This window comes from Cinclus cinclus, chromosome 6, assembly GCF_963662255.1.
Source record: "Cinclus cinclus chromosome 6, bCinCin1.1, whole genome shotgun sequence".
Classification (NCBI taxonomy): domain Eukaryota; kingdom Metazoa; phylum Chordata; class Aves; order Passeriformes; family Cinclidae; genus Cinclus; species Cinclus cinclus.
Genome location: NC_085051.1, coordinates 29,358,729 through 29,502,907, shown reverse-complemented (window position 1 = coordinate 29,502,907; position 144,179 = coordinate 29,358,729). Strand labels below are relative to the sequence as shown.

Sequence of the window (144,179 nt, the reverse complement as noted above, 5' to 3'; positions counted from 1 at the left end):
CAGAACCAGGATCTTGGAAAATTTCAGGGTTCATTCTAAATGGTATTTTTTGTCACTTGCAATCTGGCACACCATATCTATCTACAAGTGATACTAAACAAAGATCAGCCAAAACCAGACAGTTAAGCTCCCAAATGCCTTTAAAAACAAACCATCAGCGACAACAAAGAACCCCTATCTGACTTTTCATCTCTCTCCTATGACGTTCAGGAAATTAGATGCCCCCCCTCCCCCCGCTTCTACAGGCCCTAATTGCGGAACTGAAGGTGTTTTGGCACAAAAGTCACAGCTAGCCCATAGCAAAGAAGTGAGTAGTCAATAGTGTCTGTGGGACACATACAGCTGTTGCAGGAATTAGGAAGGAGGAGACAGGTACCAAGGTGGGATCTGAGCCACCTGGAGCTCTGCAGATCAGCCATCACATTATTCCATACCAAAAGACAACTGGCACAGCCAACCATACAATATGGCTCTAATTTCCAAGATATATTGAGGATGGATAGCACTAGACTCACCTGACTTCAAAGCCAAAAACCATCAAATGCTTGTAGCCCAGAGGTATGGACCAAGTCCATTCTTAGAGGGAGCCCACAGCAAGCACCCATGATGACAACAAAATGTATGCAAAGAGAAGCCAGAGCCACCATAGGTGTCCCCCTGCCCCACAGTAAGAACTGTAAGTGCAACCTGCGAAGTGTACAGAGGCACACTTTGCCATGGCACCTTTACAGGCATCTTGTTCTTGTGGGCACTTTTCTCTGCGCTGCCACAGCAGGCACACCAGCACCAGCTGTGACAATGCACAGGCCTAGCCCTGTTTTATGGCCACTCTGAAAGTCCTGTGCACTAAATCAGTAAGCCAGAGTGAAGGAGTCCTTAAGTCAGAGGAATGTGTGTCAAAACTATCCCGTCAGAATAGGCTATTTATACTTTTCTGAGCCTTGGCTGGGCTATTACAAGCCATGGTAGGTTCACCTAAACAACCACTAGGTGAACTTGCTAACCCTGTGAGAAAGAGCATGGACAACTCATCCATGGTAAACACAAGGAAGGAAAAGTCTCTCTAGAGTATCTGCTGCCACATACCAAAGCTGCAATGAATCCTGATGGTATCAGATCAGGTAAATCCTTTCACTGCTGAAGGTTCTTGCATCCTGTTCTGCTCTTCTCTATCCCCTGCGTGAACCAGCTCAAGGTTAGTTTCAAAAACACAGAGTGAGCAAGCATATATCATTAATAAACTCACAGGAGAAAAACGGTACTGGCTTCCCGGAATCAGCGCACTCGAAGGACAAGGGAAGTACACAAGTACCACGAGCAAAGATCTACTTTTAGTATAGCTTCCTGGTTGGTTGTCATACCAACAGCACTGTGCAACTGATACAGCTATTTTCTTCATCAATTATTAACTGGTCAAAGACTATTTGTTTGAAGAGCTGCACAGAAAGTCCAGAAAGGAAGCAAGCAGTTTCAAGCTCCACGTGTGTGCCCTGCAACAGGCTTGGGATCCCCTCCAGATCAGATAGTCTTACTCTTCTGGGGCCGCCAGCTTGATTGAGAGGAGGCACACCTGGGCACTTGCTGCAGCTGGGCACCAGTCTCCCAGGCAGAACCCATCCCTCACATGGGGCTCATTGCCTTTATGCCCCGGAGCAAAGCTGCAGTCAATGGTACTGCTGAAGGCTAGCAGAGCTGAAGCTGTGCCTGAGGCTCTTCTCCCATGGATCAGCACACAGACCACATCATGCACTAGTTCACATCAGTATCTGCCAAACAAACTCCCCATAGTTTTTGCAGTGTTCAAGGGAAGCAGCTTCCATCAGCAACACTCTTCTTCCTCCATCTTTCCTCCACCCAGTTCACCTTTAGTGCCAGATCACACAAGTGCTTAGAGCTAACAGTAGAGAAGGCTGGTTCACCGGTGTAAGCCTTGAGGCATCCTACAGCTTTTGTTTGGCAGGAACTTTTCCAAAACGAGTTAGGAAATCTGAACATTGAGGCATGTTAAGACAGCTGAAGGACTGGTGGTTTAGCAGCAACATTTCAGCCTCAAGTTTGGGAGCAAAAGGTTGCTTCACAGGAGAGCTCAAAGGCAAAAACACAAGACTTAACACCATGTGTTCCTAACAAAACCAATGGCCTGAGAAGTTTCTGGGATTGCTGATACTTCAAGATGTACAAGGGTTTAAACACGATAGTGGGGCCTTGAGCCTTTGCTGGGGGTTCATGCTCCTCTCCCCCACAAAGCCCCAAACCACCCCTCTGTGCAAGCAGACAAGTACCACTAACAAGCCAGGACTGAGATTTGGACTATCTCTAACTTCAATATCCCACTTCAGCCTCACTCAAAACACACATTTAAGCCCCTCCTTGAGGGGTAAGGAGCTATGCAGGAGCACACAAGCAACAAAAGCCAATCCCAGGTTTAAGCCATGCTCATCAGAAAGAGCTTGTCAGGAACAGACTGATTGACTCAAGGACTCCATAAGAGACTCTGAAGGTTAGAGGCCACCGGGGTAGGTCACATCAGGTACTTGCTGTGACTGATCTGCTCCCAAACACTTGCAGGGCTGACCCACTGAATCACAACAGAAGGATGCCTGGGCACTTCAAGGGTCAAGAGAAGGGAAGCACCTGCATTGTGTGGGGTTGTCCAAAACCAGCCCCTCAATTTTTGCAAGTAAAACCAGCTCCACTGTCAGTTTCTTGAAAAAACTTGGGGTTTATTGATTTAAACTGCAAACAGTCATTACAAAAGAGATTCTCTTTTAAATAAACTCACACAAAGAGGAAGAAAAAGCAGTGTAGAACAGTAACGGGGTAAAAATTACATTCATTATTCTCTTTGTGCCAGTCCCATTCATCTTGGCAAGGAAAACTCCAAACTTGGAATACAGAAATGCAAAGACAAACTGTATTTGGAATGTCTTCAGATAGGCACTTTGAGCCCAAGGCTTTTCTCCTTGAAGAATCTATACAACTAGAGGAAGAAAAAGTCTTCCTTCCACGTTGTCTAGCAACAAAGCTCAGGTATGTACATTCTAAAGCCCAGGTAGGCAAGACCTGGGAGAGAAGAGGAGAAGAGAAAAGGCAAAGATGCACAACAACTCCATTTGCAGTCCAACACAAAAAAAGGGGGAGGGAGTTCTAAAATAAATAATCCAAACACAGCTTTTGCATTTTTTTTAAATTAATTTTTCATTTTTTAAAATAAAATAACCAAAAAAAAAGTGTAAAGTTACAAAAAATGTCATTGTAGTATAATATATTAAACTGTGGGGAAAAAAAGGAAAAAAGACACTTCACAATCTTAAGATTAATATGGAAGATCATAATTTAAACATAAAAGAATATATTCTATGGATTCATCATCCCGATAAATATGAACAAAATTAAAAAGCAAAGGTTTTGGCAATAAATACGTTTTGATAAGTTAAATAAGCTTTTTATATTGTTGTGCAGTGACAAGCAAAATTTGCTCTCCAATTTCTGAAAAGTTATACAAAATTAAAAACCCAGAAAAAATAATAAAAAGCTTGGCGTGAGTGCTCTAAGATAGGTCTAAAGTACTCTAGAGCAAAACCATTAAAGCTATGTCTACTCGAACTTTGTTTACACAAACTTGTGTGTGTGGAATGACTTCTGTTGGCCCCACCCCTCTATTTCTTTATTTGTTTTACGATGTCACATGTATACATGGGGAACTTTTAGCACCAAAATCAAGTCTCTCACAGTCCATCTGTTTTTTGCTTTTGTTTTCTTCCTCCCAGTCGAAGTCCCACTCACGTTACAATCTTTGTCCGTTCTCAGCTTTTCTTCCCGCAGACCTGAGTGGATCCAGGCAAGATTTAGTCTTTAAGGGGAGGAGAGAAAGGACTGGATGTTAACACTTGCCCACATGCCTGCAGCCTAGCAGAAACTGGCCATTTGGGAAGGGACTGGGAGAGGGCAATGCAGTACATGGCCAGTGGAGGGAGCCGGATTCGGACATTTCCTGCACATCTGGAAGTGCACAGAGCTGCTGGTGCCCTCTGCAGCTGGAGAGGTAATACAGTCACAGTGAAAAGTGTTGAAAGGCACTATTTTGTAAACGTTATTGCTTCTCATCGTAATTTTGGCACTTAAGGTTTAAGCCAGTGCATATCAGGCAGGCAGGTGAACATGTTAACATCCAGCTTGGACTACTGGGGACAAGGCTGGGGGGAGTTCAGCTTAACATTGTAATAGAGGTGGGGAGGGGCAAGAGGAAACCCCAGATTAGTCGTCGGAGATTGAGAGTCTGCTGAAGATGGGAAGACGTCTTGAGGTGTCCAGGATAGGGGAATCTGAGCCGCTGTGGCTGCTGCTGGAGCTGCTCAGATAGCCCTCCTGGTCAGAGAGGGAGTCCTGAGGACTGGGTGGCGAGTCAAACATATTGGGGGACTCGGACATGGGCCTGAACAAGAAGGTGGTGGGGGAGCTCCCGCTGGGCACCTGTACCCCCATGCTGGGGGCAAAGAGACTGACCAGCTCCTGGCTGGAGAAGGTGAAAGGGTTGCTGGCGCAGTCAGGCAAGGTGGGGGAGCCCAGCAGGTCGTCGGCGCTCAGCATGGGCGGCGGTGTGATGGAAGTGGGGCTGTCCAGCAGCCCGCTGGCAGCAGTGCTGGGGAAGCCGGCAAAGCTGAAGCTGTGCTGCAGGCGGGGTCTGTCGGTGACGGCGGGCTCCCGGCTCCCCGCCACGGCGCGGCGCTCCTCCGCGTTGTGGATGAAGTGGCAGCGCGGCCCATAAGGGCAGAAGCCGATGGTGTGGAAAGTGCGGCACAGCTCCGTCTTGTACTTGGGGTGACGGGTGAGGCTCCGCAGCTCGTGGATGCCGTGGGCGAACTGGCACTTGTCACCGTATTTGCAGGCGCCGTTCTCCTCGAAGGGGCGGCACAGCTCCGTCTTGTAGCGACTGGAGTTGACCTGTCCCCCGGGCTGCTTCTGCTGCAGTAGGCGCTCGCCGCCCTCGGAGAAGGAGCGGTCCCGGAAGCGGCTTTCCCGGGGTCCCAGCATGGGAGCCGGCTCCCCTTTCAGGCTGCTGAGGAGCTGGTTCTGGTGAAACTTGGAGTTGGGCAGGGTGACAGAGTGCCTTCTAGGGAAACCCCCGCCCGCCGGGGTGCCCACCGCCTTCCTGTCCAGCAGGCACCCGCTGACACCCGAGGGGCTGTAATTCAACATCTTGGTGCTCTGCGGGGACAAAGCAAGGGCCGGTCACGTCACTTCTACCGCCTCCTCCGACATCCCCACGCAGCCCCGAGAGCGGGGCGCGGCACCACGCCACCTCCCGCTGCCGCGGCCCGGGGAGCGGCAGCCGCCCTGCCCTGACAGCTCCCTCGCTCCGTTCCTCGGCAGCCACATCTGCTGCAGGCCCCCCCCCCGCCGCGCCCCTCCCCGTCCTTGGCGCGGAGCGGTCCCGGAGCGAGCCGAGCGCCCGGCGCGGGGGGGCGCCCGAAAACCCCGCGCGGCGGGAGCGCTTCCCCGGGAGCGCCCCTGGGGACGGCGGCGCGCGGGAAGGGCAGCGCGCGGCACGGCGCCCGCCCAACCGCTCCAGCAGCGCGGCCGGGCCCCGCGGGGAGCGAGCCCGCCCGGCCGCCCGCTCTTCTTCCTCCCCCGCCCGGCCCCGCGGCAGCACCGCCGCCCGCCGCGCCGCGCCCGGGCGTGTTGTAGCGCGGCGGCCCCGGGGGCACGGGAAGGATCCGGCCCCTCCGCTCGGTGCCGCGGCTGAGCCCGCCGGGAGCGCGGGCGGCTCCCCCACCCTGCCTCCTCCGGAGCGGCCAAGGCGGGAAAAACGGGCAAAAACCCCGGCGTCCCAAAACGGGGTGGCGGCCCTCGGTTCCCGCCCTGCGCCCTCCGGTCCCAGCGCCTAACTTACTCACGACCAGAAAACGAAACGGGGGGGGGCAGGGAAGGGGGGAAGCCCGAACACGAACATTAAGGAAGCTGAAAAGCCCCGAAGCTGGCGGCGGAACCCCCGCTAGCGCCTTTACCTTGCATAAAACTTCGCTCAAGTCGAAGATGGTGGGCGACACCAGAGCTGTGGACATCTTCGGCGAGCGAGGGGGGAAGCGAGTGGGGCAGCGGCACTCGGACACGAGGAGTCACGGCGTGGGTAAGGCACAGCCTCCAGCGCCCCTGCTCGCAGCCTCCCCCCGCCGCCGATGCCGCCACCAGCCCTCCCGGCCGCCGCGCCCGCTCGCCGCTTCCAGGGGGCTCGGGGAAAGCTCAACTTATAAAGTTTGCGACTTGCCCCGGGAGGAGGAGCCGGCGGCGGGAGAGAGGAGGAGGAGGAGGGCAGGGTGATTGACACCGCAACTGAATCACCCGGGCGGGCAGGCCCAAAAAAACTTTCGGGAGGAAGGAGGGGGGGAGGGACCAGAGGAAGGGGGGAGGGGGAAGAGAACGCCCGAGCGGCCTGTCGGAGGGCGGGGTGGTGGGTGGCTGTGCTGTGCCTGCCGGGCCGGCCCCGCCCCGCCCCGCCCCGCGCCGCGCTGCGCTCAGCTCCGCTCCGCTCCGCTCCGCCGGAGGGGGCGGTTGTGCGGCCGCACCGAGTGACTCCGCGCGCTTGTGCGCGCGCGTCCGTTTGTGCTCGCGTCTCCGCGCGCGCCCGCGCGCTTGTCCTCGTGCGTCCACGTTGTGCGCGCGTGTCCGCGTGCGCGCGGGCGTTTAACTCGGCACGCGCGCGAGCGCCCCTCCGCCGGGCGCGCGCGGCTGTCCCGTCCCCTTCCGCGGCGGGCGCGCGCCCAACGGCCGCGCTGGGCGGCGGCTCCGCGGCTCGCGCGCTTCTTCCCGCGGAAAGGCAGCGGGGACTGCCCGCTTGGATTTAAACGGATCGGACCCGGACCCGGACCCGCGCTGGGCCGCGTCTGGTGCGCCCTGCAGGGCTTTGTGCTGATCGCCCCCCGCCGCCTCCCTCCCCTCTCTCGGAACCTTATTCCTTCTTTCACATTTTTCTGTAACCTGGCAGGCTCTGCAAAGGGAAATAGCTCACATCCCCAGTAATTTAAGTTGTTAAAATGCATGTCTGCCCTTTAAAAGGGTGTTTGATAAATCCTGCCTGTTCTCCCAGTCCGCAGGACTCAACACTGCAAAACTGAAAAAAAAAAATCATAGAGAAACTAAGGTCTCTAAGCAAGTAATTTGTTCGAGGTTTTAGTAAGTAAGGTATGATTCATACTGATAGCGGTATGGCAGAGACGAGGGGGGACAGTGGTGGCCGTTTCTGTATGAAAGAAAAACAAGACCAAGTGTTGAAGGCTTGTCAATACCAGCGCTCAGTCTCTGCCCAGTTATCCCCCCTAGCGCCGGCTGTAACCTCGGTGGGTGTTTCGTCCAAGGCTGAGCACTGCAGGCTCTTCCTCCTTCCTGCACTCCGGCTTGGCTGGGAGAACAGAAACCCCTGCCTTGGGCTGCAGAGCGCTGACCCGAGCGGCCATCGCACCGAAAACTTCAAACAAATGATCCACTTCCTCCTCTGTTTGCTTTGGAGTCGCGGCATCTGGACTTTGCGCTGGCGGCTGATCTTTTTCCCGTCCTTTGGTCTTCAAGAACAACCAAAATAACCAACCGAGAGAAATACCCACAGGCTTGGGCTATTCCAGATTTTTATTTTTTTTTTATGATCATCATTATTATTATTTCCTTAAGGAGAGCAATCAGGTTCCTCGAATTTCCTTCTCTTTATAGTTTTTTTTTTCCCCCTCGTCTTGGCCAGAAGTGAGGAGTAGACCAGGGAGCGAACAGCCTATTATTTTCTGCAGTTGTTTACTCGTTCTGTAGATGGTGCTTGTTCCCAGGGCTCTGAGCCTCTCTATAATTAAACCCATTTTAATTGTTAGTTAGAAACGTCATTTCAGGGACTTTCCAAGAGTTACCGAGAAAGCCAGCCGAGATAACTATTTCACTACCGAGTCGCTCCCAGCCAGGTTTTTGCCCGGTTCCTCCCGTCGTCCAGCCACGGCATGGGGCTGATCCCGGAGTGGGATTGCGGCAAGCCCAGGGCCGGCAGCCCTTCTGCCAGCACAGCTCTCTGCCCTTGCTGCTTATGTGTTATTCGCTTGTGCCGTGTGCATTTGTTTTGGAAACTTGGGGTTTAAGGCTGCACATTTCCGCGGATCAAGTGGCAAAGGCTGAAGCCGAGAAGGATTTTTTTTTTTTCAAGTGATTTAGCTTGGCAAACCCCGACTCCATGGTGGTCTGCCTTGCATTGCCTGCGCACATGCTCAGCTCAGGAATTTAGCTGCTCACCCCACCTCGTGGCTAAAAGTCAGAGCCCTCCGGGCCAGAGTGGGAATTTGTGTGGGCATGAATTCACACCGAGCAGAGGAATGAAAAAATTGGAGCCTTACACCACCCGCCAGAGCCGTGCCAGAACTTTGATAGATGCAAATGAATAAAGATAGGTAAATGGGTAAATGAAAGTCGGTTATTAATGAAGATTACTGAAAAAGTGAATGAATGCAATGCCATGCTCACTAACCTTCTTGTGTGAGTCAGTCCATCCAAGCCCAGCACATTCCAGTTGGGATACTACAGCTGGGCCTGGAAGTAGGAACAAATGTCCAGAACCTCCCAAGCCCTTCTCAAACTTGTCCTCAAAGCCAGAGCCCCTTTTGGAGCCCTGTCCTTCCCTGGGTCAAATGCAAGCAGATGCTAAACTTGTCACAAAATACAGAAGGATAAGATTCTGCTTTAGACCTGTGCAAACATTTAGCAGAGGAATTAAGAACCACTTTCCTGCATGAGAGCTGAAACAGGCCAGAGTGGCCAGAAGGCAGGGAAGAAGGGAGCAGTGAATGAAATTATAAAGGCGAGAGGTTTAAAGGATTACTTTTTCCAATTGTGTGTGTGTATAAAACTGTGGGTTCATTGGCACATGATGCTGTAGAGGTCAAAAGTATAAACTGGGTCAAAAAAGCAATTTGACAAATTTATGGAGGAAAAGTCCCTGGAGGTTTACAAAAGTCAAAGGCAGGCGTCTGCAACATGTTGCTGGACAATGCACAAGAAAAGTATTAATCTCTCATCCCTGTTTTCCCCCATAAGCATTGTCTGCTCTTGGAGGTAAGAGGAAAGCCACAAGAGACCTTTGGTCTGATCCAGTTTGGCACTGGGATGTTCAAATCAGCACTATCTTGTCCCCGAGCCACTGAGCACGGGTTCACATGCTGGCCTCTGCTAAAGGCTGGAGAACAGTCTCATGGGGTGGCTGCATGGGGTGGTGTTCTTTGCCCAGTTTAACTCCCTGCCAGGGTAATAAGAGGTTACTTTGAGCACTGAGTGTAAACTGAATCCAAGTGCCAGCTTTGCCACAAATATATTTGATGATGGTACATCTCCCATGGCAAAAGAACAAGGTTGCTATCTTAAGACACCTGCACTTCCACTCACCTGGAGCCATTTGGCAGTAGGAAGCCTGTAGATCTGCTTGCGTCAGTTACTGAGCAAGAACTTGAGTATGAAAAAGCCTGAATTGTTGAAAACAAGGTGGGGATGGGGTGTTTTGGTTTATTCCCCCTCCTACCACTCAGTTCCCAAAGTTTCAAGGTAGGAAAGGGAAGTGCTTTCGTCACAGGCAACGTTCTCCCCTGTGACTTTCAGATGAATTGGCCATTTCGCTCCCCTGCTCCCATGGGAATGCTCAGGTAAACAGACATGTCTTGTCTGCAGTGGTGCTCTGATGTGCAGAGGCTAGGAACAGAGGAAGGACAAATCTTATTTTGCTGGGGGTGTAAAATGAGCCAAGGCTTTCTGCAGTCACTATTCTATACATATCTTTTGGGTGTGATGCTATTTTTGTTGGCTGTGACCCTGGAGGTGTAGGTGTGGAAGTGCCTTTCTGCTGGTCTCTGCAAGCGGGTGTAGATGTTTCCTCTGTTCCAGGCGCCTCCTCAGACTCTGTGGCCTTTCGGGGGGAGTAGGCGGATGTCAGCGTGGCCTTTCCCCACCTGTCTGTAACTTTTTAATACTTCCTTTTATTTTGGCCTTGTGCTTCTTCCACGGAACATCTCTGGGTAGCCACTGGGAGGTGTAAATGGCTTGAGATGGAAACCACAGCTTGTAGGTGCGCCCTCTGCCAGGCTTTTCTGGCAGCCGAGGAAGTCGGGTCTCCGCCTGCTCCCGAGCAAAAGGGATATTATCAGCTGCTCGGTGAGAAAACAAATTCACAGATATACAGGAAAGTGTCTTAAGGTGGTGGGAAGCAACGGGAGTGAGATTCCTGGCAGCTCGGGTATGTAAACATTCATAAAATAGAGAGTGTGTGCATGTGTGTACTTTGTGGTGGCAGGAAACCCAAGAAGCTAGCTCCATTATTTTTGCTGGAATTGGTAGCAGCTGTACCAGACAAATATTATAAGCCCTTAATCCTCCTGACTTTACACCTGTGAATGACCTAAGGACCATCCAAGGCGATCTAAATTACAGCACATCTTTACTAATTAGTAATGGGGTTTGGGATCTGATTTAGTTGTTCATAAAAAGGGATTTCTGTCTTTCAGTAACTCAGATGCTGGGCTGTCTCTGGGGAAGTGAGGGGCAGACAGGAGGTGGAGGTAATGTGTGGCCTCTTCTGAAGTGTCACATGGATGTGACTAGCCTGCCACAAATTTAGCACCGGTGGCACTGACAAGACACTGCGGTGGAAAAACCAGAGATGTCCTTTTAAGCAGACACAGGGTAAGGAAATTGGCTGAAGCTAATGGATCTAAGTTATAATTTCCAGTGGAAATACTAATGCAATTAATGTATTTCCACACAGCAGGACAGCAAGCCCATGCAAGTGTTTAGCTGTTTGTCATGACTGCTCAGGAGGCTGGCCTAGCCACATCCTGGGGTCTGTCCAGCTACGTCTGGGCAAACGTAGCCTGTGCTGAGGGTGGGAGCAGAGCTGAGACACACACCAGTGTGGCAATAGGTGTGAGGGGCTGGAGGAAAAGACCATCACCAGGACCAGCTGCTGATGGTTGTGGAAAGTGAAGGTGTCTGACAAGGAACATCTTCCTCCCTGCCTGTGACCTGGGTGTGGGGCTGTTACTTTACCCCAGCTCCATAACAGTGCAGTCCCCAGCTGGGGTCTGCACATTCTGTCTGGACACCAGGACAAGCAGGAAAGCCCGGCAGCCCCCTCACACAGCACTGCAGATCTCCCTGCTCCCTACTCGTACCGGCACCCACCACCTCCTGCAGAGAAATCTCCCTCTTCTTAGGGGTGTGCCTGTTCTCAGTGAAGTTACAAACCCTCCGGGGCAAGGCACAAGGCTCGTCTGATCTCCTCCCTGAACATGCCACAAGTGCGTGAAGCTAGAGAAGGGATTTCCATCCTGCAGTGTGGTAATGGGAGCTGAGGAAGTGCCCAGCCTGGCTCCAGCAAGGCGAGGTATGGAGCAATATGTGTTTCTCATCAGTGGTGGAACAGTGCACGAAGCTGCTGTTGGTGGGACTGGTGTTCTATCCCGCTGCAGGTCCCTGGAGAAGCACCCCATCCCCTCCTTGTGGAGAGTCCACATCCATGGGACAGCCTGTGCAGCCAGGTGCCAGCATCCTCTTTCCTGCAGGTCTCAGCCGGACACATGGTGGGCCTGGGGTCCCCAGCATCCCTGCTGGGCCCAGCCTCAGGAGTGGATTATTGTATGGAGCAAGGGCATAGCTTCAAGTAGGTGCCCTCAGCCTGGCCTAATCTGCACAGGGCTCTGTGCCTACCAGGGCAGAGGGAAGTCAAATATATCTCACTTCAGTAATTTGTTCAGGTTAAGGGAAGTGCCAGAAGCTTTACAGAGGATGTTGGCTGATTCCAGAAAAAAAGAAGCAAGAACCTGCTGCACATCAAAACAGCAATTGCCCTTGTATCAATAAGATGGTTAGTCCATGTAACAAGCAGATGGTGACATGGAAAGGCATAGATCTCAGAAACCAGGACAAAATCAGTTTTTTCAATTCCTGCATGAATGGTCCCAAGCTGATACACAGCAAGATGATAATGCAGCAGAGTGGTTTCTGTTGGCCTCTGCCTGTTTCCAGCCACAGCAGCCCTGGCTGCTGATTATTCAGCAGACATTAACCGGTAGAATGTTTCCATTATATTTTTTTTCTCAAAAAAAGTACTTTAAAAAGTACTTTTAATTGCTTTCATATTTTTATTTTCTTTTTTTTTTTTTGAGAAAGTCTAAGACAACTCCGGAGCCTCTCAGATCATGACATTTAAGTGACATGCAGTGCTGGTGTCAGAAGGTGCTGCTTACTGTGCTGGTGGCCACTTACCTCCAACAGGCTCAGTTGCAACCCTCTGAAAAATACCATTTTGTCTTCTCACTGTGGAGCCTGTCATAACCTTATTTCCAAACACATGGGTTGCACTCCACACATCTTACAGCTCCATGAGATATTTGCATCAGGGAGGCAGCTTGCTTTCCCGCCTATCCCATTCCATCAAAACAAACTTTTAGCATCAGGCAGGAAGCCAAGGTCAAGTCTCCTTTTTTTTTTTTTTTTTTTTTGGTTCCTCCTGCCTGCTCTGAATACATTATAGTACAGACTTCAGCTCCATTATTATATCTTTTCCCACAAGACCGTTGCCTCATTCAGACCTCAGCAGGGAACCTGCTTTCATCTCTGCCAGCTGGGCATGGCTGGAGAGCCCTATGCCTGCAGGAGCTCCAAGGGGGAGGGAACAGAGGTGAGGCTTTGCAGATTCTCATGCACAAAGGATAGAGGAGTTTGCTTAGGTCCCAATCTGGTAGGGCATTTCCAGGGAGCCTCTCCCACTGCCTTCCTTGTCAGGCCAGTAATGAAGAGTGTCAATGGCAATGGGATTCCTCTCATCTGTTTTTAAGTGCCTAAAAGTTAGGTGTCTAAACCTAATTAGTTGGATAGGCTTCCTTCATAGTCAATGGAGACAAATAGACACCTCTAGTGTATGATTCATTTCACATATCTTGAAGTTTATCTGGAGAAGGGCTGACTCACCCGACAGCCAAGCACCCGCTTCTCTTCTGTGACTGTAAAGGCAGATCGGCAACTTGCTGAGGATTTGACAGCTGCGTTTTGGGTGTCCCAAGCTGGGCAAGGTGAGTCCTACTCCCAGCCGTGGCAGTGGCTGTGGAAAGCATCATCACTTGGCTGCTCTGGCTTGCCCCTCTCCCACTCTGTTTCCCACAGAAGGTCCATTTCCAATCCTGCCCAAGCCGGGCTGGGTTTTACTCTGTCCAAATCACATTATCAGCTCTTATCACATTATCAGACCAAGTTAAATATTTATGATGCACCTGGGGGCAGGGTCCACATCTTTCTTCAGTTTGTATATTCCCTCGAGGAGCAAATCCCCTGTGCTGGTTTGCAACCCTTTGCAGGCTGGTGCAATACAGCACCATGAGTCTCTGCGCCAATCTGCAGGTCTTGACAAAATGCAGCTGGGAATGCAGAAAGACCTCATGGACATTGGGAAATAGGCAGGAGTGAATCATAAGAGTCAGGAGAAGCAGCTAATGTGTGGGAAAAAGGCAAATGTGCTACCTCGGCACAAACATACAATAAGGAAGTATGTAATAATAATTATTGTTATTGTAATACAGCCTGGGTGAGCATTTGGGAAAAAGATATCTAATAACTGACAAGCGACGTAGCTTGGTTTGTTTTGATCTGAAATTCAAACAATGGTTGTGTTTATAAGGCAATAATACGCAGGGCACTGGCACCACACCAACTATGCACTCCCCAAGTCGGGTTTATATAGGTCATGCCAAACAAATAATAGTGTTCTTCAGTATAATTACCGATTCATTACAGAAAGAGAATGTAATTGAGTCTGTTTGGATTTCAGGGAGGTGTTAGATATGGTAAATTCATACATTTGAACTCAGATTGGAAAAGCTTTGTGTGCTTGTCTAGTTCTGCTCATCCAGGAGTCAGTGATAAAATTCCCACTGCAGCCTGCCCCTGCAGCATGGGAGCCTTCCCTCAGGCTTCAGCAGTTGCTCATGCTGCTGCTGCCCTTTTGCAGACTCTTTCAGTGCCCTTTGAAGCACTTCACAGGAAATCTGGGAAACTAAACTAATGTTAGAGTTAGAGCAAGACTCGGATCCAAATATGCTGGACATGGCTCTTACCTCAGGCAATTGCACCAACCCATTGATCCTGGGGGCATGCTGGCCCCTCCACTTTGGAACCTCCTGGTCCATGACCCACTTCTGGCTGTGTCTCTTGACACACATCATCTCAGCATTACTGCAGAGGAAAGCAGCAAAAGGCAGAGGATGGGATGGGCTGGCAGTGCCCACCAGCTTGCTAGACAAGGACACCCCAGCTTAACTGGCACATTTGGCCACAGGAGAGTTAAACTATGTTTTTCTCATCCTGGGATGAGGGTGGGGTTGGGCAGTGGTGGGGCAAGCATGGCAAGCAGATGCTATCAGCACTCAGGGTTAAAGGACAAGAGCTGGGCTCCGAAGGTGAGGGAGGACCAGGGCTGCTGCTCTGGTGGCTTATGAATGGCTTTGCCACATGCCATTCCCTGGGGCATGGTGGACTGGCATTTCAGCTGCACTATTCTGCTTTCCTCAGGGAGACCTGGGCAGTCCTATACCAGCCCAAGGTGTTTCCTGCTGGTCTGCACACTGTATGGACCCTGCACGGCACACAGGGATGGATGATGGTGCCCAGAGTAGCATCCTCAACACCTGGCACAGCTGCCAGTACCAGTGACAGGGCATTGCTCTGTGCGACACCTGGGCTCAAGGGATTTACCCAGGAAAATAAATATAAGGCATTGTGGCACAGCCTTGGAGTCAGCACCCCTCATGTCCATCACCAGCCCTGCTGCTGCTCTCAACAGAACAAAGGGCAGAACCCCAGTCTCCTTACTCCCTCCTGCTCTGCCCCAGGGAGCAGCTCCCTTTTAAAGAAAGGACAGACATGGCATAATATGGAGGCTTCCAGAAAAATGGGGACCATGCAGGTCATGCTGGTGGACCAGCACCCAGTGGAAGGAGTACTGATTGAGCACTAGACCCACTTCAGCTGACTTCTGTGAGCTTCTGAAGAAGTTCATCAGGAAGAAGTAGGGACCATAGTAATTTATGCTTTCAAAAGGTCTTTTGATAAAAGTCTTTCCAAGAATGAAACTAACTTGGCAGCCAGGGTATGAAAAGTCACATCTTGGATTGAAAATTGGGTCAGAACTGACAGAATGGGGGCAAAAATCCATTAAAAGTAAAAGGTTGGTGTTCCAGCTGGGGAAGAAAAGTTTACTGGGTGGAAGGTGGTGGTGGGACCATGCCTGGCAGAGATGAAAACAGCCCTTTGAATACTATTACAAAAATCAGTGAAGGGGGAAGAAGGATAAAAAGGCAACAGCGTTTGCTGCCAACAGAGAACCGTGCATTATAAATGCAAGCAAGTCTTGGCAGGACTAGGAGGGATTCCAGAAGATTCTAACTAAACTTGGAAACCAAACCACCATGACGGAGAAAGTTCAGAGCACATAAATGCCAAAGCAAGTTGTTTCAGAAGAAATTGAATGAGCCTCTTACTCTGAATTTGAAGTTGTGTTGTGGGGGTCAGCAGCAGACAGGGGCAAATAACAATGTTCAAGCACCACACGTAAGAGACCTGCAGGATGGGTCAGCATGAAAAGCATGTTATCGTATAACCTGGGTACCCATCACAGTCCGTGCGCACCAGCCCACCGTGAAGCAGGACCTAAAGAAATATTGTAAGATGGACCGTGCTGAGTCAAGATGAAAAGTCCATCAAAAGCAGCAAGGAAGAATAGAAATAGGATCAAACACAGAGCTGGATGGGGGAGTTTTTCTGTGAAGGGAGGTTGAATAGTATAATATTATTTCATTTGCCGTAGGGATGAGGAAGGCTACAAAACAATAGCTCCTTTTAGCAACAACTGGCTGATGCTTTCGGTTTATTTGTGCTCTGCAAGTTGAAAAGAGAGATGTAAAGGTGCTTTTAAAAATAGTTGCAAGGAAGTTTGTGCTTTGCCACCGGGCTGCCTCTCAGTACTGTTCCCGGCTGGATGTGATCTTCTGATAAGCCTGTACCTGGCCTGAACTCAGCTACCTCTGCATGCCAAGCCACCCGGAGCAGTGTACCCATTCAGGATATGTTGCTGACACCCACTTTTGCAGAGTCTGGGTGCAACTGCCTTGTGGGCAACCTCCAGCCCTGGGCAGCAGCTGGTGAAGCCCAGCCTGTGCACTAAAAGCCTGCTTACATCAGTGCCTGGCTGCCACAGAGTGGGGACTACACTGCAGGGCCAAATGTGGTCCCTGGCAGGGCGTGGTGACACCAAGACCCATGCAATGAGAAACAGAAGGGGGGGTCTGTGTGTAAATAATTTACTAGTATGACCTAAATGCCATCAGGCCCTTGTTTATTTTTATGAATTTACTAAAGAACCATGCTGATTCTGAAACAAGTTTGGGGAACCAGAGAAGTGACATAGAACAAAGGCATCTGTCCCTGGTGTGTGGCAAGGCAGCAGGGCTGGGAGGGGACAGATGCCTTCTGAGTTTCCAACTTTTCCTGCATACAGAAACCTTTGTGGAGAAACCAGAGAGGGAGAAATGGCACACATTTTACAGGTGGCTGCACCAGAAAGGTGGGAGCTTTGCCACATGCTCTGTGGATGACCAGGGAGGGGAAATAATTTGCCGGATGATGTTTGTTACTATTTCAATCAGGGTTTCTGGGTGCCCAGCTGCCAGTGCTGTGCTGGGGCCATAGATCCACAAAGAGGTAGACTATTGGCTGAGAAACAAAAGCAAAGCTTGGACTTACTGTCATCAAAGAGGAGCTAATCGTGCTCTTGACAAGAGCAGAGACACTGGACCTGGTCTGGGCCACTGTGCAGTGCAGGTAGTGAGCACTGAGGGCATGATGTGATGCCCTGCTCCACAGCACAGTTTCCTCTGTGTTGTGAACCCCAGGCAGCCTTGAAGATCCACAGCAGGATGTTTCCTCCTTACCTCCTTATCTCCTTACATCCTCATCAATCCTTTGCTTTCTGTAAGGAGATAAAAGGTGTTGCAGACACATGAGACATTGATTGCTGGCTACTGAGGCTGAAAAAAGAGGAAGAGTAATCCTCCTACTTTCCTACTCTTTCTTTTTTTTTCTATAAGGCTCTGTTCCATACATCATGTGGTCATAAGAGAATCTAATTTTTCAGCTAAGAAAAGCATGCTGCTCATGTTAGCTAGCACAGAGAAAAACATGAAGACTCTGAAGTGTGAGTCAAAGACTAGATTAAAAAGCAAATGTGCATAATTCATAATTAGCTATGTTCCTTAGGTGTCTGACAGTATTTTGTAACCTGTCTGTCAAGCATTGGGGATTAGTTCTCTTGGAAAGGCAAGGATGTGGGACCTCTAGTGTCACTTGGGAAATGCCAAGATACCAGCCCACAGCTTTGCAGGGAGAAGTGTTACTTGGCAAGTACCAAAAGCTTAATCAGAAATTTGGGAGCACCTCAGATGGTCAAGGAGAAAAGCAGAGGAGCAGTGCTGTGGGCTCAGGCACCCATGTGCATGGGAAGGGAGCAAGACAGGGTGCGTGGCCCTGCACTGCTGGAGGGGAGGTGCAGGAAGGCTTTTCCCAACTGTTTATACAACATGGTTTGACTCAGCAAAGAATTAACATGGTAAAGAAAAATCTAGAAATGCTCTTGCCAGCTCCAAGCAGAGTGATCAGCATACACAGGATGTGGTAAGAGCTAAGGCATCCCGTTATTAACTTCACTTTTATTTCAAGGGGATTCACTTCTCTGTTCTGGTTCCTATTTGGGAAGTGAAACCTAAGGTCATGGTAACATCACAAAAGAAATACTGGTCACAGTTCATTTGTTTTTCTGCTTTATTTTTATCTTTTAAAAGGTTACCTTGCTTTTCCTTGAATGGAATTTTTTGAAATTGCTGGTAACACATGAAGTCCTCACTCTCTGTTTCTCTCATGAGGAATTATCTCATTTGCTTTCAACTGTTGACTCTGAGGGGAGTGTTTACACCTCAGAGTATGGTGCAATCCAGAGCAGAGGAAAAAAACTGCGGGTTCCTCCTAAGCATATCCAGAGCCTATGCATGCTCACAAGGTACTTTGTAAACATTTATTCATTCTTGTACACACGCTCCCTTCCCTCCCCCATCAGGTGAGGAAATATTATTGTCACCATTTCACAGATGGAAGAAGTGAATGCAGATAGATCTGGTGACTCACCCACAACCGCTGAGGCTGATCTAGAGCTGAGGCGTAAGCTCCCAGCCACCTAATTTAACCCAGCAGGTCACGTTCCCACCCAGGCCTGACAATATAGGTAGTGGCAGCTCCATCTACCTGCCACCCACTTGTCCTGTGAAGCAGTAACACTCACCCCACGTTTGCAGAAGGAGATCAGATTGCTGTGGCTTGCTCCATGCGGTGTTGTCATCAGAGCGCGATATATCATTATGATATCATGATGTTATTAGGCCTGAAACTAACGCAAGGCCACGCACAGAACAGAGGTAGGCAGCTGAAAATCAGCGACCATGTGCTCTTCCACCACATCACAGGCACACACCCTGTAGCAGGGTGTTGGTTGACTCCACCGCACTGCAAGGATCTGCAAGCAATCTGTGTGCTGAGCAGGGTCTCCCCACCTTCTCTTTTGGGGCCTGGGTTAATTTCTGCCCATACAGTCCTGGTGCAGATGTGTGAGGGAGGAAAGATGGCTCTGTGAGGAGATGTAAGGAAAATGTTTGCCTGTCAAAGGGGAAATGGCTCTCAAAGCACATGGTCAGGAGATAGAGATCATGGCCCCAGTTCTTTGTGAGTGTAGCTGTTTTACATGCTGAGCACTTACTGGAAACTAAGCCTCCTAAAAGTGGTTCACTACAAGCATTGGGAAACAGAGCCTTCAGTGTCTCATCACAGCTGAACATCCAGGGCCACATGTTGCCTCTTATGTTGGCTTTTGCTTTGCTATTTAAAATCCTCACCTATGTTGTTACCTGTTCCCACACAGAATGAAGAACAACAACAATAATAAAAAACCCCAGCTCCTTATCATCTTCCTTTGCTTTTCACACTGTTTACACAGGGCATGATTTCACTCATGCCCAGCTCATTGCAGATGACTCAGATTAGTCAGTTCCACTTTCTGAGACTGGCTGGTCCAGCTGGCTGGGGCTTGGGCCTCATGACATGCTGCTGCTTACAGATTCGCGCTACTGAAGGGGAGGTCAGCTTTCCCTGCATGAATCTTAAACTTCTGTTTTAAAATAAAACACTTGGTATTTTCATCTTTGGAATATAACCTTTGCAATAGGTAATTTCAGTGAATCCGGTGTTGCTTTTTGCCTTGTCACGTACAAAACTTGTTTCCATTGTCATCGTGAAGTTTCCAGAAAGATCTGTCTTGATTTCTGGGGGTTTGGGACCTGTCTTTCAGGAGCTGGTACTGTACCTGTTCAGAGCCATGGCAAAACATCCACAGATTTCAAGGTGTGAGAGATAAAGGGTCTCAAAAGTACTTCAGGGTGCAAAGGGAATGCATTTGAGAGCCAGGACTGTTCAGAGTGCCCTCTGCATCTCTATCAACCATCATGTGTAGGTTAGAGGTGCACTGGGACTTTGTAGGGAAATGGGTGAGTCCTGAGCATCTAGAAGGCAGATGGGTAGTTCTTCCTCTGGCCCTCCTTTAGCAACTAAGTGCCACTCACACTGTGACAAAGCCATGAGTTGTAGAGAGTCAGGGCAACACCTTTCTGTGTTGTTGTCTCGAGTTGAGGGTTTTTTCCTGTCTGAGGGTTAAATGTGAGCAACCAGTGGCTGAGAGCTTGGGCTGGCATGTGGAAGAGTCTCAAGTCAGCACTGTTCATTCACAGAAACAGAAGATCCATTGTTGTTGAACTGGCAGAAAGTTAATATCTTAGTTAAAATATTACTGGGCATTACTTGCTCTTATCCTTCCACAGTGCAAGGGCCAAGGGGCTCAGTAGGTCAGCTGGCTAGTACCTCTCAGCAACTACAGGGACCTGGTCAAGGCCCAGAGTGTGACCTGTGCCTCCTTGGTTAGATCCTTTTACACAGTTCATGTAGTTCTTTTATAGCCCCTGTTCACGCTTCAGTGTGTTTTGTGCTAAACAGAACAAAGAACCCTGCAGAGAAGAAAGCCCAGGCCAAAGCTAGGTATGGTTAGCACATCAGCTGTCGTGCAGTAACAGAGTGTAAGGTGTGCTTGGCAGGGCAGCCTCAGCACCATTACTGAGAAAGGAAACTCCAGTCCTTAGCATACTGCAAAACACAGTTCCTAAATTTCAGAGGTCTCCAATAGGGAAGGCAGCTGTGCCAGCTGTGAGAGACAAATAAAATTACTAGTTGAGGAGTCAAAAATTCAGGGCAAACACCCAGGTAGTACCCCACCTTCTTCTAAGTGGCATAAGTCAACACCCAGTGGCACAGGTAATCAGAGGTCTGAACAGCACGGGGCTTGTTTGCTGCTGGTGTAGCTGTTCTGCCCACCCCAGTCACAGATCCCTGCTCCCAGACCTATTCCACCAAGAGAGCAAGTTAAAGTTTTGCTGGCCAAAAATTTTCTAAATGGGAACAGGGAGGAATCCTCACTTATCTCTTGCAGGTTCCAGGCCAGCAATGTGTGCTACACCCATTCATCTAAATGCAGAATTAGTTCTGAAACTAATGATAAGGCTTTAAATGCCATCACACAGCTAATTTATTTCCCCGCTGTCCCAAAGTGCTTCCCAGGTGCTGGAAAGCTTAGCTGCCAAAGTATCCATGGCCTTTGTTGTCAACCTCAGCAAGACAGCTCTGAATTGCACCATCTTTCCTATTAATGTTGGGTTTCAACCCTTAATGCGCCAAGCCTCAGAGCACCCAGCAGTGCGGGGGAGCTGTTCTTCTCTCGACACAGCTGAGGAGAAGAAACTTCTCCCTGTTCACAGAGGAAGCGGGTGCTGGAGCACCACCATCAGCTATTGCCTCCTGTCTTTCATGTGTGTCTTCCCTCCTCAGAGCAATGTGTCATACCTTTATGTCAGTGGAGCAGCACAGAAGTGAGCTAGGTGTGATATCACACTACAACACACTGCCTGTGCTCAAAGCACAAGGTCATCCCACCCTTGGGAAGGGGAGGGAGCACACGGGTGTGTTTACACACACATGAGCACACCTCGGTGGCTTTGTGTAAACACGTGTACCCACGGAGTTTCCATTTGGAGACATGCTCCATGCGGCACGTATCTGTTCAGGCAGAAAAACATCACTGCCCCAGTTCCTACAGCAGAACCCTTTTTTGTTTTTTTCTCTCTTGGGTTCTGGAATTACTTCTGGTTTACAAAAATATCACCATGGAGCAGCCTTCCTGATAGGTGGAATAGTTTCCCCTTGAGAAGCTGGTGGAAATCCCCTCTCGAGGCATTTTTAACTTTGCCAGAAAACATATAGTGGGAGTGACTGCTTTAACTAGTGAGCTGACTGGGATGAGCTAATGGGTTTTTCCATATCTGGTGTCTAGTTCCAGGGATTTCCATGAATTGCTGTCAGGACAGAAGAAGGCAACAGATTGCAACTGTGGGATCTGCTGTTTCAGCTCCCCTGACACGTCATTCCCCCAGGACACCCAGTGACCTGGTTAATCTAGTTCTTTGCTTCTGACTTCTGGTAAATGATTTATCAACTGGCGTGGATCCCTGTTTGCTTAAGGAGGCGTGTGACGACCTCTAGCAGACCGGCTGCACTGAGCTACAGCCCACATTTGGCACCCAGCTGCTGGTTCCAGCTCGTGACCCTTGGCACAGGGAGCGGGAGGACAGGGCTCCGGCAGAGCCCAATGGCAAGGACTCCTGCAGGGAACTGTGGGTGGTGTTTACAGGGTTTTGTGGAGAGCCCTGGTGACTAAGCTGTCAGCTCATCAAGGAAGGCGCTTTCAGACCTGCCTCGGCCTGCCCTGACCCCCATGGCGTGTAGGTCCTGGCTGGGAGGCTGGCTGTGTTTGCTGTGTACAGACTGCAGGGTGCAAATCCTGGGAACCATCAGCTGCTGCACCAGCACCAGCCTTCGGGACCATGTACTCTAGAGAAAAAATAGCATGAATGTCTGTCACCTTGTCCATCCTCAGTGATGACACCGGTGTCCGGACCAGTTGCAGCTCTGGAGTTCTTTGTCATGTACCTGCATAAGTCAATAGCCACACACAAAACACTACAGCTGAACAGAAGATTGCACAAATCTAAACTCAAGTGCTCAGGCCAGAGAGATGAGGGATGATCCTACAAGCTTTACATCCTGCCTTTGTAGGTGAGACTAGTGTGGAAAGAGATGAGATACCACAAATCAGGCACCCCCCTAAATACTGCCTATGGACAACTCCCTCCCTGCCTTTCCTCCAGGCCAGTTATTGCTGCTTCCTACTCTGATTGTTTCAAATCTGGTTATCTTGAGTTATGCCTGTTCTGGCAAATATGGTGCAGCAGAGGGGAGGTCCTGTTCTCATCAATGCTGTATGCATGCCACAGATCACAGAGATTAGCATGGGAGGAACAGCTCAGATGAGCTGCTTGAGGCAGGCATTTGGAAGCTTGCAACAGACCTGTGTAATGTTTAGAAATATAAAGGTGCTTAACAAAATCTTAGTTGTAGAAGGTACAGGACCATACTGAATTTCCAGATGGCCGGAGGCTGTTTAACAGGGGCAGCACCCAGCAGAAGGGGAAGTTAGGGAAGCCTACTCCAGCAGCAGCCCGGACAGCCCCGCTCCCAAGAGGCACAGTGTCACACCACCCTAGGGCCACACATCATCAGGGAGGGCTGGCCCAGGCTGCGGTGAGGAACCTGCAGCCACACGTTGGCAAGAGCATGGGGTGTGTTTTCTTCTCACACAATGGTGGATCTGGAGCAGCTTTCAGCTTCCTGGGACCTGAGAAGTGGGGTTTTTCTGTTTATAGCCCAAGAGGATGGAGGGTGCAGCTCCTGTTCCATGTCTTTGTGCCTCAAAAGGAACCTCTGTGTTTACACATGACAGAATCCCAGTCTACACCTTTTAGAGCACCCCAGCATCATAGAAGGACAGACAGCTGTGAGGGCTGTTTCACCTCACCAAGAGCAGTCACAGCTACCCCTGACTGAAGATGCAAAACCACGTCCCCAACAACATATTCAGTCTAGGCTGAGCCTACATGCCCTATGATAATCCCAGTCACAGAGCAGAGAGACAGGACACTGAAAGAAAGGAAGGCTAGCAAATTATCCCAAGTTTTATTTCCAGCCTTTAAATATAGGTGGAGGTAATGTAGGTATAACCTTTGATGTGAATTTCCAAGTGTTGACATATATTTTTATATGGACAAATGTGGGTTCAGTCTTAGTTTCGAGCCCAAACCCACCTCTTCCATACACAGACTTACTCTCCAAACAGCAGAAAATATTCTGATCCACATAGAAATAATGTCCTTACCAGCAGCACAAGTACTCCAGGCTCAAATCTCTTGGCTTTGCAAACTCAAACACATTTGCTGAGGACAGCACAGGTGTAGAGTGATGCAAGTGCAAAACTCCCCAAAAGCATTCCTCTGTCCCTAGGGCAATGAGACAAGAGCTGAGTTTACTCACCGAACTCTTTTGTTGGAGTGCCACATTAAAAACACTACCCAGTCTTTGGTAGAGCTGGGATTGGAACCTGCTTCCTCTCACCTCCAGTCTCCCAGACTGGGGGAAAGATTGCATCCAGGTGCCTGGACTTATTCTAGTCCTGGCAACACAAGGCCATTTTCTGGTCCATTCTCTGTCTATTCCAAAGGGGTCTTATTTTGCCTTTTTTGAGTACAACCAAACCATTTTATTGAGCTGTTCTGGTTTTGCTGTGCTAAAATCACCTACCTGGCAGAGCAGTTCAATGCAAGACAGAGAGGTCATGTACCTCTCAGCTGGGTCTTACCATAAGAGATCCTACCAGGATGCTCCGGCCAAAGTTACAGCTACCTGCCATGTAGTCAGGGCATCCTCCTTTACCACCACTGTCCTGGGAAGACTGGCTCAGAGTTATGAGACAGCTGATCCCAGTGTCTTATCCATGTCCACTGCTGATGAGGCTCACATTAAATCTACTGGCAAGATTTAACAAAAGGGAACAGTTACGGATGAATAGAAGTTAAGGGAATAATAACCTGCTTTTCTTGGACCTGGCCCAGTATTCACTAAAGGGATTTCCATGAGCATTAGTAGGATTCAAATCAGACCATAAATTTCTTGCCAATTTTTTTTTTTTGCGTTATTAAAGCAGAAGAAAACCCTGAATGACCAAACTGAAAAACTGTGTTAAAAGTTGTTTCCCCTTTTTCTTATATATTTATTCTCCTTTACGCTTCTTGGCACTGGGCAAAGTACATCCACTCTGACAAGACCGTGACCTGAGAACTTCCCATAACGTGAGAAACGCATTCCTGAGCCCCCCAGCTCTGTTGGCCCTGCAGAGCAACTGCCTTAGCCCTGCTCCACTTCCAGGCCTGTCACTTTTACCAGGCACCGGCACAAAAGAATTACACACCAAGGACATACTTCCTATCTTATTATCACCTTCCCAAGCTATCAATTAAAAAAGGTCATATTTCTGTACCCTGTGGATGTCATCTGCCTTGTTTGCACACTTTGTTCTTGCAGGGTTTTGACACACACTTCCCATGGATCATCTGAGGAGTCGTGCTGCAGGTATTAAGGCACTTGAAGATGCTGTCATAGTGTCTAATTGGATTTCAAAAGGGCATTGCTCCTGCTGCCTTTTGATGTCAGTGCAGGTTGGGCAACTGTATTCCCAGTCCCCATCTCTAGGTACTGAACACCTTTCAAGACTGGGTAACAGACTCACTCACCTCTTAAAATACAGCATGTAGCTATCAGGGTGTTGTGAGGATGCAAGAAGTGATGATTATGAGTTTTCAGGCAATACAGAAATGGGGTACATGCAAGTAAGTTAACTTTCAAGTAGTTAACTTTTAATTAGAAAGACAATTTATTAATATTTTCTGCAAATAGCCAGCTATGTAGATTCTCATTATTTCCACTGCCAACATCTCTAATATGGGAATATTTATAACCCTTCTCTTTCAAAAGTTTGGGGTTTATCTCATCTAAAATAGAGCATGAAGATACATCTGTCAATGTTAGTGACGTTAACTCTCCCTTTTTGTCCCCATGCTTCAAGAAGAATAGAAGCATTCAAACCTTAAAATGGAATCACAGAAAGTTGCAGCAGCTGTGAGCCATTAAATGTTTGGCTGTAGTTTTTTATTCAAACAATTAAAGCAATTTACTGTACAGGTAGCTTTGGCAAAGTGGGCTTTAGACTCTTGTTAGGTTCACAGCCCTATATCCCCAGAGGTCAAGTACAATGTGCTGAGGAGATTTTGGCTCTTCCCCCAGGAGAGCTGCTAGTGCATCAGGCAGAGCACAAAAAAGCATTTGCAAGTGTGAGGCCGAATGGAGCTGCTACTGCTCTGATTTCCAGAGAGAAAAAAGCCAAAAGAGTTTGTTTGAATGCAGTCTTGACTGCCTGTAGGTTTGGGTCTGAAGTACAGAGCGTGAGGCCTGTGTTTATGCCCCACTTTTGAAAGGAAGGCGTTTCTGTTTTCCTGCATGTTGGGGGGAAGCAATAGGACTGCCATCTAGAGGCCAAAGCGACCTTCCAGCACATTCCCTTGGACAGCAGTGCACTGGCCGTCACCTGCTCAGCTGACTGTCTCCACATAAAGGATTCCCCATTTCTAAATAAAATTGCCACAGTACAAAGCATTTCTCCATCCACATCTCTCATTCAATGAGTGCATATACTGCCTTAATCAATCCAGCTTAAGAATACCCTATATAGATAATTAATGCATCTGCCACAGGGGTGAAAGACAGTATGAAATACGAGATACAGAGCAGAATCTTGCAGAAATACTTGAGAGGCTCTGAGGAGCTATAGGTTTCTGGGAATGGTCTTAAATGTGTGGCATTGAAAGATTATTAGCAGGAAGACTCAAGCATGTTTGCATTGCCTATTAGGCACATCAAGCCCTATAGCCAGAGTAAGCATGATTTTCATCTGCTCATCCCATTGCTAGTCCTCACTATTGCCAGGCTTTGGAAGAGTTTGCTCTGGAAATGCCCCAGAACTGTATGTGGTTTTGCTCAGAATGGGCTTTTCTCCCACCCCTACAGTGATCTCATTACTCTCTGACAATAAGGTGGGGGTGCCAGATTTGCTGTGACCAGGAGCAAGCTCTGGGTGCCTAGGCCTGGACACTGTCCTTCGCAACCTGTTCCTAAACTGAACACTGTAAATCAAACTCATCTGAACCCCTGGCAACTGGAGCCAGCCTGTAACATGTTTTGGTGGTTACAGCCTGTTCAGAAGTCTTAGCTGTTGCTTCTTTACCATGGCTGCTCCTCAACTTTGCTGGCTCATCTTCTCTCTCATCTGTCTTAGGAATGGCCTCTCCCCCATGCATTTCCCTACAGCAGGCGTAGGAGTCATTTAGTACTGACAAATGTTAAAGGGAAACAGGCAGAGGACTCTGACGGCAGCCTGCTGCTCTCCAGAGTGCCCCATGCTAATCTGAGGTGTGTCAAACCCTGCCACCTCCACACACCTTGAGCACATGAGGAGGTTGAAGTGGAGTAGGAAGGTGAGGGTTGCAGGGCAATGATACCCTGGTCTTGTAGCTGAAGAAGTTCAACCAAAGGCCCTCACAAAGCACTTCAGTTTTGCTTCCACACTGCCTGCCCTGCACCCTCCACATTGCAAAATCCCCTACTGATGTGACTAAGAGTCACGTTCCGCAGCCTCAGCATCGGTTTCCATCTCTCGCAGCCCTGAAATGGAGACAAGGATGTGTGATTCGCTTTCTCTTCTCCTTATCTAAGACTCTCTGACCATGGGTGATTTGTGTCCAAGGGGCTGGAGGGACCTTTCTGTCAATACTGTTGTGTGAGTGGCTAAATAACAACAGATCTGAACCTCAACAGTGCTTGCTTACATAAAGGAAAGAGGAAGCAGCCACTGACTCCAGCAAGGTCTAGCAAAGTTCTGCAAGAAGCTGCTAAAAATAGGGCTACCCCTACATTTCCATCCTGCCTTTGACACAGTCACAGCTTTCACATCCCATCAGCCTTGCCATTTCCTTGTGGTGGGCTTGCCTCACGCCCCAGCGTCACCAACAGCCCTTCCTGCCTACGGACAGCCTCAGGAGCTTTGAAGTGCAGGCAGCTCCTTCCCACCCTGCTGCAAGCAAACACTTCCCCTGCCCTCTTTACCTGTCCCTCAAAGGAGAAGTGGGGCAAGCCCCAGTGACAATCTCGCCATAAAAGGATGCTAAAAGTCCCTAGAGATACTGAAGACCAGAAAAGCTTTCCACAGTGGAGGGTTTTCTCAGTAAATGAAATGGTGGAAAGTGTTTGTTTGAATACTCTGGATTAATATTCCCTAACACTACCTTTTGACTGTGGTACTTGTTCTTGGAGGACCTGGAACTGCAAATTACCTCAACCTACTTCTTGGAGTAAAAAAAGAAAACAAGTGAACCCAGGGCAGAGAGGATGGAATGTTAAGAGGAGCTCTTCTGCATGATCTGAGGCTCAGGTGCTCCCATCCCTGGAGCCAGGGAGGTGGCTGTTAGCCAGTCACTGATGCTGTGTGCATGCTGGATGATGGCACATGGAAGATGGAGGTGTATTGACAATGTACTGCAGGAAGAGTGAGAGTGTTGCCAGTTCTGCCGCTGCTGTTCCTGAGAATTGAACTCAGAGTGGATGGCATCACAGTTAAGCTGAGGAGAAAGCAATAAAGTCTGTGAAGGCAGATGAAATGGAGACTGTTGAAAATTACCTGTGTTGTTTGCCCAAGGATTTCCAGATCATGGGGAAGTAATGCCCATGGGAATTTGGGCTAACGGAAAGATCCTTAACATTTCTGTTTTCCCTGCTTTTCAATCCACCAGAAAGGGCAAGGCAGCACATGCTGAACTCCTGAGAGACAAGTACGATCAGGGAAATCCCAGGCCAGAGCTCTGCCTTCCTCTCTGGACCACAAGATGATTAAGTATCTAACCACCTTGTTGCTATGCTACTGGAGCAGGGGTCCAGAATGTCTGGGAGCTGATTCACTCCTCCATGAATTTGGAGTTTGGCTGTTATGGCCTCAAGCTCTCAAGCAGAAGGATTTGGTCTTGAAACTTCACTGACCCTGATTCTGCTTCCAGGTATCGAGGGTGAACCAAGAAAACCAGCTGAGTCCCCTTGAAGTAAAAAGACTTGATGATGAAGAAGACCTGAACTCTTTCTCCAGGTGCAGTGGATGTTGTCTTGGGGTACCCTTTGGAAGAGGACTGGAATGTGAAGAGGCTGCCTTGAGGAGTTGACTTGGTAAGGGCCAGAGGTCTTGGGTGAACCCAGGGAAAGAGTCCCCAGCCAGCCTACAGGACAGCCTGCAGTAGCCCTGCTGTAGGCACTGGATAGCAAAACATAGCAGAAAACCATTCTGCTCAGCAGTCACACCTTGGCAACAGGAAATTTTCTCCAGACCATGTCAGAAGTTATTCCTGAAGTCTCTTTGTCCCCAGACTCCTTTGGAGTCCTTTGGCTCACACTGTCTAGAGACAGGCCATGGCAGAAGGGTGCAGCCCCAGTGCTGGGCAGCTCCCGTGGGTACACCTGAAGGGGGAGGAGGAGGATGGCGGTGGGAGTGGCGGCTTCCTCGGCAGACAGTTTTGTTTCTCAGTTTAGTGCAGAAGCATTTATTAACTCTTGCTACTTCTAAGCCTTTGTAACCACTCTCCTCTCGAGAGTGGCCCCTGTAGGTTTCCAGCGTTCCAGCTGCAGTTTAACACCTGGCTCTTAATTCAGCCTCTCCCTCCCTCACCCTGCCAGAGCTCACAAAGGTGGGCAGCTCTGGCCGTGGTGAAGCTGTCAGCCTGTGTCGCTCCCAAGATGTTGTGGGGATCCGGGGAGCAACCTGGGACCACTGCTGGGCTGGAGAAACAGGTCCACAGCCCTTCAGAGCAGTTCTCACGGCGGCCGTCATGACAAAGAGACTTCCAAAGGCTCGAAGAAGTGCCAGGCAGTCAAAATGATGGGACCCAGATTATCTGCACACACAGACGTGGCTTCCAACAAACGGGTCCTTCAGGAGACCTGCACATGGCTCGCCTCCATGGCTGATTTTTGAGCCTCTGCCCCGCCCCGCTCCTCCACCTTTTCCTTCGGCTCCCCGGCAGGTGAACGTGCTGAAAAGCGCATGGGGGGCGAGGACAGAGCTCCGCGTGTGTGTGCGCGTCGGGGGGTTCCGCAGAGGAAAAGCTCTGGGTCACTAGCGAGATTTGGAGGCGCTTTAGAGGCGATTTGGAGGCGCTTTAGAGGCGATTTGGAGGCGCTTTAGAGGCGCTTTGGAGGCGCTTTAGAGGCGATTTGGAGGCGCTTTAGAGGCGATTTGGAGGCGATTTTGCGCGTTTGTAGCAGAGCGGTTTCCCTGAGGCGGTGCCACAGCGCCACCTGGCGGGCCGGCCGGGGCTCGTCCGGTTCCCGGGATCCGCCCCGTGGGAAGCAGGGATGGCGCTTCCCGCTGGGATGGCTCTGCTGACGTGCCGGGCAAGCCCCGCTGTCACCCGAACAGCTCCGTCACGGTGAAGAAGCGCGTGGGCAGCCCTAGAGCCCAGCCCTGAGCGCTGCGTCACGGCACAGCTCCCCCGTAAGCGCACGCACACCCCGCTCTCGGCACGCTCCTCTTCCACCCACTGCTGCCGCTGCTGGTGTTCTAAGGCGGCAGAGACGCGTGTACGAGGGCAAGACAGTGCACGACACACGTTTGTGATGGCTTAGAAGAGTTAAGTAAATTCGCTCACAGGTTTTGAGGTGTTGGCAGTGAGATTTGGGGTCTCAAAATATACTGAGTGTCATGGATTCTCACTGGGAAGTACAGCGTAGTGCAATAATTTTGGTGCTCACAGATGAGAGAGACAAGCTACTGGACTAAATGAAATTCAAGAGAGAATGTACAATAAGCAGATGTGGATTTTAGACCTTTTAAGTGCCAGATCCGGGGAAAGATAAAGTAAACTGAAACAAACGGAGGGCAAGTGTGGGCAGAAATCTTGCAGCAAGCATTTTGAGCAAACCAGGAAGACCAGTCTACATGATCAGTAATGGTTCTTGCACACTGCTAGAAACAGGCTGTGACAACTGGAATGAAAAGAAGAGGGAAACCTTTTAAACTTGTAAGAAAACCTGGGGGTGAGCACATCACCTTTCAGTTAAGGCATTCACAGGAACTGGCAGTGGTGCAGGGAACACAGCAACGGCTCTAAGTGGCAACAGAGCTGCTTGCCTATACTTCTTAGACAGCCAGTGTGACCCGAAAATTTACTGAAAAAAATACTTAGAAGGGACAAAGCCAAGTGCAACCAATACCAACACTTCAGACTGAAGCACTAGGTGGGGTGTTTAAGTCCAGCTCTGGTAAATTCCATTTTTGGCCAGACGTGTGAAAGGGATAAGCCCTGTCTAGGGAAGGCAGATACTGACTGTGTGACTGTCAGTACCAGCAGGAGAGACTACCCATGCCCTAAGCACAGGCTGCTCTGGAGAGAGAGCTGTCTGGTAGCTTGAATGCTGCTGGCCTGGGCTCCTGATAGCCTGATGCACTTGGAAAATCCCAACCAGAAGTCACAGTGGGGTCTACATCCACAGCCTCATTCACCGAGTTTGAGGACTAATTCCTTCAGCGGTATTTGTGAATACAAAGACTTCATCCAGTCTTTCTTTTTTTGTGTATATTTCCCTAACATCTCCTTCTTTGCCATCGTTATGCCAGTATGTGCTGCACCTCTGCTACTCTGTCTCCTGATTAAAATCTGGCTCAAATTTTAACAACAGTTTAGAATACCTCTGTTTTCAAGGCTCTAGACTGAGAGCCTTTTCAGATTTTAACTTCAGCTATACTAATGGGTGAAATCAGTTGCCCTAGAACCAGAGATCTGACTGTTGGGTAAAACAAGTCCAGAGTGTGTGTAGGACTCTGCTGAACCTGATCTCAGGGTCTCCAGTGATATATCACACCTGTGTATACACATACAGAGAGAAATTCTAAGTGTGAACTGAATTATCTGCTCTGGATCTGTATCTTTCTAGATCCACACAGCACAAGAGATTTCTAGAGTGGAAGAGAATTGGGAAAGACCACATTCATCCCTGGTTATGGGGAAAAAGCCATCACACTACACAAAAGTATCATTCATTACCCATGAAACTCATTTTAAGTCCTTTGTAAGTCTTGAAAAACAAGTTTTGCCATGCATTGTTCGCTCCCTCATCACTCCCTTGTGGTCTTAAACCCAGCAAATCAATAGTAGTGAATGTCCTTTGAACATCTTGAGACTACCCAGACAGAGTTGCCATTAGCTAGTATTTTACTACAGCATATAATTTGGCCTCGTTCTTAACCCAGCCTGTTAACCCTTGCACTTTCCTCTTGGCGCTGACTCTAAGGCCTGAATGGCTCCTTTATGTTTGTGCTGTGTCCCCTCCTTTAAACTGGCTTGAATGGAGCCCTCTGCCAGGTACAATTGTTGGCTAATCAGCGTTATTGTCCTAGTAAATCACCCGGGGTTAAAGGCTAACAGCTCTGCAGCACTGTTTGCATAGAGACGAGGCAGAGGGGGAATGGATTGCAAGGCTCGTAAAATGGGAAACGTGCCCTCAAGGTACTGGATGCACAAAGCATTTAGTCTGCCAGCAAACAATAGCTACGGAGTGGGAATGAAGGAAACAGACGGGAAATAACATACTTCCAACACCTCTGTAGGAAGACTAAGTCCACTTAGGAACTGTACAAGAGTTAGCTCTCAGATCCGGGTGCGGCAGGAGCTGGCAGAGTGGAGAAATTCCACCCGCGGCACTCACCGCCCTCGACCCTTTGCTGGAGCAGGGGCAGAGTGCTGCGGGTACAGATCCTGAGGCACTGCTTCCTGCTCGGAATCACGCTGCTCCTTCACCGCGGTTTGGAAACAAACGTTTTGTCCCCGAACGCGACCCACACCCTTCTCAGCCCGTTCACGGCTCCAGGAGCAGCGGGACAAGGACAGCCGGTAGATGGCACAAGCCGGAGCCAAACCTGCTCGGAGAAGAATCCCGGCCTTCCTGGCGAGAATATTCCTTCCCCTCCTCCTCCTCCTCCCCACTTGTTTGGCAACCACAGGTGAGCCACGCACAACACTTGCTTTCCTTTTCTCATCAATGAAGCAGAGATGTGATGTGGCCAAGTACAATAAAGTTTATCTTCATAAACCACTGGGACATCCTTGGATGAAAAGCCGTGTGTTAAACTGACCAAAATGTAATTAATAATAAAGAAGTGCCATAAACAGCACAGAAAATACACTCGTTTTTGGGGGGTGATGCAGCCAGTTGTTGAAATGCAAGTAATTGCAGTGCTCCACTTCCAGGTGTGCCCCATGCTGCAAGCAGTTGCATGCTGTAGGATAAGGCTTCCTTATCCTACATGTCCTGTGGTAAGAGAACATACTAGCACATTCAGATCCCATCGTGCCAAACGTGTAAAGAATGAAAGAATAGTTTGGGTGGGAAGGGACCCTAAAATTCATCTAGTTCAAACCCCTGCCATGGAAAGGGTCACCAGTAACTTTGCTTTATAAAGGGTGTCAGCCTTGAAGCCTTTTTATATGTACCAAGTTGTGTGGGCAGTGTAAGAATCTCTAGTACCCTACTTCAAAAGTGACAAGTGAATTTATCTATAGCAAGATTCCTGCACCTGTGTCCATTTGGTTGCTGCTTCTTCTGCTGAACTGTCAAGAGCAGAAGGCATCACACACAAACCTGTTTGCAAGGACTGCAGTAAGAATCCTTTTGCCATTTATTCAAACAGCCACTGCTGGCTGTGACCGTAAAATCCTATCCTGTCCTCCAGTTAGCCAGCAGCTGGTCACTTACATAGCATAACTGGTTTCTAGTTTACATTTTCTTGCTTCTATACAGCTATACCTACAAATAAATTTCTTTGTGATCATGTCAGAAAGACTGCTTGAACACCAGCAACAACAATTAAACAAAACTGCAAAATAAGCCAGAAAAAGGTTTGATTTTATTAGGAATGGTACATTTAAATACATGTAAGACTTTGGGATTAATTTACATATTTTTTCCAAAAATGTTTCCCTTCTTTGACAATACAGAAGTTAAAAAAACCCCATCTAATTCCAAATTGTAAGAACAACAGTATTTGCAATGGAAATTGCTATTAATCAAAACAACTGTGCATTCCGGAGATTTTGACTACACTTTTCCTGGGATTTTTTTGCTGCCCTCATTACTAAAATAACCTTCCTTTCCATCAAGACTATTGCTAGTCATACACATGTTATTCAGTATCACACTTTTGGGTATGAAAGCTATGTCACTTTTATAAACATCAAAAACATGGACATGCATATTGACATTTCTGTGCAGTTTTTATGAAGTCACCTGTCAAATAAGGCCTATACATACAATACCACATACTAGTGAATTACTGTAAAATTATTATAATGGATTCCCAATAAACCTGACATCTGGATGGTATGTCTCATTTTAACAGAAAATTCCAGCTTTCATTACTGCTTAACATTGTATTAATTCATTATCCGAGTGAGCAATATTCAACTAACCAATGTGTATTCCTGAAAATCTTTTGCAAATTAAGCATATTGTCAAGGTCATGTAAAGCTGGAACTTAAAACAGCCTGTTAAGCCAAGCAACGGGGAAAAAGGGGAACTCTAAACTAATTTCATCTGGTCCATTCATTCTTGCACAGAAAGTAGCCACAGAACCTTAAAGGAATTAAATCTATACTTCCTGTTCTCGGACTTAATACCAAGGACAAAAGCTAACATAGTATTTTGGAAGTCAAAGGCCTTGGAGGTGGAGGGGAAAGAGGGGCAAGAGAGGGAGAAAGCAGCGTATTGTCTCATCCCATTACCTCAGCATTATGTGTACATAATATATCTATGATAGAAATGTTTACTAATAGCAGGGAAAAAATAAAAAAGACTTCCCACTCCAGACTTCACTGAAAGAAGAAAGCTGACAGCCAGCCCCTCCTCACAGAGATGGCCTATTTGATGACAGGCACTTTGGCAATGTAAGAGGAGGTCACCCTTTCATCATGTTAACTCTTCCCCTCCCAGTTCTCATATATAACTCGTCTCAAGTCTTCGAGAAACTTGAATCAAATTAATTAACACATGTCTCAGAGCAGGTTAACTACGGCTATGAGCAGAGCTCGACCTAGAACGAGATTTTCTTTTAGAAGAAGAGGGAGAGGGGGAAGAAGCTATCAAGCTGGAGCGGTGGCTTTTGTGGGAGTAACTCTTTTTAGGAGTACGACTGCGAGAACGAGAGCGGGATCGAGAGCGAGAGCGGGATCGAGAGCGAGACCTGGACCTGGACCTGGACCGGGACCGTGACCTGGACCGGCTGTCCGATCTGGATGATCCTGTAGACCTGGACCTGCTGCGAGATCTTGAGTAACTCCTTGATCGAGATCTGCTTCTAGAGAAACATAATTGAAAGCTGTAGTCTCACCTTTTACTAAATTTAAAACTATCATGTTAAAATTCTCAACTACTTTGTGTGCATAGCAATTCCATCAGAAAGTGCTATTCACAGCATTCAGTCATTCCACAGTGCTGCCAGATTTCTGCTATGCTCCATCATGATGGTATCCCCTTAGTTCAAGGCTATCAAGAACTGCTGGCCTTGACATTCTCTGCTAGCACGGCAAAACATGAACTGCCTAATGAAAGACGCCTCTCCCCAGCTGCTGCCAGGAGGAGAGAAACCAATTTTTAGGCAGAGGAGTCTGTATCGAAGACCTCTTTGTCTGCATAGAGCCTGCCTTAAAATATCATTTAATTTATCAAGAAAAACACAGAAATGAAACTTTATACCTGTGGTGTTTATTCTCTCTAGAAATGCCATGCAAATTAGTAAGAATTTCTTTCAAGAGGCTAAGAAAGTCTCTGAGGTGTGGATCACCAGCACACTTAAAGGCCTTAGAGTTTTAACACCTCCAATGCATCCCTTTTTTCATAGGAAGAAAAGGATTTATTTTTAAGAGAGACAATGAAAGAGCTGCAGCCAACATGCTTTTTTAATGACTGAACAGCAGAACTGCTTCAGAATAATGCAAGATAGCTAACTGATTTTCTTTTATTCCTGTGAACAAGTTTGCTTTCACAACTATTTCACAGGACTATGAAACACCTTTCCTTTATGTGAAACATTTTTAATACCAAAATTTGTGTTTCTAAGAAGTTCTTTCTTTATAACACCACATTTTATCTTTTAAAAAAAATCTTTACTCTCATCCAGAAGTGTTCTATTTGCCCTGTTTCAGCAAGTTAGTTCTTATCTTAATCTGTTTACATTGCTAAAAAGTGGTTCTCTGAAGTGATATTTAGCTTGGGGCCAAAAAACTAGATAATCAAACTTTGACATCAGTACTACCCAAATCCATGCCCTCAGCAGAATTTTATCATGTCAGGTGACATACCTGTGCCTTCTGTGGTCTTCAGTCAGTTTAATTCTGCGTCCATTCAGCTCAGTGCCATCCAGTTTTTCCAGTGCACTCTTCATGTCACTGTAAGATGCAAACTCCACAACCCTGTATACCATAATGACATAAAGGAAAAGTTTCAGAGAAACAAAAAAAGTAAGGAAAGCAAGTTTGGCCCTTTTTAATCTATTGAGTCACAGCTTTCTGTTTTATTTTCTGAAAGCTAGTTTTAACATGGTTAACTCAAAAATATGACACCAACAGTCCTAGCCATCCATACCTCTCACATCTTCTTAAATACCAGAACTGCCATCTACAAGGAGATGGAGAAAAATGCAGGAAGCTAAACAAACCTGCATCAGCTGAGTAAGTATCTTTCAGTCCTCCACTAAACTGTCCATGAAACATGTCCAAAGCTGTCCATGAAACAAAATAAGCTTGCAGACTCTTCTGCCCTATTTAAGAATTTTAACAGTGAATAGAGAAATCCAGTCCTTGTGGTTTTTAAAATTTGAACTCAAAAAAAGGTCTACGTTGCTTTGGTTTGCAGTGGCCCTAGAGCAGTATTGCCAGCACAGACACTCTATTTACATTTCCTTCTCTCATGCTTTGTTGCAGGACCTTTGTAGTTTGCAGAACTGAGAAGAGAGAGTGGGCAAGTAGGTACTCCCTGTGGAAGTTGGTTGTGTTCATTTCCTGTGACTTTGCTGCTCCAGTGTAAAGCAGCCACAGTCAGGAGGTGTTTTAGCCTCAGGACTCAGATCATGAATGATTATATAAGACAGCAGGACTTAACATTTGAAAAAATTCTCCCTTCCTTTTCTGCTTGCACACATTATGTTCATGATAGAGAATAGTGACTGAATTCAATACTGAACTTCTACTTACTGACAGTTTGTGTTTTGGTTCTTCAACGGGAGAAATTTCAGCATCTAAGCCCACCACAGATTTAATTTAATTTCTTCTCTATTACAAGAGAAATCACACCCTTAATAATTTCAGCTATCATAGCACACAAAGACACAATATGAACTTACCCTTCATTCCTGTTGTTTCTGTGTGCATCCACATAGGTGACCTCCCCTGCCTTTCTCATGACATCTTTCAAGTCCTACAGCAAAAGTTAACATTTTAGTTTGAACAGGACACAAATCAGTCAGGTAGCAGAATACTCCCCTAGAACTTTCTCAGCTAAAACTGCTTATGCTTTTCAGTTTCTATATATAAAAATATGTATAATTTAGAAAAAAAGTTTCTGAAACAGCTTATGTAATAGCAGCTGCATACAGAAAGGATCCATCATTTTACAGCTACAGTGAATAAAACACTGCTTTCAAGATAATCCTACATCCCAAAACCAGCTGTTAGGAAAACACAATTGCAATACTTAAAATACCAACATGTCCCCTGAAATCAGAACTATAGGAGATGAGAAGTGCAGTAGTATTAAACGCAGATTTTCATAACTAATGCCCCAGTTAAATGACATTCCAATAAATGAAGATAAATTCAACCTTTATGCTCACCTCCCCCAGCTTCAAAGCAAAATTAAAAGCAAAAAGATGTAATTACGACATAATTAAAAATTTCATGAAGGGAATTTTGTTTAGTTTCATTTGAGTATCATTCACACTACAGTGTCACATGAATAGACATCCTTGTCTTAAACTTAACAGAGGCTAAACGTGGACAAGTAAAATTACTTGCTTAGCAAGAGGAGAAAGCACAAACAAATAATGCAAAAAGGTCACTAAAAAGCTAAACATTTGTCTAAGTTAAGGCAGCACTTTTACCCAACAGTATCTGGTATTTTATAATCCCAGACTACTTACCGCAGCACACCACAAGTGGCAGGTGATATAAGAAGGTACCTTAAGCAAAGAGTTGCTTGTCCAATACCTAGCTGGCCAAGAGGAACTCTCTTACATGAGAAAGGCAGTGATGGCTCATAGCAATATGCTTCACGGAGGTACCAGAGGCCCTGAAAGCACTGGACATACTCTCCAGTCTCCAGAAGTGGCTAAAGAACCCGAGGATGATCTGTGCTAGCCAATCGAGATCAAACCCAGGCAAACCAAGATCTAGACTGCCAAAAAACAGGAGTGTCATAGGAACCAAAAGGAAAATTCAGAACAGGCCAAACCCTAGAATTTCAGCCACTAGAAAACCCCCAAATCTTTGGTTCTTTTTCCTCCACACAAGAAAAATGAAGGTTAACCAAATCAAGGTTGTTAGAAGAGGTTCAAAATGCACTTGGTTAGAAATATGCTTAAAGAACAAAAGACTACAGAACAAAAAGCCAAGAAAAAACTTTAGAACATTTGCCACAATATAAAAAAGCTTAGTTTTACCTAGTATTTTAATTCAATAGCTTTATGTTAAAAACTGGCATATGCAAAGTAGTAGATATTTTCCTTGTTTCACAGGTCCTAATATAAAGAAACCCTAACAGCAAATGAAAATTGGTCCCTATTAGTACCATTAAAAACAATACTTCAAATTACCTCAATTTAGAGATGATGGACAAAATTTTGGCTCTGCTCAAGTCAATGAGAATTTAACCAGACCAGGACTGGTAAGTCAAAAGGAAGTTAGAAAATGTTAATCTACATAATTATTTCCCAAATCAGTAACTTTATGCTTTAAGATTGAAGCTCCCACAGTCTTGCCACACTATATGCTGAATCCTAAGGAACATTAACATGAAATATCATTTGTAATTGCAATGTCAACATGATTAAGATGCCAACATTATTGCTCAGAAGAGAGGATGTGTGCATGTGTTATAAAAGCTCAACGTTCTGTTATTAGGGGAATGTTTTAAAGTTACCTGGTATTATCTAACCAGTGGAACAATAAAATTTTATCTTAAGTTTACTGTTCTGGGTCACCTTAAATAGCACAAGAAAACTCCATTGTCCTTAGCAGCAAAGAGAAATAAGGTGTAGGACAACCATAAATAGGATAAACACATATTACACAATACATCTTGATGTAACACAGACCTATTTTTCTCAACTGCCTGAAAATTTGATACTGGAAAACTGATGAGGGTGGTTGGAAAGCTCTGAACACGCAGAAATATATGTTTGCTTAAAAAAAAGGAGAGTTCTAACAGTTTGTCTGCTACTTAGAGATGGGATTATCTATTAACAATACAGTCAACAATCTGAGGAAACTGATCTGAATACAAACTTGACTGGCTTTTGCTATGTTTAAATGTCCCAACACAGTAACTTTTAAGGGAGAGAGAAATTCTCAAAGTATGGGGATCTGGACACACCAAAGATTAAATTCTGTGCATAAATTTGAAAGCAAGGTTTCATGAGTGTGCTTCCTAGTGGGGATTAGAAGAATAGTGACACTGCTGCTAATGGATTAGCTGTTTTAATGTAAGTAGCACAGTTAGAAGTTAAAACACTTTAGTTAGTACCAGAGCAGAACAACTTGCAAAGTAAATGCAGCTTGCATGTGACTGTTACCTTCAAATTATGCCTATTTAGGCAGGTATCAAAAAGTCTCTTATGATAACTTATCATATATTTAAGAGACATTAAAACATTTAATTAGAATACTAAAAATATGAAATCTGAATTGAGTGGGCCTCAGATGAAAATGTAAGTACACATAAAGCCATTATAAATATTCACAAGTAAAAGAAAGTTACGAAAATGTTAATTTTTTTCAAGTTACGAATTTAACACTAAACAGCATTATAGGATTTATTTTCCTTAACACTCCATTATAGCATACTTCTCTGGTCCCTACTGTTGTTTAAAAGTGACAGTCTCTTCATATATGTAACTGCAAAGCATACCCAGAAGATATTTAGATTAAATCCAGTTGCTCATCAAATCAACTCAGCTGGTTTTTTTAGGTTATTCAATAATTAACACAATTGTACTGTTACGGACCCTTTGAACCTGTCATGCAGAAGATAAACAAACTGAGTTCAATGGTTTAGCTGTATGGATTGCACCCAACTCTTATGAAACACATCAGCAGAGCTCCAGGAAAGTCAAGAAGCCTCCTTGTGGGGAAGTAGCTCCAAGGCCAAGGCTTTGAACATTCAACGTGTTCTACTGCATCCTTCAGGACATTGATTAAAGTCTCTTTATTCAAAGAATATAAAGGTTAATGAACAAGACTAAACTCCACTATTCACTCACCTTTTGTAAATAGCATCTGTTGCTATGTCCTTACAAAGTGAACTTTCTATACACTGTATACTACACAGAACACAACTTAAAAGAAATTGATTACATGGCTGTTCTGTTAAAAGCCAACTAAATATTAGCAAAACATTAGCAAGAGGTGAAAAAACAACAACAAATAAAAGTTGGTAAGAAAGCTTCAATGACAAGTACTGAAAGTTTGGGTCTTTAAAAAAATATCTACAATAAGCATACTCAACACAGTAGCTCTCTTAAAATTCCCTCTATTAAGGATTTATTACCAGAATTCTCAATCGTGAATTGGGTCATAAAAATAGTTTGCTAAACAGAGAAGCCTATAAATTTCAATCAAAACAAAGGCATGCACTTCCAGGTGTAACAATACAAAAGGATGACATAGTTTGAATGCATACAACATTTTAGTATCTTTGAAGCAATCTAGAGTCTTCCAAAGTTTTATCAGTTGGCAAGCAGAATTAAGAATCAGTTCCCAGCTATAACATCTAGTTACAGAACTATCTGCACAGCTTTTCAACAAAAGACTTCTGTAAGTTCTTGAATGCTAATTTTTAGCAATCCCTGAAGCTTCTTTCTTATTTTTGTTCACATTAAATATTTATGATGGCTTTATTAAGAAATTAGGCTGAAAGCATTCTACTTACAGAGTAGTAAAATATGGAGTAAAAAAGAGAAGATGCTAACTCACCTGCCAGCTGATACGGGATGAAAGGTTTTCAACAATGATCCTGTGTTCAGTACGAACAGGAGGCCCATAACGGCTGGAAGAATTCAAAGGAAAAAAATAAATAAAAAATAATTCTCCAGTGTAAGGAATTTAAAACTTTAAAATCTGACATTTTCTACGGTTTGCTGAAAGATTTAAGCAAATTCCTTATTGCTGGATTGCAGACTTAAATATGCTCATGACTAAGAAGAATCGAGTGTCCCATTTTTCCCCCAGAACATCCGTATCTTCCAAGTATTTAAAGAGTAGGACCCAGAGTCACAAAACTGGTAGGATGAGTCTCAGTTTTCCATTACTGCAAACCACAGCCTCTTCCTGTCTAGCAGTGGCAGTCTGACATCACAAGTATGACTACAATGTCAGATGCCCATGATGTTCAATCAAGCAAACTGGCTACTTTGAAAGTCCACTTTTAGCCAGGACCTCAGACCAATTATTCCACATCAAGGTTACTGCCACTAAAGTAAAAAAATAAAAAATCTAATTACCATGCTTGCTTATGGAAATTAAGACATTCCAGACATTGGCTGGTAACTGGCAGCAACTGACTTTGCAACAAGTATGAAGGTGTATGTCCCTTGTATCTTTGTCTTCCAAATTCTACTCTGCATAGGCCATAGCTATGAATATTTCTACAGAGTAAATTCTTCCACAACGTATTTCCTTCACACAGGTAGATGAAAAGTACAAAGACATGATGTGTAGTTGTCTGGCAGAATATATGCGAATCTGCACAAGTTCCACTGACAAATTGGCACAAAGTTCACCTCTGGCTCTAACCACTGAAAGTGAACAACTCCACAAATACTGCATGTCCTATTAGAGGTATTCTAGAGATGAGCTGTGTCCTGGTTTTTACATTCCATTGCTGGATGGAGACTCTCCTGCTTGGTCAGCAAACTTAGTCAACTAGTATTTATTAACACGTGCAGAAGTGTTTATCTTGTGCCCTAGCACTGTTCCTTTTCTAGGCTATGCTGATGCAAGCATTTTGATAACCATACAACTGGAAATGTGAAGACTTGGTTAGACAGTAAATACCTTGAATTATTGCTACTTATCATGTGCTATCTAGTTATCATGTAAGATCACTTTGGTGACAAAAGCCTCAAGAGCAGCTCTGCATTTTTCTTGAATTAGTGTTAAAATCAGCCAATCCAACTGCAGCAATACTCCTTCACATCATTTACACGACAGTAGGAAGCAAGACCAGAGTAGTACCTACAATATGGCAAAGGCAGTTTTTGTGAACCTCTTCAAGAGAGTTAAAATGTTTTAAAATCCCCACTCTTCTCAGCCTGAGAAGACAGACAATAGTAATGAACCTGCAACGTTTGAGAACATAAACCTTATTTTGTGAAGCTATGCAACGAACAGAGCTGGATCCCTAAATCACACCAAGAAAACTCCAGTTGTCTCATTAGTGGAAAAGGACAGAGCCCAGACCACCTACCTAGATCCACTCTGGGACTGGTAATAACTGAACCGTTGTGAGAATCTTCCCCTTCCTCTTCGGGCTCGAGCATGTTCAATTGTAACCCTTATGGAACGGAACAAAACAAAACAAGCACGTAAAAAGTTAAAGCAACAAACTTAAAGTATTTGACATTGACTTAAATCTTTCACAACTGGAAGCAAATGTGCACAAACAAGAATTATCATGCCCTTGCAAGCAATGATTTATAACACAACCACTGGCATTTCTTAAAGAGCCAGACCAGCACTTTTTCTCATTCACCTCCCTCAGATTTTAATGAAAATTGTCACACGTCTGTACTTCAGACTGAAACATCGGAACTTGCTCAACCAGAGCCCAGGAGTAATCACAGAGAGAAAAGAGTAGTAAAACAACTAATAACAACCTAATGACCTAAAATACAGCTTCCGTGAGTACAATAAAAATCACGGCAATATACAGTGACTATAGTCCATATTGCTGCAAACTGAAAGGCAACAATCCAAATGATAACAGGCTATGATCAGCCTAAATAAGTTCAATTCACTCATACTAATGTTCCTAATGACAAGATCCTGAATTACCTTTGAAAGAGAACTAAGTGCAGGTAGAGAAAACGGTCAGCCCTGCTCCAAACCACTCCCCCTCCAGTCCCAAACCAATCTTTGCCTTAAACAAGACTGGATCCCAATGAATGTCTTTAAAGTTATGGAAAGTATATCCCACCAAAGAGCCACAGGGAACAGGTGTCAGAGCGCAAGACAGTGCATCTTGATGCAAAGCACTTTTTCTATTCTTAAGGGAAATTAAGGTATCACACTAACCTTTCATCACACAGCTCTTTGCCATTTAGTTCATAAATTGCATCATCAGCATCCCTGTGGTCTTCAAATTCCTAAAAAGGAAACAGGATTAAAATAGTATTTTCCTCACAGTATATGCAAATACTAATAAATATGCTTTCTTTATAAATTTTTCAATTCTACAGCAAGTATCACCTTTGAAGCTTTGAATAAGGAAGCTAATTCCTAGTACATTCATGACTGAAAAGCCAAGATATTCCTATTCATGATAATTTCTTCTCCCTCCATACCACAAACTCTTTTTGTCTCCCCAATTGTTTCAGTGTAACTATCTGCAGGACCTGTATTAAATAAACTAATTAAATTACTTGGTTTGCTGCAGACATATATAAAATACTTTTGGGAAGAAGTGAGGGAAATTACCCAAGGCACACAACTTAAAACACAGCTCCACATACAAGAAAATGGAATGTAACAGCATGAGCTGATCAAATGCAGGAGAGGTGTGCACTACCACACTCTTAAGATTAAATTCTTACTGAACCAGAAAGAAAGAGTAAGCCAGAAAAAAAGCCATCCTAATTTTTTTCTGAGTGAGTTCAGCTCACTAGCTGGGCAAAATGGTGCCCATGTTAAGGAGTATGAAGCATAAGCCCTTCTCCAGCACTGGCCACCTGCGGGTCCAGATCAGCTATAACAAACATAATTCCATTCACTGTTGCAATGGAATCTGTCACTTTGCTTTTGGCAGAAATGCTGCTTTAGTCAGCCCAAGTAGCCTCTGCCCACTATCCAGCCTACTGGCTCTTGGCAAAGCTGCTTGTACAGCTCTACAGGAAACTAGGTCAAGAAACCTACCCAGATGAAAAACAGCACACTTTGTGCAGGAGGTGGACTGAAAAAGTGTTATTTTTCAACTAGATCAGCTTCCCAGGTAGGTTCATTATATGTGGCTGGACAGCTGCAGCAACACCATGAGAGGCAAGGGGACAAAGGAAAGAAACAAAGCAGAGAGAACAAGCAGCTGGGTAGGGACTGCTGGCAGCAAGAGTGCAGATGGAGAGAAAAAACTGTGGAACTGTGGCTTGCAAGGAATTAGCAACAGAGAAGCAGCTTCTCAATTTGAATGAAGTGCTTGCAAAACTATAAACTGCTTTTCAGAAGCAATACTGGCTTAAGCAATCTTCCCCCTTCTGCACTGAAATTTGTTTCACTACCAAGTGAAACATCACACATCCTTGCATGATGATGCAAAGATTATCTTAAAACACTTAGTTTAGGCCCAGCATCTAAAAGTGTCAATAGCTGGCAACTACAAGCCCCATTATGTCAGCCACTTTCTAACAAACTCAACATTTGCAAGTCTACCTATCTAGCTTTATGGTCTGAAGTCTGAAAACGCTATGCCCTGAAATCTACAAAATTTAAGTAAATATAATCAGTTTCAAATAATAATTTCAATAATTTCAATCAAGCACAACAAAACATGCTTTTAACACTGTAAACATGTTTACCTGGTTTTATAATATGTTTTTATAAATACAGGTCTTAAGTAACAGAGAATAAAGATGAATTGACAGCACATGGCCAGTGAAGGGCCATGAAAGATAATGCCATTCCATGTATTTATAAATGACACGGATGACAGGATCAAGCGCAGCCTCATCAATTTTGTGTCTGACACCAAAGTGGGAGGAGAAATAGATATACCAGAATGAAAAAACATCCCTCATAAAGACCTTGACAGGCTGAAAGATTAGGCAAACAAGAATCACAGGTCTTAACAAAAGATAAAACATGAAGTGCTGCATGTGGTATAAGACAATACTAAGCAGCAGGATGTGCCGGGGGCTGAGTGGATGGAGTGTAGCTCTGATGAAAAGAACATGGAAATCCTCGTGGAGAGTCAGCTAAGTGTGAGTCAGCAGCGTGGCCTTGCTGCAATGAAAGCAAATCACATCCTGGGCTGCATCTGTAGGAGTACGATCAGCAGACCAAGGGGCGCTATTATTCCACCCTACTTGGCATTCATTAGGCCACACCTGGAACACTGTGTCCGGTTTTGGTCCCTCCAGCTCATAAAAGACATTGAAAAACTGGACTGAGACTACCAGAGAGCCACCAAAACTCATCAGAATGTTGGATAACAAACACAGAGAGAGCTGAGCTGTGTTTGTTCAGCAGGAAGAAAAGGTTGCTCCAAGGGAATCCAGTCAGAGTCTTCCAAAACCTAGAATACAGTTACACAAACAATGGAAGTGATTTCTGATATGGGTGCACAAAGATGGGATGACAAGTATGGGAAGGAAACTTGTTCAGCTGCAAAGAAAAAAAATGTTATCCCGAGAACTGAATTTTTAACATAAATTTATGACACAATTATTCAAGCTTATTAGTGATCTTTGAAAAGAAAATGGTTCCACCCAGGAAATAGAGAGGAAGGAGGATTGACTGACTCGCTTACAGGAGCTGAACAGAATAAATCACCAGCCCTGCCCAGGAAAAGAAGAGCAACACTCAAGGAAAGGGGACTGAGAAACAGCAGCAATTGAAAAGAGCACTCTAAACTCAGGCTCCTGTCTACATCAGCCGTTTACCTCCAAACTTTTAAGGAAACAGGCATTTACCTACTGGCAGTCAACAAGAAGCAGCTCATGCTGCAGGGGAACCAGGAACCACCATGTGTAGGAGTTAAGGAGCAATATTCACATGAAACTAAAGTAGGCAAAGCCTGTCCTTTTGTTCTTTTCCAGAAACTTCACTCAAGGGACTGATCTTGGCAGAAAGAGTGGTATGTAAGCCTGCCTAGTGTGAGGGCAGTATCAGCCTTTCAAGTCTGAACCAAGTGCTGCACAACAGCTAATTCTCAAAAGTTAATAGTTAAAACACAGGCTGATCCTGAGTCAATCTGTGAACCTGTAAAGCTGCAAATTTTGGACATTTAGGAGCACAGAGCTCTAGAAAGGAGTGGTAGGTAACTGAGATACAATGAACTGCCTATTACATTTAATAATCTGACAGAGATATATGCCCTACAAACATGTACTGATGATGACTATGTTGAACTTTAGCTGCCCAAGACTTCAAAGATGTGCTGCCTGAATCCACCAGCCAGCACCTATTACACCTGTTGTCTTAGCCAACTATTCTGCTTTTATGTCAGGCCATTATTTAGGAAATATGACCAAGCCGACTACAAGGGGTGAGAGAGGATCTTAAGTGGTTCTGTATAAACTTTTCTTCTGGGTCAGAATTTTGTACTGCCATAACAAGATATTTATACAGTCTTCAAAAGTGAGGGCTAAATTTTAATTTAAATTCATGCAATACTATGATCGAACTATGTATTTAATGTAGCAGGAATATCACCAAGATTTTGAGCAAAACCTGGCCAAAACTTTAATCCAAGATTACAAAAAGCATTATGAAATTTGTATTAACATTTTCCATTTCCCACTGAAACTGCTATTATTTTAAACATCTTCCTTTCCTTGACATCATCCTAGCAAAATTAGTACCTGCGAGCAAAAACAAGGAAGACAAAGCTGTTACTTACCACAAAGCCAAATCCATTTTTTAGATGGATTTCTCGTATGCGACCGTATCCTTTGAAGAATTTCTCGACATCCCGTTCACGAGCACGTGAGCTCAAGTGTCCAACAAAGACACGGCAGCCACTCATCTTAAGGTTGATGCTAAAGAGGAAACGGCACCATTTATCAGATTAACAAACTTAAAATAGGGTGATTAAGATCACTTCTACATCTCAGGAATCTCGGTTAAATAGGATTTGATTTTACTGTCCTCCAGGTATACACATTAAAAGCCTGATTCTCTACAGCCAGAAAAGTGATAAAATCCTGTCCTGCTGCATTCTAGCAGAACCCACAAAGATCTTCCAGTTTTGTACTTTTTAATCATTAAATTTAAAATCCCAAATCTGTAACTTCAAAGATTTTACTGGATTAGCAGCTGCTGAAAAAGAAGCACAAAATTCTTATGATAATCACTAGAATAACAACAAACATAAAACATTCTCAAAACTTTTGCTTCCACCTAGAAAAATCTCTGCAATAAAATTTTATTAGCACACAAAAGAGAAATGACAGTCATCAAATTATTTCCATTTCCAGTAACCATAAATATAACTCATTTTAACAGTCTATCTGGTTTTGAAGTTGAATTTTGCATTATGAGATTTTCACAACGGCAAAAATAAAAAGGCTACTTGGGGGATCCAAATTTTTAAAGCTATCAACAGATCCAAAATATATAATTTGATATATTCTACGTAAATATTTTATGTAAGTATTTTTCACCTTAAGGTGTCACTTTTTCCGTTTACGTTGTTTTAAAATTTTTAAGATCTTGCAACTGGAAAAAATTAATTATTTGGCTCGCTCAATGAGACTGCTGTCATAGAGGAAAAACAAAGATGCTGAGCCCTAAAGAATGGAAATATGATGTGATCTTGCACTACAATACTGGCCTCTAAAGCAGACAGAGTAAACACGCAACATGTCATGTTAGCTGTGAAAATAATTCCAGTCAGTTTGGATGCAGCATTTTGACTTAATCTGATTTACCTTCGCTATTAATTTACACCCATTAGGTTTCTATTGAATACTTCACTCGGACTTACCATGCCATCAGAGAAGTGACAGAATTCTGGAAGCCCGGGTATTGGGCTTTTTATGGGGCGAAGGGTTGAAATGTGACACCACTTACATTGGCCTCAGGCATCCCCAAACCTCGGAAGAGCCTACGCTGCCCTTCGTAGCCATTCTCTCCTTTGTGCTTACATGTGCATTTGGATGCCCACGCGGAAATCCAGCTCAGGGGGCTGGTTCAGCTCCCTTGCCCAGGTGCCCAGTCTTCCAACACACGGTTTCCCTGGCGCACCCTTACCACGCAAAAGCTGGCCAGGCGAGCAGTGGGTATTAAGGGAAAGACAGGCCCTTGTAGAGGAAGGACAGCCTTACGTAACTGCATGCTTTAGAACACGGCAAGAACAGCCACTTCGGCAACAGCGCTCATTTTGGGAACAACAGCGACTTGAAAGACTAAAATGACTGCGTAACTGCTGTTCGCTATTTTTAGTTCTAGGAAAATAAAGCGGGGAGAAGAATCACAGAAGGAAACGTACACAGGGTGGGGTGGGTGGAATTGACCACCACTGAAACGGTCGAAGATATATAAAGGGCGTACGAACAACCCATCCGCGAGTTATTTACTCGTAATCAGCGAGGACAATGGATGCGAGATCTCTATTGACACCTGCGAGGCGCAGAGCTTCACTCGTTGCTGCTAACACAATCAAACAGAGCTCGCTTGCTGACGACTCCGTAAATGCGGAAAAACCCTCGGGAAGCACGGACCCGTAGCAAGTGGGCATCTCCTCCTCCCTCCTTTCGAGAAGCCAAGAGAATCCGGGACTGCGCCAGGCCTGCGGCCTGCCCAAGGCAGCCAGGCCTTCTTCACAGGCCCGCCGCCATCACGGCGCCGGCCCACGCAGCGGCGCCGGCCCTTTCGGCTCTTGCAAGCTTTGCGCTCACCTCCAATCCGCGACGGCTCCTCCCGGACAGCCCGCGGGCATCAGCCCTCCCCCATCGGGGCAGCGATGAATCGTGGCCTCCCCGCTCTCCTCCCTCCCCCCCCCCCTTCGCCCTCCCCCCCCCCCCCCCCCGGGCCGCGGCCTCGCCGAGCGCCCGGGCCTGCGGCGCCGCGCGGCGCCAGAGCGGCCTCCGCCCGCGGCTCCCCGGCCTCGACCCGTTCCCGCCCCGCCGCAGGGTACCGCCGCCAGAACCCCCTCGTTGACTCCCCGCGCACGCCCCGGCTTCCCCGCCTTAGCGGGGCGGCCACGCACCGTCGCGGAGCGGCGAGTCCTGCGGGCCGTGAGGGAACCGCTCTGCGGCCGCGGCAACAATGGCTGCCGGCTGCTTCACCGACCGACCGCCGCGCCTGCGCGCAGCCGCCCGCCCCGCCCCGCCCGCAGCGCGCCGCGGGGCACGATGGGAGATGTAGGCGCGGGGGGGCGATGGCGGGGAGCTGGGAGTCCGACCTCCCCCAGCCCTCCGCCACGGGCAGGGACAGCTCTGCTGGATCAGGGCGCTCAGAGCCTGGCCTCGCACACTGCCAGGGATGGCGTATCCACATCTTCCACGGGCAGCCTGGTCGTGATGAACTGCCTGTGACTTTTTGACCGAGACATGGCAAAACAGATGGGTAACAACAGTGCTTACTTAACAAGTAGAGAAGAAAAGTCACACGTGAATTCCAGAGAATTTATCTGAAGTGTTGCACTGCGGCCAGCCCCTTGCTATCATCTTCTCTTCGGCACACTGAATTACACTGCTTTGTGTAACGCCGCAATGTTGTTAATTGCTGACACCAGGGGGAAACCTTGGCTGGGGAAAAGCATCTAGTGGAGATGCAGGCCTGCATGGAAGAAACAGTTTTTCCGTGAATAAACAGCACACTGCTTTCCTGCTTTATCAGTGTCAGATATACTCACTTTATGGACTTCTTACAACGTAATTAGTGACAGTTGACAGCATGTTGGCCAAAATAAAAATTACCTGCTTGGTCAATGTAGCATAGCTTGTTAAGTCTTCAGTATCCCAATGCTTAAAATACAACTATAGTTTGGTTTGCCTGTTTCCCCCCCTTGTCTGACAGCATCATGGCTGGATTTAACTTGGAGTAAGTATCTAAGCCGCATTTATGATACTGTAAGATTCAGGCATCATTCAAATTTATTGCCCTCTAGGAGAGAGATAACCTATACAATAAACATCCATATAGTAAACAGAATCTTTTAGGTTGGAAGTGATCCTTTGAGATCATCTGGTCTATTCCCCCAAGGTTACCCAGGACCATGTCCAGCCAGCTTTTTGATATCTCTCCAGATGGAGACTCCACAACCTCTCTGAACAACCTGACCTAGTGTTTGACCACCCTTAAAGTAGAAAAAAAGTATTTTCTTGTGTTCAGATGAAGCGTCATGTGTTTCAGTTGTCAGTGGATGCTACTGAGAAGAGTCTGGCACCTTCTTCTTCATTCCCTCCCATTCAGGTATTGATACACATTCAGCTTTCTCCAGGCAGAGCGATCCCAGCTCTCTTGGCCTCTCCTTCTATGAGAGGTGCTCCAGTCTCACAGTCATTTTTGTGGTGCTGTGCTGGATTTGCTTCAGTAAGTCCATGTGTCTCTTGTGGACATAACACTCCAGATGTGGCCTTACCAGTGCTGTGTAGAGGGGCAGGATTGCTTCTCTTGACCCTCCAGTGATTCCTTGGCTAATGAAGCCCAGGATGCTGCTGACTTTTGTGCAAGGCAGCTGATGTGAACTCTTGGTAAGAAAATGGAGAAATGTGACAACAGAACACAGCTAGCTGTGGTTAAAAAAGAAAATGTGAGTAGCTGTAGCTGGTGCAAATATGTCTTACAACTCTGAATACAATGTTTAGTTGTAAGGCTGATTTACTTCTTTATTTGATAAGACAGTCCAGGACAACTCAAAATGGCAGTGCTGTGACTTTTTGTGCAAATTCTGTGTAGGCAGCAGAGCTGGACTATTACAGGAGCAGCAGGAGAGTCTCTGTGTGACTGTGCGCTTGAGCTGCAGTATTAAGAAGCTCAGAAGCAGAAAAAAGCTCCTTAGGTGGCAGTCTTGGGATGGTATGGATGTAATAGGGATTGGAGTTGCTGACAATGATGACGACAAGCCATGCTAGAAGCCCAATTAATGCTTTTTTGGTTTTATCCTGCTTCTCTTCAGCCTCTGAGCAGGGAAGAATGTGGCTGTGCATCTGGAATGCAGCTCCGGTTGCTCTGGTAGTGCGTGAGCCAGGCTGGAGTCCTGCTTTCCCTTTCTTGGTTGTGGACATTTTTCATGGGTGGTAAAAGGCATGAAATATATCAGTAGGAGAATCTGCAGCACTGCCTCTTGTGTGTGAGTAGTGTTTCTGGAAGCTATAATGTGCAAAATCAACTTCAGTAATAACACTGTGTTTTAGTTTGCTCATTATTTTACTTGCGCAAAAAGATTGGTGTCTCAGAAGCACATCCGAAAGCCCACTGGGAACTACTACTGTCCTGAATGCACATCTACAAATGTAAACAAACACTTATCTGGAATCAGAATACTTAAAAACTACAACCTGTTTATTGTTGGGGTAAATGAACTGCTTTCTCACTTCCCTGAAGAAAAAAATTTTATTTTCTGTTCCAGAAAGCAGGATGCTGTGGCTCAGCACCACAGATTAAATATTATGTCCTATTCATTAAGGAGAGAAAGTCTTTATCAAAGTGATGATGATGTTTGCATTAGCTTAATAATAAAGGTATAAAATGCTTTCTTAACTCTGCAGATTAAAATAGTCCTTAGTTTTAGGCAAATATGTACAATGAAAGCCACAGAGTCATACAAAAGAGCCACAAAAGCAATTAAGAATCTAGGGGATGGTCTGGGAAAAGGTTTTAACTATTTGTAGGATGACTTCAGCACTCAGACTGGAAGGTGACAGAGCTGGGCCAGTTCATTTCTCCACCATGAACCTTTCTGAGCACCACAGGCAAGTCATCTCTGGCTGCAGACAATAACAATTCAGTTGCCTTCCCTGCAGCACCTAACAGGTGCCAGCCATCCAGAAAGAATTCAAGCCAAAATGTAAAGCTAGGTCTTGTACAGGACATATTGGGACCAAAAATGCTAGCAAATGAGTGAGGTGCTGCTAGGAAGCACTGGTGAGAGGTGTAGGTCTGAACATCCTGCCCCTGCTCAGCGGAAATACACCTGTCTGTAGCTGGGAAGCCAAAGCCTTTTTCCACCTGGAATCCAAAGGATGGTCTTGTCTCCAAGAAGAGTGCCAATTTCTGTTTGTAATGAGGACTAACTAGGGCTTGTTCTTTTCTTTGGCTGCCAAAAGATATCTTCAGACCAACAGCTACATTTTGTAAAATGGCTTATTATTTAAAATACTCATTACTTTGTAAACTCAGGTTTGCTGTCTTCCTCAGATTGAAGATTCAGGCTCCCACCCACCAGAATGTCCTAAACAGTGTGAGCCTGCGTTGTGGAGGGAGGCTCCTCTCACTCAAATTCTGCCACTATGGGGCAGACAGCTGAGGGAGAGCAAGTGTAAGGAGAGGGTTGGTGTTTGGGGTGCTGACACAGGCATGCTAGGGCCTGTTTCCCATCCTAAGGGGCTTTATCCTGTGGCTGTTTAATAGAAAATGCCTAAAAAATACCTCTGACAGGGACAGAAATGCAGCATTCTTTCTGCAAACCCATTGCTTAAACCATGAGGATATGGGCTCATGTTTTCTCTTCTATTGCTTAAGTGCTTAATTATTTCAGAGAGACTGAGTGAGGGTTGAGGAGATGCTCTCTGGCCCAGCCTATTAGGTTTCCTGCTGGTTAGGGTGTAGGGCAGAAACAGAGGCATGCGAAGGGGAAAAGCCTAGTGAACAGTATCTCCAGACTCGAGCACCAGATGAATAGACGCTCTTTGCATTGCAATTGTAAAAAAAGAGGTTTCATATTTCTACCTTCCAGTGACATCTAGCTCTTTTTCCCCTTGTGTCTTCTTTATCTGCACAGTGGGAGTAACACCAGATTTTTTCCATAGCAGTAGTGAGAGATTGTGCTTTTGCAACAGTCTGAGGGTTGGGGTCACTGAGGAATGATTATAACTAGAGTCCTCAATATTTTGCCTGAATGCTGGCTAGGGCACCAGGATATGAACTACTGACTAATAGAAAGTGGTGTAAAGAGACTTGCTGAGAAGAGGTGAGACAGTGACAGGAGTTAGAGCAGTTTCTGCCAAAAAAATTTTCATGCATGTGTGTCCCAGAAGTCAAAGCAGAGAACAAAACTGAGAGCTATTTCCTGGCTGTTGCACAGTACTCAAAGATGGGAAGAATCTATTTTAATTTCTTATTGGTGAGATTTAGTTTATAGTAGCTCTGAGCCCTTAGAATATAGAAAATATTATTTTTCTTCTTTAATTTTCAGTGGGTTTAAATTGCTGAGATTTAGATCTATCTGAATTAGCCTTAGAGCAGCCCTCCCTGTACAAGATACAGTCATCCAACTTCATCCTTCGCAATGGCTGACTTCTCTACTGACTGCAGCACTTAGCACATTTTCTCAGTGTCTGCTGGGGAATGTTCTCATTACCTGTTTGCATCAGGATATGCCTTAGACTTTGTTAATCTATGTTTACTATGCTAAGACTTCCCCAGCAGTTTAGTGCTAACACAGTGGATTTTAAGGGTTTGCACAGTAGCAACTCAGTAGCCAGAGTCACCTCAAGGGTTTAATTAATTCAACAGGATTAAGTTTTTTCATACTTGCCTACCACAGGGGTGGAAAAAGCTGTCCTACCTCAGTATCTGTAGTACACGTAATGTTGTACAAATACTCTTCTTGTAATGGTATGAAAATTGTATTTGCATTCTGTTTTCTTAACAAAGACATTTTAGTTCAAGTTGTTCATTTTCACAGCCATTACAACCCCCCACCGTCTCCTTTATTTCCCTGATAAGACCAGTCAGTCTGATTCGTCCAGATGGAATCTCCATGGATATATTAATACTTCTTTGAAACCAAGTTCATTCAAGGTTGCAGACTAGTTTCCTTTCATTGTCTTCCGAGACTCCTGGCTCTGTTCCTGCACCGCTCCAAACCAGATGCTGGCACCACCAAAGACATGCAACGGTCACAAGACAGATTGGAGAGGCTTTGGGAAACGTGGTTGACATTCTGGCAGGCAAGACAGGACCTGTGTTGTTTGAACACTGAAGTGTTTTCTGCCCCTATACTATCAGACAGTCAGGCTGAGTAAGGCAGGTCATTGAGAACTCAGCAAAGATATCAACAGTCATGAAAGGACTTTCATGGTTAATTTCTGCACAAAAGTATTAATTCAATTTCCACACCTGAAATAGTGAGTATGGAAGGCTGACAAAAATGGCTTACCCCTGAATGGAAAGAGTGAGCTTGAAGTGGATTGTCCACTTTTTCTGTTCCTGGCAAAGGGGCAGTCAGTGAAATGCAAACAGCTGCTTCCAGAGATGAACTTCATCAAGGCTGATGCCAGGCTGTGGCTAAAGAGTAACATGTTAGCTGCAAAACCATGAGCTAATACCAAAAGCAGCTTTCACATTTCAGCATACTAACTGCCACAGTCAGTTAGGACACACAATTGCAAGATAAATCTTGTATTGCAGATGAGGAAGGTGAATGTCTTGCAGCAGGTCACATTAAGTTCTATGTGTCTCTAGTTTGTCAGAGGCCGTGCCACCTGAGAAGAAACATGCCAGTATATTTTAGGCATACCTACTGCCAATATTTTTAACCCTATTCAAGTACTCAGAAGCATGGGCTATACCTTTCTGTTGTTGTTGACATCTCAGTTTCACCAAAGCAGTGCTGAGGTGCCAACTTTCATGAGGCTGGAGCCCACACATAGCCACCAATCTGTGGGGTCAGGAGGGATGAGCCACCTGCTTTGTCATAAAACTAGGAATACTTACACCTAGCTGGTGTTTTGTACAAAACCCGGTCGCACACTGCAACACTGCCACAGCTCAGAAAAGGATTTTTATGAAGACTTCTGGAATCTCCAAGCACAGACTTACAGAGCACTGTCACCAGGATCATTCAACACAATTTGGCTTCATTCTCAGAGTGGTAGCAAAACTGGGCCCAAAGTGAGGGCTCAAGCAGCAGCTATGCTCTTTTCCACCCCTTTTTCAAAATAACATAGGTATTTTTCTCCAGACAGTGGTCATTTAACAGCCCAACATATATTCCCACTCTCCCCCCACGCCAGTTTTATTGTTTACATAAATAAAAAAAACATTAAAATATCATTGCCTCTTCTAGGAGCAGATACAACCTACAGAGATAAATTCTTTTAAATAAAATTTTTTGACAATGCAAATGTCCTTTTTCAGGTGCAGCAAACCAAGGACGGGGGCAGCTACTGTGAAAGAGGAAACAGGGTTACCAAAGCAAGGGAAATGGATATTCAGAGGCAAACTTCAATATAAGTTATCTGTTCAGGCCTCTAGTCATCCTCTCTGCTGTTTTAGCTTTCAAACAGATAACCTATACTATGTACTTTAAAACGTGGCAATGGAAATCAGCATACCATACCTTTGAAGAGGACAGTCCCATTTGCAGCAACATAGTAGTGACATAGCTGAAAATGAGTTTGCAAGCGGTTTAAATACTGCTATGGCTCCAAGTCCTACATTACTGACAGTTCATATCAATCCCTCCAGGTAACACAGGAGGCTTCAGCTCAACTCCAGTCCTCATTACCAACACAATTATAGCTAAGTTATACAAAATGTCACCTTTGAAGACAAACTGTGTTGCATGCAGTCTGTTTATGGTCTGGTCTGTTTATGTATGAAGCTAAATGGCATTTATTTGCATGCCCCCTGTAAACTCATTATCCAGCCTACACAGAATGCAGATCTTGGTGTATGGTGGAAGTATGGTAGCAGACATTCACATCCCCTCTCCAAATACAGTAGGCTGACGCTGTCATGTTGGGATACATCAAAATGTGCTGCTGTGATTTTTATTGTGTCCTACTGAAGGTCAGGAATAAACCAGAAAGTTGTGCTGAACCTCATGCCACCATATACAGTACCTTCCTCAGGACTCAGCTCTGGGGAGCAGAGGACGATGTTACCAAGGACTCTTTGTGAATCTGCCCATGAATTCACCATTCCCGCAGTCATTACTTCAAAATAAAATCTGCCTTCGGGACTAGAGACAGAGGTATGTGCTTATACCTAAAAAACACTTACTTGAAACACATAATGAAGCAGTAATGTTATTTTGCTCCTAACACTTTGTTTCCTAAAAAAGTTGTGGATGGACACGTGCGTGTGTGTGTGTGTGTTACTTTATGACTCAATAAAAGTCCCACAGGAGCTGTCCTGAAGGCTGGTTTCTTTTGTATGTGCAACAGAAAGATGACCCCTGGAGGAATCTGTGATGTGAGAAGAAGTGTTACCAAAATCAGTCAGATGTTCAATACTGGGTATGGAACAGTAGATGGATTTTTCATGGATGGTTTAAGATATGGTGGCTGTTTGTACAGATCTAGTAACTAATTCTGTGCTGGTTTTCAAGGAGTAACAAGAATATTGCTTCTAAAAGGGTGCTAATAGGGGTGTATTGAGGATTTAAAGTGGTCATTAAGCTGTGAAAATTTCATCAATATTCAGCAGGAATGAAAAGGCTGTGGGGCTGAGAATATACCTTTAAATGTAGTGTAATTTCAATTAAAACCACTAATTTTGGACTCTCCTTATGTTTAGCTAAACTGGATTAAACTATTTTACTATACAAATGAATGAAGTCTAGAGTTGTTATCACAAGAAGTTTTTAATATGGTTTGTGACAAGCAATATCAAAGTTATCAACTCTCAAGCTTCATGTTCTGAAACCAGACAACTCTCAGCAACAAAAAAAGTTGTGCACTGATAAACATAGGAGGCATATTGTATTTTTTAATTAAATATGAAAACATGAGCTGTGTACATTATTTTTTCCCTAGAAAACACAGCAATTTCAAAAGTTTATCATAAAATATTTTCATGAAATGAGTGAACCAGCAAACACATGCACTTGTGTGCCTTCCCCCCTCCCAAGATAAACGTGATAAGAGAGACATATGCAAATGTAATAGTTAACAGAACAAGTGGAGTTTTATCCTAGTTTGGTTCTTTTTGGAAAGGATGGAATGTAACATTGTGCTTGACTTTCTATGTCACAACAAAAAATATTTGGTGCAATATTTTAACATTTTCTTTTTAAGTTTCAATCTGGTGGAGAAAAATACCTTTTTCTATAATAAAATATGTCTGTTCTTTTCAAAACGTAACTTTTTTGCACAAAATAATTTTGTAAACTGTTATTTCAAGGGCAAGGTAGGCGGTCCTGTGTCAATGTCCTCCCCCCCACTTAAAAATGTGATCTGTTATCTGAAGCAAAACAGGAAAACACAAAAAAAAGCGGAGCAGAGGTTGCTTTGCAAAGAGAAAATAGGGTGTATTGGACGGGGGAGAGGGGAGGGAGCGTGTGGTGCGACAGAAAAAAGTTAAAGGTCACTTTCGCCGTAGAGCGCTGTGGAGAAGGACATGTAGTCCAGGGCACCGGGCACGGCATCGCGGCCATTGTAGGGTGCCATCCTAGCAATGCAGTATTCAGCCTGGTCAGGAGGCAGCTCCCGCCGCAGCTCATCCACAGTGATGTAGTTCTGCAATGAGCACACAGTAAGGAAATGGTCACTTTCTGGAAACTGACTTTCCTCTGAGGGACAACCACCCCCTGTCCCACCAGGGTAGCAGGCAACACTCGGGGACAGGATCCCAACAAGTACACCCACACAGGGAGCTCTCTGCACTTACGCCTTGGGAGGACACACACTCCCTCCCTACTGTTTGCACAAGTAAATGGTTTTTACAACAAAGACTGTTTTTGCATGAGAGATGTTGGGGAATCTAAAGAAAGACCTGGAGGTAAGTCAGGCAAGTTGTCAGTGTTAAGACTGTGCCTTCCTGTTGACAAAGGAGGTCCTGCTGAAAGTAAACGGGGAGGAAGCACAAATTTAATTTGGATGCTGTCACCCACCAGCAGGAGGAACAGCTGCTCCTGCTGCTTGGGAGTTGCTATTCCCTCTCTTCAGAGAAAGGCAAGGGGCCATCCCCACTAGTTCCTGCTAGTGCACCAATGCAAGCAGCAGAAGCAAATACTTTGTATTGCTTTCACAGTTCCAGCAACAGTCTTTTCACTGCAGTCAGTTTTGATAAGCAAGCAAAACCTAAGTAAACACAGCTTCTGGAGACTTGCTGCACTGAGCTGAGCTAACCTGACTTCTCTCCATGCAGTAGGTAACAGTAGTTGCCTGTTTGCTAATCATAATCACTATGTTGTCTTCAGCTGACTCTCGGCCATTTGCAGTCTGAGCAAGAGCTCAGGTTTCACACCATCCCTCTCTCCTGTGACTTCCTGTAATTTTTTTCCCTTTCACTTTAATGACTTGGATATGAGGGATTTTTCTTCATAACGAAATGTTAATTCATGTTACAGTCACCAGAGCACGTTAAACACTGACAAGTATATGTAACATACTGTACAGAGTAAACAAGTTAGTAACTAATGCTGCATCTCAAAGTACCTATTTATTCAGTGGCAAGCTGATCTGAGTAACGTGGAATTTTCAGGCCTCAAAAGACAAGAGAACTGGCTTTGGTCAGGCACATATCTAAAGGACAGGTATCATGGGTTTCTAGATTATGATTATGACAAGATTCTTAGTGAAAAAATAGAAACCAGTACTGGATTTCAGGGTAACTCATTACAGTCTGAGAAATGGTATCCACCATTTCATGTGAGGTAACTAAAATCATTACCAAATAAAGACATACGTTAATATTACATGTACATATCATTTGATCAGCTACATAAAAGATTAGTGGGCATTATTATATAAGAAAAAGAAGGTAACATTTTTTATCAGCTGCTTCCCTGATGATGTGAATCCCAAAAATTAATACTTTCCATGTCACCCCAAGTTTTCCTACTTTCAACCAATTTCTATGGTTAAAAGATGTTCCCCCTGCAGATACAGCATAGACTCAATGAAAATCTATTGACTGTATATCCTCAGTGAAAACTTATTGATTGCATAACAAGTGATAGTGACATGTAGACCTGAGAAAGGTCATCTCAAGTTTACAGCTGTCAGTAATGAACAGTTTTCAAGACTAATCAAAATCCACCTATTGAACTTGTTAATTTTAAAGTAACAAATTGCAACCAAGCTCTTAATTAAAATTTTGAAGCAAGAGTGGGCTGCAAAGTTCTGACTGACAGCTGAGCAGGACTTTTGAGTGCCTTAGCAGGGTGCTCATTAACCCACACTTTAACCTTGCACTCCTCCAGCACTACAGAATGTTCCTGTGAAAACACCCTCCCATGGCAGAGTGCTTCCCTTGACACTTTCTCTCAGAGACAAGAGAAAAAAAGCAAGCAGATGTTAAGCAGATACAGGAAACCAAGGTGTGGAGCCTGACCTTATCTCCAGCCAGGATCTTGAAGGAAGCCATAACCTGGTCAGCAGTATCTGTATCTGCAGTTTCCCGGGACATGAAGTCAATGAAGGCCTGGAAGGTCACTACACCCAAACGGTTCGGGTCAACGATGCTCATGATGCGGGCAAACTCTGCCTCTCCCTGAAGAGCAAGAGGAGAAACCATTCAGCAGCACATCTCATAGGCTAGAACACAAAGCCAAGTAGAAACAACCTCTGGGTTGTTTTTTATTTTTTTTAATCAGGATGTTCTTTCTAGCTTGCTGTTGTGTACAAATGCTTCCCACTCATTTGTCCTTAGGAATACAACACTGCCAGCTATGCCTGAGGATAACATCCAGCTCTAAGACAATGCTCCTATTGGGGAACAATACCAACTAACTTCAGAGGAAGACCCAAATTCTCTATACATGTGCTAGATGTCTGTAGCAGTATTTGAATATCTGCACTCCTCAAATTCTTTTACTTTCATTTAATTAAAAGAGAACTTCTACAGTTTTTTTCAGCTGACAGAAGAAATGTCTCTGGGATACTTCATAGTATTGTACTCATCTTTAACAGGCGGGCTTTACAATGAAGGACTTGCATATCTGGAGCAGTCCAGGGAAATAGTCTCTACAGGGAAGATCCTACAGAGAAGCTTTGCTTCAGAAACCATAACCTTGTAGTGTAGTTTTCTTCATTTCTTTCTGAATTTAAACCAAAGGTTTCTCATCTCTGGGACTCCTTCCTCCCCAGGTAAGGAGGCGGGAGAGCAGAGCACAGTCTTCTCCTGGGAACAGGTTCTCCCAACACATTTAGAACAGTATAACTTCAAGACTAAGTAAGATACCTAATCAAATGTTCCTGTCTTGGCATGCTACACCAGAGTCCGTACTTATGCTGGGCTGATGAGTAAGGTGATTAAACACTGATATCAGGAGCAAAAACACCGAGAGTGCAGATGAATATGCTTGCACTGTGCTCTTCTCCTTCCCTTTGATGAGCATCAGTCTTTGGTGAAGCTCCTCCTAGAGCATTAGCTGTCATGCTTATCAAGGTGCCACATGTTACTGCTCTGAATATTCAGGTACTCTGGTGAGGAAAATGCTACAGGGAGAATGACTGGAACTTGAACTTACATGTACAGGAAAGGAGATGTGAAACAAATGATAGGAATGAGAGGAGCGGCATTCTGAGTGTATTCATTCATGTATACTTCCTAATAATTTCAACTGATATTCAGGGTTGAGGGAGGCTGTGTGTGCTATGCAGAGAGCAGGCACCAATATGAGGATGCTTACTGTTTCCTCCACTAGTAGCTACACAGTTTGATAAATATAATTTTTATTTGAAACACACGGGAATTAGACAATTATTTCCATCTTTTTACCTTTGGCTAGAGCTGTGAGACAAGAATTTTACATGTACAACTAAAATTAGATTTAACATTGCTGATAATTCTGGAAAATAAGGCTATATTTACCTTGATTCACTACACATTCTCCCTGTATTTTTGAAGGTGCCTAGAGAATCACTTTGAATAGGAGTGACAGAGGGCTCTACATTACCATATTGTAACCCATGGAGATAAGGCAGGCTCGGAAATCTTCACAATCCATCATACCAGTCTTCTTCTACAGAGAGTGATGCAAAGATGGAAAAAGCGAAGATAGAAAAGGGAGACCAGTCCAGGGAGAAATGAACCCACAGGAGACATCATAAAGAATGAGTTTTGGGGGAAGAAGATAGAAGGAGATTTACAGGATCATGAAAAGTAACAGAGGAAAGGTAGTTTGTGAAACCATGAAGAAACAAAGGTGGTTTTGGACATGGAATAGTTTATACACGAGAAAACATATTTGTGATGAAAAAAGGGCAACGAGATATTAAGCAAGACAGATTGAGAAATGGACAATGAAAGGAGTTTTCAGTGACACAGAAACAAATAGAACAATTTGAAGACATAAAAGAAATTATCGCAAGACAAAAAATTAAGGAATTAAAAAGGGATAGATAACAAAGTACATTTACAGAGTAAGTAGTATAGAAAAGTGATGCATATAGAGTCAAACACAAGAACAACAACAACAACAGATGGATTAAGACAAACAAGAAAAGAAAGGAAAAAAACTGTTATTTTTTCACAGTTTAATATCTAGCTGTGTTCACCACTAGCTTTCAGTACCTGTGCATCGTTTCCAATATCGTAACCCAAGCTGATGAGACAGGCTTTGAACTCCTCAGGGCCAAGTGTGCCGGAGTGGTCCTGGTTATGCGGTGTGCCAGGCAGCAGGACATGCAGTGCCAGTGGGGTGACGGTGTGGGGCAGGAGGAAGGGAGACACAGAGGAGATCAAAGGAGGGTGAAAGGACAACAAAGTGCACCATGCAGTGGGTGAGGAGAGAGGAACAGGGAGAAGGACATGCAGATAGAAAGACAGGGAAGAAAAATAAAAAGTGCACAACATTAGATATCACAATGACATTTCAGGATGTGCTAAAAATGCTCCTGGAACAGTTCCTTCTCAGAGAGCTCATCCCATGTTGAGAGCATTTGAATGATAAAAAGCTGATGAGCTGATGCTCAGAAACCTCAAGATTTCAATCTCCCAAGTGAATTACTTGCATCACTGCTTGTTACCCAGTGTCAGAAGCCCTGTGTTTCACTAGTAACCCCGAGTGCAGGTAAGCAGGCAGAGGCAGTGGGGAGCATTGCCTTAAATCTTATAGTCAAAAGTTCCACTAAAGGAGTAGGTGAGGGCAGGTATGTTTGGCAACACACCCAAGGAAGCTTAGCTGCCAGGGCATCCCAGGAACAGACAAAGAAAACCAGCTGAAGCTCAAGGGAGCAGCATTGTGGCTATATTTATGAGACCTGCACAGGACGTGGAGCTTTGACTGGCAAAGCATTTTCAAGTGCTCAGCTCTGCAAACGGCAGGGATGTACAGTGCAGCACAACACGGCTTGGCAGCAGCTCTTCCCTTTGCTCATTGCTCACTCCCTCAGTGTTTGGATGTACCCATTAAATAATACACAAGCTACTACAGGAACTAAGAATCCCCATTCCCATCCATCCTGCAGAATTTTATCTCAGAACAGTCCCAAAGCACTGAAGAGCTCCTGCCTGCTGCCACCACCTCTGGCCAGATCAAGGAAGCTACAGACAGGATGATGGGGCCAATTACAAGTTATTTTCTTCAAGAAAACCCAGTTTTTGAACTCAATGTTAACCTTCATAATCAAATAGTTGAAGGTGGGAAACCCCTGCTCTGTCTGCATTAATATTCAGACTGTTGTGAAAGAAGGGGCAAATGCTATGAAGGTCAAAATATAAAATCTACAGGGCTTTATAGGTCACTCTCCTAAGAAAAGAACCCATGGTTTATTTTTCTTAGACAGCTAGAGAAGGACTGATACAGCCTGTGTTCAGCAATTTAAAAGCATTGCCAATCTCTGAGGGCAAGCTGTCCTCAGATATAGCTGAGATGGTATAGAATAGTGGGGAACAGATTGTCTCAAGAATTTTCTAAATCAAAATAATAATCTCCTCTCTGGAGAGGAATGAATAAAAGTCTAATTGCCTAAAAAAAGCCTTCAAACCTTTCCATACTCTTGCTTTACCAGGAAACTTTGCATTTCCTGTGAAGACATACTTCTCCCAGGCTAATAATCACTTGGCAGTTTTCACAGAAATGAGTGCTCCACAGGACTGGCATTTTTAAGAATGAAACATCTTCTGTGATCCTGTTTTATTGCAGTGACTCCTTGTTTTTTATTGCACTGTGCAGTCCACACAGAAGCTTGTAGCTGCAGTGTAGCAGTGACTTACCCTGTCAAAGTGGTTGAAAGAAGCCCGGAACTCATTCATCTGTTCCTGGCTGATTCCTTTGGCATCACGGGTCAGAATCTGGTTTTCCACTTCATTGATGGTTCTAGCAATTGTTGTTAGTAACTGCTCCCAGCCCACACGGATATGCTGGTAAAAGAGGTCAGGACAATCAGAAGTCGCTCTTCTGCTTCTGAGGCCAGTGGATCAGATGTGCTACTTATTGCAAATTAAAGCCTCCTGGTGTACAAGACAGTCCCTGGTGTCCATTTTCTCAGGAAAAGTTTCCTTCTAATCTGCAGGTGTTTAAAATCTGAATTTTGACTGAAAAAAACCCATACTGAAGAGGCTAATTTCTGATCTTTTTTTCTCTCAAGAAAAGCTTGGTCCTATTGCAAAATTCCTTTGCCTGGTTTAAGCAATATAATGGAGGCCTTTAACACAAACGAGAGGCAAACCCAATGCTTCTAGGAACCTATTTAAGCAGAAAACTCTTGTTACCAAGAAACTAAATAAAACACAGTTCTTGGAAGACACGTGGGGAGCTTGGTGCTCCCCTGCCTCTGGTGCTGCTTAATGGAAAGCTGGCCAGAAAAAAAACCAAAAAACCAACAAAACAAGTTTCAAAGCCTGTCTCTATTCAGGTAGACTAATGTTGAACTCAGATTGCTCTCAAGAAACCTCATGTTATCAACAGAAAGCCAGTCTCTGACTTTAAAAAAAAACTTCTGTTGGACTTTTTTCTTCTGCCAGGTAGTGGCAGCTCAAGATCATCAGCACCTTCCTTTCTAATCCCAGCTAACATAATCAGGTGGCAGGAGAAATGAGATCTGTCAGTTTTTCAAGCAACACTGTGGGATCTCATTCAGGTTGTTTCTGTTGTCTATATTTGGAAGTACATTGGAATGGGTTGGCATGAAGTACAGTAAGGCAAAAATGAAATTCAGTGACATGTTGTTGCATGCTTGGCCATATTCTCAAGCTCTCCATTTTCCTGTGATTCATAGCCCGTTGCCAGAGCTATATGTGGCTGATGCTAACTGGTCACAGCAGATGAGGCTAATGGCTGCCAGAACATTTACCTCCATGGTGTAGTTGGTATGCTTGTTGTCAAAGATAAGTGCTTCCTGGATCAGCTGGTGGTCTCCTTCCAGCTGGTCGATTTTTGGTTTGTAATTCACAATGCTTTTCTCGTACTGCCGCAAGTGGTTGAGCTGGTCCTCCAGGGTCCCATGCATCTCTATTGAAATGCGGCCAATCTCCTGCATTAGCAAAGCCAAAGGAGTTAAGATTCCACTGAAAGGACAAGCCCCAACATGCCTGACTTACATTGCAGCAATTTCACACAGCATGATGATTCAAAGAAAAAAAAAATCTCATGGAGAAGTTACTTCACAGCAGCTGAGACAGTGTCAGCAAAAAATGTACTGAACATTTTCCAAGTGAGGTGAATCACATAAGATGTGTCTAATACAAAGATACAAAAGAAAAGGAAACTGCAGTCCATAAGCTAGTTATCTACCAAGCCAGATCTTTTTCTGGTGTATACTGTCTGCCACTAAGTTATTTCTTCATGGAGACATATTTCTATAATTTCTCTCTTCTTTCCAGCTCCTGCCATCAGTAATAGCTTTGTATTTTTATGTTTCATCAACTTCAAGGACTTTAACTCAAATCTTACCTAAAGAGATCTTAAATCTCCCTAAAATATGTCTCCTCTGCAGATGCCTGGTATGTTAATTGTATTAATTTAGTCACATGCATCAAGACCATTGCTGTGCAAGCAATTACACGAACTGTCTCTGATCTAGGATTTTGAATTTGTTGCATGTAAGCACAAATCTTAAAATACCAGTGCTCCTCATCTTAAGTAATGCCTTTTTTTCTGATACTAGAGTTAGAGGAAGAAAAGTACCACTGCTTCAGTAACCAACATCAATCCTATGATGCTTCTCTTGCTTTACCATGAAGAAAAAATGGCCATGACAGCGGTCAACAAAGATCACAAGTAAGAGTATCAGTGAAGATCACAGAGGAAAACAGTGTTTAAACACTTGCAAAGCACCTCCATCTTGGTCTGGATCCAGGGTCCAATGACATTGGCCTGTGCACCAAACTGTTTACGAAGTCGTTCATTTTGCTGCTGGCGAGCGTGTTCTTCCATCAGGGCTTGATCCCTTCTGGGAACCAGCTGCCGCACCTACAACAAAGAATAACTCAGTGTGCAGCTTAGACACACAAAGACACATGTACAGGAAATGCAGAAGTTGCCACAAGGGAGGGAGGCAGTGGGTGCTTGCACTGAATACGAGCAGTCACACAGTTTAAGTCACAGTGGGCAAGCTCACAGAATGTGAATCCTATCTGCTGTAGGATACACACAAACTCATGTTCAGCCATGGAAGACCAGAAGCAGCTTCCATTCATTATTTGGGTTTTTGGTGGCTCATGTTAACTGACTTGAATGATTCTGTTCAGATCTCACACTGGTGATTTTGTTTGGCAGTAAGAACTATAAGCACAACACGTATGGACAGTCTTTTAGGATTACAGCAAGGAAAGGCTACTTGTCTGCAGAGACAGAACATCTGAAGGGCTGAATGGTGAAAAAGACTATTGATTCACATCCTATACTTACCTGCAGGTCAACTGAAGACAAAAAAACCTCAAAGCTTTAAAATTTAGCAATTTTCATTTAAAATTAGCATGTAGAAGGGGGTCTGAAGTTCCATAGGCATTTATATTAAAGATCTCTTCCACTTTCCAAGTACATGGCAATCGAGCCAAAACCAAATGACAAAACGCCACTTAACTCAGCAGTAAGCATGAGAGGCTAACTTCAGAGTAAACAATCCATTTCCTGGGCCCAAAGTGGTTGAACAATGATATTGTCTCCCATTACCCTGCAAGACTGGAAAGAACTCACATGTTCCCATTTGCCATTGATCTCATGTGGGGTGATTGTGGTGTAAGGATTTGTTCCTGCCATGTTGACATGATACGTCTGGACAATCTTTGAGACTTCATTGTGGATTCCCAGGATGGCCTGTCGCTCCTTGTCAGCATCTGGCAACGTGGCTTTGAACTGCTCATGAGCTGTGGTCAATCCCTGCAGAAGGAAGGCAGCAGCAAAGGAAGGATAAGAACATTACTTATGAAATAGTCTCTTCGGCAAACATACTCCTGAAATGACTGCAAAAGCTAACATATTTCCAGGACACAATGCAGGCTACTCTAATACACTTCTCAGGTTCTCTCAGTATCACTAAATGGGATGTTTTAAGTACTTAAATCATGTGAAGTTTTGTTTTCTCTCTCTTTCTGTCCCATGTTGATCAGTGGCAGAGATCACATACCAAAAAAAAGGTGGAATAATAATGGCTCATAATTTAGGGGGGACTGTTTCTCCAACACTGCTCAGTGACTGCTTGTTAGCCTCTTTGGGGAAGAAGATCTGACAACTAGCATTACTATTTTAAAAAGTCTCACTAGTTTAAATGTGCTATGTTTTCTTCTCCTACTAGGTATGCACTATTTCTACACCCAAAGTAACTCCAGATGAGTACTAAGGGTTCACATTCAATTTGATCAGAGTCAGTTAGAACCAGGTGAAGGTCTTCCAGCCGACTGCAAACTGATGCATAGGCACTGCAATCTCCTGCTGCTGGAAAACAGCTCCTTCTCCCCGACCACAACCCATCTCGCTGTGGTGCGCAGGCCGTGCTCCAAGGACTGATGGCTGGGGCATGCTTGCTGGTAGTTTGCAGCCAGCTGACAGGCCAGCTGGTCCTGGCTCACCTCCCACTGCTTCTACAAGCCTTTAAGGTACTTCATCCCAAAAACCTAGAAGATCAAGTCTAGGGAAGCGAATGTGGGGCAAGAGGCAGGAAAATGCATGGGAAACAGAGGTGTATGCAGGGATAACTGAGGGAACAGTGTGGACAGAAGAAGGAATGAAAGTAAACCACATGATTGACTGCACTCTCTCACAACACACACTGTTAACTATTTTCTGTAGAATTCCTTCCTTACACTGTGACTCATTGCTTCACAGCTGCTGTGGTGGCCATAGAGATGTAATACAAGTCTGAGGGCTGGGAGAGACATTGCAAACAGTCACAAGGAGAAGATGGAAATGGTTAAGTGCTGTTTAGATAATTTTGCATTAAGAAAGACTTAATGAACCCCTTTGCTCAGGGGGGAAGGATGAAATAAACAAGCAGCAGCTCAGTAACTGTCACTGTGGTGTTCCCTGTAGGTCTCCCATTTGCTGCCTCACTGGTGGTCACACTCCTCACAGCCATTCTGGCAAAGAGCTGACTTGGATTCTTTTCACAAACCCATCACGTAGGTGAAATAGAAGCCTCCACAGCAATCCAGTTAATTAATTCCTGCTCCCTATGGTCTGCAAATTACCTGTATATACCTTAAATTGCATTCCTAACACCCTTTCAGAAGGGGAAAAACTGAGATACTGTCTTTGTTGTTTAGAGAAGGCAAAACAACTTTGATTTCAAATGGTAATTCAGCACCAAAGTGGAAAATTGTCATTTTTCTTGTGCTCAGCACCAAAAACCAGCTAGTAGCTCAATTGTCCTCATGGTACATCCTATCATATAGGGTCAAATGACCTGTACATGACATTCCATGTGAGAATTGACCTGCAGATTCTGTAAGCAGCAGGAGTGGGGTTAAGAAAAATTCCACAAGAACCTAAAAGGTTCTCTCAATTTTCAAACTTCTGTTAATATGGCTCTGGAGTTACTCTGAAAAATCTGTTTCCAGTTTTTGTGTCTAGGATGATATATGTATGCTTTATGCCTATTCAGATTGAGATTTTTGGAGTAAATCAAGGAAAAACATACTCATTTTTATTTCTCTTGATAAGGCTCACTCAACAGACAGAAGCACTAAAATAAAGCCTATAAATTCATACCACTCTAAATTCACACAACTCAGGAGACCCCATACTTCTCACTGTCCCCACCTAACTGGTGCAAATGACTGCTCTGTACCTGGATCTCCTCAATAGTGTGAACGATGAATGTATCCTGCAGATCCTCCATGGCCCCTTCCATCCAGTTATTGAAGGGAGCAGCTCGTTTGGCATACTCCAGGTACAACTGATCAATCGTTTCCAGTAGTTTCTCTGTTCTCTGTGCATGCACAAAAAGAAATAAAAGAAAGAAAATCAGGAGAGATGGCTGGAGAAGAATAATCACATAAATACATGGATTGCCTGAGCTGCTCCTTCCTTTCAGACCTCCCTGGTACTCCCAGGCTGGCATGTCAGTAAAGTTTCTCTGCTGCTAGAGATTACAGGCTGGACAGATATTTTCCCCAGTAAGGGGAATAAAATAAATCCAATGTCCTTTTGAAATAAAACAAAATAAGGCAGAATTTCAGGAAGAATGAGCTTACAAAACACACAAAAAAATGTAAAATCGAATCAATAGCCAGAGCAAACAAATGTCACAATAATTGGGCTTGAAGAAAAGCAGCCTAAGTATACTGAAATGTAGACCTTATTTACAGTCCAGGAGATTCTAGGAGTTCACAAACAAGCTGATATTGCTTGTGTCCACTGCAGCTCGGCCCCCACGAATGCACTGCCCAGAAGGTCCAACTTGTAACATATCTCACCTCCAAGGCTTCTCTACGTTTCTGGGTTAAGGCACCCAGATTATCCCACTGGTCACAGATCTTCTGGCACCTGGCATTGACACTGGGAGAGTCGTAATAGTCTAGCTCACTAAAAAGGGTGGGGAAAAAAATGACAAGAAGTCAAACAAATATTTCTGTACAGAAAAAAGAGAAACCTATTAGAAATCTTGATCTGTTTTGAGGTCAGATTCAGACAAAGAGATCATGGCTGCTGCAAATAAAGCAAGTCAGGATGATATTAGGATCAGTGTTTAAGAGACACTGTATGTGTTATGCTGAATCAAGCAGAACAGGACCACCCAAGGCCTCAACAAATACTGAGGCTGGCTAGCTGATGGGAATAACTTGCCAAAGGGGGAAGGGAATATAGACTTTTTCTCAAACTGGAAACAAGCAGATTATGATCAGAGCAATCTGCTCCTGTATTCTGCTTAAGAACATTATGCAGCCTAACAAACCGTGTCTTATACATCAGAATGGAAACTAAAGATTTTATTAGGAACACTAAGAAAGTGCTTAAAATTGTCCAAAGAATTGCATAGTACAGGTGGCAAGGAATAGCTAAATTACATAACCCAGTAAACTTATTTAGGACAATCCCAGAATAACCATGTAGGTTTCTCTCCTATATGCCTGACAAGAAGTGCTTTGCTAACATGTCTACAGGCTGATAATCAAGGAACACAGGCTGGTGAAAGTATTCCTGGAGAAAGGAGCACACAGGGACACACTAAAGCTTGCAGCCTTGCATTGCTTTGTGCTCATGGTTCTGGTCAAAGAGGGAGAAATCTGCAGGCAGAGGCAAACCAGCCAGTCTGGGAAGTGTCAGCCTTGAAAAAAAAACCCAAATAAATCACTGGGAATAAATCACTGAGTGACCCTGAGCCATCTGATGAGCAATTATTTAAGAAGTAATGCAGGTTACACTTTTGCCTCCCCCAGCCTTGTTTCTTCATGCCATTGTATTGCTGTCCTGGGGTGTGTGGGCACAGCTGTTGGTGAAGACCTCCAGTAAACTAGTCAGGAAACTGATCTGGGCTAAAATAACTTATTTGCTAGGTTTTTAATTCAGATCAGTTGCTTGATCTACTTTGCTGCAAAGCAAGCACTGCAGGTGAAAGAACTCCTTTGGAAAGCCCAGCTTGTAGCACACCTGTGCTGGACACTATGGCTAGGGAGGGGAACATGCCATGCCCAAACACTTCTGCCATGGGGAGCTGCAGTGGCTTCCTCCACATCCTCTGAATCTCTCTGGCAATGTGTCTTTGGGGGAGAAAAGAGCTCTGCCATGGTTTTTCAGGGCACGGCCTCTTTGCTGAAATGGAAGATGGCTTTTATAACAATAGCAGAACCTGCTGTTCTCACACTTTAGAAGAAATAACCACTCCCACAGCTTAGGCCTCAGTCTTCCCTGTCACTCTTAGAGCTGCAGCTGCTTTAGCTGACATGCAGTATGTGCTTTGGAAGTGGCAGGTCAGGTAATGCTTGCTGACTAGACAGACTCAGTTTTAATCTTACTGACATGGAGGATTGCCTTGAACCCTCCTCCTGTTCCAAGGTCAATCCTCCAGTGGACAAGAGAGCAATTCTGTAAATCTTTGTTGTTAAAGAAGATAACCATCTTGATCCAATAATCCTAATTTTTTAGAGAAAAAAAGCTCTTCAGCCAAAGAGGTCTGATCTTGGCCCAGACATTAACCACAGATAGGCCAGTATGATATACAGATCTTTTTAAAATAGGAAAGAGTCAAAACCAAGTAATTCAGAGTGGTTTTTTTGCCAATAAACATGCAGGGTTCACAAACCTTCCTGCACTGCAGCTGCTAGCTCTTAGCCTGCCTGCTATCTCTAGCAATCCTGATGAGCTCCCCATTTCTCCCGGTAACCCCTATAACTCCAGGAAAAGGAATGGAGATGAAGGTTTCCATGCTGGAGGGAAGTGGGGAAAGAGCTGATCTGCTATGACGATGCCCTGCAGCAAGTGCTGAACAGAGTGCACACACTGCAGGGAGTGCACACACTGGGGGAAAGAATGAGGTCCCGATGGGCTCAAGCAGCTTTTCCCTGCTGCAATACGAAGGAGTTTTTTTTCAATAAAAGAGAGCAAACTGAGAACCTCCTATCCTCTTTCCTTCTGCTCCTGGGAAAGTATGACAGTGTCACAACTCTGAAATACAGCATATGCCAGCAGCAGGTCAGACTCTTTAGGAAAGGGTTCATGGCAGCCTAATGAACTGGAAGAGGATGGAAACTTAGCTTAGGAATACAATTCTGCCTCCTCCTCAACAGCACCCACAGCTCATCTATTTTCTTGTCTGCTTTTCTGGTATGTTGAGATACTGGATAACAGTATCCTAGATACTGTTTGGAAACACTGGGAATTCCCAGCATTTTTGCATGGGGATGGATTTTTTGCTCTCCAGAGGGCAGACGGCAAAGCTCAGTAACCTTCCCGGCCCCAAGGACAGACATGCACTGGGGTGCCGTACTTGAGCTCTTGTGCAATAGCAGCAATCTGTTCCACGCGGTCCTGGTGTGCAGCCAGGTCACTCTCAAAGGCCTCGTGTTTCTTCAGCAGGGCCTTTATCTCCGAGAGGGTTGCAGTTTCGTAATCCTTCTGCTGCAGCATTGCTTCCTTACCTGGGGAGGGAGCCAAAGGACAGAAGAGTGAAGGAGAGGACCCAGGGTGGCCAAAGCCAACTCTCCCCACCCAGGCACCCTTGATCGGCCTCACTCCAGCTGCCCTGCCCCAGGCTTGTCCCCTGCTGCTGGCCTAAAGAAGAACAGTGCTCACTTTCAAACCACGAAGTGCAAGTTTGCCATTAACGACACAGAAGGGCACATAATGTAGCTTAAGCCAGCACTGTTACAGTTTATATTGGACTTGTCTCAGTGCGGGCAGAATGTGTTATGTTGATCCTGTAAAAGCCAATGGTAGCATTTACTGTACAGGAACTTTTCCTCTGCTCTGTGGCTGCTCTCTTCTAGCCGAAGTTCTCACTTTGCCACACTTAGGAAATGCCAACGTTGAGTGCATGATGCAGAACAGAGATCAAGCTGGCTTCCATACATTGTTTTCAAATAAAATAAGAAATAAATACAGCCTTCTCAAGAGTAAACTCTCATGGAAGGACCCATGCACAATCCATCTCCTCCTCCCTACATAACAGTCAGCAGTGTGTCAGGCAATAGGAAAAAATGTAGGGGGCCATTACCATCTGTCCAGGACTCATGAATGGATGCCTTCTGCCGGAACTTCTCTGCCAAGTGATCCAGCCTCTCCAGCCTCCGGATCTCATTCAATAACCACTCCTCATAGCCCTTCTCAGCCTGCTCTAGGCCACCCCAGGCATTGTTTATATCCTAGAGACAGCACATGAGAAGGCAAGGCAAGTTAGAAGTTGGAGGGAAGATGTTCACCAGCATCAGTCCCAGTGAGCTGTGTACAGCTCCACTGATTGGAGGGAGTGAGCATGGGCTTTTCATCTCACAGGGTTCTGCAGACAAGTCAGGGACACAGTCTCAGTCTTAAGACAAGCAGGACTAGAAGTGCCAGGATATAACTGCAGAAAAAAGCATCTCTAAACAATTCTAGAGTTTTAAACTTCCCCTAAGTGAAACTTTAATAAAACCTGTTTCTGAATCAGAAAGAATGAAAGCTACCAAGACATCTCCTCATAAAGACATGCAACTTGTGAAGAGCCTCAGAGTTTGATTTATACACAGGGAAGCAACGATCACTTGATCCTCCCCTATCATGGCCTCATGAGCTGCATTTTGCAAGGTTCCTCCCACAGAATATTTCACTATGAAGGTGGGCATTCTCTGCCCCACCATGGGCAGAAGGGGAGTCTCTTTTTCCAGGCATGTTTGGGGTACACAGCAGCAGCCACCCCCACTCACCGAGACCATTTTCCCTTCGGAGGGCATGAAGGCTGGCCTGTTGCTGAGCCGCAGCTTGGTCTGCAAGGTGTTGAAATTGATCTCAAGTTGGCACTTCTCTTGGACCTTGGGGGGCTTGTGCAGGCGACGGTAGTCCCGGAAATCCTCCAGTTTCTGCTGCATGGCTTGCATGGTGTTCTCTGGGGCCCTGTTCTCCAGCCAGGGGATGGTGCGACGAATCCACTCCAGCAGCTGGAAGGACCAATGACAAGAAGCCTTGAACTGAAAATTGTCCCAAAACTGCAGGTGTTGCTCTGACTTCATAAGGGACCATTTACTTTTATGTTTGCTGTCAGAAGGATTCTGCCACCAGCAGGGCTCTATAAAGAAAAGTTTGCCAGCTCTTTTGGAAGTCCTTTTTTTTTTTTAATGAGCAGCACATTCCCTACCACACTAAGTAGTACTGCTTGTTTCACCAGTGCCAACATGCTAAAGGCACAGCTTTTGCACAAAAACTATATCCTCAGATTATGTTAAAGCCTTAAGAATTTTTCTGGACTGTTGCGTAACTAAAGGATGGTGTAAGTCGTATTATCTCCAGAAGAATCTGACAGAAGAAATCAAGTTCTTGCCTTAGTTGAGCATTACACTTTTCCCAATCTAGCTTCCTCAAAGTCCCTATTGCTCTTTGAATATATCTCCGTAACAAACCTATCTGGAGAGCTGGCAAAATGCTAATGCAATAGGCAGTCTACAGTGTGACTGGAATAGTGCACTCTGCTTTTCAGATCAGGCTTATGGGTTATGTTTGCCCTTCTGTTGTCCATCTTCTCTGCCCTTACTTATCTACCACAAACATACTCCAGTCCACATTTGGTCTCTTGTAGTTTTCCTGTTTTCAGTCTGTCAGCCTTGTCAGTTAACAAAAGCAGCCTCCAGCTTGTATCTGACAGAGATTCTTTCCATAAATCAGCAAATATCTATTTCTTTCCTCAAATATAACTTTCATTCTCTGATCCAACTCCTGACTTCTACAGTATATTAGCAACAAGCTGTGCGGAAGATGTAATGAACTTGTAAAGTCCTGATGAAAGCAAGTTAAACCAATTTAATTTTTTCCTTTGATTTTAGCTTTTTTGGGTTGGCTCCTAATAAACTGAGAAATTCAAAGCGTCTCTATGGAAGCTTTCTGTTTTAAAGTAGGTTGCTCTTGTCTTTAAGGTAACTTCAGTCTTTAATTTGAAGAGGAAAAAGTAATTTTTCAGGGAAAATAGCAGTGGGTCAATAGCACTCCCCAAGATTACCTATCAGCATTAAATGAAATTATTTTCTGCATACCACCACTCAGAAACCAACACCTACATCACTGGCCAGTTTTTCGTAGTCTTCCATGAGCTGTTCATTTTCTTGGTTGACTGCCAGCACCTTGCAGATACGATTTGCTGCTGTCTCCGCCTGACAAAGAGAAGAAAAATGGAAGAAGGGAAAAATGTGAAAAAAAAAAGGTGGGGGAAAAAAAAAAAATCAATCCAACCCAAAACTTGCATCTTAAGCTTCCTGCTGCATACCTGCAGGTAAAATCTCCTACCCTTAGCTCTAGCAACCTGTCTGCACTTTGGGACTTTTGTCCTGACCTCTCTGCTTTCCATCTGGCATTCTGTAATGTTTTATTTTCTTCCCTTCTTCAGAGATTCTCAGCTGTGCTGATTCTACCCTCTATATTGTGGGACAACCAATGTTTCTATGCTTTTTCTGGAGCTGCTTCTGTAAGAGGGCCTTGTTGTTTGTTTCCTACCAGAAGGACCCTGGCTACCTCTTCAAAGACAGGGAGTTTCTGCTGCCACCTCCACTCCCCATACCTGCATTCTGAGCTGGAATAGCAGTAAGATTGATGTCAAACTGATGAGACTGTCTCTGCACTTTACCCCAGAAAGATCTACCAAAACAGAGTTAACCCACAGACTGGATTTACAGGAAAATTCCTAATTTTGTTTGGCAGATTAAATGGTAGATACTTTTCCTAATCTTAAATTCTGCCCAAGAGAACTATCTTCCAGTTTTCCCTGTATTTCTGGCACTGATTACAGGGCCACCTCCTTGGTGGAGCATACACCTATCATGTATTCAGTCTCATGATCCAGCTGAGAAGAGGATTTCTTCTCCCCCCACTTTTCTGGGTAATCCTTCTGCTTATTCTTTCAAAACGAGTCTCACAATAAAATATATCCTAGTGTTACTATTTAGGTTTGGAGTTTTTTTCTTTTTTCTTTCCATTGTGAGATCAAAACCTGGTTCTCTGCAGTGAGCTCAACATGTTAGAACATGAAATTGGAAAGTAAGGATCAGAAAAATGCCAGCTATGAACTGAGAAGCAGTCAGTCTGGTCTGAAGTGCCATGCATGTGTTTGGCATGGGCGACACACAAGCAGGCTGATCCTGGCACAGAATGTATCTGTGGGTTATCAGCTCCCTTTGTCATAACCATGCTGTGTGCCATGCCACAAAGCCTGAGGATATGCCCCTGTGATGCATCAGGGGATTGCTCAGACCTCTCTTACTGCAGTATAGCTGTGACCCTGCTGCCTGGGGAAGGTGCTAGAGTTACCCACAGGCTTCCTTAGGAGAAGTATTCCTTACAGAGGCTCAGTGCAAATAAGAAGGTATGTGCTAACACTACAACAAACCAACTGTAAATGCTGTGTCCTGCCTCAAAACTACATTTAGGACTGATGCCAAAATAAGTTTATAGCTGGTAAGTTTCAACCTTTTTCTATTTTTAAAAGACCTTTTATTATCTGTTTATTCAATCTTCAAGGACATTTGAGAAAAAAACTTCTGTTTTTTTGCAGCTGATGTGAAGCAGCAAGAATAGCAATAAAGTCATAGGTTGTACAGTGATGTATGAATTGCTAAGGTCCCAGGGGACACAGCAATCTTATTAATTTGTAGAATGAAATGAAGCTGTTAAAATATCTATTCAGTCACCTGTCCTTTCACTAAAGTGGACCAGCTATGAGATACACAGATTATCAGCTAATTTAAAACACATCAGAGAGACCTTTACAGGAAAAGGAGCAGTTTCACTTAAAAAGAAATGTGCAGAAAGTGCAAACAATGGTTACATTTAATTAAGTTTGTACTTCGACCTATTTTTAACTAAAGTTTGTACTCTAATGGAGTGTTTTTGATGTACAGAAAAAAATAGAGACATGAGACCAAATAGTATGTCAAAAAGACATTGCTAGAGCCCTACCACAATATGCCTAGTGACTACAGGGAACTGGTGGTACCTAATGTTTATCTCAATCACTCCAGGAGAGGTGTTAATTTAACTTTCTTATTTTTACACCCCATGAGCTCACTGCAGCAGCAGCCAGCTGTGCAGGCAGGACCCCATTCCACTGAGGCATACTTGCAAGTATCTGATGATAGACTTTCTCCAGCTGCCCAAGTTTAAATATGTGTGTGTATATATGCATGTTGAACAACTGTCCAAACAAAAAGACCCTAAAAATGTCAGCAGTTACAACATTATTTGTATTATCCTAATGGCAAGAGTGTAGAGGTTTTCTCTCCCTCACCAGTACTTGCCTCCCAATGGTTCTTGCCCTGGAATTGCTACTGCTCTAAGTAATAGTGTGCTGTTGCTGCAGCCACAGGAAAGGCACTGTGGCCACAATCACCATTAATGTCATGAGCAATGTTACACTGTGCTCTGAACAAGGTAGGACAAAAGGATGCCAGAGCTTTCAGGCAACATTTACAAATACCTCCCACACTACTGCTAGGGAGCTGATCCATAGTGATGGCAATCTTAAAACTAAAGTGAAACACTTTTAGGTAACAGAAGAGTGGCACACCACGATGTTTACATGAGGCCAAGGCAGCTCCCCCTACACTTTCATTAGTTCAGTGGAAAAAGCTATTTTGGCTTCCCCACACTGCTAAAGGTAATTAGCCATTTAGGATGTTCATACTGACTCCAAAAAAGCCAAGATGCTCACAAGGCACAGGGCAGCACTGAGAAGATGCAGAATCCTGGGGTCTGGAAGCTGCATACCTGTATTCTCAGAGTACCTGTGTGACCTCATCAGCTTCAGTGCAGCCTCGTGCTGACACGTTGTACTGCTTGCACTCAGGAGCCTTGGGGAGGGCAAGCCCAGGACATTCCCTGTGATACCACGCTGCTGTGTCTATGCACATGCTGTCTGGTGGAATCCAAATGAGAAACTGAATGGCAGCAATTTATCTGCTTTTTGTCTTTTCTGTACTTCTCAACCATAACTTGAACTGCTTAGCATAGGAGTACAGTTTGCAGTCTCTCTAGTTCATGGATCCAAGTCTTTCTGCTGAGGAGGATCATGAAGGAAGGCATTCCCACAGTGCATATGCAGGGATGCCTGCCTGTTGCTGTCCTCTAGCCTCAGGGGAAGATGCCTGCCTGCTGCTATCCTCTGGCCTCAGAGGATCACTCCAAAATACTACACACCAAACACAATCTCTTAATAAAACAGCAAAACATTAGTTAGAAATTGCCACAAGTTTTACAAAATATTAAGCCAACCAGTAGTTGCATGCATTTAGTGTGAAAGTCAGAAGCGGTTAGAAAACAAGCAAACCAACCAAAGCAAGTATACCTACAAATATATATATAAATGGCATAGAGAAAAAGCAGCCATCTACATACACATGTCAGGCTGGGGACCCTGTACCTTCAAAGGCTCAGGATAAGAGAATGAAAGAAGCAGAAAGCGGCTCATGGGACTCTCCCTTCAGGCCTGGTGGCAGTAATGAAAAATCAGGATGAAAAATTGAGCGATATCACAGTAAGTCACCTAACCCTGCATGAGGTGGCAACACAGTAACATCTGGGCAGGGGCTTGTACTCAGCAATCACTTTGCATTTGCCTGTGGGTTTGAATCTCTGTCACTTAGCAGCTGGTTAATTTATGACTAGGGCACCTTCAAAAAGGAGCTGTGCCCCTCCTGCCACAGCACAGCTTAGTTGCTGGCCCATGAGGACTGCTAAAAAATGAATAACGTATTAAATCTTCCTTGTAAGCCAGCTGGACTCCATGGGATTGAAATTTTAATAACTGAGAAACTTCATCTCTAGTTTTTGCCCAGATCCTGAGGCAAGCAGAAGACTGTTTTCAGTTATCCCAGGAGACTGAGCATCCAACCTAAATTTCTGATCAGAGCATGGAACTTGCTGAGCAGGTTTCCAAATCATGGAATGGGTGCAGAGAGAAAAGGAAGAGATTGGTGAATGTCATGGCTGTTTCTGCAGCAGGCTACAACCCTCCTCATATTGTGGTTTGATGTTTCCTCATCTGGAGCTTCTCAGGTTAAGCAGACTGCATGGAGCAGTCCCTCGGGGCACTTGGCAAACAGCAGGCCTTATCATGAGGCTGGCATGATTTCTGAAACTACAGTCTTCCTGGGCAAGTATCAACTGGCTGGAGCTTGCAGACTGGTCTTGACTGTTTTGAACAAAAAAACCACAGGATCCTAGCAGAAAAGTCATGACTACACAATTTATGCCAAATGGGCAAGTCTGCTGCACTGCTGTGGGACACATTCCCAGTTCCCTGGAAACAAGACAGTATCATGTAATTTATATGAAACTGGGCAGAGAACAAAGTGCTTGAACTAAAGAGCTGCTGCCTGGTAACTACTGCTTGCGTTTGCCCTCTGAAAGCCAGCATCAGCATGGAAACTGAATCAATGTTGGGAACATCAGCATTGCTCTGCATAAAGGAGATGGAATCTTCCTAGAGTCAGATTAGACCTCAAGCTGGGCAACACAAGGACACTGTCTCAAACAGAAAAGGCCTGTCCGTAACATGGAGAATGTAGTCTTGGATTTTGGATTTTAACTGTTCTAGAGCCTCCTATTTGAAATCAGCAGTAATCTTGTGGAAGGGCTGCAGTCCATGCAGGTTATTACATGGGAGAAAAGAATTGAACTTCTTCCATTATTCAAGGGATAGCTGGGAAATTGCTTGCCCGAAGGTGATCTGCAACTTATTTAGTTCCAAACATCCTGATGTCAGGTAAAGAGACTTTGAGTAAAAAAGGAATCTGAGGAAGAAGGAAGGCCTGAAGCTATGAAAATGGGCAAGGCAGAGGAAAGATAAATAAAACATATAGGTGGGTTTGGGAAACAGGAAAATTACAAGGAAGAAACAAGGAATGGAAAAGCATGTGAGTTTGGGAAAGTTGAAGGCGTGGTAGAAATGAACTTCATGGCTGGAGCACAAAAGTGCTAAGTAACCAGCTCATGGATGATTCAGCCTAGGAAAAGATCCCTGACCTACTGGAGGCTGAGTGTGGAAGGCAGGATGACAGCCCAAGCAGGACAGGCTGTGATTTCCCGGAGTGGGCAGATTTGACTGTGGTGATTCTGGAGGTGCACTGCCTGGCCAGGACAATGCCCACTAGTTACTGAAAGGGTACTGCCTCTGTCAGAGCAGACATCCATTCATCCTCCAATGCCAGCTTTGCCAAATGCTTCCTCCTCTGCTGTGGAGTGAGACTGGAGGGAAGGAGCAGCTCAAGTCTGTCCAAAAGGACATTTACATCACTTCTCCAGCAAGATTACAGATGCCATATCCAAATGCATCACTGGATGCATGGGGCTTCCCTGAAAACACCCTGGGGCGGACGGGGTGTTCCTGGTGTTCCTCACTGGAGATGACAGGTGGGCAGGGCAGGGTGAGGGGAGGGGTTGTTAGCAGTAAAGTCTCACCTTCTGTGCCCCTGAGAAGGCGTGGTAGTAACATGAGACATAGGTCATTATGGCCTTCTCATCCGGCCTTAGCGTGCCTATAATATCTGTGCAGAGAAGGAAAAGAGGTTGAAAGGATAAAGTAAGAAGCAGCACATAGGATAAAACAAAACAATCATGGGTGGCATGAGAGAGGGGGAGAAAACTTCCCATCATGCATTGCAGGACAGGCCAAACAGATTTCCATGCGGAGAGCTGGGAATTCGGATCAGAAGGTGGCTAGCAGTGTTGGCTTGTGGCTCAAAGCGGCACCCCTCCCTACCCCCCCAATCCAGGGGGATGCTGAGATGAGGATCTGAGCTCTGCACCTTCCCAGCTGCGGTCTGGGGCCTGGCCCAAGGATGCAAACAAGCTGTCTGGAGATGTGAACGCCCGCGCTCGAGGCCCTTTGTACGCCGAGGAGCTGGAGATCAGAGCCTTCCCACGCAGTGCACTTCCTACACGGGATCTGCTCTGCTGCAACGCGCACTGCCTGCTCCTAAGGCACTCAAGTACAGGAGGCTGCTTGGTTTCGGCAAGACGTGTACAAGGTTTCACCTACTAAATGTTTTCCTTAAGTGTGTCCATTACCAACAGCAAAATGGCTAAGCCAGAAGTAGCAAGGACTCAACTGCCTAATTTCCAACACAGATGAGAAAAGAGGGGAAAAAAGGAAACAAACAAAGAAAAACAGGCATCTCTGGCATGATAAGCAATGCTCTGTTTGCAAAACCACCACAGATGTACTTGTTAGACATGCTTTGTAAGCCCCAGGTGAACTGGGACTGAATTTGTAGCACAACTTGAGAAAGCAGCAGGTTCAGACCTTAAAGCAAGGGTGCTGGAACCGGCAGCATACATAAGGCAAAAGATAAAGCTTTGGCCATTCATTAAACCCTTCATAAAACCTCAGTCAGCTCTGCTTCTCCATCTTTGGAAAAGAGAAAAAAAAAAAGTTAATGGGTATCTGTATTATTTCCCATGGAGGAGGCTGCAGTTTCCTGCTGGGCAGAGCATCTATATGGTGGTCTTTGCTTTTTGTAAGATCAACATCCTGCCTCAGATTTACCAAGATCAAGAGATACAGGTTCTTGGCCATCAGGACAGCAGTTCATACGGCAAATGGAGAAGGCAGAGGCCCCCACTCCCTTAAATTTGCATGTGTGCCAAAGTGTGGCACACCTAAGTGCCACTGGAAGTACTGCTGACTACAGGGAAATGGAATTCCTAGCTCCCTTGCCCCATGTATTATATCTGGGGCACCACTTTGAACCAACAGCCAACTCTACCAAGAACATAATAATAAAGATGCCCGTAGCTAGAGAGGAGAGAGAGAAAGAAAAAAAGGTTTGGACATTAGCAACGGCACCAGGTGTGCTCTGTGGAGGGAGCTTGGGATCCTGCGATACCTTCTGGGCTCCTGAGAAGGCGTGGTAGAAGCTAGAAACATAGGTCATGATGGCTTTCTCGTCAGGACGTGCAGTTCCAACAATGTCTGTCAAAAAAAACCTCACGTTAAGAGCATAATCAACTGATGGGAGGAAAGCAGAGGAGGGGTAGAACCACAACTGTCCAGGAGGCCTGCTGCGGTGTGTGCATGTCATTGCGATTCCACAGGGCTTCCCAGCATTCCCCAGAAGATGTGCGTGTCTCAGAACCCAGGATCACCCTTCTGGTTCCCCTCCTTCATCACAAAATTTCCTCCAGAGTCTGGCCAGGCTAAGGCAGCATGTCTTGTGTCACAGCAGTTCCCTGTCCTGAGAACATTACTGTGATTGGTGGATCGAATGAACCCAAACTGGCATCAGGCTGACATGACTTTTATAGAAATATTGTACTGCAATTCCTCCATGCAGTTCTGTTCTGGAAAGATACTTTCTCCCTTTTTTTCCATGTCTCCCTCCTCCATTTCAACACAATGATGGCTTGAATTTCAAGAGGCCCTTTCATTAGTTTCAGGGGAAACTCAACACCTCCAGAGATCAGAATTAATGGTGTGGAGGAATGCACATTAGCTTGACTACATGAGGGAGGAGAGAGATCAGTAAAGAGCAATGAGAACTCCTGCCAGGGCCCTCTTCATCACTGCTACTTTTGCTGAGATCTGAAGCTAGATCTGCTTATTTTGGAGGTGTCTGTATTTCCTACAAAATAGCAGGAAACATTTGAATCTACTCTGGAAACCTCATAGGTTTTTCTGCCTCAGCATGATGAATGCAGGGAAAGCAAAACTCATCTCTTGGGATGGGAAATACTACCTAGGATTATGAATATCCTAGTTACTGAAATACAGGCTCACTGGATTTGGCTGTCCTATTCCCACCTTTCCTCTTTGCTCCTTTCACTCCTTTATTTAACAAAAATCTTTAATTGTTTCTCCTGTCCAACCCAAGTCTGAAATACAGCTTCTACCATTGAAACCAGCTGGCTTTAGGCCAATAGCCAACAACTAGTGAACTATTTCAGGCTGTTGTTGTACTTCAGAATTACAGTCTTCAAAATCTATTGCCAAGCTGGTCCTGACAAGGCTATGAAAAGTAGTCCTTGCTATCCCAGTGGCAATGCAGAGATGCAGTCATAATCAGCAGCAAAAGCATCTCCGAACAACATGGAACTCTGCCTTGGTCTCCAGACCCAGTCAGTGAAGGATCTTCATGCCACACACTTCTGAGTAGTCAAGAAAAAGCGGTTTATAATAATAATATCATGCCCTCAAAAGGAAGAACACCAGCAAGGTCAGAATGACCACAGCAAATAAACCCTGGAGCAAAAGGAACCAAGTCCTACACCATAGACTAACTCAGTATTTGGCGTGGTAATTGAAAGGGAACACTTCAGTCAGCAGGTGACAGGTGTTACTCATCTCTGCCTTGTGTGTCAACCCCAAGCTAAGATCTCTATGCTAGACTCAAAAGACTGAAGGCTAGAGGAGGAAGAGGGAAGCAGAACATGTGACTCATTACTGCATTTTAACTTTTCCCCTACACATTTACTATACAGTCACACAGGGAACATTCAGGGGTTACCAAAATCTTGTACAAAAGAAGTCCACCTAGAAGAAGTGGAAAATTTCTTGAGAAAAAGCAAGTTAAAAGCTGTTGGATTCTACTTTACCTTCTGCATCCAGCATCTTCGGAATATCCAGATATTTCTCAGCCACATCAAAAGCTGTGTTTAAATTAGTGAGAGGATCATCCTGGGAAAGAAACAGGAAGAGCATCAGCATCAACTTTTAACAAGGTATACAGCATTTCTCTCAGAAAGAGCTTGGTTTGGCTCAGATAACTGGACTTGCCAGACAAAATTCTGTGTGAAGCCTCACACAGCAGGATGAAATAATCTCCTTTTGAAAGAAGAGCCTGGGGACACTTTGTATAATAATTAACATACAGCCTATGCACTTACAAAAAAAAAAGGAATAATGCATTTTTATCTTGAACCTAGTTGTAAGTAAAATTAGCTTCACATCACACTGATAGTAAATGATGAGACCACGTCTCACATTTACATCTCGTGCTTGTATTAGGTTAGCAACTTCCATTTTAAAGAACTGCAGAGCTGTGTATCTGTTGGAACATCTAAGCAATACTAAAATAGTAACAACATCTGCAACGGGTGCTGTCCTTAGCAAGTGTACAGTTTGTTGAACACCAGTTGAGTGGGAGGAAGAGAAATGTTTCAACAAATCTCTACAAAATAAATACATATAAAAGTACCCATTTTGCCTTGAGTATGGCTTCTCCTTCTGCACAGGTCTTGTAATTTCCTCAGTACATTTCTATTCCTCTCTATATAAACTTTCTGTAGATTTTAAAGAGCCATACAAGAAAACATGAAATACAAATGTCACTGAAAATGAAAAGACTCTGAAAATTGTGCCCAGCATTCAAACATAATAATCAGCAACAAGACACTTGCCAAACTGCAAAATTCTCATACCAGCTTGTTGTTATATTCCTGTATAACTATGATACTTCATTGTTCTAAAGGATCAATCCACTTCATGGGTGACAAATGACATTTGCATTATCACTTTCTACTGTTGACACATGTGGCTTCTGCTGTTCAAATATTCTGCATAAACTGCTAGTGTTTAGCCATCTTGTTTGGTGTCTTTTGGGAGGGAAGAAAGATGAGGTGATACTCTCCATATTGTCATTTATGCCACTCACACTGAGACACACATAAAAAAACCCAGGAAATAGGTAGTAAAATTATTTCACTTTCTTTTTTAGAGTGGCACCCATATTCTATTATTATTTTCTTTCTGAATCATGTGCCTTTGCTTATTGCACTAACTTGGGAGATTAAGCTGTGCCTGAACTCTAATCAACAGGCAGTTTCCTTTGAAACCACCCAGCAGGAAAGATGAAGCAAGGCAGGCTTGGGCAGACAGAGTATGGGCATGAAAAAACTTCCCTTTATGGCACTGGTCATTATATTGCCCTCAGATAATAGCCTTCATGAACTAGGAAACTGAGCTGCCCCGAAAAGCAGTTTCCTGCAGCATTTCCCTCGGAATCAAGCATGTATTAGTCTGGCATCCAATATCAGCAACATAATCCTTTGGGTGAATGTCTCTATCAGACAGTAATGTTTTACCTATCAAAGTAAATCACACACAAAGGCCACTAAGACAGTGATCTGTATTAAATCCACTGGAACAAGTCAATATTAAGCAAGGCAATGTTACATAGGCATGCTGTGATGAAACCAGCAGCTGTCACATACAGTATGACATAGTGTCAAATCCCTATATTCCTATATAATACACTTTCAATGGCGACTACATCAGATATATCTACATCCACCTCTTCAGAGTTGAGCAGTGGAGCAGGCAGTGGATTTTTACTATTCTCCAGCTACAAGGAACCATCCTGTGCCGTGGAATTAGAGGAACCACTTCAATTTCAACCTACTTGCTTTCTGTGCCTGATGTGGGAGAAACCTCTATAACCCACAGCTTAACCAAAAGCCTTTTCTGAGGAGGTGAGACTAGTTGGTATATAACCTGCTTTGTTCACAAGGCCCTAGCTTCATTTAAGAAGAAGAAAAAAACAGATTTTCTCTCACTCAAGTGTGGGAACATCCAGAAATAAGTGGCAGCCCCCTTGCCAGCTTTCCTTTAACCCATGTGTCATTTTCTATTTCTGTAGAAGTGTCACCACTGTGTAGCAAATTCCACCCCATGCTGGCCATGACCATCACAGTTATTAACACCCTGAATGTTTAGTATTAACACAAACCCTTCATTAGCATAGACCCATCTGAACAAGCCTCATGAAGGCCTGCCAGCCTCTCCTGGAGGAAAGGGAGGAGCAAATCTCTCACTGCAGATAGCTTTCCTATCAGTTTGCAAGTAACAACACCAGGAGCACTGTTGTCAAAGGTTAAAAAGAAATTTTTGGCTGAAAACTGGGAGAGGTTTCCTGATGGGAAAATTTACTGGGTTTGGGCAGTCCCAAAGGAAGGGCTAGAAGTTTTAACATGTGGGAAACTGAAGACTCACCTAGATAAGGCCAGCAGATTTCTACTTCAAATGCAATAAAAATATGTGATCACAGCATCTCTTTGGGAATGAAAATAAGATAGCAACACTTAAGCTACTTCAGTCTAATACTAGTTTGGAGATGAGCAGAGAGCTACATTCAAGCAAGACTCTGTTCCCTGTAGGAAAAACTTCACCCCTCAAGAACAGTGAAGCAGCTCATGCCAACAATGGTGCTTCCTTGCACACGAGTTAGGGTTTCCCTTGGGGTTTTTCTAAGACTACAACAGGGTCTCAAGCCCTATGAAATTCCTCCCAACTCTACCACTTTCAGTTCCATCCCACTGTACATCAGGCAATCATTATTTCAAATCACCTGTTTCAGTTGACACCCATGAAAATGTAATAAAGACTGGCCAGTCAGCTCCAAGCCTTGCACTGCAGCACCACAGCTGCAGGCACACTTCAGGGACCCAAACACAGCAGATCAAACAAAAGACAAGTCACCTGTCCCCTGATTCCTTCCACAGCTGAAACACACACCCAGCAGAACACTGACCCAGATGAGGCTGCAGAGGTGTCTTGGTTGCAATTCCCCATGAACATTGCAATGGCAGAGGAATGAAAAGGAACAACAACTTTCTAGACTCCAGTGGGGCTAGCCACAAGGAAATCTACAGCTTTACTATGGAGGAGGTACTTTGTTTTAGTGGTGGCAGACAGCAAACCTGCCTGAGACAGATGCCAACCTGGCTCATTCTCTGCTTCTGCTGATTAAAGACTATCACAGCTCTTCATCTCTTGCCACAACCCAAATTCACGCAGGCACTCCTCTCTTCCTCCTGCTATTTCCAAGTCCGTGCAGCGCACAAGGTTGCCATGGCAATTATTGCAATGTAACATAAAAAACATCATCTATTAACTAGCAATCAGGAAAGGAGATGGAGGAGAAGGAAAATTGAGAGAGAGCAAGCACTTACTTTATCTGCTAGAATTGAAGACACTAGGAAAGAAATCCAAAACTCGTGTTTTCAGAAATATCTGCAAATAACACAGCAGCACACAGACCACACTTCTATACATATTGTGGTATATGAGAGGTGTCAGAGCCAGCAGTCAATCACTGTACTTCACAAAAGTATCTTAGATGTGGCTCACAGTTGAGCTACAGTCAAGGGTAAAAGAAGGAAGGAAAACACCATGTTCTGCATACCCCTCACTTGCAGACCATGAGCTGAATCCCAAGACCTTATCTACAGTGAGCTGGATAAGAGCAGACCTATCTGCATTAAATAGAAACTATCTAACCAAGTAGCTGGGGTGTCAGGGAATCACCAACCCCAAGCTGGACTTGTACCTGTTGCTTTGAGGCCAGCACTATACAAACAACTTTAGCTAGGCAGTGCCTGTACACAGAGAAGAATCGTGCTTGTTCCACTAATACAGCCAGATTAGGAAAAATAGCTAGGAACAAACTCAGTACAAAACAGTGCTGACAAAAGAAGTTGCTAAATTTTGGGAAGATATATGGCTGCTACACTGGCTGGCTACCTTTTGCAAGTATACACTGCAATACAGGTGTATTGTAGCCAAGACACAGCCTCTGTGAAAGAGCAGAAAACACAAGCTGCAGAAGAAGGTACAAGTAGTACAAACAAGAAGTACAGTGCAGAACTCTGGGCAGCTTGGACTGATTTCACCTCTGTATCTCATAGATTTGTGTGTATGTGTATACACAGAAACACACACAGCATTGCCAAAGGCACACACAACTGAGATGCCACTAACTACTCCCTATAGCTGGAACAGAACTTGGGATGGATGTCTAATCTACTATCCACTGTAATGGCTGCTTCTCAGCAGCCTCCTCTGTGTTTACACATTACACAAATGGTTTCAAAATCTAGCATAAAAAAGGTTAACTTCCCTTCAGCATACATCAAGTGCCAGAGCTAAAGACTAGGCTCTAAGGTTCCTCCCAGCTATTTGCTCAAGATTTCAGCTGTTGTTGAGTTCTCTAACACACATTTAATCTCTTCTCTTTAGAGTAATTGAGGTAGAACAACAAGAAAAATTATACAGAGTGTGAGAAGACTTAAGGGGGACAGAGGGAACCAGTTGAAGGATGGGATCAAAAGCCAGCAGAGATCAAAAGATGCTGGTTCCATTTAACCTTACTTCAAGTAGGAAAAATCCCCCCTCATGCACATTGAATTTGGCTAGAACAATCCCCCTGTTTTTCACCCTAAAAAGCCTGCAGTCAATATCAACAAATAACTCATTTTGCTTCACTCTGTTTTCGCCTGGGTTTGGCTAAGGACTTTGTTGATAACAGAGTGCACTCTAACATCTACCTGCCTGGGTTTGTCAGGCACACGTTGCTTAGCTGCATTATTTTCCCAAGATTAGGCACAGAAAGTGTTACTGTAATAATTCCTTTTCTTCTTGCTGCTGTTTATAAAAACAGGTACAGTCTCCCCGCACTGTTTACTCATCAAGTGCTGACTCCAGACACTAGAACTGATCAGAAAAACTGACTGCTCTGGAAGACAGTAAAGATCTAAAAGGTTATTGAAAAGCAGATCAGGCAATTCGCAATTCATTGCCTCTGGGAGGCAGCTAATTAGATGAGGTCATTGACATTTTCCATTTGAATGGTGATCCAACATCCCAGGTCTGTTGGTGATGGGCTTCTATGCATATTTCGCTAACATCAGGCATGCATGCACTTAAAACACCCAGTCCAGGAGACCTGATGGACAAGCTTTTTGTGCCAGCCCCAGCAAAAACACATCAATTATGCTCTTAGTGACATTTCATTATGTTCTTGGTGACATGGGCAAGGATACAGTGAAACTGGATCTCAGCAGACTGCAGGAATACCAGTAGGATAAGAACCCAGTTTGATCTTCTATTGCACTGCTGGGTCAAGACATTGGGAGCAGTATAAACCACTAACTGGTTTTTGTCATTATCCATTCAGCAATCTTGCCTCCAAACCACATAGGAAGTAAACTTTGGAGCAGCTTGGTATGGTACTGAAACAAGTATTTAAGTAAAATTGAGTTTTCTGACAAATGCTTTTTTGGCACCTGATACCTAAATGCTAGGAGAAGCCCAGAAGCACTGAAGATGACACTGCAGAACTAAGCAGGAAGCATGTGACAAGTGTCCAGTGAGGGCACACAAATCCCTCAATGAGCTATTGCATTTTGAACACCAGATAACTGGTTTCTATCCAACTCTCCACAGAAATTCTACGCCCGATTTGACTCACTAGTCTGTGACATTAACACAGAACTATTCTCACATTTGGTGTTACTGAGTTTGCCAGCTTTTGCTCATCAGCTGGGATTGGGGCACGTGTGTCTCATACGAGACAGTCTGAAAGCAGGGAAAGTCAAGCAGGAAGCTCATTAAGTTCACGCTTCACTAAGAAGCCTGAATGTACTGATTCATCCCGCCTTCCTTCCCCCCCAGTCCTGCAACTGCCAGCTTGTGCTGAAGTTCTCCAATTATGTTTATCAAGCTAATTCTTTTCCCTCTTTACTTCTAAGGTGCCAAGCATCTGGTCTGATAGACAAATGGGATTTGTACCTTTCGTAGCTTCCCGTAGTCGATGAGCTCTGGACGGTGTCTATGAATTAAAGCACAGAAACCAAGGCCATCCTTCCAACTATGAGAGAAACACAAAAAAGAACAATGAACATTGTTCAGCCACGGAGGCACACAGTGTCAGCATGAGGGAAGGCACCAAGACAGTGAGACAACTAATTCTGGTTTAGTTTCCAACTAACAGTGCTTCTGTAAGTGCTGGGAATGAGGGATATTTTGTACGTGCATGAGACTACAATAAAGATTCCTTTCAACGCCTACAAAAATCCATTGTGATTAAGACTTGCCCATTGAGTTGGCACCTCATTTTTGGCAGTTCTCTGTGCTGAATTCTCTGTGCCGGTCCTGTGCAACATGTGAGCTCGAGGTTGAAAAAAGGTGCAGATGCAAGCCATAAAGGAGGAACAAGTACAGTCCTTAGGGAAAAGGCAGATGTCTCCAGCTAGCTCCACTAAAGTATTGGCAAGCATGGATGGAGTTAAGCTTAGAAGTGCTTTACATTACATGGTTCATTCATTTCACCACATCCATCAAGATGTGGTGGAAAAAAACACCATTATGCACCATCTTCACTGGAACATCTGCCAGTTTGTAAATATGAAAAGCAGAGCAAGAGAATCTCTTATTTCTTCTCAACTTTGCCATACTACAAAATTTAGGAATCAGTCCCTTTTTCATGGCTCCTGAAGTGTTCTGAGTTTTCACAGAGCAAAAGCTCTCTTGCTTAGCCCATGCCACAAATGCTGCTCTTGGAGGACTTAATGCCCTGAAGAACTTTATGAACGCAGCAGTTGTAACCTGAATGAGGAATAGGGATGTAGGTACTTGGATCCTCTTAGAACCTCTTCCTTCAGTTTCCTAGGCATCTCTGTGGATCACGCTGCTACTTGTGCAACATGCACATGCACTGCCTTGGGAGGTCTGTCAGGAAGGTTGTTGAACATACTGAGAGACACTGGAAAGTAACACAGATTATAAAGCTAAGTTCTTGGCTGTAAACTCACCTGATATGGAAGTTCTGGATGTTTACATTTTTGTAGGGGGCTGTCTTCCTCTGACACCATAACAAAAGTCCTTCTTTAGCAGATGTTTCTAGAGAAAGAAAGAAAACACATCAATTAACTCATTTTCTTGGAAAACAGGAGTCTCTGTATCATATGCTAGAGAACCATCACCAATTTCTCTTTGGTAGATATTGCACTAAATTGTCCTTTATTTAACTTCACTTGTCAGAGAATTTCTTGTTTGGAAAAGTCTATGAGGATAGTCTAGTTACTATTATCTTTTTAATGAGGTTCAGTAATAAGGAGATACCTTTTTGGGACTATAGAGTTCTGTAAGACTCCTAAGTGAAAGGCTCATTTTCAGTGCTAGTCCCTGAATCAAACTCCAACACTAGAGTTTATTTTCAGGCTTAATCATCCTTTTGAGCTGCCCTTGAAATCTCTTGTAAGAGAAACATGTGAAAAACTCATCTCAGCATGCTTGAGCCTGGCCATAAACACTCATGAGATGTCAGGAGAGCTTGGCAAGGGTAGCTCCCTAGGATCTTTCAGTGATTCACTTAAGAGCACATTTAGGGCCATTTAAATGGCAAAGCCATTTAGTTAGCCCAGTTGTCCATTACTGAACAGTGGCAGGAAAGAACTAAAATTTACCTTCAACTGAGATATCCTGGATGGCAAAACGAAGGATGATGGTCCAGATCATTCCAAGGGTCATTTTAACATTGCCATCCACGATTTCTGTGGAAGAAAAAAAAAATGGTAGGAAGAGAAGAAACAGAAGACACAGTTGCAATGGCAAATCCTTGTGAAACTGGAGCATTGGGGAACACTTCCTTTTACAGATGGGAGAAACTGAATTCCTGCTAAAAACATGCTCTCCTGATAGATACAGTACAGAGCCCAGTAACCAGACTGGTTCTTTAGCAGTACAATACTGAGAGCAAAACAGACACAGATTATCCCAAAGATGGGGAGTAAGCACTAAATGAGATCAGTGTAATTCCCTACAGGGGTCGAAAAGCACCTTCCTCAGGTATAATTACTATTACTTAGAAGTCAGAGAAGCCAAACTGAGAAAACAAAAAGCCCCCCTACTCTTATCCCATCTCTACTCCAAGTCACCTATATAACTGCCCCAGCATAAATATACCATAAGAACCAGTGACAATTCCCAGAGCAGATGAGCTCTGACAGCTTGGTTTAGTCCTGTGAACAAGATACCACCAAGAAAACCACACACCATAAACATTTTAATTTCAAACAAGTCTAAATACATCAGACTGCCTGTATAGGACTTCTTTCAGTCATGTAATTGCCAAAAGACACAGCAGAGCAATTCTCAAAGTCCATGCATCCTGCTGGAAGAGGAAGTAAGAACTCATGCTGACCAGTCTGAGCAGAACATAACATAAACCATGACTGTGAGCAGACTGTGCTTTACTGCTCATTAGATTCCACAACATAAATCAGCAAGGGTCAACAACTTTTGAGGTTTTACAAGGTAAGTGCTTGTGTGTGTGGGGCATGATCTGTTTAGGATGGAGGATCAAGGTCCTGGGGAGAGTTGCTTGGGGACATGCTGGCCCAGAAAGAAGCTTCCATCACGTATGGACTAGAGCCAAAGAGTCCAAACAGTGAGCAGATGGGTTTCACGTACTGATCCTCAACAGCTATAAAAACTCCACAGATATATATATATACACACACACATACATATATATACATATATATATATATGCAGTTACAGAATTTGCAGCCTTTACATTTTTGGATAGTGAAACCAGCTGAGCTGCTTTCTCCTACTCATTCTCTGACAGATCCCTTTATGGCAGGTTCTTTCACTAACAAATGACAAGTTACAAGAGTATTTTCAGTAAGAAAATGGTTACAATTAACCTCCTGTTTAGACGTAGAATAAATCATGTCCCAAGAATATTGTCAGAAAATATTTTTGTACTACTGTAGACACCTCCATGCCACTTTCTTAATAAATCTGCCCAGTAGGAATACATTGTGTTCTGGGGCAAGTATAAGTTGTGGTATAGGCAACTGACACCTATCTGGATACTGACACGAAAGTAAAGAATATTTGAATTTTTCCTTTTAATCTGTTAAAAAATGCTTTTCTTCTTATGAAAAAAAATTCAAAATACGAACCTTGTTGTATTCAAAACCAACAGACCAACAGCACCCACCCCAAAAACAGATTTTCAGAAATTGCGTCCAAATTCCTGAAAACTTGTGATTTAGAGATACATGTCATGCAACTTCCTGCATAAATCAGAATTATAAGCTCTACTGTCCTTTGACATACATCTGAATTAGTGATTTACAGATGCAAAAGACAGAAAACAAGACATGCTACCTTGTTCTACTGCAGTAAAACTGTCTCTGCTGCTTTCTAGACTTCAGAGTACACTAATATCTCTTAGTGGGTCATCAGTTTGCCCAGAATGAAACAGCCAATAACTTTTCAGTTCAGTACAAAAACCTACAGTGACTTTTGCTGGCATGAAAAAACTGTGTTTGTCTGCTGATGGTTTTCACACAAATAAATTTTTTACAGACATTTTGAGGTCAAGGGGTTGCCTGCTAGGCTGATGCAAGAAAATGTCATGTGATGGCAAGTGTATTCAGTTCTGTACTTTTTGCATTCTTCACTCCTCCAATAAAGCACTGCAACCAATTTAAAGGAAAATCCTTACTATTTTCACAAATACCTGAGAAACTGCAGCTAAAATATACAAGAAAGCATCAGTATTTTCACCTTGTTTGTTTTGTTCATATGATAGATATTAATGGGAATTTTCAAAAAGCAAAAAACCCAGTGCTTCTAAAACTCCCAAGAGTTTGCAGGACTCTTCTAGGATATATTTAAGACATGAAACTAAATTGAACTTTTTAGTTTAATGGACTTGATTAAAATCTGATGGCAACACTTTAATGCTGAAAATGCTTCATGAACAGTAATAAATCAACCATTAAGTTGAAACAGGTAATTAATATTACTGCTTCAATGATTTTAATTGGAATTAAAGGTCCAGACACATAAAACCGATAGCGTTAAGTCGCTAATGTTGCATAAGAACTCAGCACTATGTGCTGGTCACATTCTCAAATTCCAGTTTTATAAAGTCAGCTGGTGGAATTAAGGTGGAAGCATCCCTTCTTTCCCAGTCCCCTTCACAGCACTACCCATTTAAAAAGGAAGATGCACTCCCTCTTCCCATATCTGATTATTCCTTAGCAGCACACCAAAACAAAACTACTGTGGAGGAATGCCATCCAGCATATTTCTACCACTTCACCTCTACATGTCATTTTACTTTACATAGTACCACCTCCCACCAAGCAGATACTGATGTGAGATTAGTGTGTGATCCATCCCAGAACCCACATTTAACAAGCCACACAATCCTCTGACCTTTTTTTTGTTGTTGATCTTTGATATATAATTGACAAAATGGTTATTATTTCTTAGAAGCAGGCAAGCATTTTCATTTCTAGTGCTAAAAATCTTCTCCTGGAAACCTGGTTACAAAGTCAACCAGCCTGATCAGAAGACTTTATGCTCTTTGGCCCTCATTCACTTGGTTTTCCACCCAAGCATGGTGCCAACCTCCTTTTCCTTCAGAATTCATGACCCTTCATCTGCTGCCAGTCTCTTTCTAGTATAGTAGAACAGGCCAAGAAAAAAAGTGAAAAGCACGGTTGCAAAACAGGTCTGCATGAAGCCTTCTGCTTCGTGGTGTTGAAGAAAAAGAAACTCCACAGGAATTGTTAAAAAATTGAATGCAACACTACAAAGCTAGAACAATCTAATGTTTAATTAAAGACAGTATGATTGCTCCCTGCTGATATAAGGAAGACTCAGTAATGTGAGAGCAGTTTACATATTAAAAGGCCTGCAATCAGGCAGTATTTTCTAAAAGCCTGACTCTGCTTTCCAAGTGCTCTTTATAGGCATGGCTTCTACAAGCATTGCATGCACTTCACCACCAGCAGCTGTTGAAGGAACAGCAGCAGCAAGAACATGTTATCAATATGATTTGCATTCAACTTGAGAGTTGATCAGTTGCTGGCTAAAGCTGGTGAGGCATCTGCATCCACTAGAAGGAAATTTTTTGCACCAGTGAATATGCTTCCACCCAGCTCCTGTGACTGTACCAAGTAACAAGTATGCAAAAACTACAGTACTGATTGGCCACAGAGACGTGCCTTTTGAAATGCCACCACCTCTTTTAAATGCTTAAACTCATTTTGAAAAATGCAAGAATTATTAAGCTTCCTTTCCTGCCGTGGAGAGTTAGAAGCTGAATCAACAACACAAACTGTTATCCCTTCCTAGATACTTCCGAGCTGCCCATGAGAGCACAGCCTCTGGTTACCCCATGGAGAGAAGTTGCAGGGCATGAACAACTGGCAGGATAGCATTAAGATCTGGGAATTGGAGACATAAAACAGTAGTGACAACATAAAGGCCGCTCTGCATTTTGTTTGTCAAACAAAAGCCAAATACAGCAGGACAACTATCCACGTCCCTATCTTCAGAAAGCATGTTGTTCCTGATGGTCTAGCAGACTTAGGACAGATAGGTGGCACTGTTAGAGAGGTGTAACTCCAAAGTCCCTAACAGAGTGGACAGGACACAGGGACAAATAAAATGTGATGCTTCACTTACTTTACATAGGGAGACCCTATTTTTCCCCTCTTTTCATACTGAAATAAACATAGGCTTGCACTGCCTGGTGCCTCAGTAGGTGTTTTTCTCAGATGGGACATTTGCAATAATTGAAATCTCTAAGCTGTATTTCGCCTTTTACCTGTGTAGGTGAGAACAGGGGTTGAGTCATCCCAAATTATCTGTATGTTGAAGTAAGCAAGATTTGTTTAAGAAAGCAGCAACTTTCTATGCAGATTTAAGGTACAAATAAACCAGTCTTAGGGTGACATGCTTGACCTATTCAGTCTGTTAAATCCCAGGAGCATTTGACGTGAGTATGGAATCTATTACAGCAAAAGAAAGTTCCTGAGGTGTCAGATGACAGTGAGGTTTAAAAGCAGATGAAAACCATTTAGGCAGAGCCTTCCTTGATCCAGATTTACCCAGACCTTCTGTATGCCACAACATATTTTGATTCTATGGACTCTTGCTAACAAAACATTTAGATTAAAACAAAACAAAACCAACCCCCCCAAAAAAACCAGGACATTGATGGCTAATATGTACAGAGAACTACAGCTGGACTGCAGACCCTTCACACAGGACCTTGCTGCCCTGCAGACACCCAGAGACTGAACATGCCCCTGAGGTAAGGAATGTGCTCCCTCAGCCAGTACCACCACACTGCTGCTACATGGTGGTTTTCTTCTCTGGGAGAAAAGCTCCCTAGTAGACTTTTTACATCAGTCCAACCTGACGGAGGCATCTATAGCTCATTTTCTTGGTGCAGAAGTATGACCAACTCATTGGTTTTGACCTTCTACCTTGCTGCTGCAGGATGTCCTTTAAAAGTCTCAAAGCAAGTCCCTAAAATTCATGCTTCAGAAAGGTTTATAATCCCTTTCATGGACAGTATAAACTGCTGTGCTGTCCAAAGTAAAAGTCCATTTTTATAGCTGATGTGCAGTTTATAGTCCACCAAGCACCTGACGGGCTGGGCAGAAGTCCCTGCAGCAGGTCATGTTCCTTGGTGACAAGCAGAGGGCCTGGGCTTGGTGACTCCATGCTGTGACCACACTTATATGGCCTGAGCTGGCATCACAGCACAGGCCCAAGCACTCGGTATAAAAATTAAAGCTTACCTTAGACTAAACTGCAGTGTCATGCTGCCTTTGGTAGTTTAAAGAAAGCCATGTCTATTGTCCATGTAGCTGCATAGGCACCAGGACAAAGGAAAGCCAGCAAACGTTTGGTAGGGGAGTTCAAGATCACTATTCAGATTGATATGGATCATACTTCTGTGACAAAATGGCACCTCACAGCCTATTTCGGAACAGGGTAATTGCAATGAGTCCACACTGAGTAAGTGGGCCCTGGTGATCTTTGGTCACAGATCATTTGACTTGCAAATGATTTCTAAGTGCTGCGAGATGCAGTCACAGCTGACTCAGGAACAGAGATTAAAAAAAGAAATCACTCAGAAGAAAAGAAATTAGTGCCAGGGAGAACAGAATCAGAAGGGAAAAAAAGGGGGGAGGAATTTAGGAAGAAAGAAAGATAGGGTTTACACATACTCTGAAAAACAGGAGCTGTTTTAAGGTAGACCATCTCTGGGGTCTAGATCTGGCATCCAGCTCTCTGGTCTGAAAAGGATCTATAGAGATATGGACTACTGTATCAGACACTGGATGCATCCGTCTTTTTGTAAGGGCACAAAATGACCTCAGATATGTACTTGAGCTCCATAAACAGTACTCACAGCTAACAATAGCCTCAGGTTGCTACTGCTGAAAAAGCTGAGAAATTTGAAGAGAACTTTTGCATGCAAAATATGAGTATCATTCAGCCACTGACCGCTTGTATTTGCTCTTCAATACCAAACACAGTGAAGAAACGTCTGCAATGTATCTAACACTAGATCTAAATTATTCCAAAGTCTCCGTGAAGTTAAAGCAGTACGTTGAGATAAAGGTTTTGGTACGGCAAACATAAGCACCTGCAGTGACTGAGGTAATCTGCCTGATCTGACATGGAAAAAACAAACCCATAGGATGGGTACAGGTGTTGGAGACGCCCCAAGAGAATGCTTGAAAATTCAGAACTGGGGACAGCATGCCAAGACTGCACTGACCTCATGAGCTGAGAACAGGCAGAGCTCAGCCCTGTAGCCCCAGGACTCTTCCAAAGAAGGAATACTCATCCAGAACTGTATCATGGGCTCATTTCCTGGCTGTGTCATGGAGTTTCCCTAGAGAAACCAAGTATTTCCATCTGCAAGGTGGAGATAACAAGCCTCCCTCATTTTCCATGGTCACTGTTAAAGACAAACCTAGAAATATCTCAGAAGCAGAGTGTCTCCACAGCAACAGTGGCAACCTGAAATCCATAGGAAGGACTTACAAACAGATCCAGAACACAGAAAAACAAGTGTCACGAAAGCCTGTAAGCCCTTCTGGGACTTGGGTGACATATCTGTAAAACACCCACCACCTCTGCTAAAAAGACAAAAAATCCTATACAGCTGCCTGCTTTCTGCATGATCTGCAAGTTCTTGAGGGCACCCCAGATGCTGCCCACACTGGTCTCCACACAGTGATACAAGGCTTCCAGACAGAGCATCCAGCTATGTAGGGTGCACAAAGAGAAGCCTGGAAGTCTGAAAATTGGGATGCCTCTGAGGTCTCCTTGTCCTGTGTTGGGGACTGCACTTGGCTTTGACCCATGCAACGTCCTCCAGAAATAGATCCTCTCCAGCAGCTCTGAAACAAGCTAAATACAAATAGCTGCTATGCTTCAATTGATAGTTTTCTTAAACTGAGAAAGAAATACCTCAATTAGTTTCTGCCATTGCTCCAAGTTTTCTTTAACTCACGAGAACCAGGAGGAAAGCAGGACAACCTGACCAGTAAATCCAAATGGAAATCAGGTTTGGCAGCCTGGTGCGAAGACAGGATTTAAATCCAAGGTAAAGGTCTACTGCATCCCATTTTTAACTCAAATGTTTATTCTACAAGAACACAGTAGGGCTAGGGAGGTGCAAAAGGAAATGACATTCAGCTATGAAAGGAAGGCAAGAGCTTAGCACAGCTTGGGCTCAGAAAATCAGATGGTTCCTTTACCTTCTGCTCCAATGGATACTAGCTTGACTCCTTTGCTGGCAATGAAATCCAAGGCCTTGTTCACATTGGATATTTTGTGCACTCGCATTTTGCCTCTTTCAGGCTTAGCCAGACGTTCACCTAGTAAGAAAATAGGAAAAGAAAATAAAATAATAAAAAAAATAAATTATGTATTAGTAAACAATTCTGAACCTGTTCTTCCCTGATGCATGTTTTCTGTGGTGTGGCTTCCACTGCTCAGCCTGGCAGAAAGTAGACCTCCCTGTGTCCTTCCAGGACAGCTACACTCCCTGTTTAAGCACCCTCAGAAAGAATCAGACAGGAAAGTATCTTCTGGATGCATCACAGGTAAGCTGGTAACAGAGAACCTGTCCTTTTCAGAGTAGGTTTGCATCAGAAGTGAAAAAAATCTGTTAAAACCCCACTGAGCTAGGCAGTGGAACCAACCTCCTCTAGCCACAGATAATGAGGCCTCAGAGCACAAACTCCCCTCCCTGACAAAGACAGGTGAGGAGTTCTCCTGAAGCATCTGCAAAACCCAACTTACAAAGCAAATCTCTCCTTGGAACTACCTACAGTCAAATATGAGGGTGATCTTGTACCATGCCTTTTCTTTCCCCAGCCAAGATTCAGACCTCCTGCCTTTCTAGTCTCTCCACTGAATGCCCAAAACCAGCTGTAGCAGGAAATAAGATGACTTCTTTGGAAAAGTGGCCTTATAACTGTAAGGACTGTCACAGCAACTCCTTGCCATCACGTCTAATGTATTTCTAACTCTATACTAGGTCTTTTACAGGAACGCATTTTAAACATTTATACTGAGGAACAAAGAAAGAAGCAGCCTTAACTAACAGGTTAATTAATCCCTGATAAAAATCAGTCTCAGAAGAATATCCAGCTCCTGACTGAAACAAAGCTGGTAGATTTAGGAAAGCACTTTCCAGTCTTATTTATTTGAAAGAGTAAGCGCAGTCATGTCCTTCCTTGCTTGTAACTACACTCACAGTCTACTTTTACTAACAATAACCCAAACACTCAGCAATCAAATTAAAGCTTGGACAGGTGGACTTTCAAAGAAACCTCAAATAGAAATATAATTAGATGTGATTTCAGGAACCACCTGTAGATGATAGAACATTAGAAGTGAACACCCACTTCCAGATCACAAGCTGCAGAATACAAAAACAATCTAAAGAATACCCAAACTGGTTTTGTACTTAAAAAAAGTTAAAATTAAAAGGAGATCAAATGGGCAAGTCTAGGCAAGTCACTTGACCCATTCAGTTCCAAGTATCCTCCTATATGTTGAACTGAATTTTTAAGTCTATGTAAGCTGACTCAAACCCTTTATTTAAGTGTGAGAAAGAAAAGTACTTGGCCTGTTTCCTAACACAGGTGTGAGGAAAAGCTAAAACAGAGAAGACAATATCTGTTTTATCTCCATAACCATACCCTACAAAGGAAAAAAAGTCTGAAAATTACAATCCTTTAAAAGTATTTCAGTGGTTACTGTAAACTGGTGTCATTACCTCTCACACTAAAGGATAAAACCAGATTCCTTTTTAAAAGGAAACATTGAAGCACTGATGTCTGACAATTTAAGTAAAAAGCTGTATTTTATAGTACTGCCTCCTTCCTAGGAATAAAAAAATAAACTAACTCTTTTGCTTTAATGGAACCTCAAGTACATGTCAACAGTACACTGCTTTATTTTTCCACTTGGATAATGCCAATCATTCTAAAGAAAAGCTGAAGCATTTTTTGTGACAGTTATTTGGGACAGTTTCACAATGACATTTTTATGTGTAATTTTACAAAAGACTTAAGCAGTTTTATGCAGCCAAATGTCAACAAATGGGTTGAGCCAGCTAAAACCCAGCCATTTCCCTCAGTTCAGTGCAGCTGTAAACTAGCCTTGCAAAAAGAAAAATGAAGACAAGTGATTAGGTTTCAGTTGGAACAGCAAGCTGATCCAATTCACCTTGTGGCCGAATGTGCAATGCCAGTGCAGTGAAAGCATTTGAACTTTTTCCCTGGGGCTGGGGAGAGCAGGATTGTTCCCCCTGACAGTCATGAGACCCTTGAGCAATTGATGGTCATTGCAAACCTCTCTCAGAATCAAATCCCTTCTCTGCAAACTTTTTAGCTTTCAAAACCCAATGACAATTTCCTTCAGACTTGGACTTCATTACAGATTTAGACTTCCAGAAAAAAGCATCATCTGGTTCCATGCCATACATTATTAATGGTGTGGACTGTTAAAAGGAAGCCTGCTAGAAATATGTTCTACTTTGAGCTATTGGCATCACTGGCTTTTTTTCTCAGTACTTCTATTAGATGACAAAATGAAAACTGTCTACTACTCCCTTCCCTATTCTCTCATTCTTATGTAGTAGCCCAAGGCTGTGCTTTGAAAGCCAAACAATGCAAGTATGTGCTGGCATAGAAGTTGTTCACTGCAAAATTTTTTCAGAAAAATCTCAGTTAGTGACTCTGTCTGTTTGAAGGGAGGAAACAAAACCACCTTACAACTTTATTTTAAAAGTACTAAATGTAAATTTAGCCTTTTTCAGTTGCATTATTTTTAAAATGATTTTATCAGGACAAGGAAACACATGTGGTGAAAAATGAAAGTGTATCTCTTGGGGCAGTTTCTAAGGGGGGCTGCAGTTGTCACGTCCAACCACAGAGAGCCAACCAGAGAGAATCTGCAATGAGGAAGTCCCAGGAAGTCCCAGTCCATGGAGCTTCCCTGGCTGTACAGTGACTGGGGAACCAAGGGGCTCTTGTGAGGCTGAAAGGGAACCTGTCAGCAGCACAGCTCACCTCCAGAAGGCACCATGCTGAGTAAAACTGAAACACTCTCCGCTTGCAGACCACCACTGCTTCCTATACTTTGGGAGACTGCACTGGATGGGAAAACTGCTTCCTACTTGCCCCAGCTGCCTGGCAGCAATGTGTTCCCAAGGACATGTGAGGACAGGTTTCCCACAGTCCCAGTGGCAGTCTCTCCCTCCAGAAGCTTCCCCGATGTAGGCTCCATCCTTCCTGCCACGGCACAGTGGCAGCAGCCACCCTGCAGCAGGGGCAGAGGGAGACAGTGCTCCCTCACTCCTACACATCCCAGCCAGGTGGCGAGGCACTCAGCTCCACATGGCTCTCAGCCAAGCTGACCCAGCACTCTCATGGCTGAAAGCTCTTATGGCCATCATATTCTGGGCTAGAGGAGTTCAGCCTGCAACAGAGTAACCCTGCCCATGCCGAATTCCCATCAGCAGCTCTGCAGTCCCCCAGCATATGTGAAGAGGAAACTGTGAGCCAAAAGCTGAAAGGCCAGAAGCTGGAACTGGAAGGCTAACAGCCATCCAGAGACTCACCGTTTTGGCAGGTGATAAGTGGGAACCATGGAAAAAACATACAGGTGAGCCCTTGCCAAACATCAGGAGACTCCTGACCCTCATACACTGCTCCCCTTATAGGGCTGCTACTTCCCCAGCTATAGACCTAAGGGGTTGCTAGAGGAGCTGGCAACTGGAAGGAGGCTCTATATGAGTTCCCTTATCACAATGGATAAGGGAACTGCTATGATGGAAGTGAAATGAGGAAACAATGTGCTATATTTCCTCTTGTTTTTTTTTTTTTTTTTTTTGCCACTGTAGTTAGGAGAGCTGCATTCCAGCTTCTGCTCTCTCTAGGGAAATGATGTTCAGACTCATGTGTGTGAAGGACCATGGTCTCTGAAGGGATGCAGTCCCCCTCTTTGCCCCCGGTCATGCAGCAGCAGGCTGCAGGCACAGAGCCACTCTGCACTGGGACAGGTATGTGCCATGCCCACACCACTGCAACTGGAAGCTGCTGGCTTCTTCTCAGAGGTGGATCTGACAGGCCCTGCCAGTGGGCTACCAAAGGGACAACAGCAGAGGAAGAGTGGGAGATGATGCAAGGAGATTGAACACCATGAGATACAAGATCCCCTGCTTTAGCACCAAGCCTCATCTGCCTTCTCCCCCCTATCTTCCAGCCCAGCTATTAGAAGCTAAGCCATCAAGGCCCATCTGCCCCAGTGTCCAGGTTGCAGACCTGCCTCTCTGAGGGAGCATAAATACAGAAAATATACTAACAGGAATCTGCTACCTCATTTCTTACAGGTACTGCAGAAACAATGTGCACACTGCAAAGTTCTGATAGTCTTTCAAACTCAGATCCCTCCCAACCACCAGCATGGGCAAACCCCCTGAGATCGCATTCTATATTCATAACTTCTTGAAAACACTGATGATAAACTGACAGAGTCTTTGCATAAAATGGAAAAAGGGAAGGGAAAAAAACGGACATAGGAAACGCAGTCTGAGTGCTACTATCATGGTCATTTTATTGGAAAACACACAAACTTCAGGAATTCAAGTCACTGGGTTGCTGTAAGTGGATCAAAAGCCATCAAAACAAAATCTGAGAGCTGGGGTTGAACAAACCCAGTTTGATAAATACAGTCTTGCCCTCTTTCAATCTCTCCTACAACACTTTACTAAGGTATTTATTTCATGAGCACATCAAAAGGGATTACTGCTTATATGAAATAATCCCTGGGAGTCTGTCTAGTAGTGGGACATTTGTGACACAGAGTAGAAATGAATCTGATATAACTTGTTTATGCCACTTCTTTTATTTCAGACTGAGTATTTTAAGATTTTGCTTTTCTTTGGGATTTTTTTTCCCTGCAAAAGTTTGAGCATTAAGCTCAGACTGAAACTAGAATGGAAAAACTTCAGTCATGGCTGAAATTGAATGACACAGAAGATTTATTGGTTTGACTCCCTTCTTCCAGTAACTTCCATCATACTCCCACTGCCATGTCACTTTAGTGTGATTTCCCAGTGCAGCATTCCCACACTTCCAGAGCCACTTCATCAGCCCTGCCAAGCAGTAAGAGTCACTGCCTGGATCTTCACAAGAGGCTGTGCATTCCTGACAGGCAGAGAAAAGCCAAGAAGCCAGAGCAGGAATGCAACAGGCAGCCTGCACAGTCCATGAGCTTTGGAGTACATTCCAAAATGGCCACTGCTGGAGATATATATTTGTTAGGGAGAAATCTGTTCTGAATCAGGAAGCAGCTGTTCTTACATTCCAGCAAAAATTGCAGCATTACAGCCCTTGCAGTCAACATCCTGCATAGGCAACAACACACAGAACCTCTCTCACCTGAAATGACTTCCAGAAGTAACATGAGTTTAAGACCATCCCTGAAATCTTCCTCTATGTTCTCAATCTGTGTCCCAGCCTTTCGGAGGTGAGAATTACACCATGCTGTAAATGTCTAAAACACAGGAAAGGGGGAAAAAAAAGCAGTCAGTAATCTTCCCACAAACCAAACAACAGTTCCCAACCAAATCAGTGCTGCTAAGTTCCATGACAAACACTCATTAGGTTATCAGTCTCCATCCAACGTCCTTGTGGAGCACAAGCATTTACACCTCTAAATACCCAAAGAAGTTGCAGGATGTTTCTGCAGCAGAAGGTATCTGAGACAGTCATTTCACAGCTCCAGCACATCTGATGTTCTGGAGAGGCTTCTCATTTTCTGTTTGCCTTAGAATACCATGAAAACTATTTTAAAGCATGCTAGGTGCTCAGATTGCTAAGGACTTCCAGTGGTATTAGATAACACATATTAATACGAAGGAGAACAGACAACAGCATTCTAGACGATCGTGTCTCTAGAGAGGTGCTTGAGGGGAAAAAAAAAGAAAAGAAAAAGAACCATTCTCCAATTGCCTCTGGTCTATTCCATCCCCAGCAGCTCTTAAGACACTGAAGGACAGCCTGCTGAGCTCTTCAGCCACATAAATCACATCCCAGTAGTGTCCCGCTGCCTCCATTCTCACTAACTAACTGCTAAGCACCCTTTTCTGTGATTGTTCCACCTTACCTCCCCCATTTCATGGAGGGAGTAAATAGTTCCTGAGTAAGGATAATATCACCCATCTCAGCAGAAGTGCAGATCCTAGAAAGGATATAGGTAACCATTACTTGGTGACACTACTGTCTAGCGCAGCCCCAAACTCCCACTACTTGAGAGCCTCTGGCAGAAGCACCATTGCAGCCATCTCAAAAATAAAATCACAGCCACTCTGTAATTAGTGGCACCATGCACCACCACTGTAATAATGAGTCTGAAGTGCAGGACAGACTGAGGCCCAAACTGTAATACAGCCAGTACTATGTAGGCTAAACAAAACTTTTTTTGAAAGTATCTTCTGACCTCAACTAGTCAAGACAAAAGTATCTCTCATGAGAGACAAATTAATTTCGCCACAACAGATGACAACACATTTTTTGTGGTTGCAACCTGTAAGTCCATGCTTTGAACAATGGGCATGTGAAGCACTGACAGGGAAGAGACCATCTCTTCCAAGAGATGTGAAAGAAGGAGTTACCTCAAAAGTTCACCATGTGAACTGGTCTGAAAGAGTGAAGTTTGATGGTCAAAACACAAGAAGCAACTAAAAAACACCTTAGACATATCTGTGTGGTATAGACTTAAATAGGTGAATGAATCAAAGAGCTGAATCTCATCAGAACATGCAGAAGCTGCTTGACACAAAACTACTGTTTGAAGAGTATGGTAGAAACCAGGAGGACAAGTTTGTTCAAGTGCTAATGAATGTGCTTTGCAGTGTTTGAATAGCAGACCAAGTAAACCCTTACCTTTGTACAACCTGATAACCCCTCTATCATTCTCTAAAGAGAAGGGTGAGGTTACTCAAAAATTAATGTATCTGAAAGCTCAGTGCTACCACAAGGAAAGTCTTCCCTCCCTCTCTTAGATGTGGTCCTAGAGCCAATTCAACTCACTGACCCAGCAAAGAAAATTGTTTACTTTCTTAAGACTGGTCTTCTGCTCTGCAGTGCATGGAGGCAGTTCAGCAGAATCTCACAAGCCTCTACAAAAGAAAATTGGGCACACAAGGGCCAAGCAGGAGGGTGGAGTGGACCACAGCAGCCATTTTAAACTGCTGGGTAACCACAGAAGGAAGGATTCATTTCATACTGAAGCACAGCATGGCAAAATTTTAGAAATGCTTCACTACTACTTTTACCATGGATGGGATTTCAAAAGAAAGATTACCCCAAATGGCAACAGAATTGTTCTTAGTTGCCTCAGAGCTGGGCTTTCACTACTAACCTGCTCTCATTTGAGTTCACCAGACCACAAATAGGGTGGCAGAATCTTTCCTTGGAAAAACCATTGCTCAACAGCTGCTGAGCTTTCCACTGCTGTGCCCTGGCCTTGTTCTCCACTGGGACTGTGGAACGGAGCAGGATAACAGTACAGCTGTAGATACTTTTATGGCAATGGTGCTTTGGACAGATGCATGCATTGTCAAAGTCTGGGATCTCTGTTTTCAAAACGGCCTGGTTTCCTTCCAGATTTGGAAGCTTCAAAAAAAGAAGAGTAAGTAATTAAGCACGTTTTATTGCTTTTTATTGTTAATCCCCTGAGAAAAAAAAAAAAGGTGGTGGTTGTTTTTGTTTTTTTTCTTATTTGGAAAAGGGCCCTGTATCCTGAAGTACATCCTTTTGGCATTATCTTCTTCATTCTACTGCTTGAGATGCATTACAAGGAGAGTTTAATTTATTTGGCTCCTTTTCCAGCTAGGCTACATCACTCTTCCAAAAAGGGCAAATGAGAGCAGAGACACTTTCAAATGCTTCATCATCATCACATATCAAAGTATGAGAGCAAGTTACGCCAGAAAGATTGTGGATGTCCACGAACCTCCCTTCCATATTTGGAAAGCAGACAAAGCAAAATACCTTAAGCTAGTGTCTGGTCCTGGGTGACATACAAAATTCATGTTGATTTGAGAAGGAACCCCGAGATGTAACTCACAGGTCACAAAGCTGCACTTTTATTTCTTGTCTGACTTCTCTGAAGTAATTTCAGTTTTGTTCTCCATCAGCCCAAAACAAATCAGACATCTCTGCTTTAGAACACTGATAATTCCAACAGAGGTCTACAGGGCATCCCTCTTCACAGTTTGAGGGTGGAAGAGACTTCTGCACTTCCAAGAAACACAGATGAAGTTAAATGCAAACCACAAATCTTCTGAACTCAGACTTATTAAAAAGCCTGGCAGGATAACTAGATCAGTGAGAGTATTTTTATTGCTGCTAGAGTAACCTAGGGCTTGGTAGGAAACAAAATCCCAGAGCCAGCATCAGCTTCTCAACTGGAACCCATCTCATCATGGCCTCAGACAGGTTGAAGTAACACAGTTCTGCAAAACAGTGCCATTCCATGAGCCACGAGTGGCAGAATGGACACTTCAGCTTCTCAAGAGCATGGACCATGAAGGATGACTAGACAGAGCACGCACAGCTTCCATGAGACAATTCCCAGACATTTCTCAAGATGCACAGACATTTTCTCAAGGCATCTTCAGGTCCTACATGAACTCCAACCAGCACAGTGCTATATACAACACAACAGCATATGTGAACAGCAACAAGCAGCATCCCAATGTAGATGCATTAGGCCACTTTACAAGAAAGCAGGATTATGAACGCTTTTAATAAATGTAGTGGGACTCACAAACCCTATTCACCACAGATCAACTCAGAGCAATAGCTATCAAAATATAATAATCAGAAAACAGCTATGTTGCATTTAGTGTACATACTGCAGATGGGTAAAATAGTTTCCAACTTCAAAGCAATAAATTGGAAAGAGATCTGACACATAGGAGAAGCCTGGAGAAATGCATCAGGAAAGTTAAAGGAAGCAAGAGAAGAGAGAGCTGAAATTTTTGCTGTCCACTGAGTCTTGCAATCCTGGCAGTCTTGTTTAGAGCCATTTTTACTGACTTGGCTTCATGCATCTGCACAGGATCCTTTCTGTTATTCTAGGAAACCTACTGAAACCTCCCACTCACCCCAGCCACTTTCTGGGCAACACAGCTGCTCCTCCCCACGCCTTGAGTCACAGCTACCAGTGGCAATTGGCTCAGGGTGCCTGCTAAGCCCTGATGTGCTGCCTGTCACCACCAAACACGTTTTTGAAAGCGGAAAGGGCTGTCAAAAGCACCAGCCTTCCTGGTCCAGGCCTGGCCCTAGGAACAGCCAGGCAAGGGAAAAAAACACAAAAAACCACCACACCTGCATTTGTTGTGGTGAGGTGACTTGCACCCACCCCAGTTCAGAGGGCAAAAATACAATGCCAGGTAGGAAGCTTTTCAGAAACAGCAGATGCTCCTCCTTGCAGTCTGCAGACACAAAAGGCTGGAGATTATTCTCCTGCTTACTTCTAACTCCCTGTCCCGAAGACAAGAAAACAAATAGTCCGTTAATCTTGAGGTTTATGGAAGTTTCAGAGCTGGAAAACTACTTACTGTTAAATAATAGCACAGAAACCTCACACCATAAATTTTCTGTGGCAACTGCACAAGAGGTGCAGAGCTGTGTTTCTTGGCTCTTGGATCTTTCCATTTATTGTACTCAAAATTTTATTTTTGGACAGAATGGATTGCCAGGACACCCCGGCAGGTCTGCTTTTTGTTCACTGCTCACTATGGAAGATGTCTGATGAAGAAGCATGTGTGTTTGCATGTACATGGATGCATTTCTCATCACTGCTCGCTGTACTCTCTGCTCCTATCTAGCTATGATTTGTAGTTGTTTGGTTGGTTTTTTTTTTTCCTTTTTACATCCCAGCCTAATCAGCAAGATCCCTGATAGCAAGATCAACACTTGCTATTTGGCTGCTGGGTCCTGCTCAAACAATAGCACGTTGGTATTCAACCACAGTATAACCTGTCAGATAGTAAAAAGAAAAACAAATGTTATTGAAAGCAAGAAAATATGATTAACTGTTCTGTTCTCAGCACACTTATTGTTGGGGTATCCTCTACAAGCCTACCTACATACCAATTTTAACAGTCATTCACACCCTTTTTCTTGACACAACATGGAAAGGCCTTGCTTCTTCACTGTATTAACCTTTTCCCAATCATGAGCAAGTTAAAACAACGACAGCATCTTCAGCTAGACCCTTCCAGGTATCTCTCAGCCCTGTCAAGTGCAAACCTACCCATATCACTTGTGCATACACTCATGCACTCTCCGGAATTCTTTGCCCTTCCCCAACATTTGCTTTTGCTCCTGAAAGCCAATAACTTTTCCCCTCCACACTGTTACTTCCTGAGTACCTTTCTGGTACCAAAGTGGCTCAGGCAGAATCCCTGAAAGACAGGGAAGCAGAAGAGTAAGTCAACATTTTAAAGTTTAAAGAATGTTTCTGCCTCACAAGCAGCAGCACCATGACCACCACTCAGAGGAAACCTAGAGAGCTCTTTGCTGAAAGAAGGAAGTCATAAGGCACTTCAGCTGCTGAGCAATTTTAGCTGTGTAAAAGCTACCACATAAATGAAAGATACTGAAAAAAAAGGTCAGTTTCATCTCTTTGTGGCTATGACAGTGACATTCCAGGTTTATCTGACTTTTCCAGATGCTCTTTACTCTCTCCTTGCTAAATCACTCTTCCACACAGTCCTGCTTTCCATGGGTGAATATAAGCTTTCCGACACAGCCAAGATACTGCCATATTTGTGGAACAGCCCTGGAGAAGCTGTAACTGAGCCAGAGAAGTGCTCATTGCCTCTTTTCTGACAGGAGAAAGGTCTGGCTTAAGCAAAAGAATTCACTGGAGCACTGCCTCTCCAGACCACCACCACCCTGCTCAAACAGCAGCAGTGTTCACAACCACCAAGGCACCCTCATCCCTTGTGTTTATGCTGAGGGATGAATTTTAATCAAGTACTTCAACACAGCTCTGCTGTTGAGACTTGTCCACAAAGGTTTGGCTCCTGTTAAGAAGGGGATGGAGCTGCTAGCATACAAATCTCAGTCTAGCAGCACAAATTGATGCTATCTACACATGTGCTCTGCAAAGGCAGGTCTTGAGTGGGCTGAAACCTATGGGTGCTGGCCCAGGCTTTCTTCTAGTGTTGCAGGGGAAATGACAGCAGGATTCCCTTTCCAGTCACCAGAAAAGAAAGCAGGATGTTCAAATAATACTTCATATATGGCTGAAAAACAAAAACAACTTACCTGGCTGCAAGTGCTGCACTTCTGCTAGTCATGTAGTTAGCAGTGCACCTGGGCGTCTGCCTGCATAGCCAGGCTGCATTCCCTGCCTGGCCTGAACACAAACCCTCTGTGCCTCCTGCTTACTGCAATGCCATACATTCCTTACAGGACTGCTGGGACAAATCAGCTAATTCTTGCAACAACTTTTGCAGCTGAGTCCATGCTGCAAGGGATTTTATTTAAATAAAATTATCTGAAACAAGGACTGATGCAATCATTTAATAACAGCTAATAGTTTATTACAGCAGGTAGAAAACTGCTGCACACACAGCTTTTTTTAAGCAACAGGATTACTAATAAAGCAGTCCAGCTACCCACAGTGGGATGCTTTCCACCTCAGCAGTCTGGAAGCTGAACATACTGTATCAATTAAGGAGGATGCTAGCCCACAGCCACCACAAAAACACTCTCTCTTGCTACTTGAGCAGACAGACTAGGCCACCATTAGCTTACTAACTGGAAGGATTTGGGGAGGTCATGAAAAATGAAGCTCAACAATCCAGTTCCAGTTTCCCCTCATTCAGCAGGAACTAATTTACCAGCATTACCTCTCAGGGTCTCACATGATTTTCCCTTTCCTAACGCTACTGCTCTGAATCCTCCTTTCACATCTTAAAGCACTTGGAAGAAATGCTGGGGTCTCGTGGGTGGCTGCTTAACACCCTCCCCACACTCAACACAGACTCAATTGACAGGCTTGGTTGCAGCTTCTTTTTTTGCACAAGTCTGTGATATAAGCTGACAAGGAGGTGCTCATTTAATTGGGCAGTAATTACAAAGTAATGCTAGATCCTGTCCACACCCTGGCACAAGAAAGGCTAGGGCTGGACATTAACAGATCTCACCAACAACCCTAGTGAAGAAATCTGGGCATTAAAAAGGCTGTTTGTGAGATACAACTGACCCTTGAAGTATTTTCTCTGCCCATGTGCTGCAGGTGCCAGAAGCTTTATACAGATACATATTACTGGCTTCTAACTGAGATGGAGGGAATGCAGACCTGCTACAGTCCTACTTCTGTACACTACAACTCTTGGATTACTCCTTGGTGTGCTTGGATGTGTTCTAGAATGCCCAAAAATACTCAAAAATGGTTGTCCTCTCCCCTCAGGGGAGCTCTATGTATCGCAGAACCCCTACATAAACATCATCTCAAGCACATGGAGCCACCCCAAGTGCCTTTTATTTGAACCTGAATTAAGAGAAAGTCACCCTTTGCCATACTCCCCAATCTCATCTTCTAATCTGAAACACCTTCACACTGCATGTTGCTTCACATTTGAAGCCACATTACAATTTTAAAAAGAAGAAAGGCATTTGATAAACCCTTTTGGTATTTATGTTCCAAGCCCAGTCTCCAGAACACTGGGGTAGTTCAAAGAGCTTGGTTTGTATTGACAAGTTATATTATCAGCAGCTGACCTCTAAAGAATTACAGGTATGAGGCTCAATGATATGAAGGCTGCACAATGAAGAGCCTTGCTTTCCAATAGAGCTGGCCTTTTAGAAAGGGTGAAGGAATTAAATGGATATTCAGAAGGAATCATTACAGACACTTGCAGCACAATTCTACCACCTCCACAAAAGGAGTTCAGTTCTACTAGCACCAGTGCTAATGTCCTGTTCTGGCTTAATTGCAGCTGCTGAGTTCCAAGCTGAAAGACAAAATATAGCCCACACTACTTTCTCAAGTGCTATGCCCTGAAAATGGGAGGTATCATTACACTGTACTGTACAGTACCAGCATCCGCTCAAAGAACCATCTGGTTCTTTATGCAGCCTGCATAAAGACTTACTGAAGGTGAAAAGGTAAATTGTAAGTCTACTTGCATTTACTAACCCCAGGGCAAAGCCCCTGCAATTTGGAAACACAGAACTCAGTCACTGCTTTCCAGCCACTTTCCAAAACCCGTATCTACAGCTCAGGATGAGAACAAAAATACAGCAGTAAGAGCTCCATCCCTAAGTGCAACAGCAGAAGTCAGCTTGGATCCCACTGGTGGTGTGAATTTCTCCACTGAAGTCTCTCTTTGTCCAGAGAAGCTAGGAACTGCTGCATAAAGAAAAACTCTTCTGACAGCAAATTCATCCTTTTGGACACTGGCAATGAATCAGCAGCACATCACTTGCAAGAAGCACCAAGTAAATTCAGTGCAGGAGTTATCGTTTTTGCTCAGCAGACTACAGCTATCAGTGTCTTGCACAGTTTTAAATTCTCATATCCTGGAAGACAGGACAAGAGAAGAAAAGGCCAAAGTCTGTTCCACATTGGTTTCCCACTGGTGTGGTGTTAACTGGTTTGGAGCCACAACACACCCTTTTATTAGCTAACAACAGGCTAAAGAGGCTAGGGCAGAAATCTCAATCCAGCACACTTCCTGTTCAACACAGGGTAAATATTTGTTCTCCTCTACATTTGTGCCTCTGAAGCCTTTAACTCCACTTCTGCTACAGAACTGCACCATTTCACGAAGAAATCTCCTTCTGGTATTTGAAAGCTACTGACCATTAAATCAATGAGCTGGCTGATATTTCAGATCAGTAAAGTATAAGGTCTCTTCATCCCCGATAAAACCAGAGAGCACTAATAGCTAGGAAAATACAATAAACATTCACACATGCAAAAACCATGGAAAAAAACCCCCAAAACTATACAAGGACATAAACTAGCCAGAAGTAAGGTCTTTTAGAGTTTATCATAAAGTTCAGACTAGCAAGACTCTTCATTATACTCCTCCCTCCTATGAAAACAGCTCATAAATGTCAACTTGCTTCCAGCTCTCTCATAACAAAAACGAAACAGAGCTTGTCTCAGCACTTTATATGCTTAATTTCCCATATGCTTTAGAGCATTTCAAGACATACTGGAAGAAATCACTTTACTGCACTAGGATGCAACTATTTATAGACTGAAAAGTGGCAACAAACCACTGAAAGCCAGACTGTTCAATTCATGGAAGCTGAACTTCAACTGCTCAGCACAGGACAGGGCCAAGACACCAGGATGAAAACCTGCACAAGCAGCCTTATATTCCTGACGGCAGGCCTGCACTTTATATTTCATCATCCAGGTTTATTCAGACCCAGTACTGGTTCCATTGTGAAGGTGAGGTGTCACCCAGTTGGTGCCAGGAACAGGCTGACAGGAAGACGGAGAACACCTGGCACTGTAACACAAAGCAGGACATGCAGCTCTGCTCCAGCTCTGGCCTGTCTGAGAGCAAAGACCAAAGGTACAAGACTTCTTTCAACTTGAAGCACGTCAGGGAAGCACGTTCCCTCTGGTGGATTCACAGGAGACACAAACACAACTGCTCCAATGAAGATCTGTCTTGCTTTCTGCCATGAAGGCATGTGTGGGGTCTGTCAGTTCATACCAAGTGCACAGAGCCAGCAGTGCAGGAGCTGATCTGGCTGAAAGCCCTTCTGCAGTGTAGGTTCAGAGACATCTGGGGCTGCCCAGGGCTTCCTGGGAGGATTCACAGATGGTGTTTTTTCTGTGGCTCTTCTTTGGCTGTTTACTCTGCTGATGATGGGAAAGGGAGGAAGAGGAAGTTACAGCTTCATTTATCCAGTTTTTTTAAATGTTTAAATATCCAGAGCTATGTAAACAGGTTGACTAACTAAAACAACTGAATGTATTGAGTACTGCTCTGTATGGATGTTGCAAAATTAGCACAAAGCACTGGCACAAGTTTAGGGACTCTGCAGCTCTGGAACATAAAAAAATCGAAATAATCTGGTTTTCTAAAGGATGACGGCAAATATTTTGGAAAAAAAAAAGCTGCATTTCAAGCAAGAAAGGGTCTCCAAAACAGTGTTTGGCATGCAGCCTTAGAGCTCCCTGTCAAAGAGCAAGGAATCAGAAAGGACAGGCTACATGGCATAGATGTACTATGCAATTTGGCTTCACTCCCATCACCAGTAACACCAACTCCTAGATAAAACATACAGAAAGAAATAAGATTTTTGGATATATTTATCCCCTTGGCTATCATCACTGTCCCTGACACAATGTGCTGTATACATTCAGGGCTCTCTCAGTCATTTGCAACTGCAAAATGCATAATTCCCAGCTCCAGATGGGTCATTCCCAGCTCTAGAAGAGTCACCCATTGAACAAGGTCTGCAATTATTAAGGTCATTCACCTGAAATGGGATTTTCCAAAATTAAGAAAATTGCTCCTGGCACAAGATGACTCTGATTTACATGAGCTACCAAAGAAGTAAGGGTCCTGAAGATGCACGGGGATCTTACTGTGCTGGGAACTTCCATACACCGGGTGAAAAGCTGCTCTGTGCTCCAAAGCACTTCACGTGTGAGACTCCAGATGAAGGTGGAAGTAGGCAGTGTCAGTCAGGATGCTTGGCAGTGGTCTCAGCACACCCACAGCCTACCTGTTGTCATTTTCTATATCAAGATCATAGTAAACTACAGAGAATTGATCCACAAAGACTGATCTTGTCTAAAAAAAAAAACAGTTCACAATTCCTACAAGCCACACAAACATGTCTGAACTGCAGCCTCCTATGCAAGACCACAGGCCTGAATCCCCCCTCTCTCCAATGTTTGGAGCCATCACCTTGTTCTCAATAGCTAGATCCTGCTGCCACAGTGCATTCTGCTCTAGTTTGGTCCATGCTGTTGGTGCTGCCAGCCTAATGTAAGGGAAACAACACAACTGTGCCAGTCTACAGCAGATTATACCTAAGCAAGAGAGGTAGCATAAACAGGAGCAAGAAAGCAATTTAAAATGCAATGAGCTGACAGTTGGCATCAGGGACTGATGCAGTGTGGGCTGACATGTCACAGCAGAGATAAGAACGGGAGAGGTTGAAATAGGGCCTTAAAACAAAGATAGGTACCTCATATTTAATAAGGTGAAGAAAGGGATGCTGCTGAAGAGACATCTCTTTGGGTGAGTGTGATTGGATTGCCTCATGGAGGTCAAAAAAAAAGAATTGCCATTCCTCAAACATAAGATAATTGAGTCTGTGTGAGAGCAGCATGGAGATTCATCAGCCATTCTGGAATAAATAAAATGTCAGGTCAGAGCAGGGAATGTCACATCTACTGTTGGATAAAAGGATTTAAATGATCTGGGGAAAGGCAAGATACTGAATGTTTACATAAATGCACTGTAAAAAGGTCTCACTGCTAACCCACGTGAGCAGTAAATATCTTCTAAAATGCAAAATACAGAACTGAGCCTTGGGAACCCTGAAAAGGGACAATCTGAGCACCCCCTTCTTCCCACCTCCACCCTTGCAACACAGAACAACAGAGACTGAGAAGGTGGAACTGCTCCTCCATCTACCCCCAAGCAGAAGTGCTCCTTTCATTCACACGAACAGAGCAGCAGGAGCTGTCACCTTCTACTGCTGCTCCCTCTGTAAAACCAGCAAAGACAAGTGGGATGGGACTGAGCTCTACACCTTCTCACACATGAAGAAAAGGTAAGTCTTTAGCATGGCACTAGCTTTCCAGTGTGTTCACTCTGTGTCTCATTGAACCTGCAGGCCTTCAACAGTGCACAGACAAGAAGTGTTAGGATGATCAGATCCTCAGTGAATCTGGGAGTTGACCACAGGAATTTCGCCTCCCAGGCTTTAACTCTTAGGTGGCCTCACATATTTGTAGGTTCAACAGTTTTTTCATTTAGAGTTTAAATAATTTATAGCTTAAATGAAACCACTAACAACAACAAAAAATATACAGATCAGTGTCTGTGTGTCCTGTGGTTGTGGGGCCAAGTATTTATTAAGGTAATGGCTATATTTAAAACTGAATTGCATCATCACTTACATTTAACTGGATACCAAAAGTATGAAAGTGACTATGGGTGGTGAGATTATGAAGAGGTCTTCTCTGGAATTTTAAGACATATTCTGTGCTTAGGCATGAATATGTCTTCTAAGAGTAGAATACAATAGGATTTAAACTCTACAATAGCACTGTATAGCAAGTTATTTCTCAGTGAACATCACAGCCTGAGGAGGGTCCAATTAGAGAGCATCTTCATGGGGCTCAAGGCATCTGCATGCCACTGCAAGCTTCTAGCACTGACCTACCACCACATGCACTGCAAGTGATGGGATCTCCTATCTTCATGCAGTAAATATAGTCCTGACTGATACCAAGCTGTGCTTTGAGTGATCTATGCCAAGCCTGTGCATACACCTGGGACAGCACCGTGAAAAACAGTGTGGAGTACCTAAGCCAAGGTACCAGAAACACTAGTGATAGTACAGCACAGTTTACCAATGGCCACATAACATAGGAGCTCTAACAGGCATCTAGGGCATAGTGCCCTGCAGAGATTAGGACCCAACAAACACAGGAACTGAGGCTCAGTAGTACAGTGGACCAAAGAAGGGGAGGGCACATCTTCCCAGCATGTTGTGCTCAGACCAGGATGCAGATCTTAAGACAAAGTAAGAAAAAAAGGACAGATGCAGATTAAAAATTATGATAGGGCATAATTACAGCAGGAGTTTTGTTCAGAGTGCTGTGGTTCAATGTTTCAAACATTCCAAGAGACAAACAACTGCATCAAGAGAGATGGAGGCAATGCTGGCTCCCAACATAACAAACATCTGGCTGAGGACAGCACAGCACTCTCCCATGCATCCTTCAATTTGCTGTCTTTGCTCCAAACTCACACTCCTTGGCCCTACCCACAGCCACCAAAAAAATTCAGGCTGGGAAACTAAGGACAATATACTTAACTTTAAGGGGATGCAATCTTTCTTGATCTTATGAGCAAAATATCATATTTTATCTGTTTTTATCGAAATTATATTGTCTTAAGACTGTTTATGTAGTTTATCAAAGCAAGAAACACCATCTAAATGAAGACAGATGTAGGACTGATACCAAGAAGTAAAAGCAAAAGAGAAACATTCAAGTCTGTTGGGTATTTTTGTTTCCTTTTTTTTTGATCTTTTATTCAACCTGAACCATTAGCAAAGGCAGTTCCAGTTCTCAGTAGCACAGTAGCTCTGAACTAATATCTCTAAGTATTGTTTGTTATTTTAAGAGGTTGTGCTATGGGTTTTATAGTCTAATTTTCCAAAACTTTTACAAAAAGGAAGAAAGGAAGCCAGACTTAAAGGCACATGCATCAGGGGTCTGCAATACTTTGGGAGGGTGCTGAGTTTGTTGCAACAGCTGCCCTAGGTAAAGCCTGGGAAAGGCAGCAAACTTTCTGGACTTAAACCAAAGGCTACCAAGGAGAATGTTTCCACTGACTGCTGGGAGTTGGGTTCAGGCCCTGCACTGTGGGGGAGAGTGGCAGAATGACAGAAAAAGTCTGATGACTCTAACCATGTCCAAAGGAGCCGTAAAGAGCTGCTGCATTATTTAAAAGCAGTCACGCAGAACACCTTACCAGATACTATTGGGAAAAAAGTGATCTCTTTTTAAACCTAGCAGCAAGATTTTTACTATCCTGATGACAGGAAAGCCTAAGGGAACATAGCAGGAAACACACTGCAGAAGGAACTGCAAGGAAAACACTGCTAACCAGCCAGTTCATCCCATCAGGAAATGTTTACTCTTTTTTATTTTTCCATGTCAAAATGCTGGAGGCTTCAAACCATGCTCTCTGAAAGACAGAGAACAAAAGGACATAGGGGACACAAGTCCCAGCATCGATGTCATGGGCAAACATATTTCCATTGACTGGTGAGGACTTGGGGACCAGCCCAAGACTGCCATCTGTTGAAGTCATGCTTTGCTCCATGGTCACCCTCTGAAAAGATGTGACAAGTCCAAATGTAGCCTGTATTACTAACACCATTCTGCTGTGTCTGGCTTGGGAAACTGGCACACAGGGCAGTCAGGAAAGCACATGAAGTATTTGAATGCAGGACCTGAAACTGTAGCAACTCCAATGGCTGAGAACAGACATATTCAAATTCTTGCATTTTCTCATTTCTAGGAGATGAGGTTAAAGAGCTCACCACAAGAGGACATATGATGTAAACTGGATGGTGAGTGCCAGAACTATGCTGGGGTTTTTTTCTTACTGTGCTCCACACATACGCAAAGCCTTTCCATTTATAGGAAAGGCCAGTGGTTATAAAAGGTGCATTCTTCATTGGACCAGAAGAGGCACCATTCTGGGTATGAAAATGTTAGCTCAATAAAGGAATTGGAGAAAAATCTCTAATGTTTTCCCTCACTAAGAGGAGCCTTCAGATGGGCAAAGGACTAAAAGAGAGGAGAAAAATAATGTATTTTCGCCAAGGAAAAATGAATATACCTCTGAGTTTATGACGTTTTAGCAATTTCTAATAAAAAACACTAAATAGCTTTTTTTTTTTCCTTAAACCAGCTTTAGACTGGAAAAAAGAGGATTAGAATAATTCTTATTTGCCATGTCCCAAATTACTGTGCATTAATGCAACTATCTTAGAAAAGAGCGAAGATAGAAGAAAAGTAAAATCCCAGCAGAACAAAGTTAAAAGTAAAACTTTTACAGGCAACTTTACATTATTTGTTAGTATTTTCCCTTCCTTACTGTAGCTCCATTTCAACCCTAAGAGTAGAAATGGACTAGTATACTATAGTATTACAGTAGTATACTTCCATATACTTTCTTCTTAAATTGTGAGTGCTCCCAATTCATGGCTGCAAATTCCCCCTTTTTAGAAAAGCAAGTTTCAGGATAGCCCAAATTGTCAGGGCTTTCTTCTGCTCTACAGAAAAGGGTCTGTTTACAGCAAGGGTGCATAGAATAAAAATATTTTGCTACAAATTGCAGAATTTTGCTCTAGCAGTGGAATTGTGATGTCTTTTGGGAACTGTTGTTCAGATGTTTCATGTTCCCACTTTCTTGTGCTCTGCAGGAACTTGTTTAAAGGCACTGTCCACAATAAGCTACCCAGTAGGATGGTACTTTACAGAGGTCTAATGGGTGCACATCATGGCAGATGCAATTCCCCTTGGAAGCCACCTCACAGATACAAGTGAGGAATTGCTGATCAACCTCCTACATACCAGCATTCCCCAAAGCATCACCAAGGATCACGGCGCACACACACACAGTGCTGCCAGTTTCACCATCAACCATGCAGTTCCTCAGTGTAGTGATACACGCTGTCTCTAGGAGGACAGTCACTGGGAAGTGAACACGGCAGCTCACAAGATGGTAGTTTGCTGAAAGAGGAGGGCAGAGAGGCAATGGTAGGGTTTAAATTTCAATTCACCTGTAGGGAGGTGGATGATAAATAGTTGAGGTGACCAATTTGAATAGGGTCAGGCAAAGATTAATTATTATTTGCCTCTGCTACTGTTTAAAGAGAAGAGGTGATGAAAATTGCAAGATGAGAACTGCCACTGACTCGCTCTGCAACAGGAGGAGGAAAAAGGGGAAATGGGCTCTAGTTTTGTGTTTCCGTGCATGAGAAAAATTGCAAAAATAGCTGAGTGAAGAGGGTTGTGTTACAAGTGTTAATCTCAGTGGTGGCAACAGGATTTGGTCCAGGAGCAGCTGGAGAGAATGACCATATGAAAAATCTTTATTAAATATGAACATAAATATAGAATTTTCCATTTCTCTTCTTTCTGCCTGGAAGCATATGGCATTTATTCCCAAAAGTTTCGAATAGCAGACACTGAAATGATCACTAGCTCTGTGGGTAAGGAATTATTTTTCCACCTAAAAAAAAAAATTGTATTTTAGCCTTGAGCATAATGGAATCCTGCAATACAAGATATATTATCAGGTGATACGCAAATCAAATTAATTTTTAACCTCCCCGTCTGTCAAACAGTGCACAGGAGCTCACTGTGAGCCCAGCTGTACATTTACAGCATTCATGACCACAGGTGCAGACAGTCCTTTGGGAGATAGACTACAGGATGTACAAGCTACTGCTGGAGGTGAGCATTTGCACAGGTTGCAACCATACATCTCTATAAAGCATTTCCTGCAAAGCTGTGATACATTGTGATGAGGACCTCACCCCACTTACTGCTACTAGTTGAGGTTTCTTTTTGGTGCTGGGGTCTGCTGAAACTGCTCAGAGACCACAAACCACACATTAATACACAAAACACATACACACAAAATAGAAATTCCACCACAACTAAAACCCAGCTATCCTTCTGCTCTTTCACCTCCCACACTGAGCTTCAAATCTGCGTTTAGAAAAATCCAAAGTGACCAGCTCTGTTCAAAGCATTAGAACAGCTGGAACACAGACACATCAGCAGTTCTAGTCTTCATATATAGCTACTGTAATATGTCCACATAAACTCGTTACAAGGGTTTTTATATTTGCTTCCATTTCCAGGCTCAGCAAAGCGGGAAGAAGCCACAATAAGAAGCAATACTAGAGAACCCTAGAAGTTGGAGTTCAGACACCTCAGCCCCAACAGAGCACCCCTCTGCTCTACTCAACAGCTGAGACGGGATTAAAGAGGCCAAAGGGAGGACACAGGGATGGCTGCAAGGCGTACCCTCAGATCAGAGTTCCCCAGAAACAGTCTGAGTACCCCCCTCGTAATGCACCAGGGAGCTTCACTGTAAACACACCCTCCACTGTGGCAGAGAGTGGTAATATAAACCAGATGCCGTAGGGAATATTTTCCTTCTTTGTCTGCACTAAATTTAAATACTGAGCTCTTCTTCTGCCAATTTATTCTTAAAGGGTTTGTATGCTACTCTTCATCTCTATCCAACGTACTTGAATTTAACAGAGAACTCGGTAACCTTCCATGAACTCTGACCACCCTGAGAAATACATTTTCTTTACAAAGTCTTGAAGGCTGAGACCTACTGGGCCAGGAGCCCTCACAGCTTCTCTACCCTTTCACCTGAGAACAAATGGAATCTTGCAGGTGAAATCACGGCTCTAGAAAAGCTTCCTCCTCGAGATGAATTATATTTCAGGTCTTTATCTTCCTGAAGAGTCATGTGGTAGAATCAACATAGGAGCTTAATTCCCAGATGAAGTGTTTTGTACTTGCATTCAAAAACTGTGCCAGACCCGATGAACACAAAGGAAGCCCCACCAAGAAGCAACTTCAACTAAAGTGCCAGGGGCAATTCACCAGCCTTCCAGCCAGCTGACCAAAATCATGGGTATCCAAACCACAGGCCTTGCCTCCCAGGCAAAGGAATGGAAATCCATTACTTCAGAACATACTGTCTTACAGCAAAAGGCAGGAGAGGACAACACCCAAAGAACAGTGTCCCTCCAGAAAATGGGCTCCATCTGCACTACCACCATGGCACTCCAGTGTGCTGGCTACCACAGTACAGCTTAAGTGACTGCACCTGCCACAGGCATGAAGTCAACACCACCTTCCTGGTGAGGGCTTTAAGTGATCATGGCTATCATTGAAATGGAATCAAGTTGAAGCATCATGGAAGCTGTGGCCATCAAAACCCACAGCTGCTTTGGTTATCAGTAGGGTTTTTTTCCCCAGGAAGCTGCTTTAGCCACTGACCACGTCTAAACATCAGCTGTCCTTGGCAACTCAAACAAATCACTAGTAAAGAAACAGACAACATGCCATTCTTGAAAGATGCAGACTAATGCTAGTGCACATTTTCCTACATACTGTTGTATCCAATTCCTGACTGGTTTCAGATCTTGAGTTTTCTTGAAAAGTAATGCCTCATCCTCAAAGTCAAATATTAACCTATTTATTCTTTGATAATGAGCCATTCAGGAAGCAGCAGTACTAACAAATTCTGGCTCCCTACACTGCCCCAGTGTGCTGGTGTCTAGGTAAAGAACAAACCTACTTGGCTCATCACATCCTGCCACACCTCTAGAAATAAGATGTAATTTGTGCCTTTCCTCTTTGCTGCCCAACTTTTGACCTATTTTCCCCATTGACATAATTGACTTTTCACAGGAAAACAGCTCTTCTGGAATATAAACTAGCTAAAGGATGGTAAATGAAAGCATAAAGTGGCCAGTCTCCACTGTGGAGAGAACTAATTACTAGTGATAGAGACAAAGATGATCACTAAGGTGTAAATGTATTTTGGTTTATAAAGTTTAGCTTTGAAGAACTAGATTTGATCAAAGATAGGTGAGTAACAAATAACAACAAACGTCACAGGTGGTAATTCCCCAAGGATTCAGCTGTATTGGAACTACACTAACATCTTACTGGATCCTAAATTAATTCAAAATTAACTGGGACAAAACATGGAAGAGCCACTAACTCATCCCCTTTACAAACAGCAATACCCAACACATGAGACTGCAAGTACAGGTGAGTAAAGAACAGTATGAAAAAGATCTATGGACATCACAGTAAGAGCACTCTGCTCATGCTGAGTCCGCATGCAGAGCACAGTGAGGTCCTGAACCCACACAACAAGACAGCAAGAACAAAATATTTTTGCAAGCAAACTCCTTAAATCACCTGAAGTGTTTGATGTACTTCTGTTTTACAGTTCAGTAGGAAAGAGCAGGACAGAATTATACAGCAATTGTTCCATACATTTACAGCAGATTTTATTAAGAGTTTGACTTCAGTTAAGGTCAGATTAATATTCTGTGACTTACAGTTAGTTTGCTTAGCTCTTTTAAGGCAATACAAAGGAAATCTCTCCTTTCCTGCCCCTCCCTTGCCACTCTTGGAAAAGACATCGTCGAGGTACAGAAATAATTGTAGAAACCTAGACTTTCTGTGGACATTATGGTTGCATATTAACTACCAGTGACAATAGCAGCTCTGAGGGCAGCATGGGGAGGTGCCCTTCTCTCATACACAAAAGTGAAACCATTCAAAGGATGGGGTATTTTTTTACCTTGTGTACTGCAAGTTCTGAAACAGTCTTACAAAGAGACAAATTTTGGGTGGATATCAGAACCAGGCTGCTTCAAAAAGTAGTGCTTCAGCATCCCCCACAGAAGAGTGTGCATCAAATCCAGTGTGAACCATTACAACACATTATCTGCCTAGACAGAGTATGCATGCAATCATATCTCTAACTCAAACCCTTCCTCAGATTTTTTTTTTCTTTCTAGTAACCTCTGATCTCATCTGAAATGTATGCTCTTTTGGCTGCAAGGTTCCCAACCAGCAAATGCTGCCTTTGAAACTCTCAGATGCGGCTTCTGACCACAGGAAGCCTTTTGCAGTCTGGCTTATCACAAAGAACAAAGTACAAGGATGCCCGCTGCTTTGTATTTGCAAACGGGTAGCTGGAACCACTACTAGGACAACAGGCACACCTTGTTTTCTGTGATGCACAGAATCCTAGAATAGTTCGGGTTGGAATGGAACTTTGATCTAGTCCACTCTCCCTGCAACAAGTAAGGCCATCCTCAACTACATCAGGTTGCTCACAGCCCCATCCAATCTGACTTCAAATGCTTCCAGATGAATGTTTCTGTCCAACACCTCTCTGAGCTCCAGTGTTTTATCACCTTCATTGTAAAAACCTTCTCTCTTACATCTAATTTAAACCAACCCTCTTGCCTGCACTGTGAAGGCCCTGGAAGTGACACAGGGTGCCTGCTTACACACCCCCATTCACTTGTTAGACACCATTTGCTTCCCACCAGCTGCACAGCCTTTGGAAAAGCAGGTGCATCCAAGTAGCACTTTTTTTTTTTTAAGCACAGTCTTTTTTGTTAATTGCAAGGAAAAGAGAGTGAGCAACAGCAGCACAGGCTTCTCCAGTGTCTGCCAGAAGCACCTGCCTCCTCCAGTAGCCTTGGAGAATCCCCAGGGCCTGTTTCACACTACCCTCATATGTATGGGAATAAAGGAGACACAGCAGGGATCAACTACAGCACTACTTCTGCAACAGAGCAACATTACTACAACCCTTACTACAACGACTGAAACCCCACAGGTACAGCAGGGAATGAGGTTGGAGATGCTCCCACTTCTGATGTGAAGGATAATTATGAGATCTCTTCTCAGGGAAAGGCAAATTATTTACACAAGACATTTCATTTGAGAGTAGGATGAGGCAGCAGGGATTCTGCCTTTATTTTTAAGCTTGCAACAAAGAGTATTCCTGATCTGAGGACATAAAACCACATGTGCAGACAGAATGACATAACTGCAAGTCCAAAGCACAGCAAGTGGCACACCAGTGCTCATACCAGATCTGCTGAGACCCATCACAGTGATGAGTCCTCTCTCCACATCATCTCTGGTATCCATCCATCAGAAGGGACAGGACTTGCAGAAATATCCTGGCCTCTGGTAGGAAGCAAATTTCAGAAGATAATACCTTGCTGAGAACAGTTTCCTGCATGGCCTGGTTCAAACACAGAAGCTCACATATTGGAGAGATGTGCTGTCACCCTATAAAAATAGCAATTCCCCCTGCCACATGATCTACATTTAAGACAGGCAAGGAAGAAAAGACAGGTACTGAGGAGAGCATGCTCTGGTTCCAGCTGAGGGCAATGGCCTCTATGGGCAATGGAAGCACTGTGAAACCTTACTGCAACAGCAGGATACTGGGAAAAACAAAACCTCGACTTCAAGACTGGGCAAGCAGTCTGGGCAGGCTCATACTGAGCTGTACCTTGACTTTTCCTTACATAATTTTTTTTTTCATAGAATTTAATAATCAAGTAAAAACTAGTCTGTAAGACAAGTGCCAAGCACCCTCACATTTAACCCAGGAGAAACGCTCCTGCACACACTGAGGTGCATCACATGTGCCACTTCAAGGTAGGTTTATTTTGCCTTTAATCATTTCTCCCATTAATAAGTAACACCTAATGAAAGTGCTCTTACCCTGACAGTATTTGTATTCTGATACCCAACTGTTCATACACCTCTTCTAAGACAGCCTCTTGTTAAAATTACAGCAAGGGCAGGAGACATGTGAACACAAACACTGCTTAACATAAATGCTTAAAGCAGTTGTTTAGCTTAGTACCTATTTCTTATTTCAGACTTTATGCCCAAAGACTGCTGGATTAGCCCCCTTCACAGAGACCTTAAACACAGTGTTCTCTATAACATGTGCACACCTATACATGACAAAATTATAGGCCTACTTCATTGTCAATTCACCCTTCAGCTCCACAGCCAGTACTGCTGAACAAGGACTTCTGCAGACACCATACAGGGTCACTCATCATTCTGCCCTGTCCTGCTGTGTATTTAAGAGTGGACACACCAATGCCTCATTCACACTTGTGCTTACATCATCATCAACCTTGGTGTAACCCTACAGAAAGGAAATCTCAAATACTGTATTGGTCATGGTCCTCTCAGGTACATCACATATTTTAGGGAAAAGATACGGTTTCGTGGTGGAGAACGACTAAGTCAACCAGCTTTCTTCAGTTACCATGGTTGGATCACCACTCAAATTCTTCACTGCTGCCCAAGGACTGGTAGCAGAAGTTACCACCACGTCAAGCTCTTTGACCCTGCTGCCCTTTATTGGTAAACTGCCTGCAAGTATCTACTATACACAGAAAGCCAGGCTAGCAAGAGCATTGAGAAACCTCGAGGATTAGACTGAACTTGCTTTGATGCCTGTTCATAAACACTCATATCCTTACATGTTTGTGTAAGAAAATGCCAAATCACTTAGTCACAGATAACACATCAGAGTACAGCTCATCTCTCACAAAGAGTGCCTTCCATACCACCATTCCTAATTTTGCTGTTGCCTGACAATTTTCCTTTGCAACAGTTGCTAAGCAAAACATTTGCAGTTCAGCTTAGTATCACAACTGACACTTGATGACTGTCCTAATGGTTACCCCTAAAAAAATGCATGGCTGCTCAGTCTGGTTCAAACTACTGACAAGAAATAGGTAACTCAAATGGAGGACATGCAGTTCATGTGCAATCCTGTTCACTGCTATTAGGCTTGCTGTCTATTTTCTCAAATGAAGAATCTTGTGAGCGAGGCAAGGTACATGCAGGTAACAGTCAGCAGTGTAAGTTACCATGTGGAAGTCAAATTACCTTGGTACAGTCAAGGAACATTTACTGTCACTTGTTTCAGAAGTCCTAAAAACCTTACTCCAGAAATGTCCATACAAGGTCTGTCAATATCTACTGAAAATAGCACCCTAAGACATCTATCACAGATCGTCTAATTAGAGAATTTTGACAGTATTTCTGGAAGTTCAAGTAGCTTTCTCCTTCTCTTACAATGGTGCAGTCCAGTGTAAGATCAAAATTAAAAAGATAATTCAAGATAGACTCAGTGGGCTATATTTTTAATATAATCTGTGGCTAAGAAACTGTACCATACGTTAGTTGTCACAGCCAGCACTCAACAGAATAGAAAGCAGGAATTCAGGAATTTCCTCCTGAAGTACAAAGGAGTAAGAAGTCTCTATGGCTGAGAAAAGAGACAGAGAGCCCTTCTGACACTACTAGCAAACATACGGACAGGCTTATTTCAAGCTTATGCTTAGATCAGAAAACCTCTCTTAATTCTCTTTAGCCCAAGAGTTTTCTAAGCAGGTAGACCCCAGTAGCAAACAGGATGGTCAAGAGAAATTCTTTTTCCATTAGCATTGGATTCATCACAGGGAAGGGGGGGAAAGGTACACCCCTTCATCCTTCCTCCCCCATGTTTAATTTGTGTAAACTTTATCCATGGATGATGTGACTTTTCAGATGAGGCAGAAAAAATGGGGTTGGAAAAAGACATTCAGAAGCATGGGGAAAAACAGACTTGTGCAATCTGTCTTCAGAAAGGGCTGCAATGCAGGCTGCTGCCAAGTGTTGAAGCCTTAAGGAGAACAAAATAGGTCTTCACAAATGAACTGCTACTACACCGGAGAAGGGAAAAGCCATGTGTTATGTATGTGTATGGGCAGAGATGAAATTGTTAGGAGACAGAGAGAATTGCCTTGTGCAGAAGGAGTAGTAGAAAGGTAACTCACAACCTGCCTTGGGCCCCATGGAAATCTGCTACAATAATGCCCATGCTGATAGCAAGAATAAGGTAGAGACTGTGCTGTGAAATTACACCCTTCCTCTTATCCAAAACTGCACCTCAAAAACTAATGTGGATTTTATACTTAGTTCTCCATCACCACAGCTTGTACTCAGCACTGAACAATACTCATCCAAATCCTTAAGCCAAGGGGCACAGCCTCATTTTCCTGACTGTCACTGTCGAGCCAGTGCTCTAATCTCAGACCATTGGCAAGAATTCTCCTTTGGTAGAGATCAAGTTATTATAGTGTTAAGTTGACTCCTGGCAAAACTCCCCTGGCTTCAAGCTTAGACTAAGATGAATGTAATTCAGTCCAACCCAGTCTTCGTCATAAAACTGTTCATTTTCTGCTCTCCCCATGGCTCCCTTTGAAGGCTGCAGGGAGAATCATGTCTCTGCAAGAGAAATAATGGCAGACTGCATAGCTTCAGAGGAATACAAACATGACACACATTGTTTCAGGTTCTTTGGTTAAGTGCTAATCATCTGGATTTGGATGCCAGTCCCGATTATGAGAAATATGTAGCAAACAGAATCATGCCATGTGATATGTGGGCTTAACCCTCTTCCTGCTGGCAGCTGCACATCAGCACAAAGCTGCAGAGGGAACAGCAAAACAGTCTCCACAAACTTACTGGCCTTTTGTCCTCAGTTTGGTGCTTGCTTCTCTCTTCTCTGAAGAGCCACATCCACACAACAGAAGGCTGCAGAAGGATGTATGCAATTTCGACCATAATCAGCCCCTTGGACATGTGATGTTTGGTGATTTCCCTTGCTGTGACCCCAGCATATGGCTGGGCAATACTACGTGCAGCTTCACAGGGAAAAAGGTATGGGTAATTAAGATGCCACAGTGAGAGGCTCAAGCTGATCTTGTCTGTGGGCCAGGAAGAAATAATCCCACTTCCAACATGCTGAATAAGCAGTGGGGGGGCTTGAAGGGCAAGGGCATAGCTGTCCCAACCCTTTCCTCAGCAAGCAATCACGCGATTGTTACACATCCAGTAGGTACTGGCCATCTCTCAGGGACACCACAGCTCCTACACAAGCATCCAATTGCTGCCACACATCACACAGTTATGACCACACAACCCTACACCAGCACCCACCACAGCCTGGGAAGAGTAAGTGGCCTGAACCAGCACAGTGGAAGACAGTAAGTAAAGAATTTCAGTCCTCTGCTCACATGGGATTCCATGGGATCACGTATGCTATTATCAAGGCACACAGAAGCTAACCTTTGCAAGACTCTTACTTCCTTTTATGCAGTCAGATGGCAATACAGCATTGTGCTTGTAAGGAAAATATTTTCTTCCTGCAGAAATCAGACAATACAACTCAAAGTAGAGTTTTCACAGATTAAATTTAACTCGATACTTAACAAGCCTAGCTACACTTACTAGTGGCCCAGGACCTCCTTACATCCTACCTCCTACATCTTATGCAGCATACTGGTACTGCCAGAGGAAGTTAGTCATTTCCACATTAGACAGCCTCCCATACCATGAGCCAGACAGCTCATTTCTGCACACAGGTAAGGTATTGTTAAGTGAATTAGAATTTATTTCTTCCCTTCTCAGCTGCCAAAACTGCTAAGCCACTTACACTGCTTAGCAGGCTACTCTAGCACATTTTTTTCTGATTTCCTGATGCTTAAGAACCCAACCCTGATAATTTAGAGCCTGTCTCCAGCTCTCTGTGTGGTTTTTCTGTATTTAGGACTGCTGTAGGCAGAGGTCTACCCAGGAAAACTCAGAAGAGAGCCCTGACATGTTGACACTGCTTTGAACTACACTTGAAGCAACAGAATGATAGATGTTCATATGAACAGTGACAGGGTAGTAAAAGCAGATCAGATCAGAGCACTATGCACTGGATGGGGGATAAAGAACCATGCACCCATCAGTGGAGCCACTACAGCAAAGCATCTCCCGGATGACATGGAACTCCCGCTGCAGCAACTGGCCCTGTTGTATTAACCCAAAAGGGAGGCACCAGCTGCCAGGCATGAAGGGCATAGCACAACCCGGTGTTCCCCAAGCTCCCTAGAGCAACCTGGCCCCTCCTTAAAGACAGGGGATCCAACTACTGGTACCTGTTCATGGAAGAAGTCTGGTACTCTGCAAAGCAGCATGGCAAAGTCTTCAGGTTTTGAGCTTTCAGACTTGAAGGGCTGAAGACTGCACTTGCTGAGCAGCTTTGCTGCCTCAAAGCTTCAACAACCGAGTTCATGAGAGCTGCACTGAGCTCTGGCAATCTCTGCAGGGCCTAACAGGGGGCAGTTAATGTTCCTGCACAGGCAACAGCAGCAGTTTCTTTCCCAGCTCAGCAGCTGCTGTGCTGTTCTTTGACAGCCATCAAGGACTTACTTCCAGAAGGCAGGAGACTGCACTGGCTTGAAAGTGAGACAGATGCCAAATCCCAGTCCAGGGCCAATGCCTGGGGAACCAGGCAATATGATGTTCAGAAGGCAGATGTGTTGGTATTTATTTCTACATCAGAAACAGTCAGGATTATTTTCTTAGACTCTCTCCAACTCTTTCCCATTCTCTTGCTGCTCTTTCACTGCAGAGAGCTATCAAGGTTTAACTCTTCTTCCTCTTACTGTTTTGGTAAATTAATTTTAACACCAATTAAGATTCTTCACCTGGCTCACAGTTCATGCCCACAGGTAGTAAATGTGGGAGCAATGTAGAGGCTGTGCCTTGCAAAGGATGGAACAAACAGATGTTTCTCAGGCAGCTATGGCTAGTTGAGCCCACTTACTGTCAAGCAGTAAACAGGGTCTCACTGCTTCCAAGAGGACTTACTTGTGTCAGGCAGATTTCCATTCCCTACTTCAAAATCCTTTCTCAATCTCAGATAAATCTCAGATATCTTGCATGGCTAGAGGCAAGCAGGTTTTAAGATGCATTCCTACCTATGGAGAGTTGGCGGACACTTCAAATTCATTCTTTTCACATGCAAACTAGAACTATCACTTGGACCAAGCTGCAAAAATTCAAGGAATTTGGGCAGGGCTAAATAAAGAGGGAAAGCACTGCTTTGCTTTCCAACACAGCAAAACACATTCAGAAGCCAGGAACAAAGCACAAACCTCCAGCTCCTTCGGGTGCCAGAAGCCAGGTCCCCTCTCCATTTGCTGCAGCTCCAAAGGGATTGGTTTCATGGCTGACATCTACCACTTTATTGACAAGCCACCCTTTAAGAGGGCAGTCCCACTCTGAATTTACCCTTCCCTTCCTCCACCCTACTACCTCCTTTACCTTAGGCTCAGCAGTAATCAACTCTGATCTGGCTGAAGACTCACTTTTCCATAGCACATTCAGGTACTGCTCATGAGTGTGTCCAACTGAGAAAAAGTGATGGACAAGCACAGTCAGACTGGACTAAAGTGAAATTGCATCTGGAGTGAGTCTCGGCCCAAGTAAATGGATCAAGGGAGAACATTCAGCACTTACATAAGCCAAAGTTAAATAAATTAGGTGTGAAACAAGATTTTGGCGGGAATTTGGAATAATCAGGGACTGTAAATTTGAATATACTTTATGTCACCCTCTGGCAAATTCTCTAGAATTCACTTTACAGACAGCAATTACACAATAAATTTATTCAACCCTTTTGTAAGGCTGCAGAAGTAGCAAAGTTTAGAAGCCAAAAAGCAGATAAGCACTATATAAACTACATTAAGAGCTCTGGAGTGCATTATCCTGAATACACATATGTGAAATATTTCACCCATTAATATCTTCTTGGGAAAGCAAAGCAAGCAGCAAATGGGTGGGTAAATTAGATCTCAGTTAACTAGACAGAAATAAACACGTCTAATTAATATTTTTATTCTGTTCCCCTCTACTAAGATTGGAAGGGTGGTGGCTGTTCTGGGCGCTGCTGCTTCATGACAAATAAGCACCCTTGAAAAAACACTTTAAGGGTTCACATGTTACCAGTCCACCACGCAGGAAGGTCAGAGTGGAACAGAAACCCAGAGTGAGCTTTACAGACGCCTCACTCTTCATGGCCGCCTGAGCACAATATTCATTCCCAGGGGCAAGCTTACCCAAAGGACACCTCTTACTGTGTATAGCACTGATGAAGAACTTTTCCCTTTGCCTAGAGAGCTGCTCCCTTGGATGGGCTGTGCACCCTGAATACACACCACACAATTCCCACAGCCTGACTGTGCCCAGTACAAACACTTCCTCTCTCTACCTCGAGCTTCACTGCTGCTGCCTCACCCAAAGGCTGCTGGAGCCCAATGCCAGTAGAGGGGGAGGCTTACAAATAACCTCTGAAGAACAGTGACACCAAAACAGTCTCTAGATGAAAGAGATAAATGTACTTATTAAAATCTTACTAATAAAAAGTTTCAAAAGCTCTCTCCAGCAGCACGTAACTTTGTTAATGTATCAGACCATGAAAGCCAGCAACTCACCTAAGCAGAACAGCAATCTTCAATCCAAAGCACATGAGACCACTGAACACAATGGCAGAATAAGAGGGGAACACATTTCCCTTCCCAGCTCCTGTTAACAAAGGTGAGGCAAGAAAAGAAAGGAAGAAGAGGAGGAGGTAGAATTTGGGATAGGGATATATAGGTAGAAACAGGTATCAAGGAGTACTACAAAATTGCTTTAAACTCAAAGCAAAATTTAACAAAAAAACAGTATGCTGTGACTTTATTCTCTGGTTACACCCACATCAGAAACACACCAGCAAATATTGCTGTACTACAGCTAGAAGAGTTGAAAGAGTGTGGAGTAAGGGATATATAATTGCAAATTTGTAGCAACATAATGAAAGCAAACATCTGAAGCTAAACATCACAGAAATACAGAAGAACCCCCTTTGAAGCAGCCCATCACTAGACTTAGTCCTGAAGAGACATTTGGGACCACTTAATCAGGGTGTGACAGCACTGACAGTGACTGCGCCAGCACCTAAAACCAACATCACGTCAAACACATGATGGTAAAAGAAAAAAATGGAATTGAAAACAATTTGTTTGAATCAAGTGTATTACATGCAAATATCACAAGCAGGATGTACTGAAATCAGCACAAGCGGTCTTAAGGTAACATGTAAAAGCAACAAAAACTAAGGTCAGTTGAAAATCAGTTACCATCTTTTCAGTGTTTGTCACCTTGAATCATCTGGCAACCACACTTACAGATCAGAGTTCTGTGGTGCAGGCAGGTGTACAAACAGCAGAAACACAGTCCTTTTTCTCAATTACCCTGCAGGACACAAGCTCAGCAAGAGACTGCAGGAAGATGCAGAGGCAGAGTGCAAGGCACCAGGCAGACTCTGCTCAGGCCAGCAGGCAGAGATCTTGGCACATCACAGTGCCCACCACAGATCTCTAGCCACTGGCACTCTAGGACTTCCTCCCCACCTTACTGACCACTCTGACCTGTATGGCAACAAATACACTTTCAATCTTTGACACAGCTCTAGGACAAGTCAAATATATAGACAGCAGTGGTGGAAGCTGACAACATGAACAGGGTCCAAAGGGTAAGAACATCTCTTCCCTCCTAGGCTAAATCCAGAGCACATGGAAGAAATTAATTCTCGTCAGAAGTTTTTTTTCTCCATTTCATGTGCCAAGGGCCATGGTGCAGGCCTGCCTCTACTGCCCAGCGCCACACAGGAATAAAGCCTGGAGACTGCACAATAATTGCTCAAGAGCAAAATGAAAACCCTGCAAGGGGAGTGGGTTTTGGGTGGATGCATTCTGTGGTTTTTGGTTTTTTTTTGGGGGGGGGGGGGGGGGGGGAGGGGGGGAGTTGGGGGTTGATGGTGGCAGTAGTAGCCGTGTTTTTTGGTTTGGGTTTTGCTGTTGGTGGTATTTCTTTAAAAACCTCCTCCTTAGGCCAGAAAGACCCCATCCCAGGCCAGATATTGCCAACAAATACCCTCCTCAGATGCAAAATACAGCATGCCTGCCAGCTGGGCAACGAGGTATTTCAGCACTGCATAGCCTTTGCTTGCCGTACTTGTGCAGTCTCCCACTCTCACTCCTCATCCAGCAGGGCCCTCCATTTCAAAAGTTGCCACACTTGATCCTTACCATGGCTCTCCTCCTCCCCAAGATGCAAGAGCTCAAGTTACAACAGGCTTCATCTCAGGAGGTAGACGTGAGGAAACAGAGCTAAAGCCAGAGACAAGCATGCTGCCCTCCTGTAAGGGTATAAAAGGGAGAAGCAAGTGAAGCCCTCAGGAAAGCTGTCTCATTGCTCCCAAGAGGAGAAGTGGCTGAAGAATGCAGCGAGGGATGTGTCTGCCTGGAAACCCTGCAGGGATGGATTTGCAGGGTCAGAAGCTGAAGTCCCTTGGCCTTGCCTATGAAATTAATGGGTAGTGGAAGAAGAAAGAGAGAGCACAGGCACCACACATTGGGACAAGAGAGTACCCTGACTGCAAGAAGACACTGAGCCTGCTGCAACAGTGATTTTCTACCCTGTATAAACCAGATGTTGCGTGCTAAGACATCACACCTTCAATGCCACCAGCTGCCCTGAGAGTTCCACCCAGCGCCAACATCTTCTGCCACACTTGCAAAAAGAAGGCTCCTTTTTGACAGCAGATCACCACCCTAAGCTAGGCACACCAGCTCACATCCATGGGGCTCTGAGGCATCCCCCAGCTGTGGAAAGGCCACATGGCACCTGCTGGAGCTTGGCACAAGAGGCAGTGTGGCAGCTGTGTCAGGCTTGCCCTGTGTCCCCTGCACCCACCTCTGCAGGCAGAAGTTGTTCCAAGTTTTGCAATCAGAGAATATTCTACTTCAAGTGCTTTAATTACTGTAAGCAGTTCACTAATTACAGTAGTAATGATTGGATTATTTACAGTTAACAGCTGTAAAGAAACAAGCCATTACAGGAGGTGGGTACAGAATAGAAACAGATTTCAGCAGTCCACCCTGTAGGAGGCTGTTAGTAGCTGGCTGGGTCAGACTATTTGCAACATGCTGCAAAAGTAAGGAGATGTGTCATGTGTCACTAAATGATATACTGGGACATGAAAATTATCAGTGTTGGAGGAGGTGTATTTGCAGGAACAGAAGGTCTTCTGTTAATCTGCTGATCCCACGTACTCCAACCTCTCCATGACTGGACCCAAAAGACATGATGCCAGCAGGTGTGTGCATGTTAAGTTACTGACATGGTATCATGCCTGAGATGCTTTGTTTCAGCATGCAAGTCATGAATACAGGCCTTTTAGAAAGACCTGTAAGATCTCTTAAGGGAGATCTGCTAGCTTGATCCAAACAGCTAAATGCAACCACTCACATTACCAAAAGAACTTACCAAAAAGAACAAGAACTTCCTTTCACTAGCAATTGTTGCAGCATTGGGAAGACCAGAAATCCATACAAGTAATAGGCAGGGAGGCTCCCTCCACACCTGACACATACACCTCCTCACTCTTTCACGGAGTCTGACCACAGAGCAGCCTGCAGAAAAGCAACTGGACCAATGGATCCCTGCAAGAAGTCCTATCCCAACGGAAACACTGCAACAAGAAGACTGCCAGATCTGGAAGATGAAATTTTTTGTGGTCATGCCTTTTCTGAGTAAGACAAGAAGACTCCCAGATATGAGGAAGGCACAATTACCAGATACACAGCCTCCCCACCTTGAAGGGCACCATTCACAAAAGAGGAAAGCAATACCCTACTTTACAGAAGAAATCCCCAGTGTATTGAAACTACAATAAAGGCAACAACACTTATCCAGAGGTGACTACCCTGATGGTACTGCCAGCCAGCAGTATGCCATGGCAAGAAAAGCCAATCCCTTGCACCACCACCAGCCACTTTTACATCTCCATTCACCCTAGGAGAAGCAGGTCTCTACACCTCATGCTAGCCCTCACCCACAACAGCCAGCCCTCAGTGGTAACACATCACCACTGTACCCCTAACAAGCTCCAGTTATTCCCCTTGCCCCCCTCAGCAGTATCTTGCTCTGCTTGGTCTCCTTGTTCTCTTTTCCCTTCTTCAGAGGTCTTCAGCTGAGGACTGGCAGAAACCGAGCTTGGTATCGCTGGCTGGAGGGCAAGGATTTCTGGCAAGAGAAAACCAGTGGATCTGGGCATCTTGCCCAGAGTGAGTTCACACTTGGCTTCCCACAGCTGGAAATAGTTTCATCTCTGGCCAGAGTTCCCTAACGGCCCAACAAAACCCTTGGGAAACAGCAAGTTTCCACACGCTGACCATTTTGAAACAGACTGAAACACTGGTGTTCATGACTGTAGTACCGTGCTGCATGCAGCCAGCCTTCTCTGCACAGCGCAGCCGCCTGTGAGCACCACTCCCAAGTGCTTGAGCACTTGCTCACCTGATGAGCAAGCACTGACCAAGCACAGGGTCTCTTACTTTGTGTGCAGAGCCAGGTGGGGCCAAGACCAATGCTTCCTCTGGAGATACTCCTCTTGTACAGCAATACTGCAAGCAAGGCAAGAGGGAAGGCAGAGGCTTGAACAAGCACACCCCGGGCTTCTCTTACCAACATATGCTTGCACCTGGGCTACTGCTCTCCCCTACTTCATAAGTGGGAGAAGTCCACATCTCCCAAATCAGGTAAGACATGTAGGAAACTCACCCAGAAGCATAAATATGCTTAAAGTTATGGAACTGATTTTGGCTGCAGTCAAAGTTTTCCTTAGGAAATTAAGTATTTTTCATTGCAATAAAGCCTGACACAGATATGGTCTAAACAGCTTTAAACTGCCTCCTTTTTCTGGCACTGTTTAGCAGTTAAGAAATTAGCTTGTTGTCTTTTTTTTTTTTCCAACCATGGAGTCAATTTTTACAGTTTTCATGGGGATAATACATTTAAGTAGCAGAACTTACCATGTACTGAAAGGTAGATTTAAATAAAGTGAGTGAGGGGGATTACAGGTAAGTAAGTACTTGGGTAGCAAGAGAAACTTGGCTGCTGTAGAGCCAAGGAATCTGGCCAGGAAACAGGGCTCTAGGATGTACACATCATTTTCCATGATGAAGAAAAGAGCACTCAGCTGGGATGCAGAGACCATACATGGTTCTCTCACTCCCTCGCATCTCTCAGAGGCCTTTACGGGCTAGCTCCTGCAGGGAAGATGTAACAGCACAACTTCCATTTACAGCAGCAGTGAAGCTCAAATGCTTAGCATCATATGCTGCAGTGAGGAGTAGCAAGTGCCCTGGCTGCCTGATCCAAAGGACATGGAAAGCAGAAGTCCTTCCTCTACTGCCAGTTGGCCTTGGTTCAGCACCTCTGTAGGACATGAGGGTCATCCTCATTGTTATAAAAGGAAACATCAGTATTGCATGTGAAATTTCTCCAGCCATCCAGCACTGTGTTCATGGAATGAACAGAATAAACCAGCTGCCCATTCACACTATGATGTGCAACACATACAAGATTTCACACGGGTCACTCTGAAAGATCAGGGCCATGCACAGGACACATGAGCAGAGTCCACCTGAGCTATCCTGAAGGGCAGGCCCTACACTGCAGCAGTGCACAATCACTGCTAAGTCAAGTAGACTGACAAAGAAGCAATCAGCTGATCCATCAACAAATACATTCTTTCCCACTGACCACATAAGTTATCTAGGAGGATGTGGAAAAAGTTGCTGCTTAAGAAGCTTGCCCTGCAACCTCACCTGCCTATGAACCATCCACACTGGTTCTCCCAGTAGCCCTGGACTGCCAGTATCCAGAGACCTACTTGAAACCTCCCCAGTCTGACTGACAGACAGGCAATACAAGACACACATTAATGGTGTTCACTGTAGTGAGTGCAGCCAAGACATGGTCTTTTCACTTGTCAACACTTCCCATCTTGGTTCTAATACAATAGAAAAATGACAGGTTTGCTGTCATTCCTCACATCACAGGGTTGAACACATTTCCAATCTACACAGACAATATGACTGATCAAAGACTCATCTGGATGAAAGACCAAAATCCCCTCTATTTATGCACGCATACCCCAGGTCTGCCCATGGGAGCCGTTTCAGAACACTAAGGGTTTAGAATATTTCTGCAGAGTCTTATGTTGTAGTGCTTCAGAGCAGCCATGCATCTGGAAGTAGAGTAAGAGAGGACAATCGCAGGTAAAAGCATGAAGACAGCAAGCTGCAGTACATGTGATAGTTGACTTTCAAAGGCCTGACCCAGCCCTTACCAGTAACATACACTCACTGCCAGCTGAACGGCAAAGACACAATGACAGGAAACCAGCATGGGGAAAAAATGGTTCTGCTTTGCAGCCTAATAGGGAGCCAAGAGGTTAAACTGGCATCAGGCCACACCACATCCTATGACCAAGTTCTGCTTTCATACAGTAGGGGAATGAGAACAGGGAAGGCAATGAGAGGAAGGGAACTGGAAATAATGTAATTCACCATATTATTAATTACTTTTTAAATTAATCTTATTAATGACAGTGCCTTTGTTCACCTAAGCATTTTTGGACTGGCCCAAGAAGTCCCCAGCTCTGTCTCAGGGATCTGAGTGACTATTAGGAACCTGTATGTCAGTCTCATGTGCTGAGGTTAAAAAGAACTGGTGGGTGGTTCTAGAGATTTCCAATAGAAGGCTTTTCTGGCATGACTAACACCAGACAGTACTGCTGCTAACAAGTCTACCTCACCACTCCTCACCAACTCATCCCCATAGATTCAATCTGAGTAACAATGCCTCACCCCCAAAACCCCACAGTGAGAGCAAATCCCATGACTCTATGAAGAAAAAGTGACTCCCTTTCTTGCTGAGGTTATGCTTTTCCCACCCTGGCAGCTGTCAAGCACCTGATTTTCCCCCTTTAGGCACAGTTCACATATTGCTTTGATGGGCTAACAGTGTTTTACATTGCTATAGAAGATTTGTAGAAGTCATGCTAAGCACATTCCTTATGATAACCATCATATTTCCAACAGTCACACAAGGCAAAAAATAAGTTTCATATTCTCATATAGAAAAGCAAACTGTTTTGTCTTCTATACTCCTCAAACATAACTTCTTAGACTGTACAAAATACATCCAGAAATCACAGCACATCCAGCAAGCCCCTGGGGCTGACACAACACAAAAAAGTGAGACTAGTCCATTGTATGTCGTATTTGTGCAGCTTCCCAATGTTTCCCCAGACAGTTCTCCCATCTCTTTTCTACAATGACTGCTTTCTGCACCTCACTGTCAGAAAGAGCACAGCCATTCTCCAACACTGTAAGTGCACCCCAGAGAACAGCCTAAGTGTCAGGCACAACAGTGATAATCCACAGCCAGATGGAAAATACTCTCAGTCCTTCACTAGCACAGCCATGCAAGTTTTCACCATTTCTGTCACCGCTGTCTGGGCCAACCTTAATAACTCCAGGTCTATGTTTTTAGTGGATTCCAGTGAGCCACCATAGAAAAGCCCAGAGGCTCACAAACTGGCTGGGGAGGCCAACTGAACCCTCCTCCTCCTCCACTTGACAGTGCATGAGAGCTGCATCTCTCACACAGCACATATGAGAATACACAAGTGCCTACAGCAGGAGCAGTGGGGACCTCAGGGCTAGAAAAATGGGTACCACTCACTGGGTTGCCACTGTAACATACCCAGTTTCTAAAACTGTGATTCTAGTGTTCAGGAGCACTTTTACTGAACAGGTTTACTGTCCCATATACTCAATTACCACCAAGTTATATTTGAACTATACACAGACAACACCATCTCATACAAAAGCATGCGCTTCCAAGGGGACAAGAGGGGACAAGTTCTTGACAACACACAATAAAACTGGTTTCCAAACAGCTTCTGCTTAAGGATACCCTAAGTGGCATGCCACACGCCCCAAGCTATGAGCACTACAAGTGGTCAGGGTGGAAAACAATGTTTTCCTCTCTAGCCTTTTCACTCAATGCATTGAAAAAAATGTCATTACTAAATCACATGCACAAGAATTTAAACTGGTTGCCTGAAGCAGTCAGCAAGAAATTCCCCAGACAGACATACTTTACATCACTGGGCTGGTAGCTGGATGCCTTTGAGGTGTTTCACCCTACCCTAGAGGACTGGAAGGATGACTTCAGTACAGACTGGTGAGTACCAAGTCCTCATAAAGTGATCCTTGGGATCTGTTACAGACTCCCCCTGAAAAAATCTGCAGTCTCCTTTTTAACCCATGCCTGCTTTCTCCTTTGACTCCCCCCTTACCCATCTATTCAGAAACCTGTGTAAGTCACAGCAAAATACTCATGCCTCATTCATCATCCACCATAAGGTTACAATGAATAATAATGTTCTTGTTAAAAAACCAAACACGCACATCCTGACGAAACCTGATCACAGAAAAGTATGAGGCAGCTACCACACTCAAGGACAAATAACTGATCTACAAAGCCAGATATTTCCAGAGTTCCCTACAGCAACTTTTGAGTTTAATGTTTTGAAAAGCAAGTATCTGGCAACAAGCTACCTATGTTAAACAACAAAAGCTTGCTCTGAAAGACAGGAGATATGTGGTGACCCATATTGCCTGCTTGCCTGCAAAAGACCAGCCGAGCAAGCAAGCATCCTTACAAATTTCACCGTTCTGCTTCTGTATCAATACTGGTCAGCATGAAATAAAGCACACAGGATAGAAACTCAGGTGCATCAGGGCCACCTTCCCTGCAGCACACCCACACTGCAAAGACCATGCAAGGACTGTCCCTTGCTATGGCCCACAGAGTACTATGCAGTGTCACAGCAGGAGCAAAGCAACCCAGTGCAGTGCATTCATCAACAATGCACATTTATTTACTTCATGGCTGAATCTATGATGGTAGTGAAAGAAATTTTACCAAGCTTCAGTTTAGGAGTGGGTATCACACCTTTTCGTGGGTCCACAGCAGCTACCACAACAGTAGGTTTCTGGAAGTCTAGATGCTTTTCTCAGAATAGACACTATCTGGAGAGCAGGACACTCAATGCTAAGTTAAAAGGAAGCCATGATTGTGGCTTTTACATTTTGTCAGTGATAACAGTCACACTCATACCACCTGATGGGAGCATGCTTACTAGCAAGCTTGGAGATGGGGTGTTTCCATGATGGCCCTATTTAATAAGTACTTTCTATCACTAACAACCCCACCTCAGAGAGGTTATTAGAACAGCAAAATTCAAATCATAAGAGTAGTAAGGCCTGCGGGATGCAGATACAGTAGGGCCATGAGACCTGTGGCTTTTTTTTTTTACCCTTGTATTTATGTGTATCTTTACAGTGATGCAGTGCATGGTGCAGAGTAGTCAGAGAGGCTTAAGAAGACTTGAGTTTCTAACAGGCAATTGCTCTAAGTTCACGAACAACTGTACTTAGTAAGCACTTCTTTGATGCAGAAAAGGTGCTACCAAAGTCTGTGCTATCACTACTTGTGCACCACCATAAATCTGACCACTCCAGCTCTCTAAGCCAGGCATATCATTTACTGCCACACTGTCAGAGATGACAACGTGGCAAGGCAGAGCAGCAGTGGATAAAGTGCAAGGCACATTAATTTCATAAATTTGACTTTTTTCATCATTTTTGATTTTTTAAAATAAAGACAAGCATTATTATCATTCCTCAGAGCATTAAAATTGCATATGGCTATCTTCTACACACTTCCTACTCCTAAGAAAGCAGTTGACAGGTCAAAAAGCAATTTTACATTTAAAGTTTCCCTGCCAGCTCTACAGTTGAGACAAGTTGCTTCAGGCCATATTTTAAAATAAAACTAAATGAGCTGTACCTTGAGACGAGAGTTCATTAAATGAGAATGGCCCACATGAGAGCCTGCTGTATGCAGGACCTGAAGGCTGAACCCCTACCAGCACCCCAAACAAACCCAGCTTCACCCCACTGTTATTCCTGACACTAAGGAGATAGTGGCCAGAGATTGTCCTTCTGACCATCACCCTTCACCTCATCTGTGAAGATGAGCCAGGCATGCGGAACACCAACTGGCTCACCTAGCCCCTCACACCCAACCCAGCTGCTTCACCAGCCCACCAGGAAACGTTTGAATGCTGCAGCTGGAAAACTGTCATTAGGAGGTAGAAGTGTCCTTGTGGGCACAAGTGACAATCCCTTGGCCACTAAACACCCACATACGTACTTTTTACTAGGCAAGCTTGTCTATCTTGACAGCTAGGTGAGTCCATTGCAATGGTGTTCAGCAAGTTTTGCTTTGCAAATCTGGGAAACTGCAGGATCAATCTTGTTATGCCTTGGCTAGTGCTACTTTGAGGCCTGATTTCAGACAGGAAAGAAGAGAAGGCAGAGGAAAAAAAAAAGGTTAGAAGAAATTGCTGAGATAAGTTCAACAGTTCAAACTACTGAGATGTAGTTCAAAGGAGAAAGTATTTTAATCCCCAGAAGTGACCCCCCTGCTCCTGCACTAAAGATTGTGCAGAGGCTTGTATCAGGTGAAAAGTAGCTGAATTTGTTCTGCACAACAGGTTTTTTTTTTTCTGCTTAAGAACAGCAGTGCTGTGATGAGCTCTTTAAAACCCCTTAGAGAGTCACTTCCCATAGACGTGAAAAATTGGCTGCATATGGAAAGCTGCCTTCCTCCCAGGAACTGTTACTTCATCCCTACATGGCAAAACAGCAGCTTTCCAGGAAGGAGCAGGTAGGAAAAGGTATGATACCCGTGCTTCTCCTCGGTATCATATTCAAGACACCAACTTCCACCCTCCAAACATCAAATTAATTCTGCAGTTTGTCTGTTTACCCATTTCAAAGCACCATTCCAGACAGCAGAGGTTGTAACACCTGTCTCAGCACCGGTAGGAAACCTGCAAACCAGCTCCCAAAAGCTCAGCACACTTGTCCTTATAATGCTCCTGTAGAAGACATTACTAAAATTCAGTAGATCTTCCCCAATTCTGATGTCTGCCATGAGTTCTGCTGAGCCCATGCAGCCAAAAGAAAGGGAGCTTGCCTTAATTCATATTTGAGTAACATTACTAGACTTCTCACTTCCCAAGTCTCAATTAGTCCCACCTGCACAACACCTGTCAGGACAGCAATGTGGCACAGCTATCCACAGCCTACAGAATCTTACTGAGCCAGGACACGAGGGGCTGGGTAGGAACCCGCCAGCAAGACACGGACACTTCTTGCATAGACATTTGCTCGCTGCATTTCTGGCCATGACACCACTTCAGACATGATGTCCTTGCACCCAGAGAGGGCCCAAAAAACAAAGTTTCAAGTCTGCCTCACCAGCTGGCCTCAGTGTTATCAATAATAATAATGATGATAATTTGGCAGTACTTAAATCAGACTTGGGTGAAGAAAAACCTAAAGCATGTGAGTCAACAAGAAAAGACTGAGACGGAAGAGAATCGACAGGAATATTTGGTAGGCATGAATCTCTCCTATTCATCTCAGTAAAATATTAAACATGTACTGTACTGAACATTCAACTTTAATTACTGCAGTGATTTCATTTCACAGGTTAAGAGGGACTGACAGTTTTACTACACCACATTGGCAGGTTTTTGCTTGGTAGATACTGTTAACCTCCTTACATCTGAAGGAAGCAAGCCCCAAGACCCCAGCAGGGCTTCTGGTCACATTCAGACCCCCAGAAGAGCAAGACTGTCTGGGCAGGGGTTCAATCACCAATCCCTCTGACGGGACACTAGCCTGATGGGCTGCAGCTGGGAAGAGCCATCACTCCCCGACCTGATCTTCCTAAGGATAGGTCACCATGAAACTTTGAACTTGCACCCACTGCAGAAGAGAACAGCTTCAGCTGTCCATCAGCAGGAAGAGAAACAAGAGTGATTCCACTACCAGTGACAGACACTTAACTATATAGAGTCATCTAGTCCAGCAAGCTAGAGAGTGATTCCCAGCATTTCAAATTCAACTGGTATCTGTTGACTAGCACAAGAAGTTGGCTTTCATTACTTAAAACTCCCTCTTGGCTTCTTCCCTCTGCACAAGTAACCCACGTTAACAGAACAGCTCTCTGTCACCCTCTTGTGATAGGACCAAGAGGACTTAAAATCTCCTGGAAGGAGGTAATACTACAAGAGCACAACACATGCTGTACAGTGTACAGCATGTACAACAACCTTGGGTTTAAGACTTCTTTTGAGTCCAAAGGTTCTGCTTCTGACAACCAAATCAGTGCCCCTTACATATAAAATATTTTACCTAGCCCTACACCATAAAAGGCAAAAAAGCCCACAGCATGACAACCATTTCCCTTCACAGCCCCTCAGCAAGGCTGGCAATCTCGCTCTGGGCCCCAATAGCTGTTTCTAGATGTATTGGCCAGATACAGGCATAGGACTGCAAATAGAGATTGCAGCCAGGCAGATCTTTTGAAAAGGAAGAAACTTCCCTCCTCAAAGGAACAGAGCTCTGACTTCCGATAAGCCATCCAGCACTCGCAGCCCAGACCAGAACTGCATTCCTCACTTTTCTTTTGCCAAAATACAACTTCACACACTACCAACTCTTTCTCCAGTAAATGCCCTCGTTTGTATACTTCAGTTCTCATGCTGTCTACTCCCAGCACTTAAATCTCTGAGCAAGGAAACCACTGACAGCAGATCTATAGCTATCACCTTCAATTAACTCATCACACTCCAGGGGAAAAACTCAGTGGCACCATTTCTGACTGCTCAGAACAGGAAAACCTGAAAACCTTTGATGTGGAGTGGAGGGGGGGAAGAGGAGAAGGGTTAAAGAGGAATAATAATCTTCTCACTGTTGCGCTCTCCCTCCCAGTCGTTCCCAGCTTTCTACAGAAAGCCCCACACCTCAGGCTACATTATATATGTTAATACATAATTTGTGCATAAAAAGCAGTATCATCCCCCCTCTCATGGAAGGTCTGGGATTCTTCTGCCTGCTCACAGCAAGGGGAAAGCAAGGCATGATCCAAAACACGACCCCTGAGAGAATGAGTGACTGGCTCCAAAGCCGGCGGAAGCCTGCTGCACCCCGAAGTGCCCCTGCCATGCCAACATGAATGCTGTTCCAAATTCTGCTTTACTGTTGTTTGATGGAGTGACTAAAACGGAAATGTTTCGGGGATTAGGATTCCTGAGTGATCTAATACAGGATGCTTTTGGTTTAGAGGAGGGGAAAAAAAAAAATGTAACAAGCGAGCGGCGAGGCTGGAGCTCCTCCTGAGCTCCCCTCCCCAACGCCACCCTTTCGGTTTAAAAAAGGGCCGAATGTTACCATTTTTGGACATGAGCTCCGCGCAAGCCCTGCCCTAAACCACACCATTCAAACGAGAAGCCAGTTACTGTCCCGCCGCCGGCCGGCAGGGCCGGGGCACGGGCGGCGGCGGGGGGGGGGATGCGGAGGGGCCCCGCCACCGCCCGCCGTGTCCTCGCTCCGCCCGGGCGCACCTGCGGGCCGGGAACCGGTAACCCGCCCGACATCTGTTGCTGCGGTGGGACTCGCCGCGGCACCTCCCTCCCTCCTTTCCCTTCCCGCCCCGCCATCACCTGCCCGCCCCGCCCGCCCCCGCGTCCCCGTCGCCTCGCCCCGCCACGCCGCGCCGCGCAGCGCCAGCCCCCGGCCGGGCGCGCACCGGCCCCGCCGCAGCGCTGGAGGGGGCGGCGGGGCCGGGTCCCGGCAGCCCCACGGGATGTATGTCAGGGGAGAGGACGGGGGTGCGCGCACCTTCCTCTGCTGCTTCTCCCAGGCTGGGTCGAGGAGCAGATCCCGGTCCCAGTCCTCCTCCGGCTGCATGTAGTCGTTGGTCTGCTGCGGGTCGTAGTGATCCATGGCTGCGGCCGCTGCTGCCCGTCCCGTCCCGTCCCGTTCGGTTCCGTTCAGTTCAGTCGCGTCGCGTCCCGCCGGTGCCGCTGCCCGTTCTGCCCGTCCCGGCCCCGCGGCCGCTCAGCCCGAGCGCGCGGCGGCGGCGCCCGCTCCCACCTCTCCGCCTCGGCCGCGCGCAGCGCCGCGGGGGCGGAATGCCCCGCCCACTGCCCGCCTCCGCGCCTCTCATTGGCCGCGAAGCGCAGCCGAGCCCCGGCCCCCTAGAAAGATGCCGTCTCTCATTGGTCAGCATGTGCGTCCGTCACGGGATCCGTGTGCCGTGATAGGCGGTTTGCGGCGGCTGGCACCTCCCCACTGCGGGGCGGAGGCCGCGGGCGGTGCGACGCGCCGCGGCTCTGTGGGAGCATTTGTCTCTCGCGGGTTCCGCGGCTGGATGGGGCCCGGTGGAGTGTACTGGGCGCGTCTTCACGGGCGGATCCGGGCGGCATTTTGTTACAGAATCACAGAATACTCTTGAGTTGGAAGGGACCCACAAGGATCCCAGAGTCCAACTCTTGGTCCTGCACTGGACACTCCAAGAGTCACACCCTGTACCTGAGAGCATTGTCCAAACACTGCTTGACCTCTGTCAGATTTGGTGCTGTGACCGCCTCCCTGGGGAGCCTGTTCCAGTGCCCAACCACCCTCTGAGTGAACCTTTTCCAGACATCCAACCTAAACCTTCCCTGATACAACTTCAGGTGCATCAAATCCTGTCAGTGAGAGTATGTTTTCGTGTGGCGCAGCTGGTTGGTGCCCACCGTGCCGGCCCTGGCGTGAGGGTGCTCACTCACAGCCCCACAGTCCTGCTGCCCAACTCGAAACACAGCTTGTGGGGTAGTGCTGGTGTGCCCACACCTAGGATGCGAGAAGAAAGGGCTGTGTTATCCTGTTCCTGACCGGTAGCCGCTGGTCAAGGCTGGGATTGCCAGCACCGGCAGCCGGAGTCCTCAGACCCGGGGTCAGCAGGTGCAGCCATGGGGCATCCAGTGCCGCGCCAGGGCGTCCCAGACACACCTGCCGCTGTCTGCCCACAGATACCCTGTTTGACGGGAAAACGCTAAACTAGAGTGCGTTTGGCTCATCTGGCAGCTTCCTAGAAGGGAAACACAGTGCGTTAAGGAGTCTGCCAACACACAAATGCTTGACACGATCTTCTGTCAGTGAAACAAGTAGAGGGGGAAAGGACAGCAGCATTGTTTGTTCCGTCTGGTAGTCTCGCTGAGGAGCACTGTGGCATTTCTCACAAAAGTGAGAGGAAGCCCAAGGAAACGCAGTTCCACAGCACCGTGCAGGGCAGAGTGAGCTTGTGACCCAACTCCGCTGATACAGAGAAAGCAGAGAGTTTGGAGTCCAGGAATATGGAAGAGGGGGTAGCTGAGAATGGACTAGAAAGAAGC

At 44.6% G+C, this 144,179-nt stretch overlaps 3 protein-coding genes across 16 annotated transcripts; all 3 read right to left on the bottom strand.

Moving 5' to 3' along the window:
* Positions 1 to 2,726: 2,726 nt before the first annotated feature.
* On the bottom strand, positions 2,727 to 6,198 carry ZFP36L1 (ZFP36 ring finger protein like 1). The gene is made up of 2 exons (XM_062494536.1): positions 6,009 to 6,198; positions 2,727 to 5,208 (listed from the first exon to the last, which is right to left on the bottom strand). Exons 1-2 carry the CDS (start codon positions 6,063 to 6,065, stop codon positions 4,258 to 4,260), a joined length of 1,008 nt encoding a protein of 335 aa, XP_062350520.1. The 5' UTR covers positions 6,066 to 6,198; the 3' UTR covers positions 2,727 to 4,257.
* Positions 6,199 to 33,123: 26,925 nt separating this feature from the next.
* LOC134045836 (serine/arginine-rich splicing factor 5-like) lies at positions 33,124 to 48,339 on the bottom strand. Of its 3 annotated transcripts, XM_062495906.1 has the most exons (8): positions 47,419 to 48,305; positions 46,333 to 46,471; positions 42,798 to 42,868; positions 41,971 to 42,057; positions 40,479 to 40,551; positions 36,635 to 36,708; positions 35,595 to 35,705; positions 33,124 to 34,591 (listed from the first exon to the last, which is right to left on the bottom strand). In XM_062495906.1, exons 1-8 carry the CDS (start codon positions 47,424 to 47,426, stop codon positions 34,300 to 34,302), a joined length of 855 nt encoding a protein of 284 aa, XP_062351890.1. In that variant the 5' UTR covers positions 47,427 to 48,305; the 3' UTR covers positions 33,124 to 34,299. The 3 variants fall into 3 exon arrangements, 1 of the variants encoding a protein (XP_062351890.1); XR_009933327.1 differs by lacking the exon at positions 33,124 to 34,591 and having other exon boundaries at positions 35,630 to 35,705; positions 36,635 to 37,683; positions 47,419 to 48,339; XR_009933326.1 differs by lacking the exon at positions 33,124 to 34,591 and having other exon boundaries at positions 35,630 to 35,705; positions 36,635 to 37,678; positions 47,419 to 48,339.
* Positions 48,340 to 56,177: 7,838 nt separating this feature from the next.
* Positions 56,178 to 142,849, bottom strand: ACTN1 (actinin alpha 1). Of its 12 annotated transcripts, XM_062495890.1 has the most exons (22): positions 142,642 to 142,849; positions 102,115 to 102,229; positions 96,916 to 97,035; positions 89,785 to 89,871; positions 89,131 to 89,218; positions 88,109 to 88,187; positions 82,138 to 82,219; positions 80,433 to 80,518; positions 73,617 to 73,709; positions 72,276 to 72,506; positions 71,588 to 71,735; positions 70,862 to 71,012; positions 68,352 to 68,460; positions 67,724 to 67,864; positions 65,635 to 65,817; positions 64,774 to 64,908; positions 63,791 to 63,970; positions 62,712 to 62,858; positions 61,068 to 61,148; positions 60,451 to 60,516; positions 58,884 to 59,042; positions 56,178 to 57,064 (listed from the first exon to the last, which is right to left on the bottom strand). In XM_062495890.1, the coding sequence occupies exons 1-22, from the start codon at positions 142,744 to 142,746 to the stop codon at positions 56,906 to 56,908; spliced, it is 2,745 nt and encodes a 914-aa protein (XP_062351874.1). In that variant the 5' UTR covers positions 142,747 to 142,849; the 3' UTR covers positions 56,178 to 56,905. The 12 variants fall into 12 exon arrangements, with proteins under 12 accessions (XP_062351874.1, XP_062351875.1, XP_062351877.1 ...); XM_062495891.1 differs by lacking the exon at positions 60,451 to 60,516 and having other exon boundaries at positions 70,862 to 71,026; positions 71,578 to 71,735; XM_062495893.1 differs by lacking the exon at positions 61,068 to 61,148 and having other exon boundaries at positions 70,862 to 71,026; positions 71,578 to 71,735.
* Positions 142,850 to 144,179: the final 1,330 nt, after the last annotated feature.

Excerpts from the sequence above, each read along its gene's own strand:
- ZFP36L1 (XM_062494536.1), bottom strand. The coding sequence starts at position 6,065 with ATGTCCACAGCTCTGGTGTCGCCCACCATCTTCGACTTGAGCGAAGTT. Across the intron at positions 5,209-6,008 it reads TGAGCGAAGTTTTATGCAAG|AGCACCAAGATGTTGAATTA; the intron begins GTAAAGGCGCTA and ends TTGTCCCCGCAG.
- LOC134045836 (XM_062495906.1), bottom strand. Across the intron at positions 36,709-40,478 it reads CATCCCGTATCAGCTGGCAG|GACTTGAAAGATGTCATGAG; the intron begins GTGAGTTAGCAT and ends CTTTTGCTGTAG. Across the intron at positions 35,706-36,634 it reads AGAAACAACAGGAATGAAGG|GGTTGTGGAGTTTGCATCTT; the intron begins GTAAGTTCATAT and ends TATGGTATACAG.
- ACTN1 (XM_062495890.1), bottom strand. The coding sequence starts at position 142,746 with ATGGATCACTACGACCCGCAGCAGACCAACGACTACATGCAGCCGGAG. Across the intron at positions 102,230-142,641 it reads GGGAGAAGCAGCAGAGGAAG|ACATTTACAGCATGGTGTAA; the intron begins GTGCGCGCACCC and ends CCTGTGTTTTAG. Across the intron at positions 89,872-96,915 it reads AGTATCCATTGGAGCAGAAG|AAATCGTGGATGGCAATGTT; the intron begins GTAAAGGAACCA and ends TTTCTTCCACAG.